Source organism: Balaenoptera musculus, chromosome 4, assembly GCF_009873245.2.
Source record: "Balaenoptera musculus isolate JJ_BM4_2016_0621 chromosome 4, mBalMus1.pri.v3, whole genome shotgun sequence".
In the NCBI taxonomy this organism is placed as follows: domain Eukaryota; kingdom Metazoa; phylum Chordata; class Mammalia; order Artiodactyla; family Balaenopteridae; genus Balaenoptera; species Balaenoptera musculus.
Window position 1 is genome coordinate 8,292,615 of NC_045788.1, and position 144,179 is coordinate 8,436,793.

At 38.9% G+C, this 144,179-nt stretch overlaps 1 protein-coding gene and 1 long non-coding RNA gene across 7 annotated transcripts; one reads left to right on the plus strand and one right to left on the minus strand.

Moving 5' to 3' along the window:
- Positions 1-1,211: 1,211 nt before the first annotated feature.
- On the minus strand, positions 1,212-18,143 carry LOC118894242. The gene is made up of 3 exons (XR_005019681.1): positions 17,949-18,143; positions 3,335-3,397; positions 1,212-1,305 (listed from the first exon to the last, which is right to left on the minus strand). It is a non-coding gene; the product is annotated as an uncharacterized LOC118894242 (long non-coding RNA).
- A 6,547-nt stretch (positions 18,144-24,690) lies between these two features.
- On the plus strand, positions 24,691-118,860 carry SATB1 (SATB homeobox 1). 6 transcript variants are annotated; one of them, XM_036850226.1, is made up of 12 exons: positions 38,106-39,062; positions 42,532-42,766; positions 46,667-46,843; positions 47,620-47,746; positions 48,513-48,636; positions 66,570-66,681; positions 69,267-69,721; positions 77,373-77,585; positions 85,452-85,607; positions 113,102-113,305; positions 113,895-113,990; positions 115,722-118,860. In XM_036850226.1, exons 2-12 carry the CDS (start codon positions 42,556-42,558, stop codon positions 116,217-116,219), a joined length of 2,373 nt encoding a protein of 790 aa, XP_036706121.1. In that variant the 5' UTR covers positions 38,106-39,062; positions 42,532-42,555; the 3' UTR covers positions 116,220-118,860. The 6 variants fall into 6 exon arrangements, with proteins under 6 accessions (XP_036706125.1, XP_036706121.1, XP_036706119.1 ...); XM_036850224.1 differs by having other exon boundaries at positions 38,107-39,806; XM_036850228.1 differs by lacking the exon at positions 38,106-39,062 and adding an exon at positions 39,823-40,474.
- Positions 118,861-144,179: the final 25,319 nt, after the last annotated feature.

Genomic DNA, 144,179 nt, shown 5'->3' on the forward strand with positions numbered 1-144,179 from the left:
AGACCAAGCAGCTTTGCCCAGTGCCTGGGAGCAATGCATATTCTGCTTTGCTTCTTAGGTGATGATGTGGATATTAACTGGAATTAGCAAAAACCAAAATCTTCAACTCTGAGGCTTGGCAAATACATGTTTTCCAGTATTTCCAATTGTCCTTTCTACGTTGAAGCCATGAATTCTTTTATGCACAACTTCATGCTTCATCATCATAGAAATACAGCTCTGATTATGTCCATCCACAGCTAAACACCTTCATTAACACTGAATTTCCAGCAGAATCATTTCCAGACTCCCCATGTTAGAACAAAGCAGTGGTTCTCAAAACTTTAGGATGCATCAGGATGACCTAGAGGGATTGCTAAAACACTGATTGCTGGTCTCGCCCCCGAGTTTCAGATTCAGTTGGCCTGGGTGGGGACCCAGAAACTTGCATTTCTAACAAGTTTCCAGGAGATTTGGATGCTGCTGGTTCACAGACCACACTCTGAGAACCACCAGCCTAGTGGACCCCTTCCATCCGGCCACAGATTTCTTTCCCATCACCCAGCTACAGTACATGTTTTCAAAGATAGCCCTGTGCATACTGTATGCTTTCCTACTCTGTGCCTTTGTTTTGTTTCATTCATGTATTCACTCATTCATTGTCTTAGTCAGGATGCTATAACAGAATACCAGAGACTGGGTGCCTTAAACAACAGACATTTATTTCTCACGGTTCTGGAGGCTGGAAGTCCAAGATCAAGGTGCCCGTAGGTTTGTTTCCTGGTGAGGGCACTCTTCTTGGCTTGCCAACAGCCACTTTTTCACTGTATCCTTGTGTCTCTTCCTCTTCTTCTAAGACGCTCCACCTTCATGACCTCATCTAAACCTAATTACCTCCCAAAGGCCCCACTTCCTAATACCACCGCACTGGGGGTTGGAATTCCAACATAGGAACTTGGCGAGGGACACACATTCAGTCCAGAACGCTCATGGATTCATTCATTCAATCAGTGGTTCATTATTTCATCAAACTTTTTTTTCCAGTTTTATTGAGGTATAATTGACCAAAGTTGTAAATACTTAAGGTTTACAGTATGATTTTTTGATAAACTTCTTCAAACATTTTTTTTAGCATTTGCAAATTTATTTCTTTATTTTTAAAACTTTTTCATCAAACATTTTTTAAAGACCAACACGACTGGCCCTGTCCAGTGCCCTCATGAAGTTTATGGTATAAGAGAAGAGAAATTTTACCGTTTTACGGAGTGCTTCATGGTTTCCAAAGAGTTTCCACACTCAATCTCCCATTAGATCTTCTCCAGAGCCCTGAAAGACCAACGGGCACAGATCCTTTTACACATTTCACAGATGAAGAAGTTGAAGGGGAAGCGGCTCACCCAAGGTAATGTCAACGCAGGTCTTCCCAGTCCCAGGCCTGCGTTTTTTCCACTCAGTTCCACAACTTCAGTCTTGGCTCACTGTATCCTCTCACTCCCTGATGTCCAAACTGTATCCCTTCTTTAAAGCCCAATCCGACACTACCTCCTCCATGAAGCCTTCCCTGATAACCCTAGTTAAAATAATTTCTCCTTCTAGAAAATTCTAATTCAAAAACATACATGCACCCCTGTGTTCATAGCAGCACTATTTACAATAGCCAAGAGATGGAAGCAACCTAAGTGTCCATCGACAGATGAATGGGTAAAGAAGATGTCGTGTGTATACACTATGGAATATTACTCAGCCATAAAAGGAATGAAATAATGCCATTTGCAGCAACATGGATGGACCTAGAGATGATCATACTAAGTGAAGTAAGTCAGACAGAGAAAGACAAATATCATATGATATCGCTTATACGAGGAATCTTAAAAAAAAAATGATACAAGTGAACTTATTTACAAAACAAAAACAGACTCACAGATATAGAAAACAAACTTATGGTTACCAAAGGGGATAGGGGAGGGGAGGAATAAATTAGGCGGTTGGGATTAACAGAAACACAGTACTATAAACTAGATAACCAACAAGGACCTACTGTATAGCACAGGGAACTATATTCAATACCCTGTAATAACCTACAATAGAAAAGAACATGAAAAAGAATATATATGTATATGTATAACTGAATCGCTTTGCTGTGCACCAGAAACTAACACAACACTGTGAATCAAGTATACTTCGATTAAAAAAAATAATAATTTCTCCTTCTCATAAAGTAAGATAGTACTTTATTTTGTCTCTCTACTGGCATTAAAAAAATATATATAACCTCCCTTTCTAGATAGACCCCAATCTCCTCGAGAATAGGATTAATACTTCACTCTCCTTTTGGTCTCCTAAAGCAGTCAGTTCTTATCTTACAGTAGATGCTCATTAAAGCACTGAGAAATGAATAAAGGAATGAAGTTTGGGGAGATGAATATTTCACCTATTTTCTGAGTCAGTAGTTATATTCATAAGATAATCAATGAAGAATATATTTGAAGATGAAAGCAGAGTTGTCTATTATCTCCATAAACAGGGATGGAGAGGACTAGCATTAATTAAGTGACTGCTGTATGCCAGGTGATTTATGTTATGACATTTTGCTCTCATAACCTAATAGATAAAAACCATCGTTCCTATTTTCAAGTGGACATACTGAAGCCCAGAATTGTTTAGAAATTTTCCCCAAGTTCAGGCATTGATGGCTTGTTAGAGAGGTGACCAAACTCAATTCCTTTCCACCTCATGTGGTAACATGAGCACATGAAATCACCTCCAATTTTACTATAACAATAAAAAATTGTCCAGCATTTATCTACACAAGAAATTAGTTCAAATTATAGTAATAATCTTGAGATCACCTTTTAGTAACATAGTCTCTCACAGTATTATTGACTCGTCCTTGATTCACCATTTGTTGGGTGAATCCTTTGATCCACTTTTCCAAAAGAGGAAAGGAATTTCACTACTACCCTTGCTATTACTATTTTCTTATTCTTCGTGTGGTCAGTCATCACTAATTGTGAAATGCTGCCTTCTGACTTAGTAAATCTGTCTTAACAAGTGGTATTGTGTTTTAACGGAACATGACTAGACAAGAGAGTGTAAGAATTTGGGGTAAATCCTGGAACAAAGTTGGGGTGGGGGTGGATAAACCTAGAGATGCTTTCATGAGTCACCCCCAGAGGAATAATAACTTTAGCAAAAATGAAAAACTCAGACATTAAAACAATTTGTTAGACATTTACCGTTTTATAGAGATGAGAATTATTAGGGAGTTTAACCAAAGGACATTATTAATGAATGTCATAGGGTCTGGAGAGAGGCAGGTAAGAGACAGATGGCATGAAGGAGACAGCTAACTCACCTAGGAGGGTTCATGAGTGGGTTCTGCAGCTGAAGTCTTAGAAGAGCAGAGGCCAGCAACACCCTGAAAACCAAATAGGCACATCAAAGGTGACTGTTCTTCCAAATGTATAAATACCAATTTGCATCCTTTCCTCTTACAGGTACTGCAATATTTTACCTGGTAAACACCTGTCAGTATAATTGGCAGGGGGTATTAGAAGGTCTTGTCATTTCATTAGCCATTAAGACAGCTAACAATAAATCCCAGCATCTTAACAGTTGTTTGGGTTTTTTGCTTTGTTTTTTGTTCTGTTTTTGTTTTTGTTTTCATTTCACTGAAACTGTTTCAGATCATGAAGAAATTCTACCAAAATCTTCCAAATCTTCATATCTTTTGGATCTGACAGGTGGAATAAAGTTTCAAAGCACATCTTCAGGCCTCCTGGGGTGTTCAGTTCAGAAAAATCAAGTCACAACAAATGTCTTCTTTCTTATACAGCTTTCTATTGTCAGATCAGGGAGCTGGAAAAGGTCATGCATGCATCGAGAGGAAGGTGAAAATTGGGGAAGTAGATAAATATTTTCTCTAATTCAGGGCTGGGAAAATTAATGTAATATTGGCTTCAATGGGCAGTTTCAATCGCTCATGTACATGTCCTCAGAGATATGACACAAGCGGAAACTGAGCTTCTTGAAAATAAAGAACATAGACGTTTGATTTTTGTCAGTGCTTCTTGGAAAAAATTCAGAAGTGCCTCTTCAACCAATAGTAGGTAGGTTTCTAGAAATCTCTGCATTGGGGAATTCATAGTAAGGACAAAGTACAATCTATATATAGAAGTGAAACTTGTTGCTAATGGGTGTGCTATCTAAGGACCAGTTACAGGGAAATGTCATTTTGTTTGGTCACTAAGGAGCTGTAAAGCAATGAGGTTTGTTTGTAAAATAACAGTAACAATACTAGATGATACTTACATATTTAAGTTCCACACAGTGTTCTAAATACATTTAATTTAATCCTCCTAATCACCCAATGAGGTAAGTACTATAATTATCATCATTTTACAGGATAAACTTAGAAACAAAAGTTCAACAACTTGCCCATGGTCACACACCTAATAAATGGTGACACAGGCAGCCTGGCTTCAGAGCCCAGGCTCTTACACAATAAACTCTATAAGATTTTTATATATAAATAATGGGATACATTTTTAAATGTAAGGAACCCATATTATTAATAATGGAATATAAGGAACACATATTATTAAAAATTTGAGAAGGTGAGAAATGGAAGAAAAGAAATGGAAGAATAGTGCTACTAACCTCACATAATTGGACTTTATACTTTCTTTTTTTCAATAATTCCTCGTTGTTTCCTTTCCAACTTGTCTTTTGCATGGACTATGTTTTGTTTACTTTTATCTTCCACGATTATTTATAAAACAGATATTCTGTTTCCCATTCAACTCGTACCTATATTAAATTGTTCACAATTAACCTTAAGTGCATTCTTACCTAATGATTTAAAAAGTAAAGCAAAACTTCTAATGTTTTTTTTGTTTTCTCCATGTTCTCTTTTTACATTGTGATCGTAAGTTACAGACTCTTTATTAAAAATTTTAAAACATCCTTTTCAGGATTATTTTATTGAAAACATTGCTTCTTTAGTAAAAAAAAAAAACCTAGCCATCAGCATCAATTCTTAATTCACTTCAATGTTCACTATACTTTATTCATTTATTACTTTGTCTTTACCTTCTATGCTAAATTAGCACTAATCTTTTTCACTGAAATTTCCTATTCTTGAATTTTTATACTGTCTCACCTCTTAGTGATCTGGAAGCTATCTCTTTGCAATTTTTACAGAAAATACTCTTAGTTGTATTTTTTGACACCTTGCAGATTTAAAAATGTTCTTCTGTTGTTTATACATATAAGCCAATAATTGGGTAGTCATATAACTTGCAGAATCAAACTTGTTTCTCTTAAAATTGTGTAGAAATTGAACTATGGTCTTAAAAAAGTTCTTGTTCTATATTAGAAATATGAAGGCAATCTACAAGAGCACATATATGTTTTCTTAGATACTTGCAGGAATTTTGTTTGTCCTAGAAATTTAAAAATTTACCAGCCTATGACCAGACATTTATCTCTATTCCTTAGTTTTGCCCCAAAGAAAACTTACAATGTCACTGTGGCTTTTATACGTAGAAAGTTTTCTTCTGTTATAGCTTTGATTTTTATGTCTGATCCACCTGCTCTATTTTCAGGTGGATCATTTGATTAATAAATTTTATTTTATTCATAAATAAATGAATTATTTTCATTATTTTATTCATAAATTCAAGAAATATTTATCTAACACTGATAGTATATACTGTGTGTTAAGCACTCTGTTGGGGTAGGATTACAATAAGATGTTTATTGTTCTCAAGGAGCTTACAATCTAAGCTAGAGCTCCACAACTTGCCCATTTTCCTCTTATCCTTTTAACTTTTATTCATTTTCTTTGGATAGTTAGACTAGTTATGAGGTTTATCTTCTATATCCCTCATTTGTACTTCTGCAAAACAAATTTCACCTACTGAATTTTTTATTTAGTCACAATCTATTCTTATTTTTACCTGTTCTTGTTAAATTAAAAACAATACAGCCTGTCCTGCTATATTGTTATAATTGCATTCCTAAGACACCTCGCATTATCAAAAGTTTATTATAAAAAAACAATTATTTCAAGGAGAAAAGGGGCTAGGGGCTAAACAGTTCGAAATGCACAATAATAAAATAAATTTTACTACAGTAATTTTAATAAGTGTGCTTTTAAATCTGTTTTTTTTTTTTTTTTTTTTATTTATGGCTGTGTTGGGTCTTCGTTTCTGTGCGAAGGGCTCTCTCCAGTTGCGGCAAGCGGGGGCCACTCTTCATCGCGGTGCACGGGCCTCTCACTGTTGCGGCCTCTCTTGTTGCGGAGCACAGGCTCCAGATGCGCAGGCTCAGCAATTGTGGCTCACGGGCCCAGTTGCTCCGCTGCACGTGGGATCCTCCCAGACCAGGGCTCGAACCCGTGTCCCCTGCACTGGCAGGCAGACTCTCAACCACTGCGCCACCAGGGAAGCCCCTAAATCTGTTTTTAACTCAAATTACAACTAATAAATTTTTCTTTCAAAATCAATAAATATAGTGCTCCACATTACTGACCAAGTAATATTAGACTTACAATGTAAAGTAAGACCACATTTTAGACAAGGAGTTCTTAGGACCATGAAATAAATTATATTACAGCTTGCAACTATCCAAGGTAAGGAAAGGACTACAACACCAACTGAGCAGCCAGCCATTCAAACAAATCTATTCCAATTATTTTTATGGAATAATTTTGCTTCCACATGTATAACTCTAGTTCTAGATAGGCCATCATGTTAAAACTAACAATAGCCAGTAAAATGCAAACGATATATCTTAATTTATCAGTGGTGTTATCTACAATTCCATCTACAGAGGAAAAGCTCCCATGCCTTCAATGTACTTCCATGAAATTCCCCTTTTCTTAGAAGCTTACAGAGCCAGCTTCTAGCACTTACCAAGAAAGCAAAGGAGAGAACACAAAAGGAACAAAGGAGAACATTTTGTGATGCTTGTGTATTTCAAGTGATTGGTGCACAAGGCCCAAGAAACCATCAAAGGGTAGTCTTATGTTTGACCATTAAAATGCAGAAATGCAATTCTGCCCAGGAGTAACTTTTACTCTGCTATAGCATAGGAAACTCACAAGGTATGTCAGGGCCAGCAACACTGAAGGCCACAGAAACATGTTACAGTATGAATGTGACAAAGTAGACTCTTCATTCCTTCCAATATCTAGAATATGCTTAGTTCTCATATTTTTACTGTTGATGCATAAAATTCTTCTACAGATGGTTTTAAAGCCTTTAAAAAAGTAATTTGGTAGAAGAGTGTATTCATATATTGCAGCTCATTCAGTGTCTTTGCAGAAGTCCCCCAAATTGGAATCTTAAAATATGCATATTGGGATGAAAAAAAAAACCCAGCTTAAAAACAGTTTTGTTAAATGTCTGTTTTTCTAATTCAATGAATGATTTAAAAAATTAACTTCATTGTTTTTTAATTTACCATCTGTTAACTCAATAAATATGAGTTCTTAAAGTTAACCTAATTGTCTTGAAATTTGCTGTTTTTGAAGCTGATTAAAGTTATTTAAATTAATTTTATTGTATATTCAGACTAGAACAAGGCATGTCTGCATTTGGATAGATCTTGGCTAATAATTCACAAATAAATTTGCCCATTTTAAAAATGGACTAATTTTGTTTATGGTCCTTAATATATATCAGTCAACTTGCAGAAATGCAGAGATGCTGAGGTTAGATAACCAAAGGCGTAGTACATCAATACATCAATACTTGTAGCCATTAAAAACTGACCAAGTACAAAATTTTCATCAACTCTGTCTCTTGTCTAATAAAGAGGAAACATGGAGTGAATATCAACTAGAATGCAATTTCTTTTCACCCTACATTCTCATAGATGAAAGGAGCTGCTATGTTCTTTAAACATTGTCCTTCCTCTGGTCAGTTTATTGGATTAAGTGTGGTCATGGACCCAAGTGGACCGATCAGACTCTTCCTTGAGAATTGTGAAAGACAGAAAGATGGTCCTGTCTCTGGATGGCTCCATTGGAACATCCATGGCTCAAGAACAACCTGCAACCATGTTCTGCTACATAACTGAGGAGAGGAGCAGTTGGACAGTCATAAGGAAGAGAGCCAAAGAAGCGATATGGAGAAAAAAGACTGGGTTCCCTCTAGCACTTCAGGACTTCTGTTCTGGGAGGCCGCATTGCACCACTGACTTTGGATTCCATGAAAAGCCCCAGTCTGCTTTTCCTTTTTTGCTTAAGCTCAGAGTCAGCTTCTATCACTTACAAGTCAAAATGACTTGAACTAATGCACAAGAGAGGAAATCCTCCTGATGGCAATGATTGTTTGATCATGGATTCCCAGGCTTTACTCCTCCCCCTCTTCCCTTTAGATGAGGAGAAATTTTTTATTTTAACATGTAATTTATCTATTTTTTTCTTTTATGATTATTGATTTTTTTGGCTTCTCTAAGAAACCTTTGTCTATCTCCAACTTACGTTTTAAAACATAAAGCTCTACAAACTTTAGGGCTTTAGCTTCTACATTTATAGCTATAATCCGTTGCCAATGAATTGTTGTGTATGATGTGAGGAAGGGATCAAGGGCTTTTTGTTTGTTTGTTTGTTTTCTCTATGGATGTCTAGTCATTCTAGCACCATGTGTTGAAAATACTTTCTTTGGCACATTGGGTTGCTTTGGAGGAGATGAAAATGGGGAGGGAGGGCATGGAGAGGCCATCTGAAACTAAACTAATGACTTAATAGTAAAATGAAGAGGTAGACATTTTATTTTGCTAATCTTATTAATGAGTTTAAGAAAACATAGTAGCCTCTTCACGTAACAAAAGAATGGGCTGACAGTCCATTTATTAGAATTCACTTTTTCCATGAACTTGCACATAATGCACCTAAAACATAACTGATGACCAATAGTTAACTCAGTTTTCTGTTCTATGTTGTTGCCAGCTTAACCCTTTACACTGTCTGTATAATGTGCATCCATTCGTGTTCTAAACATTAACTGAGATCTAGACTAGGACTGTATCCATTAGATGGAACAGACTACATTTGCCCAAGAATATTAAATAAAACCAAACTGAAAACCAATTCAAAGTAGGACATAACTGTTGGTCCTGCTTGTTTGTTTGTCTGTCCCACTTTTTTGCACCGTAACTGGAGCTTTTATTGTCCTTTCATTTGCGTAAGCCAACTTCCAAGTTATCTCATGAAGATCTTAGAATAATGATATTATTGTGTTTGAGATGACCCCAAAGTGTGAATGATTCTCAGAATCCATTGATTCTCAACGTGCAAGTCACAGGTGAGCTGCATATAAATCATCTTCATGGTGCACATAGAAAGTGCTTAATATTGGCCAAAAACGCTGGGGTAAATTGTTGAGGCAACTGGCTCAGGGACTTTGACCATCCTAAGCCCTTCTCAGGCCCTGTTGGGTCACCTGAAAAGTTGAAGGCCTCAATATCTTGGTACACTGGTCATCCGTTTGTAACAGAGCAGTTGGCTTATTCTCATCTAAGTACTTCTAGGAAATGTACAGTAGTGGATGGAAATCTACAGTTTTGGCCAATAGGCATCCATTTTCCCTATTTCTGGGAAATTATCCCCAATGTATCTTGGAGAACTCCCAGACTACCTGATTTGGGTAGTGTGGCTACACTCTCAAATCCAAGGTGGGCATGTTACCCAAGGCTGGTGAGTTAAAGAACTGCAGCCCCTGACCAGGGTGATCAGTGCAGGTCTGGGTACAGGATGCAATTTGATCCAGTCACAACCAGGTGTAATTTCTGGAAACTTTGAGAAAGAGGAACGCTCTTTGTGCTGGGGTTTCTATGTCAGAAGAATGGAAGCCTCGAGGGAGTAGCTTACTCTAGTAAAGGGACAACCAGACTGAGGATAAAGTGAAAACAGAAGAAAAGAGGACCAAGAGATAGTTGGTGACATTATCTGAGCAGCTAGATCTAATTATGCCTAAATCAGGCCTTACACTGTATTTTCCAATTTATGTGAGTATGTGTGAGAATGTGTATGTAGCAGGGAGAATAAATAATGAAACAAACCTTCCTTTTTGAGTTGGATTTCTGCCCCTTGCAGCCCAAGTTTCTCAAATCAATGTGGATTGCTGGATCCCAGCTTATTTTTTCTACCGAATGTGAATTTATAGACATGGAGCCAAGGAATCTGCATTTTAAATAAGCATTCTATTTAATTCCAAAACACACTAAAGTTTGAGATCTACTGTTCCAATTTGATAGGTTAGGAAACTGAGACTAATAAAGACTAGGTGTCTTTCCCAAGATCATTCAACAGCACATATTTATTCTAGGTAGGTGGGAACGATGGGTGGGAAGACATCAACAAACTAGCTGATTAGTTATAGAATCAAAACTAGAATTCAGTTACGCTCTTGTCTTCCTGGTGACTTTGACCTTCCCAAGCTTCTGCTCTAATACCTTGCTTCCCTATTCCAACATATTTTTCATCTAAAATGGGAACATTGGGCAGCATTCACAGTATATCAAAATAGGAGGTGCTTTAATAATCTTAGGTCAGTGTTACTAGTGTGGGTGGTCTGGAATTTGGAAACATTTCCATCAAAGCGAAGGAGGAGAAGAAGCTGTAGAACTAAGCAAATGCTGTCTCCAGGCAGTCCTCCCCACTCCCCTTCCAAGTCTCAAAGATTCTTGTTTTCGTTAAAAATGCTTGCAAGGGGACTTCCCTGGTGGCGCAGTGGTTAAGAATCCACCTGCCAATGCAGGGGACACGGGTTCGAGCCCTGGTCCGGGAAGATCCCACATGCCTCAGCGCAACTAAGCCTGTGCGCCACAACTACTGAGCCCGCGTGCCACAACTACTGAGCCCGCGAGCCACAACTACTGAGCCCATGCGCCTAGAGCCCGTGCTCCGCAACAAGAGAAGTCACCACAACGAGAAGCCTGCACACCTCAACGAAGAGCAGCCCTCCCACTCACTGCAACTAGAGAAAGCCCACGTGCAGCAACGAAGACCCAACGCAGCCAAAAATAAATTTATTAAAAAAAAAAAAAAACGCATGCAAAACATTGCGTTCAATTCCAGTGTATGTATAACTGTTTTAAAAGGAAAAGAATTTCTTCCAAAATCTTTAAGTAAAAAAATAAGTACTCCAGAAATAGAGGCCATCATTATTCTCCGGCTTTGTGTGCCCTTGGCACAGCAGCAAATCACCCAGGAGGGACTTGCTTCTACCCCACTTACATTCCAGTCAATTCATTTTCTATTCTTGCTTAGATCCCAGGATTTCTTTTCTACTAGAATCATAATGACAACAACAACATTATGTTGTTGAAGAAGCAATTGTTAGCCTTTATTGAGTACTAGCTGTTTTGAAACCCTGGGCATTTACTCTCTAGAGGAGGTGGGTACAATTATTATCCCCATCATAAGGATGAGGAAGTTGAGGCAGAAAATTAGGAAATTTGTTCAAGGTCATACAGGCAGCTGAACCAGGATTAGAATCCAGGCAGTCAGACACCCAAGGCTGCTTTGCCTGTATCTATTAATTTACTCTGAAATTCATGTAAAATATTATGATTTGCTCATGCTGCTCCTTTGTCTTCAAAACTCATGGAACATATTAAACGGGTGAACTTTATTGTATAGAAATTATACCTCAAGAAAGCTGAGTAAAAAAATGACAATCTGTAGAGCGAGCTGTTGAGAATTTAAAGATTTGATTGCCTGGTGAATTGAGTGGCTTTAAGAATCTGGATGTGCCCATGGGAACAGAACCTACAAGAAACCAATCACATACCTTATGAGAGAATACCTAGTGTTTCTAAAGTTTTACAGGCGTTTATGGGAGAGTGTGGGGTGTTCTTGCAGACTGCTGACTGTGGAATGGCAGGCAAGTATGGTTTCAAAGCAGGAAAGGAGCTGGGAAAAAGGAGGGTTTAGTGCACTCAATTTTTTTAATTGAAAAATTAACATCATTGAGACAGTCTTAGGCACATGGATATAGGACAGACTGAGTTATAATATACTCTGATGGACAGTCATAAAGAATTTGGCTTTCACTAGAAACATACATAAGCTATACAAATGGGTCTCTGTAGTTCCACAGAGCCTGAGAATACAGTTTTAGGGCCCAGTACAAAATCCATCTGTTTAGCTGGCATTCCTCAATAAGGTGGAAAGATCAGGAAGTTTAGTCCCAGACAATACATATTCTGATGTCTGCTGATCTTTGTGTCCCGTACTGAATGATTTACGCATTTTAGAAATCCAATAATATGTATCAGAGAATGATACAGAAAAATTACATCTGATCAAGAAAAGATCATTGTGCATCCATGTTGCTGCAAATGGCATTATTTCGTTCTTTTTTTATGGCTGAGTAATATTCTATTGTATATATGCGCCACATCTTTATCCATTCATCTGCCAATGGAAATTAAGTGAAGTAAGTCAGACAGAGAAAGACATATCTTATGATGTCACTCATATGTGGAATCTAATTTTAAAAAATTATATAAATGAACTTATTTACAAAACAGAAACAGACTCACAGATTTTGAAAACAAATTTATGGTTACCAAAGGGGGAACGTGGCAGTGAGGGATAAATTAGGAGCTTGGGATTAATGTAGACACACTACTATATATAAAATAGATAAACAACAAGGGCCTACTGTATAGCACAGGGAACTCTACTCAATATTCTGTAATAACCTATATGGGAAACGAATCTGAAAAAGAATGAGTATATGTATATGTATAACTGAATCACTATGCTGTACACCTGAAATTAACACAACATTGTAAATCAACTATACTCCAATAAACTTTTAAAAAAGTCATTAAAAAAAAGACTGTTTTGCTCTTGAAAAATAAACAGTCTAGCAAAGGAAGTGTATAACATAAGGAGTACTCAAAATATGTGCCCCCCTTCTAAAACTTCAGATTTCTTCTCTTTCATTCATTAGCTCTGCAAATATTTATTGGGTACCCCCTATATACATGGGAAGTTGTGTCCTATAAAATGGGCAGTGTTATAAAGGGCTTTGCATCATCGCTCAGATGGTTATGTGGTATCAACTAGACCCTCCCGGCTCCAGCCTTTTCCTATCCACTCTGCCACCAGAGTGACCTTTCTAAAGAGATCTGATGGTGTTACCCCATCCTTACAAGCTTTAATGACTCCTTATCTCATGAAGTAGGAAACATGCGACTGACTGGGGGTCCTTAAGCTGATTTTGACCTGTAGACGTTTTCCCCCCACATGTGTTCTTTAAAATGTGGATAAGTCCTCAACATTTAAGATTTCAATTTTTCATAGCAATCTGAATCAGTAGCTTCTCTTTAAAAGCTGGAAGATCTGACACTTGGTGCCATTGGCCTTCTCCATTCCATTTAGGCAGAAAATCTCTCTCCTGCTTGCCATCGTCCCTACCAATGCTTATGGTCTCAACTCCATCTGCTTTGCTCATTTACATTCGTGTTTGGACCAAGGTAAATGAAGAGTTTGCAATCCCCTGATGGATGGGATAATGCCTAAACTCTATAGAGTATGTCTTCAAGGTCCTTCACAATTTGAAGCTCTTTGGTTTCATCCTTTGCAAAGACCCCATGTCCCAGCCACACTGAATTCCCTGTAGTCCCCTAAATGACAAGCTTTGTCATCCTCAGTGCCCTGACTCCTGCTGGACTCTGCTTGAAATATCTTCCCTCCATCTTCCTTTTCTGCCTAAAGGAATCTCATATATCCTCAAGACTTAGTTCAATTCCTCTACGGAACTTTCCTCAATCCTGCCGGAGAGTTATTTGCTTTTACCCAAGTGTTCCCATAGCACTTTGTGCCTTTACTAGCATTGCAATTCTAATAGAATTCAAAATTCAAAATTCTTTCTGCATCTGTCCAATTGGAAAATGCATTTCTTGAAAAGGAGGACTCTACCCACCTCTGTATCCCCAACCCTTAATAGGGTGCCCGGCATCTAGTAGGTACACGATGAATGTTTACTGAATGAACAAAAATATGGATGAATGAATGAACGAATGAATACTTCCAAGAGAATTTTTTTGTGTGTGTCACAAGATTGTGACATTTAAAATAAGGGAAGTAATGACTCGAGATCAAATTTCAAAGTTTGATAATGATCATGACATCTTCTGATAACAGTTCGAGACCAAATTTCAAAGTTTGATAATGATCATGACATCTTCTGATAACAGTTCTTAAAAGTTCCTGTTCATTATACCCTTTCCAGGAAAACAAGTCTTGAGAAAATGCAGTGTATATAATATTAATAAATGTATAAAGAGTGACTTAAAATTGATAGGGCACCACATTTTGGTGGGGGATGGGTGGGTTATAGGGCTGCATTCAGAGAGTGGATGGTGAAAGAAATCAGAGCATGTCTCCGTTTAAGCTGGTGGTCTCTTTGGCAGCGTTTACCCTGAGGAGTGGAACATCTGGGCCACAAAGTGGCAGGAAGAAATCAGTTAGCTGGAGGCGATCATGTGGACACAAGTCACTATGAATATATCAGTTTTTCGAGCTGTGTACCATAGTTCTCCACTTTGGGGCACAAGGTAGGCTGCTCTCTTTGGCCTTGTTGTGATGATTCCATGGAACCATGTCATCAGTCTTGGACAATGAGTTGTGAGTCCAAATGATGTGTGTCACTTCTGGCCGCAGCATTTAAATACCAGTACGAGACTCTCCAGAGTGATCTTTATTTTTACCATAGCAACATGAAACATTCAAGGTGGCAACTGTTCCACCTGCCTGCGACCCTAAATGAGGAGACATGGAACAGACCAGTAGACCTGCAGTGGACTCATCGCATAACCAAGAGGACAACCTTTGCCATTATAGGTCATTAAAAATTGGAATTGTTTGTTACTCTGGCATAACATAGCCTATCCTGACGAATACAATAGATTTGCTCTGCTTTGCAGCAGGTGGCAGAACTAAGACTAAAGGCTGGAAGTATTAGGAAGACCGATTCTGCGCAATTTAAGAAAAAGATGTCATAAAGTGTACAAAGCTGGAATTAACTACTTAGGATGTTATTCATTCACACACTGAACTCTACTCTGTGATAAGTATTCTGTAGATAAAATCCTTGCCTCTATGGAGGTAAGTGGTGAGTTTCCCTTCACTCAAGATGTTTGTATTGATGGCCCCTAAAGTTTTCACTCAACAAATCAACTTTAAAAATGCCTTCCAACCTGGAACTTCAGGATGTCTATTTCCTCCAGTCTAAAAAGGAAAAAAAATCTATTTAAAAAAAAAATATTCCTTTGACTCAAACCATTTACTGATCTGCTGAGTTGTCTTTTCACATTATAATGTCATTTTCCCAGCAAGTAAGTTCCTTGCAGGCCAATACTGTTTTATTCTTCCTTTGCATCTTTCTCATATTATTTAGTAGGTAATATTTTACTGTCTGTTCTCCTAGGAAGATAATGAGCTTTTGACACTAGCTATTATTATTGACCAATTGATATGTTTCAGATTTAGTTGTCTTTCAACCATTTAAATTAGGTTTGGACTTGTTAAAAAAAAAACTAGGAGCACAAATGTATTACCCTAATAACTTTCAGGCAAGATGATTTTTCCTTCTGAAAAAAAAAGCCTTAGCCCTGTACTATTGAATTTGTGCCCAATTACAATATTTCATTAACTTCTTAATCCAGTAAGTATTTAATGTATTCCTACTATGTGCCAGGGGGCAGGGTTTACATAGAGTTTACCAAGATATGTTATTTCATGCACTGTACCCATCATTACATAATTCTATATTAAAACGGTGCCTATGAGTTCTCTGTATAAGACTATTTCCCTGGGGGAAAGCAAATTCAAAAGGTTGGGGTAAAATGTTCCCTTGGTTTAATGCAGAGGACCATATCACACCTTAAATTCTGGGGGCTTGGTTGATAATTTGGGGGAGTAGATGAGTACGTAAGAGTGTGTAAGGGAGGAGAAACAATCTTTTTTTAATATTTCGATTTCTGCTAAGCTTCATTTCAGGCTTTCAGAATTGGAGAATCAGCTGCCTGCTTCAAGAAATTGCTAATAAGCAGTAATTAAAGACTGAGAATTTATTCTCTCCATTCCAAACCTGATGTCATTCCCAGATGGAGATACTGGTACTAGTTAGGCAATTCAGCATTTTGGTAAATGAAGGCAGGAGGATTTGGTGTCTCTTGGACCCTGTGGAAACAGAAAGTGGTCCAGGAAGGAAAACTTGTGTTTTATTTTGTTTTGCCCATTGCAATCATTTATACCTTTTTGCTTTAGAACCAGAAGCTGAGGTGGGCACCTGTGTCTTAAAAAACAGCGAGGGGCTAGTTCTCTAAAAGAAAGCTAATTCATAAACTTTCCACATTCTTATGTCTTTGGAATTGTCAACTCTGCATAAAATGACAATCAACTGAAAAAGACGGATAAATTCCAGTGAATTCAATACTCATTGATAGAAAAGAACAGGCGTATCAGAAACCAGAGTGAATACAGGCAGTGTTATCCTTTATTTAGAAAAACCACACAAAAATACAGCACAGTTGATGTGCTGTCACCAGGACTTGAACGTAGAATCAATCACTGCGTAAAAGGTAAAATAAGAGGGCACAGATATCAGGATTTTCCCAGCGTGCTTTATTCATAGACATCTGACAGAAGAGGACCTAACAGAGCTTTGAGGAAAAACTGAATTCTCAGCCCACTGCCACTTTCCAGGAACTTCACTGCAAAACAGTGCTCTGCGCTGGCGGGATGGAGATCTTAGCAATCTCTCTCCGGCTCCCATAGTTTCCTGCTCTCTAAATACAATTATTTATGGGGTCTTAATAAGAGAGCGAGCCTTCTGTGAAAGGAACTCAAAGTGCAGCTTCTAAAAATACACCGAGGCGCCTCTACCGTCCTTATTGTTACAAACTGACGTTTTGCAGTTCGAGCTTAACGACCACACACACACACACACACACACACACACACACACACACACACACACGAAGAGAGAAAGTAAAGACTGTGTTTTTTCTTTCTGCGATTCTCTTAACTTTGAGTAAACAGTAGTAATTTCCTATTGTCATACTCAGTGCGCATTTCCCAAAGACAACACAACACAAAAGACCTGTTAGCTCCCTTAGAGCTGGGGGTAAGAACGGCAGGAAAAGAAAGCAAAGTTGACCGAGTTCCAGTTTCTCCTTAGCCTGGGGTCCTGAATCTCCAGTCACCCAGATCTTGCAGAGGTGTCTGGAGTTTCACTCCCCTTTTGGAAAGGTTTCCTCGCCCCTTCTCCTCTCCGAGTCCGCTGTCATTTAATCCTCCTCACTCGCCCTTTTTGCTTCCCGCTTTTTGGAGAAATTGGACCTCAGTTTAGGCGTCTTTTGCCAATGGGTTGAAAAGAAGTACAGCTGCCGACGGGAGGACATTAAATAAATGAGCAGGGGCGCGGCGTGGGGGGTCTGCAAGAGGGCCCCCTCCTCCTCCTTCCGCCACGTGCTCCGCAGTTGGGGTGCAGCGCTCCTGGATGGGGTGCTGAGCGGGGCGAGGGTGGGGTAAAGAGAGGTGCACCGAGCAGGCTGGAAGGGAAGGAGGCCCTCTAGGAAAGATCGTCTCGACCGAACACTGACGAGAGAAAAAAGCTGGCCCACATGCCCCTAGTGGGGAGCGATCCACCCCACGGAGGCTGGCTTGGGGCGGCGGGGGGGGTGGTGCGTCGGGGCCTCTCACCTGACTTCCTCCTCCGCTGGCACACAGCTACAATCATCCCCTTCCCGCTCCCCGCTCCCCCCACCCCCCAGGCAAAAAAAAGCCCAGCCAAACAACGAACAACAAGAGGAAGCCGCAGGCGGCTGGAGGAGGGGTGCGCGCGCTGGGGGCCCGGGAGAGGTGAGGGGGGGTGGTTGGCGGGCGTCAAGAACCGCGCCGCGCACCGCCACGCGCTCCCCCAGGCGCCCACACTTACCCTCGCGGCCGAGGGTCCGGTCTCCGGCGCCGATCGCAGCGCGCGCCCCTCGTCCGCCCGCGCCCCTCCGGCCCGCTGCCCCCCACACCCGGGCCGGCGCGCTGGGAGAAAGCCTGGGAGCGGCGGCGGCGGCGGCGACTCGGGCTCGGCTCAGCTCGGGCTCTAGCGCGCCCAGTGTCGCCGGCGGTCGCCGAGGCTCCACCGCCAGGGGGAGAAGCCGGGGCGGGTGCTGGGGAGGCGGTCCGGGCCCTCGCCGCCCCGCCGGCCAGCCCGCGCCGCACACGCTCCTCGGCGGCGGCGGCTACGCGGGGTCCGCCGAGCCCCAGGGCGCCGCGTGCCCGGCCCGGGAGCTGCGGCTGGATGCGCGCCCGGGTTGCTGCGGGCTCCCGCGGGGGGCGCCCCGGCCGCCCCGGTGCGCCTCCAGACTGCGGGCGCCGCGACCGCCGAGCAGAGAGCGACTCCCGCCGGCCCCTTCCCCCTCCCGCCCCCGCCGCCGCCCCCTCCCTCCCCCCGTTAACATCTCCTCCCTCCCCCCCCTTCCTTCCCTCGGCCCCGCGCGCTCGCTAGCTCGCTCCTCGCCTCTCTCTCCCCTTTAAACGCCCACTTCGGATGGGAAAAGAAGACAACTTAAAGTCAAGTTGCAATTAACTTCCGCGGCAGCCGCAGCTCCGGCGGCGGCGGCACCAGAGGCAGAAGCCGCCGCCTCGGAAGTCCGACGCCGCCGCGCCCGCCCGGGAAGCCGCCCCTGGTCTCGGGCCGCGCTCGACAGCCACCGCCGCCCCCAACGCCCATGCCTGAGTGAGTTCTGCTCCTTTGCCTCTCTCTCTCTCTTTTTTCTTTTTGGCCCCTACTCTTGCCCTTTTATCTCTGTCTTTCTTTTTTCGGAATCGATCTAAACTTCACCGTAGCGCCCACCTACCCGCGGTGCCCGTCGCTGGGGCGACTCGGCTCACCTCTCGTGGGCGCCCGGGGACAGGGGTCTTCCGAGCCCCTTCTCTCGCGCGCGGCCGGATCCGGAGGGGTGGCCGGGAGAGTGAAGGAGAGCACCCGGGACGGGGGACTTGAAGATGCCATTCGTTCTTTCTCGGGGTGTGGACACCTTCACACACACCTGCCCCACAGACCCTGGCTGAACAAACTCCTTCAGGTCATCGGTAGAACCCCTTTGGGAAGAGAAAAGGGGGATCGAAAAGACCGAAGGAAGCACACGGGGAAAGGGAGACCCTCTCTGTGCGCCCCGGGGCCGGGCTGGCAGAAAGGTGCCGGGCGGAGTAGGCTGGGGAGTGGAAACGTTCCCCCGCCGGATCGTAAGTTAAGCTCAGCATCCTTCCCCGGTCCATCTGCGCCTTCCTCCGCCCCCCGCCGGCGCGGCTGGTTGGGAGCAGTGGCGGAGAGGGGCCTGGGAAGTTTGTGGCAACTCCTCCATCCCGGGAGCCACTCGGGCCCCGGGGTGCTCAAGTTGGAGCCGGGAGTTTGAAAGGGGCGGCAGTCCGCGTTTCGAGCCCTCGCCGGTTGTAGTGAGGTCGGTCCTGAAGGCGCTGCTGGAGGGAATGTGGGTTTGGAGTTGGGCTGGAGGCCGGAAGAGGTGCTGCCCTCTTTGCAGAGACAGAGACATCACAGGTGCGGCCTCGGGGTCCGCGCCGTGTCTCCCTCCTGCGGCCCCGACCCGAGCGTGGCGGCCTTCTCTGAGCGCTCCACTACCGAGGCTCCCGAGGCGGCGGAGCGTGGGTTTGGACCACCACGATGAGAGGGACAAAGCAGGCGGGTGGCAGGTCCGGGGAGTGACAGGCGCGTACCGGGGAAATCCACTTAGCTGGACTCTTGGGGGCGACCCCAGAAGATGGAGAGGGGCTTAGGGCTCTTGCTGGAGATTTTGGCCCTGACCTTAATTAGAGCGTAGCAAATTTCTCTTACAAGCGTCAACCACCGGATCGCCTCTCAAAAGTGCTCCGGTTGGCAGCTTGGACCTCTGCGCCTTTCCTGGGCGAACTTTCTCAACAGCATTCCGGATTTCCAGGCAAATGCTGTTAAGACTTGGACTCCACATGGTTGTAAAGAGACAGAGAAAAGCGAAAGACGTCCTGTTCTCAGGAGAGAACCTTTCTGCCCCGACTGGCTGGGGTTCCACCCTGGGAGGCCAGGGGACCTGAGTTTCCCAAGAGGACAGAAGAGGGGGTAAGAATGAGTAAAATGCGACTTGCTGGGTGTCAGGATTTGTCCTAAGCAGTCCCTGAAATCTACTGTGTTTGTGCTGCTGACAGAATAACTCATCCCGCTGAAACTTTCTTGAAATTTACACCCAATCTAAAGTGGATTTTTCTGAGATGTCAGGAATTAAGATTTATTCTGTCGTCAAAAGTAGCTGGGGGAAAAAAAAAAGTAAGACTGGAGAAAGCCAAGGTTGAGTTGTTTGCTCTAAAAACCTTTAATCTGCTGTGTGGTACTCGTGCTATGATTTAGCAGCGGTCCTTTATTTCTATTGCATATTATTTTAGTAGAACAGTAGTTCATTCGTATACTGGCTGCTCCAGTCTGCTGGCAAACATTAGCATTCAGGCTTACATTTTTGACAAATGTGCAGACAGGAATAGCATGAATAGGCATCTTAAATATTAACAACCTAAGCATCTGTTGTGAAACAATTTTAATATATTTACTCTGTTTTTCTCACATTGTTAGAAAAGGTTATAATAAGCGCATAATTTCAACTTTAGTTAGCAGAAGTAACTGGCTGTATCTTTCACTACCTCTCCAAGTGTTTAACACAATCACCAGACATAAATACTTTAACTCGGTTAGGCACATTATTAAATACACTTTAGACAATATGTATTCTATGTAAAATGTAACAGTAGCAAAATATGTATCCTATTTGTGCACATTTTAAATGACTATGCATTTTATAAATATACCAGGCATGTTTATTCTTCATCTCCATTTGACACTTATTACTTCATATTTTTCCTAATGGAAACAATATTTTAAATGTAGAGTCGTTCAGTCATATGTAATACATAATATGTAAACAGTAGCTATAAAATACAAAAAAGCATTGTTAAATTTGAGTATGGCTACATGTAACAAGATTATACAAGAGAAATAAGAATCACTGCACAATTTTGTATTCTTTTCTAAATAATGAATACAAATGATGGATGAAAAAAGAACAAATAGGGATTTCCTTCCTAAAGTACTAGTGACTTAAAATGTGTGGGGGGTGGGTATGGGGGGACAAGGGGGGGATGAAGGGAAGAAGCAGGAAAAAAAAAAAAAAAAGATCAGCAGAGAAAGAAGACTTAAAGAACTTCCAAAAGTCTGAATAGTTATTTCCAGAATCAATGCGTTCTTCATTTTCCCACAAGCTGAAATATGTAATAAATAATAGTTCTTTGTATGTAAAAGTATTCCAAAGGAATGCCTTTTGTTCAGTCAGTTGTTGTAATAAATTAATATATTCTTTGGTTGATAATCTACAAAAGGAGTTCTTTTGTCTCTCAGCATCTTAAACAAGAACAACAACAAAATGAATAATGGTTTATTTCTGCAAAGAAGTCTGTTGCCAAGCTATATGAACCTGCGATTGAATAAGATGATGTGCTGAGTGATGGTTAGGCAAGTCTGCATTAAATTAGCAAAGACTGAAATATCTGGGAGAGATTTTTGATGATTTTTTTCATGTGACAGGTTGCGGGTTGTAAATTAGGCCTAAAAGGTCAGGTGACAGGCACCTGTTCCTCATTATTGTTAAAATCTTTTGGTTACAAACACTGTTAAGCTAAATACAACATGGATATACAGCAGGGACTCTATAAAGCACTCTGGTGGTTTTTCATCTGCTCTGTAAATTTCCAAAAGGGCCATACACAGATATGCCCTTTACACAAACACATCTTTTCTTCCAAGACGTGTTGTCTCGGATGACTCTTGTGTCATATTCGTACTTGGGACTGATGAAGTCTATAAAATAAATGCATATGACCGAATCGATCTTCAGACTGTCTGGACCTGTTGTAGTCAGATGCAGAAATATTGGGTTTTTTTGCATTTGACTTTTACAGTCCACTGATTAATGATCAGAATTTGTTCAGGTTTTAAATAGAAACCTCCCCAAATTACCTTTTATACTTTTTAGATAAGGTAAGTTCTCATCTTAAATGATGCCAGGAGATATTTTGCTTGGTGCTTATATATAAGGAGAACATGAGTTGCTCTATACTGTCAGAGCTTTGTGGTATATAGAAAATGGGAAGAAAACCACATTTTACATGAATGCTGTTAGGAAGGGTATCATCATTTGCTCTTTCTACTTGCCACTTCTCTCAGGGGAGTTCAGTAATATTTTGATTAGAATTAAAGAATGTGATTGGATTTTTATGAATGGTTTACCTTTAGATAATTCAGACAGCAGAATAAGCATACATATTGAACAGGCCTGAGTAGCACAAGGTTGCAAAATATGAAAGGTGCCAGTTGCTTTTAATTAGCAAAGGAGGAGGATTTTGAGTAAATTGGGTAACTGAGATGATTAAATTCTCTATTTAAATATGTTCTTTGTCTTTTTTGGTTTTGTATAGTTTCTTATTATCTTAAGTAGTCATTTTTAGCATTTGTGATCAGATTACAGAACAGTGATCCTTCTTGCGTTTCCAGTTGGTTTTCAAACTCCAAAACTCTGGGATGCTTTTAACAAATTGGTTTACATTTTGACAGAACAGAGTTAAGTTAATTAATAGATCAGGCACGAAAATCCTCCACGGTAGGGTGTATTTTCTGGTAAAATGAAAGTTATGTTTCAGCACGATGAGCATCAGGCTTCAGTAATCTGTTCCTCGTGTGGAATGAACACTTCCTACTTCAAGCTAGCAGGCACCTACTGTTTATTTACGCTGCATTAAACTGACAGCTCAGCAATCAGCTGAAAAATATTACTTACCTTCCTGAAGTAAATACCAGTTTATAGGTTAGTGCACGTATTTATATTCCTGTCACCACTAAATAACGGCTCTGTCTCCATTTTAATATCTACCTGTACTATAATCCACGGCTTTAGACTCTTCCTGGTTAGGGGTAGGGGTCGAGAGGGGTTTTCTTATCATTTCCCAGTGGCTAAAGTTTTAAAAAGAGTCATTTTATCTTCTCATTTTTGTCCTGCGAGAATCAGTTGAAAGGAATATTATACATTTTTCCTTTGCATACTTCAACTATAATATCCAAATCCCCAAAGAATCCACATGCCACTTAGAGCAACCTCAAGACAAATATGTTCAGACACATTCAAGTGTACATTTGCTAAATTAAACTCTCTACAAAGTTCCAAAGAGATAACTTCAACTGTTTGATTTCTTAGATAATAACTTTGATAAAGTGTCTTCTATTCCAAGCCATAGATGGAATGCTCCAGTTTTTAATGGAGGTCTGCAAATATGAGTATAAAGTGGGACACATTGATTGATTGATTAATACTGTTAACTTTCCTCTGAAAATACTCTTGCCTCCTTTGTCTTTTTGCTTAATCTGCCAACCTTGAATTTCAACTTTTTTACAATACTAAATGCATTTGTTGTTTTTCTTTTTAAGTTGAAAGCCCATTCTCTTTGGAGACCCCTAGAAACTTCAAAATACTGTTAAAGTTGAATTCCAAAACTTATTATTAACTTGAGAAAGTGCTCGTTTTCGAGTATGCTCTGTAAGTAGCTCTTACACTCATCCTGTACACACAGTTGTTAATCTCTAATCACATGTTCCATTGACATCAGAGCAGAATGTGGTCTTAATACAGCATGTAAATCAAATCTGTTACACAAGGTTCTTCTCTTTCTCTCCCAAAGAAAAAGTGTCTACTATGGTAATTTATATATCATTCCTAAGTGTTATTCTCAATGGTAAGTCTATTTCAACTTGATGTCTTCATAGAGTGTGATCAACACATTAACACACATTATTTAGTACTTTTGAACTTATGCCAACGGTACCTTTTGCTGTTTATTTTTTTTTAAGTCTTTTTTAAGATCAGATATTTCATTTCAGAGTAAATAGATACAGATTGTGTGTATATATATTCAGGGTGAGATTTAGTAGCATAGCATTTCTCCAGCATATTGGCCTATTTTTATTCTTTCAAGTTATTCTGTATCACTTCCACAGTTCTTGCTGTCTGAAGGCTCGTAAATAGAAATTCTCGTCACCTCTTTCAATGGACTCTCAAGGATGTAATTTAGCTTATGCGGTGATCCAGTTTAGTTATGAGAGATGAAAATTAGTTAACCGGTACCCCAGCATTTATGTCCCTAGATTCAGCTGAAATTTATTCAGTCCAGTTATTTGATATTTGGTAGTGAAGTGTCTTGTAATCAAACATTAAGAGTTGGTTCAGTTTCCAGCGGAGAAACGATCTTGCTGGATAAAACATTTAACTGTGCAATATTTTATTACACTCATCACTCATTTGAGAGCCTGCTTATTGTGGCACGAGTTTTTGCTGCACCTTAGGGGTGCAGGTCCCCCAAATGAAGCTGAGATGCTTGCAGAAGAAGCAGATGTCAGGCTGCACTTGGTCCTGCCTTTGCTAGGATGTCTGTGGACCTGCATTTCCCTCCACCCCTTCCTCGGCACCCCTTCCCCCCAGGTGTGCAGGAAATGGAGGGCGTTGTACCCGGTGAAGTGGGTGGACTCTACCCAGAGCTATGACCTGATTTGTGACGTACCCTCAGAACTGCAGTAATGGTCCAGCTGCTTCACAGGCAACTGGTAACCACCTCATTTGGGGATGCTTCTGCCTTGCCAGCAGTGCCAGAGAGAACTTCGTCATTGTCACCTCGTCAAAGACTACTTCTTGAGAGCTCTCTTGTAGGGCTAGATTCGGAGAGCAGCCTCTGATATTTGGAGGGTAAGTGGCAGAAAAGTTCCTATTAGTTCCATATGGGGAATCAGGGCTATAGCCACAGGGAGAGACCAGCATTTAGTGTCCAGGGGGGGTTTCTGTGTTGGGATGTTGCTTTTTCTCAGCGAGAGATGATTTGGGACTAGATACCAACAGAAATTCTGCAGTGTGAATTCTACTGTGGGTGGTGAAATGTGGTAGAAAGCTCCCAGGAGAAATTAGTAGATCTTCTTTCCCTGAGATATTTAAAGAAAAGGTAGTCAGTAATCTGTGAGAGGGGGAACTCTTTAGATGCAGTTTTCCAGGAAGCTGGGCATATAGTAGAGTTGATTGCTAGAGGTTCTTTTCTAGTCTTACTCAATGGTTTCTGATATGCCGTTAAGAGCATGCAAAAGACAATTTGGCCTTTTAATGTTTATAATGTTAAGGACTTTAAGGTAAAAGAGGTTTTCTGTTGTAAATATTTTATTGTAATAAATACTGTAAATAAAATAGAACCTAGTATATGCAGATATCTTTTAAACTTGAGATAGTCTTGAATATAGTGTGCCCATAATTAGCTGTTTGATGTTGAATGCAACTGAGTTTTCCTGTTCCAGTGAACCAGACAATGGAAATCACTGGGGATTAACAACAGGGCTATGTGATGATTCTTGATATAGCAGACCTTTTTTTCCTGTTCACTGATAAAAATATTTTATCAGTAAAGAAAGCACTCAGTTCAAATGCTTACAGTTTTAAATTTTAAAAGAATATCTAGAATTAATAAAATAATCCAAGTGTTTCTCACTATATTTTCACCAACTGAAATAAATGATACCTAGATGTTCTAATAGTAGACAGATTTCTCCAGGCTGTGAGAGGAAGGAACAATATTTTAATAACTATGCTTTAAAATTTTTTTCTTAGAGGTGGGCTCTCTTTGGGGTGGTTTAAGAGGACTCAAAAACAATTTAGAACGTTATCTTAAAAGTTTAAAAATGACAGTCTTACTTTGTAAGGAGTCATTGTATTTTAATAATACTGTACACTTATTAGTGTTATTGGAGCAGTAGACAGTTAATTACAGCCTTTTCTGAGACATGTTAACTGTATATTAACAGTCATGTTAAAAAAGAATGATGTATACTCTTACATACAAGCTGCTGCTTGCTAGACGCTTTTCAAAATAGTCTTTTAGAATGTATGGAGTCAGATTTTGGGTCCAGATTATCAGAATGTTTTCTGCTAAAGCAACTTTATTTTAAAACTTTTCACTGGGATGTAAGATTTTCAATTTTCTTTTTTTTTTTTTCTCTTTCTTTCTTTCTTTGTAATTAGCATTGGCTTGATCACTTTTGCCAGTGGCTTTAGAAATCAGTGTCCCTCAGTAGTTTTAGCCTTCCCACATTGTATTTTGAGATGCCTACATTTTTGTTTTGTGATGACTTTGGCCAACAGAAGCCATTAAAAGCTTATTGAGTTGATTTAGCATCTCTTAGTACTACTCATTGTGGAATCGTTTTCGTCACTGTTTCTTGAGCCAAGCTATGTTTTCCTACAATTCTCTGTAACCTGGTATTTAAGATACATTTGAGCAATTGATCGTAGCAGTAGTTCTAAGAATATTTTATTTTCCAAATCTAAAGCCTGGGTTTTTGCTTTGGCTTCTGGTATGGCAGAACAATGCGTGACTGAAACTAGTGAGGTTTAAAGCTGGACTGAGCCTGCCTTAGACACTTCTATCAAATTGGTTAACTATTTGAACTCCCTTGGTTAATCTGGATATGTTGACCTTGTAACCTTGTAATACAGCACTTAAAAATGCACTAGGATTCCCACTTTACAAATTTTTAGGTGCTGCCCTTATTTATTTCTACAAGGTATTCAACTACAAGAAAAAAATTCAATGTAAGGTACATGTCTGTGTTATAGAAAACAGTAGAAGCTTCGCAGTTAGCGTTCTGTCTTGCGTGGAGAGCACTCGTTAAAGATTTGCTAAATTAATAATAAAATAGTGAATTTAGCTTGTGCTGATATGGTTTAATGGGAAAAGACTTTTCTCTCTAATTTTCTGTTTTTACTGGGGTTATCTGCACACTTAATCTACACATGCCCGTGTTCTGGATAACTGAGTGTTTTTTTTCTCTCTGTGCTCTGTCATTTTGGACAGTAGCACTGGGGTTTGTTTTATCCTCACTGACCTTGAGGATGAGGCAAAGTCTGTCTGATTAGGTTCATGGTCCTTTGGTGTTCAGTTATGGGAACAACCTATTCTGGTATAAGCACAGAGCACTCCCTGCAGGTCCTTGCAGTTAGGCTACCATGTAATGGTTTTTCTGATAATCTGGGGCCAAAAATACTATGTGGCCCAAGTCTGATTGACCTCTATCTGTTCTTTTCTACAATAATGATTTTTTTCAGGACCCCACTGGATAAATATCAGCCATGATTAATTGCATAAATAGATTTTTTTAATTGTAGCTGTATCCATTATTTTAAAATGTTTTGAGAGTTAGGGTGTTTATATTAATGAAGATTTCACTCCATTCCTTAAAGGTTGTGTTAGGTGCATCTAAAACATTCTGAAAAGTTCTGGCCATTCTATGAAAGTTTATCTTTAAAAAAGACACCTCTTCTTTAAATTTATTTTCATGTGTGTGGCTCTTTACAAGATAGTGTTAGTTACACCAAGAAAAGTATTCCTGAAGCAGTACACTGCTGTGTGACCTATTCCATTATCATGCACATTCTGTCTCTTTAAAAACAGTCTCCTTTATTTGCCCTATTAATTGTTGATATGTTGCCATCCACGAGACAAAAATTAGAGCTGTAATTAAATAATCATGTGATGCTCCTTAGTGCCAGTGAGAGCAAACTCATTTTTCCAGGCCCTGATGGTCACTGATTATTGTATTACTACTGGCTTGTTTTATTTTTTTTAATGATTCTCTATCTGTAGATTACCCAACTACTGTCCTTCTCGGCAAAATGAAAGAACATAGAGAACATTCAGCCAGTTAATTGGCTGGAGGTCCTCAGGGATGTAAGGTAGACATACCTTTTTCTGCTTTTGGTCACCTGGTAGGTTCTTTGGGGAGGCTATATCAGCGTTGTGGTTGCCTGCCATTTCATTTACACTGGTGTTTTGGCTGGGATGGAGGCATATGGGGAATGCCAGGAGAATTACAAAAGGAGCCGGGTATTAAAATTCAGAAATGATTAAAATTGAAATAAAAGGATGCTGCTTCTTTGCCAGTACTCTGGCAGTCATAATGACACATAGAGATTAGTTTCCACCTTCATCTTTTCCTTCTTTTTCATTTCCTCTTGTTTATTGTTGACACATTTTCCTTATGTCTGTCTCCCGTCTCTGTATCTTTTTGCACTATTGTGCATTCCTAGTTCTCCCTCTTTCCTTAAGCATGGAGAAGCCTACTTAACCTTATTATAACAATAACAGAATAGGTTATTAATATTTAATATGCACATGATTAAAATTTCTCTCCCTTAAACATAGGTCAGCTGTATTATTATTAACTGGCATGTAATTTTTCATTTAAAATATTCTTATTCTGCCCTTGCTGTTTCTGAAATGTAGTCTACTTTACTAGTGATTTAATACATAATGTTTAGAAAACTGTGGTCGGCTAGTGAGAAAAGAACTTACCAGTCATGGATAATCAATTATGCATGAATTCAGATGTAACAGATGGAATCTGGTGAGTTAAAGTTTCCCTTTGCCTTAGTGGTTTTTGTTTTTTTTTTTTTTTTTAATTTGTTTGTTTGACACCTGTCTCATATATAGATAAACATCTAATGTAGCATGTGAGAAATTTCCTTATATATCTCTGTATTCTCTTTAAAGTGAACTTGATTTTTTAAATTGAATTTAAGGGCAGAGAATTTTTTTTTTTTTTTGTGGTCTTAAAGATGATCAGATTCTTTTCCAACACTTTGTAGATACAGAACTGGGTTCTGCTTGGCTTATGAAGGGTAACTCTTCTAGTTGGTAGAGAAAGAAGCAAGACCTGAATCTAGGATTCCTACCTTTTCTCCACTTCTTTTCCCACTACGTCATTTATCCTTTTTTGTAGGAGTTGCCTAATGATAGAACACTATTACACTAGCTCTGGGTTTTAAAGAATTTCTGATGAAAATTGTGGTTGTCTAGTTTTAAGTTGTGTGATATTCTCTTGTATGACATGCAAATAGTATCTGTGAATGTATATATCATGTTATGCTATATGTATATCATACGTACATTTATTCATACCAGGTTGTTGGCCAAACAGTTGGATTTTTCAAATCTATTGAGGATGCCCCAAGATTTGGTTTATATCTGAAACTACAGCATATGCCAGCCACAAAGATGCCTTTACCCTAGCTTGCGGTGTTGTAAATTCTTAGTGACAAAACCCCTTTGTGCAAAGTGAACCTAAAAGTTATTTTTGAGAGTCTTGTTACCTCCACAGAGAGATAAGTTTAATTTTCATTAAATATGATATGAATGTGTAGTATTTTTTTCAGTTGCAGAAGTAATAAAACAGTGGGTATTGTCCATCTTTAAAGCAATTACAGTCTCAAAACAGTTACAAGCTGGTCCCCATCAAAGATTTTCATAAATATGCTGTTTGTTTCTCTTCCAAGTGTATTTATATATAGATAAAAAAATACAAATGAAAAGTCTTTACAGAATAAACAAAAATAAATGATTAAAAAATAGCCTGAAGGCTCACTAGTTCTGTTTTTAAAATTATACTGCAGCATTATTTACCAACTTTTTGCTTCATATCAGCTGGAAAGTTGCATGTGTATTTATAGTCCACGTTAGTTATCTAATGAATTAAATTCCACAATAAACACTAATAAAGAAGGCCACACCTGCAAAATAGGTAACTGGATATGCTTTAGCTACAGTTATGCTGTGAAACTATTTTTTAGTATTTTATTTAGGCTTTTATACCCAATAAATATGTAATTTTACTTTGGCTTTACTATGTAATCATATTCCTTAGTCATGCATCAGAAGAATACATATATGTAGGAATGAACTTCAATGAGACACAATTTATATATGAATTTCCAGTACATTAAAAAAAAACTCCATCATTAATATAAAAGTCCCTAATATAAAATCAGTAAGAATAGATGATAGGAAACAGAATATCAGACAATATACTGTAAAGAAAAGATGATATTATGTAAAAATAAGATGATTATTATTGCATGCAGAAATAAATACTTCAATCATAATTACTATCACAAAAAAGTGACTGATAAAAATAAATTTGAAAGCCTTTTGGACTTTTTATAACAAAAAATATACTTTTATTAGTAAATAGGATCTAGAATCTTTATATAGAGACAGTTTATAAATTATTACATTGTCTACATTTATACAGTTGTTTTACCTCTGTGGCTGGACTGCATGAAAGCGTCCTGCAGACGTTCCCCTGGGATGGTCTACTGTTTCATGAGTATAGTTAATTTTTACTCATTTGAAAAATATCCAAAAAGAATGTTTGGATATTTGAATGTTGGATATTTGGAGTGTTTGGTTTTTGTCTATCCTTCCTCTTCTTTTGCTAAGATGCAAGAATATAGAAGAAAATCTGAAAAGAGAACCATTTTCTTGCATCAGAGGACCATCAGATTACCTACTTTGGGTGAGATCTTGGTCTCTCATTATCAGTCCATGTTACTTATCCTTGGGTCAGGTAATCATCAGATGAATTAATTATCCAGCATAGACTGGACCGTGCTGTCGGCGGGTAAGGACAAAGCAGTGGAGGGTTGGCATCAAGGAGGCAGTTGCCAGTGGGTTGTAGCTTATTGTTTTTCTGCGCGGCATGATAATATACGTCTGCCAATCTTAGGAATAGATGAAAGATTGTTTTGCTTTAGTTCTGTCGTTTTTACATTTTTAAAATTGGGGTAAAAGATATACACCATAACATATGCCACTTGGACAGTTTGTTAGTGGACAATTCAGTGGCCTTAATTACATTCACACTGTTGTGCACTCAGTGCCACAGTCTCTTCCAAATCTTTGCCATCATCCCAAAGAGAATGTGCTTTAGTTTTGAATTACACTTCTCCTTTGCTTCAACAAATTTCAAGCATTATAGGGGTATTTCATCATTGTCCAAGTGTGTTGCACTTGTTTCTGGTGGTGGCTTTTCTTCCCAATGAACAACCCCTGTCCACTGCTTTGTGGCAATGGGCACAGCGGTACAAAATCAGATGTTGCCCTTGCCTGGTACTCTCCCCCAAAACAATCTGAACCCGGATTCAGGTCTATTTTAACCTCAAACTCTTTTTCCCTTTAAGTAAGCCGAGAAAGATTAAAATAGCATTCACATCACTAAGAAGATGTGGTTGATATGTCTTGGCTAAAGGTTGATTGGGAACAGTTCCTGTTTGACTTCATTGGAATTCAAATCCCCTGAGCTTCCCGAGAGTACCACACAGCAGCTAGGTGCCCTGCCACTAGCTCTTGGGCACGGACAACGTGAACACTTCAGTTCTGCTTAAGTGCAATGACTAAGTCTAGAAATGAGTTGAACAGTTCTCAACTGTTGCAGAGGGAATCCCACTCCAGGTTGAAATTTTCTGGGAGAAAAAGCCTGCTGGACTATGTTGAAGAAGAAAAAAAAAGAATTAGAGAAAACTGGGATGGTTCTGGCTCCAGTAAATAATAGACTGGTTTTGGAACTTTACTTCCACGTGTAATTTTGTGTTTAGTCGCTTATGTCTGTGATGATAAATGATATACTTGCACAGAATTTCTGGCACCCCCGTTAAGTCTCACGGAGGTGCCCAAATGCTAATTTATCATGGTTCCTCAAACAGCAGACTTTTATTCACCAAATCAATGATCTAATAGCTTGCCCCCTACCTTTTTTTTGTTTGAAGCAAGTAGCTTGCCTGCACATATATTTCTTAAATTTGGGGGTGAGTGCTGGTTCCTAGAAAAGCCTTCACTTTTCCAAGTGACCCCAGGATCTTCACTTCACTTGAGCATGTCCTAGCAGGTATATTTGATTTCCTGTCTTCAAAACATTACCTAATCCAATAGATGCCAAACTTGGCTGTACACTGGAATCGCCTTGGTAACTGTCAACCACCGCGTGCCTGGTTCCTACCTGTGGCAGCGGGGTGCAGCCTAGACATCTGGGTTGTTGAAGTAGCTCGCAGGTGATAACATGCAGCAGATTTGAGGAGCCACCGAACTAACTTCTGATCTTGCACCTGGCTTTACTGCCCAAGATTGCAAGAATCTTTCTAAGATTCTCACCAGCATTCACTTGTTAAGAGCAGTTCTTGGATTCCTTTCCCTGAGATGGCAGGCACTGTGAGACACTCCTGGAATACAGACAGGAGTCCACCCTCAAGATGTTGACAGACTTACAGTTGGGAGGGGCAGACGTGTGAATACGAAATGCCACACTGAAGGACAGGGGGTGGGATGGAGCATCGAGAAGGAAGTAGCTAATAGCTGGAGGAGGCTTTGGACAGAAGAGGTGCAGTCAAGCTGCATGTTAAAGGATGTGGCAGAGGGAGAAGTGGGAGGGCGGGCACTCAGAAGCAATGGGGAAAAGACAAGGCAACCTGAAACTCTTAAGTAATTTGGTGGCGATAGCTACATAGCTATGTGAAGGTCTCAATAGCATTGCTTTTGGAACCTGGCCCCCTCCCTACTCAATTTTGGAGCTAGGTCTAGATGGAGATGCCAGTTTTCATGGAATTATTACCATTGTGCCTTGCCAAGGCTATGCTCCACACTGACATCTATGGAAGGAAAGGTAGCTTTTTAAAAAAATTTGTCCAATAAATTCTTGCTTTAAAAAAAGGTAGTATTTCTGGGTGAAAGGCCCCGATAGCCCATCAGGTTCTAGAATCCAACTATAATGGCTGCTCATTTCCCTTAGCCCACTCTCTCCAAACTAGCTTAAACATTGGCCTTTCTTTGCTTAGCTTTAACACTGACCTTTGTCTATTAAAACCATAATCCAAATTACCAGTGGGTGTTTACATCCACCTTAAAGTAATTAGGAAACAACTTTTGATCACTCTCAGTCTGGCTATAACTGAAACCCCATGTATTAGGGAAAAAACAAAAACAAAAAACCTTAGGCCCCATATTTAGAGTTCATTATTATTTCTCCTTTATCTCTCCGGAAACATATTCAAGCCTTTTGCTATGATTTTCTGCAGTACACCATTATTTGTTTGGTGTTTGGATGCCCTCCCGGTTTGAGTAGGTATCTACATTAAAGCTTCCAAAAAAGCCATTTCTAATGGCAACTGTGCTTATTTAACATGGGGGTGGGAGAAAGGATGGCGGGTGAGTCTGTGGTTTTTAGCTTCACCTGTGAGCTATTTAAATGTTCATGGAAAGCAGCATTTGGGGTAAATGCATATTATTCCAAATGTACTCTAGGACCCTTTCACATACAGACAGGTCTAGAAAGTTGTCTTAAATCTGTGTGCAGCGGTACCCAATTCTTATTCCATGCAATCTTACAGATCTATGGGCTCATTCTAAAATGGAAAATGACTTCAATTTGGACATGATTAGAATGTCTGAAAGCCATTCAGCACCTCTAAGACTCCTCCTGGCTAGGTCCTGGATTTACTTAGTCATCTTTGATAGAAGTTCACCAGATAAATGCTGTCCGATAGAACTTTCTGCGATGGTGGAAGTGTTCTATAATCTACACTGTCCCATAGGATAGCCACTAGTCACATGGGGCTATTGAACACTTGATATGTGACTGAGGAACTAAATGTTATATAATTTCAATTAATTCACATTTCAATGATATAGCCACTTTCCCCTCTGCTAACTCCATCTCACTTCCGCAATCTCTAAAAGGAATTGTCGTTGCGATTAGCAGTGGAATTTGGTTTCAAGTGACACTGTGAGCGTTTGGCTCTCATTTATTTATTCAAAATGTAAATATTGCAAGGACGCTGTACAAATCCCTGGTAATAGGGCAGTAAGCAAGACGCAGCTGTACAAATCCCTGGTAATAGGGCAGTAGGCAAGACGCAGCCGCTGCTCTCATAGGGATTACAGTCTAGTGTGGGAGATATTTATTAAGCCAGTAATTATCCAAATTGTTCATCCACAATAACTGTGACAAAGGAGAATTGCCAGAGGCTATGAGAGTGTAAAATGGGGACCAGACCTTCTTGTAAGATTAGTCAGAAAGTTTAATCAGGAGTTCTGTTTATTCACTAAATGAGGAAAGCGTGAGGCGGCTTCCCTTCCCCAAGTTCAAGGCTAGGTCAGGCTGACTGCAGGACACAGAGCCCTCAGAGTAGGGCAGCTACCATGTGCCATGCCATGACCTCCAGAGATGCGGGGGTCTATCTGATTCAGCTGCATACACACACACACACACACACACACACACACACACACACACACACACTGCAAACTTCTGAACTTGATCAAATAGATCCTCTCCCAAGCTATGCAGTCGTGATGATGTCAGTCACAGATAAGATGTGAGAAGAAGGGTGCAGATGTTTACAGGATATTGCATTTCCTCTCCTATATATGTTTTGACAAAGTTGTTTGGGCTCCAGCCCCAGTTCTTTTTTCCTCTCTGCTCTTACAAATTTGTATTTGGTCCATTCAAGAAACGATGTGGAAATCAGTCCTGACATCCCAGACAGACAAAATGAGACACATGACAGCAGAACATATGGCTCAAAGAGACATCCTTATATGGCCAACACAGACCGTATTCCCAGAAATTCATATATGGAAAACACCACCTGCAGCTAAAGCCAAAAAACAAAGAGTTGACACGACAAAAAGAGCAATATGCCACGTAAAATGTGCTGTTTTAAGAGTGTGGAGAGATAGCCAACAGTATTTGAATTTAAAAATTTGAAAAAAAAAAAAAAAACCCACCATGTCCTTAGAAAGTGCTATGGTGGTAAGCATTGCTTTGCTAACACAGTCACTGGCGGAGCTGCCATATCTTAAAAGCGTTCAAATTCTAAATACTTTCTCTGTTTATTACAAATGTATGTGCTATTCAGAACTCTGAATGTGTTTTAATGCTTTCGGATATCTGCCTGCATATTTATCTTAATATGTTGCCATCTGAAACATGCAGTAGTCCTTTTATTATTCAACTTAAAAAAAAATCTTGTCATCTGTTAAAATATTTTCTCTCTGCTACCTTTGTGTAGCCAGTCTGAATGCCTTCTTCTGTGATAAAAAATTGATGCCCTCTGTTTTAACTGTACACCCACATGTTAAAATAGTTCATGTATTTGACTTGCAATATTTCATGTTCCTGAGGTTTTCTATTTTCATAGCTAGATTTATACAGTTTAACTTTTTTCAATACTCTCTTGCATCTTTGTTGCCAAATTTAAGATGCCTGTGTAGAATAAAATTGATGCCCCCCTATTATGATAGTTTATTTTCACATATGCCTGGAAAGGTGGTATTTTCCTAATTACCTTTCTTTTCTTCTTCTTTATTTTAGAATGAGTATTCTAAAGGGGCAGATAATATATAGGAAGTTCATCAGTGTACTGTATCACTTGGAGGACATAAACCTCAGTGCCATTTTACTGATGTCACTTCTTATATAGTTCCTAAATAAAGAAATTATTGCTTGGGGGAAATTAGTTATGTATATGTGATTAACAGATTTATAATTGTACTATATTGTTTTTTTTAAATAGTAAAGTCATTATTAGATGTCTTTATCCTCATTTATTCTGTTTATCATTTTCCAAGGCCACGTCCATCCTTACTACACATTTTTATGTTTTGTGTTTGAGAATTAGCTTGTAATTCCTGGATAAAAGGTGCTATTCAAATTTAAAGATTAATATTTTAATCCCCACATCATTAGGAGGCTAAGGCAATCAGGAAACTTTTTGTCTTGTTTATTTGTGTAAATAATGGGATAACCATCATTTACAATATTTTATGCCAATGTGTCTTAATATTGATATTTTCAGTCACCCTTTTTTAGTCTCCTTTTCTCTTTGCTCAAATTTTGTTTTGCCCAACAGCTGTCTTCCTTTTCTTTCTTTTTTTAAACATTCAACTTGAGTTGCATTTGCATGGATAAATGATTTTTTGCAGTCCACTATACTTTTTCTCTATTTTTAAATTTTGCTATTGTTTGTAAATTTGTACACTTGTGATGCTAGAATGCACTGTCCCTACTGAAAATCAGGCAGGTTTCAGGGAAACATGTCAGGCATCACCAGTTTGAAGCAACTATTAAAATATACATCTTGGAAATTCCTAATTTGACCTACCATATTGCAGAAATCATTGTCATTCTAAGGATAATTGAGTGTTATCCATGTTTTTCTTTTTGAATATCAAACATTAAAAAAAAATAAGTTTACGTACATCCATCCACAATACCAACTCTGACACCAGTGCTGTGTTTTGCCATGTTTATATATTTCCTTATTGACTGTATTTCTTATACTTTAATTAAAATACCCGCCTCCATACTTCCCCACATTTCAACTTTTGAAAATATGTTATCATTTGAGCTTTTTAGTGAAGATTGCCTTATGTTTATTTTCTTGTTTTGGATGCTGGGTTTTGTGTTTTATTATCACATTCTTTTGCCCTAGGCTTGGGTTTCTATGCGCCAAGATTCACTGTTGCCTTCCTCAATTTTCACTAACCTTTCTGGTTTGTGGGTGAAACGTGGGTGCCATTAGAGTGATATATTTTCATTGTGTTTCTCCAAAACTTATCCTCCCTGGGAGGCCATTATTTCCTATACTTTATCTTCTGCTTTACCTTCTGCTTTTCTTAGATTTCTAATGTACACACTAAGAGTGTATTTGTAGTTTTAAAGAGCTTCATTTGCATATTTTCCTCTTATCTCGGTACTTGTGCTAACTTGTTGCTTTTTTTATGTGTAACAAAATGTTCCTCTCATTTTTCTCTTTTCCCTCCTAGTGTATTCTGAAAAATGATTCTTATAACATTTTTGGTTTTGTTTAATGATTAACTGCCTTCAGGGTTCTAAGGTGTTAGTACTAAAACCTAAGCATCTCTATTTTGGGCATGACTGTAATGTTCTTCATTTTTACAGGAACTAGATTTAATAGATTATCTAAATAAGAGGATCATACTTATGTGCTAATGACCATTTATCTACCTGGGTAATTCACCGTAAATTACAGAAGTATTTATTGCTACAACAGAGGTTCTTAACCACCCCAACTTTCTTGTCTTTCACCGAGGTAAATTAAGAATGGTGGCATCTTTTCTTTTGTAATAACTAACTAGTCAGGTCTCTTTCAAGTGACCCAAATTTTGTTTCACTCGGCCACCGTGGGCCACGTACTTCTTCCTCCGACGTGTTCCCTGGCTCAGAAGGGACGGAGTTTTGAATCTACCTCTGACTAGTACAGAAAGGCTCTTACTCATCTTTTTTGATCGCTGGCTCTTAATAGTTTAGGATTCCCCCGCCTTTGAAGATAAATAGTCGCCAGAGCGTTTCAGGGACCCTGGCCTTTATTTCTCTGCAAACGCCTCGGAGAGCTGCACCTCCCGATGGTCCCCTTCGGCCACTTCCTTGAAGTCCCCCTGCCTCGGTGCTCGGCGCCCGTCACCTGCCCGCCCGGGCCGCTCTCCTGCGGGCCGGTGCGCCCTCCCCGCCTCGCCAGTCCCCCGGGTGCCCGCCCGCTACGCTCCCGACGTATTCCTTTCGGTGGCTTTTGTGGCGCGCGGGTGCGGTGGTTAGTTTCCCCCGGCCCTCGCCCTCTCCTCCCCATCACTTTCCTCCCCCGACACCCCCCGCCGGCCCTGTCCCTTCTCCCGCCCCGCACCCGCGCACACCTGCCCCCGCTGCCCGCGCTCCCGGCGGCCGCGGCCCGGGCAGCACCCCCCCCCCCCCGGCTCCTCCTCCCCGCGCGCCCTCCCCGCGCGCCCGGCGGCCGGCGCCGGCCCGCGCGCGGCGCCCTGTTATTCTGGGTATTGTGTGTAATAAACGTCGGGCCGCCTCACTCTAATCAAGCTCATTACAAATTCTTGCGCGCCCGGGGCCGGAAATCGTGCGCTCCCCCCTCCCCGCACTCATTCACTAGTTACTTGTCTCGCTGCTTTTTTAACTCGCCGCCCCCGCCCCCTCCCCCAATCCCGGCCCTCCAGCCCGGGTTTTAATCCCCATCCCTTTTCCGCCTGCTCCGTGCACCCTGCCCCCCCCCGCGCCGCCTTCCTCCTCCTCTCCCGCCCCCTCCCCCTCCGCCGCCGCCGTCGCCGCCGCCGCCACTCGCTCGCTTGCTCGCTCCCGCTCCCCGGACGCGGCGGCGGCGGAGCCGGCCCCGCTGGGGAAGGGCTCGGGGCGGCGGCGGCGGCGGCGGGCGGCCCGGAGGAGGCTGCGTGCTCGGGGCTGGGGCTGCGAGCGGGGTGACTGTGTATTAAAATGAGGAGGAGGAAGAAGAGGCAGCCACAGCGGCGGCGGCGGCGGCAGCAGCAGCAGCAGCGGCGGCGGCAGCAGCGGCGCGGAGGGCTGCAGCCCGGCCGGACGCGCGGAGCCGAGCGGGGCGCGGCGGCGGCCACCGCGCCCGGGAGGAGTCCGCTCCGAATTTGATGGGGGCAGCGCCGGCGGCGAGGGGGAGAGCGGAGCGGCCCCGTCCGGGGACCCGCGCCCGCCCGCACGCACACACACCGCCGCGCGCGCGCCGCTCCCGGGGCCACCCGGCGACCGCCGGCCTCGTCGCCACCGCAGCAGCCGTGGCCGCCCTCTAGCCCGCCCGGGGGCCCAGGCGACTCCGGGGGGGCGCCTGCCCCCCCTCCACCCTCCCCCTCCGCTTTCGGGAAACTCCTGCTCAGTTGTGTCGGGGTTTCTGGCTTCCTTTCCCCCCAAGTCCTAGTGCCATTGTGGGGCTCGTTGTTTATTTACCTCGGACTCCGGCTGAGTGAGAGCTCGGCGACTTTTTGGGGGGAGGGGGTGGGGAGTCGGTGGCGGCGGAGGCGGCTGGGGTGCCTTCCGATCCCCCCTCCCCTCCCCCCAACCCTCTTCCTCGGCCTCACTCTCTCGGCTCCCCAGACGCTCGCAGCCCTGCGTCCATGGGCAGGGAGGGGGTCCTCGGGGCTGTCGTCAGCGAGGGCCGAATCAAAAGTGGCATTTTAATGCCTTGCCGGGGCTTTTTCCGCGACCTCCTGCCCCCCACCCTCGCGGCCCCCCGGTAGATGCCCTGGTCGGGGGCGCGAGGCTGTGGGAAGAAAGTTGAAGGTTTGTTACTATCAGGAGCAATTGTTGGGGAGGGGGAGGGGGCGGGGGCGATCGGAGGGGAGGCGAGCCGGCCTTCCCCTCCCTGCGTTCTCCGGGGTGCCTGGAGAATAAGATTACAAGTGACAGCCAGAAGTAGACTTTCTGTCCTCACACCGAAGAACCCCAGCGAGCAGGAGGGAGGGAGGGAAGCGAGGGGAACCTTTCTTGCCTTTCTGGAGACCTTGTCCGCAGTGATTTTTTTCTTTTTTTTCTTTTTAAGAGAATCCCCAGTCACCACCTCGCCTCCCCAGCACCGCCACAGTGTACTGCTCTTAACGGGTTTTGCTTTGTTTTTACGATTCTCCCCCCGCGAACGAATCACTTGTCAGATCAATTTTATCTTCTCTCTCCTCCCACTCTCCCCTCCTACCCCATCGAAAACCCCGTTCTCTGAGGTTAGACATTTTACAAACCATATATGTTGTTTTTCGAATTGTGATTTTTTTTTTTTAACCCCTCTCTCCCATGGCTACTTTTCCAGACGTTTATCGGCCCTTCCCCCGCTTAGGGGGGCGGGGGTAAGGGAAGAGAAAATAATACAATTTCAGGGGAAGTCGCCTTCAGGTCTGCTGCTTTTTTTTTTTTTAATTAAAAAAAAAAAAAAGGACGTAGAAAACATCATTCTTGAACTTCTCTTCAAGAACCCGGGCTGCAAAGGAAACCTCCTTTGTTTTTGTTATTTATATGCTGTCAAGTTTTGAAGTGGTGAGTTTCAGGTCGGTTTTGCTAATTTCACTCAGTAAAACTGCAGTGTTTCTGTTTCTAGATAGTACTTTGCTTCTTTGTCTCTTTAAAAGGTCACAGTGAAAGCTTGGCCTGGATCGTGCCGGCCATATGGAATGGATAAGGGCACAATCTCTTAAAATGTGATTATGAGGTTCTGTGGGCCGAGGGAGGCGATCCAGCACTGAACTCATTGAAAAGGCTCCCACGCTGCAAAAAATAGGTTCTTGAAACCGGAATTTCGGGCTTTGCTTTTTCTTTTCAAAGGAAGTAATCGCTGTGTCTGAGTTCACTGTTTATTTCGTTGATTATCATATATGGACTTGGTTTACGGACAGGGAAATGGGGTTTTGAGAAAGTAGCCTGCTTTCAATGCGCCAGCCAGACGTTGCAGTAAAATGGGTTGTTTAAATGTGTAACTTAAAAGAAACTCTTCAGCCTGGCATCTGTTGAGACTGTAGTTAGTTTCCGTGCTGTCAGTCCAGCGGGCCCCGTGGAGGTTGCTCTTTGCAATTCCAAACTCAGGTTTGGTGAACTTTAGCCTTGGGCGTAGAGTTTAAATGAGTAAATTGGGCGTTTTATGTGCATGTAATTTTGCTTTATAATGTAGAGCTTTTTACAAGATGACTGAGTTTGATAGCTGCTTATAGGTGGGTATTCATTCGAAGGACAATTTTGCATGACCTATATGACGTTTTGATTGTCAATACATTAACTAAATTATCATCTAACACTTTACTGTACAGTTTATAATGCTGTTAAGCCTCATGACTACTTAATATGTTTTGTAGCATTAACGCTTTTATCTACTCCCCCCTCTTTTTTTTTTTTTTTTTTTGCTCTTAAATTGCCCCACGGGTTAAGTATTTTCTTTTCAAGTCATATGTTTTAAAATTCATCTTCCGCTTTAGGGTAAGACAGCCAATTTCAGGAGAAGCAGCTCTGTACTGTAACCCATATGAAGCATTATAAAGTGTGTTTTGAATAAGTTAATAATCACCACTAATTTTGGCTTTAGACTACAGTTTAATATTAGTGGAAAAGAGTAATCTTGATAAAAAGTGGTTAAAAGAGGCACATTTATTGTTAATGAACCTCATAACCAAAACCAGATGGGACCTCGATCAACGGTAGACCTTTGGTCTCAGTGTGCCACCCTGGAGTACAAGGATAAATAGCCATTATTTCTCTAACTTTATAGTTCTTCAATTGACATTCTTAAGGTTGCTTTTAAACCTACAGATTATCATTGCTCTCCCCTCCCCATCACCTCTTTCCTTGATTATAATGGACAGAGTAATCTACTGTTAAACAGAGGGGGAAAAAGAAATGCTTACAGAAAGGCCATGCTAATAATACAAGCTGGCTTTCAAATCTGGATTTGAGTAGCTTCTTCGTTATAGTGTGTGTGTGTGTGTGTATGTATGTATATGTATATTTTTTTTAAGTGAAAGATATGTCGAATTACCAGACAGCTGGAGAAAAGTGATAATTCTCATATTGTCTCTGGTTTTTCTATATATGCTTCCCTCTCCCTTAGTGTCGGTGAACTCAGTACTTCAAGTACCATGAAAGTTCATAAAAGAATTCTACTCATCTGTTCATATTAATGCTAGTTAAAACTGTATTTTAGAAGTGAGTTTGATAATGTACTACTTTCTTATAAACAGTATGAAAATTGATGTCCAATGTATGATACAACTGAAAATAAGTATCTGTTAATTTTTTCTGAAGTTAATTGAGATGTTGACTTCATTGCATGCTGAGATTATTTTTGAACACTGGCAATTGTATTTTACCGAAATTATCAAGATTTTTTTCAAAGCGAGTTTAGCGCTTCAATCTAATGTGTATATTATGAAATATTTTCAAAATTTTTGCTATTTAAATTGTTAACATCATTTTATTACTAAAGGACCCGTAAATATTAACCCTAAGACATGTGAGTTGTAACACTTCAGTACCGGGGCTATTTGAAGAAATCCTCCACTTCTGTCCATTTGCTTAGGGGTGGAATGATTCAATCACATGTTTGAGACAAGACTTGACTAAATCTTTAAAACAGGTCATGTAACTCTTGATACTTTGACAGTAGAAAATTTTTCTACAAATTAACTGTAAAGCCAATAGAGAGTTTCAAAAGCAGAAGTTTGCTACCTTCTTTTGAGGTGGTGTATATGTATGTAGATATATTTTCTTCATGAGAAACTGCATATAAAAATATAAGCAAAGACATCAGATCTAACTAATATTTTGGACTGTGATAATCTTTCCATCTTTGATTAAAGTGTTGTTATTGTGTTCTGTATTAAGTTTCTAATTTTTAAAAATTGGGACTACATAAATACAATTTGTTATTTTCTCTTTAGCTATACTTGTAAATTCTTGTTCTAAAAGTAAGCCCATTCCCCCGCAGCCCCTCCCCAGTTAGTTTTGCTGGTAGGTGACAAATTACCTTTTTGTTCATGTGTGTTGGTACAGTTTCCGCAAATTACTCTGTTACCTTGAATGGAAATACAATGCTGTGATCTAGAAATAGAGTAACGTCTGCATTATATTATATGTCCAGTTAAGCAATCTTACAGATAAGAGAGAAGCATCCAGGGATAAAACATTTACATGGTGTTATATATACAGAGAGAGAGAGAAAGAGAGATGCGGAGACCCCTACCCAATTATAACATGTCTTCTTTTTAAATTCTGGCAGGTGATCTTTAGAGAGTAACTGAGTATGGATCATTTGAACGAAGCAACTCAGGGGAAAGAACATTCAGAAATGTCTAACAATGTGAACGATCCAAAGGGTCCACCAGCCAAGATTGCCCGCCTGGAGCAGAACGGGAGCCCGCTGGGAAGAGGAAGGCTTGGGAGCACAGGTGCAAAAATGCAGGGAGTGCCTTTAAAACACTCGGGTCATCTGATGAAAAGCAACCTTAGGAAAGGTAAATACTTTCGATCCAAATCCTGGAAAGCTGCAAGCCCTGTGTTCACCCAAGGCCACTTGGTATTGGGGTGGAGAGGCAGAAGGCTTCTTTGTTACGTTCTTTTCCTTGATTCTCTTTCTGATCTGAAGTTAGTTACTTTTCTGGCTGTAGGGTCAGCCACGTTTGAAAATGTAGGCTCCGTGCCTGAGCAGAGCATCTTACTCCCCTATAGACTGGAGTCTTTGGATGTCGTGGACAATAAGAACTGAGTTAAATGTCATTGTCTCAGTTACACAAGGCTTCCATTGAGAAGATGTTATTGTAGTAGAGCATACAGAGGTGGCTATTGCTGAAACTAACCCTGATTAAGAAGAAGACATTTGGGACTTCCCTAGTGGTCCAGTGGCTAAGACTCACGCTCCCAATGCAGGGGGCCCAGGTCCGCTCCTTGGTCAGGGAGCTGGATCCCACATGCTGCAACTAAGACCCGACACAGCTAAATAAATAAATAAATAAATACTTAAAAAAAAAAAAAAAGAATAAGACATTTCCATTGTTTGAGGACCGACCTAGCTTTTTCATAGGATTACTGGTTGTAAGGCAGTTTCACAGATAATGGAAGTCTTCTGCAATATGATGTAAAAGTTTTGTGATGTCATTTTTTTTTTGGTGGTTTGTTTTCTTCAGAGCAAATTCATTATTTAGTAACGAAAAACCTGATGATTCTAGTGTCTCCCTTTTGCTGTAATTGGGTATTTTTGATAAAAGAAGGGCAGATCTAGACAAGTTTATAAGGAGAGGGTATGTAACTGTGATTCCTTTCTACCAATTTTATATTCCATTGATGCAGCTGAATAACTGCGTTCAGCACTGTTGTTTCTATAAATCATTGCCTATCCTGGGCATAATGTGTGGGTCTTAGAAGGTCTTTATTTGTCTCTGAATAACTGTGTATAGGATTCAGATTTTCCTTACATTTGCTAAAGCAGAGGATAAAAATGCCATCTTGTAGCAACCAAGAATATTAAGTAGATAAAGTTAGCAGGCAGAGGAATTTCATTGTGTTTGATGCATAACATTTATCATACAATCATTTATTTTTTCCTTGGTTTGGCGAAAACAAAGAATATATTGATCCTGAAATGAACAGACACAGCAGTCCGTATTGTTAGATCTTTATCTATTAAAAATGGAAAAACAGCACTTCAGCAAATTCTTTGGCCTCGCCTCATGATTACCCTATTTATTGATTGTTTGCCAAGAATGTATGCATCTTAAGAAAGCCAGGGTAAGAGCATTAAAAATATAATTTATTATGGCTTTTCAAACAGAGTGCATTAATATTGTACTGCGAAGCACTGGGGCTCTATAAAAAAGACTTTCTGACGCCTGCAAACATGTAAGTTCCATAAATTCCTAAATAGGAGATTTCAGCTGTCTCTGGTATTATGTGATATTTGCACAGCAAACTTTAATGCCAGGACAGTTTTAGACAAGGATTCTACAGACTTCTCTGCTCCTTATGGCAGACGTGCTGTTTACACAGGCTCATAAACCTTCAGCAAAAGCTCCTAAGACTGCCTTCAGGTTTAAATCATGGGGTATTTTTAGCAGTCAGCAGTGACCAGCGCACTCCCCTTTCCATGCTGGAAGGTTATGAAGTTGGTGGAGTTGGAAGCCTCGTCCAGCACTTACACAAATAATCAGACAGTTCAGAGAAGTCCCCTGTTCAGCTTGACTCCCAGCATCAGGAGGACAGTGTGACAGTTTGCTGGAAGATTCAGCAGCTAGATTGGGAATTAAAGGCTGCTGTTGTCGCTTTATCAATAGCCACCTTAATGATCTTACAGGGTCCCTCTAAATAAAGTCCAAAACAACTCTCATATATTTCAACAGTTTGAAAAACCTACAGTTATTTCATAGGTCTCAGGAGAAGCAAAGAGCAGAACAGGTCTGTATCATTCTATAAGAGGAGAAATCAATGTGTATGTTTTTGTTGTATTAGTAACCCAATTCTTTGAAGACCTCAGGACAGGGGGGAGGAGAAACCAAAGTACAGTAATTTCACTTCCTGCTCAAGTGCTTTTTTTTTTTTTTTTTTTTTTAAGCATTGCATTCATAGTGACATTTTAAAATTGCAGTTTAATTGTAGAAGTTTCTCTGCTTACTTCAAGCAACAAAAATTCCTACAGCCTTTTGGTGGTGGTGGTAGTATTTTTTTTAATCTTCTTTTTCAAGTGCAGGGTTTCTGTTTGACAGGTGCTAGATAAAAAGTGGGGCCGGGATGAGAAAGCACACCTTAAGAAAAGGGGTTGGAGGTTTTTGTTTATTTGTTTAGAAGGTTTTGCCAAAGTACCTTCCAGCCAAGGAAGAAATCACCAGTTTGCATACTGCTGTTTTTGCTGTGGTCTCCCCCAGTCTCTTTCTGATCCCTGACGGGTTCTCTCTCTGGTATAAAACAGCCGAATGAGTGACATGAATATTGGCAAGCTCCGCAGCTTGTTTTTTCATCCCTAGCCTGTTGGGTCCCTCCAAATGAGTTTGCGAGCCTTTCTAAGTAAACCTAAAGGGGTTTATTTGTCAGAGCTAGAATCTCTTGTGAACAGTTCACTGAAGCTGTGGTGTAGATGCACACGTAGAAAAATGTAGCTGCTTTTACTGCCGGCTTTGTTCAGCAGCAACAAGCAAAGAGGGCGTTTTTAAAGGGCATCCCTAGTGTCAGGAGGAAATCCTGATTTTTATCTCTGCCTGGCAGGCACTCGACACCTTCAGAAGTTGGTTGGATTCTGTGAGTCCAGAGGGCAGAGCTTATAGAGGCATTAATGTGATAGGACTAATTGGGGATCCTGGGTGCCCTGTTAAAGTAACCCTAGTCATCATTTATGCTAAAGATGATACCCTCCTGGCAGCTTGCCACAGTACAGTTCAGATGCATCTGCTTTTAACCCTTTTCCGTTTATCACTGGACGTCTTGACAGTGTGCTGCGTAAACACCTCGAGTACTACCACGTCCCGTGATTTCTGTTTCTAGAAGCCTCTTTGCTAACAGTGGTGTGGCCTGTGTTTATTAATCATCTGGCTACTGAGTTATTACGTGGGATTACAGTAAATAGAGAACACCTCAAGTCTATGCAGATTCCTGTATCCTAAGATGCCCTGATGAGGCCAGTTTCCTTTCCTCTCATTTTTATCCCATTTGCTATAGCAAAGATGGTTCATTTTAAAGACATGTGGTTACTGTGATATCTTTTTAGTCAGGTAGATTAAATGAGTAGCCATAAGAGTAAAATCTTACTCATCTACATTATGCACATATTGAAATCGTGTGTTTTGAACATCAGTTTGGTTAAGTTTTGTGTTTCTTCTATGGACTCGTTAGAGTCAAGGTCTTAAAAAAGGAGGAAAATGCTAATAATTTTATCATCAAATATAATTTGTTTGGATACAGACAATGAACATTTAATGTTAACAAAAGTGTGTAGGAAGCACAAAGGTGGGTTCTTTCGAGGACAAGTGTAGCGAATTGCGTTTGCACACCGGGTACCACTCACAGCAGATCAGACGAGACCCTGGCTCCTCTCTCATCAGCCTTACGGTTTGATCAAAAAGGTAGTTCTGCATTAATTGATGTGGGGAAACGCGCTGTTAAAATTAAAGCAGAGCCCAAGTTACCTCAGGGCCAAGTTCACATTCTATTTCAATATTTCTCTTACAACTTAAAAAAATAAAAATAAAGGCAGGTGTATGTGTGTGTGTGTGCGCACCTGGATCTCTGTGCCCTGTCTGCCTTGGAAACACAGCCGCCCCATTCTCTCACTGTGTTGAAGATTTATTTTCACGGCTTCGTTTTTCCTCCCCCCAGACTGTATTTCTGAAGGTCGTTGGTTTGCGTCTCTTTTTCCTCTGTGTCCTTGATAGGAACCATGCTACCGGTTTTCTGCGTGGTGGAACATTATGAAAATGCCATTGAGTACGATTGCAAGGAGGAGCATGCAGAATTTGTGTTGGTGAGGAAGGATATGCTTTTCAACCAGCTGATTGAAATGGCCTTGCTGTCTCTGGGTTATTCGCATAGCTCTGCTGCCCAGGCCAAAGGTAAATAATGCAGATGTGGGGTTGGAAAAATTGCTTGGCATCCTTTGTTTACCTTGCAGAGAAAGCAACTGAATATTTTCATTCAAAGAACTGTGGCCTGTGTGTTACATGGGTTCCTTCTAGACTGTGGCTTTGAAAAATTGGCTTAATTCAGTTTGGTTTAGTTAACACACATTTTGCTCATGTGGAATGTCGAGGTAGATTTTTTTTTTTTTTTAAATTACTTCAGCTGAATCATTAGTATGCTTATTGACCTTAATAATCTGCTCCACTGAGGACCCACAAGGAAGTGAGGAGCGTATTTGAACAGATGGACTGTTGAGAGTCAATTTGCATTTATGACTGAATATCTAGTTCTGTTTCTTTTATTCTGTTTCTGATGGTTTTATGGGCTGTAAAGTATTTTTCAATGCTGATTCCCATTGCAGTAGAGAATCTTATCTAAATCGTAAAGCCGTTTACAACTGGTTCAGCTATGTCTTATTAGAACTTCCTGCAAGTTAGGAAAATGTGGCCTCTGCCTAGGTTTTATTGATGGGGTTTTATTTCCAAAATAATAAACAACCCCCACCGTCATTTACATAATTTCACAATTTGGAAAGCTAAGCTGTGAATATTTTCATTGACCTGCCTTTTAGAGGGAAGGGAATCATTCAAACAAATAACAATATTGCTTGTGGTGGGGGCAGTTAAAAAAGAAAAAGAACATGCCTTCTACTAGGTATGTTATCTGAAGGGTAAAATAGTTAGTGACATATTCTCTTTATCTGGAATAGGGCTAATCCAGGTTGGAAAGTGGAATCCAGTCCCACTGTCTTATGTGACTGATGCCCCTGATGCTACGGTAGCAGATATGCTTCAAGACGTGTATCATGTGGTCACGTTGAAAATTCAGTTACACAGGTGAGTCAGGACAGCAACTCTAGGGCAGAACATTCTACTCACCTGATCATCTGAAATAAAGCATCTCTGGTCACCCTTCAGTTGTGATTTACTCTGTGTTTCAGGAAGGTTAACCCAAATTGATTTTGTTACCTTACCCCTTCTGCTTTATTTTCCTAACTTCAATCTATCATTAAAAAGCAGCCTTCCCCCCAAATGCATCGATCTGTGCAGGTTATCAGATGACAAGACTTTGTATGTGCAGTGGATTAAATGATGCATTACAAGAAGGCATTTTACATAAAGTTTACTTAAGAGAAAAATATTTTTGCATATCATGAACAGTGCCATCTGTGTACATTTTGTGAAAGAATGCCTTATTCGCTATTGCCGAGCTCTTCTTCATTTATGTATTTTTTTTTTTTTTTTTACCATTTTAACTCGTATGAACAGAGTCCTGAAAGGAAAGTGTTCCCACGTTCCCGTTTTTCACCATAGCTCGTGAGAAAGCAGCACACCTTAAATTGTCTTCCCAAGCACATCAGAGGAGGAAGGTAGAAGTAACGTGAAAAAATAGCCACCACAGGCAGCTGATGTATAATTCATGCATTGATACAGCAGATGTGTTGTATAAAGTAATTAACTAATCGGAACAATCAGGAGACCGAGAGCAATCTCCAGATGCATCTGTTTGATGCGCAAAATGAAATCTGTCTGTCTTAAAGGAACGTTCTGCAGCAGGATGCGATCTGGTCATAATCCCCTTTCTAATCTGTGTCTCCAATAGTTGCCCCAAACTAGAAGACCTGCCTCCGGAACAGTGGTCCCACACCACCGTCAGGAACGCGCTGAAGGACTTACTGAAGGATATGAATCAGAGTTCCTTGGCCAAGGAGTGCCCCCTCTCACAGGTACTTGGCATTGCCTGTCCTAAATGATAGGACATTGTGGGAAGCCCTAGTTGGAGGTGTAATAGGGTTCCATAGTCTAAAGCAACTGGCATCGGAAGCAAGAATCTCCCCAAAAGGCCAAGTGACTTGACCACTGGTGACTTTCAAAAATATGCCCTCTTCGTCCTGAACAGAACCTTTACACTTTTTCTCCCTTGGGGAAAAGAGCGGAGGAAAAACAACTCAGCAGAACTCTACACTAGCTCGATTGTAGATTCCTCCTCTGAGTGCTCTGAGCTTGGAAGCTACATTGTCCTGAGAGCCCTTATTTAAGGCAATAAAGGTGGCATAACTTCCAGGCACCCCTAGGTGAGTGGGAAGGGCATTGGAAGTGTTAATGTTGAAAACTGCACCATGCTACCTCAATAAAACGAGAGTATAGTATAGTTTTTGGATACTTTGTTCATTACCAAAAAAAAAAAGAAATAGCATTTAGTAAAAAAATTTTTTTAAGTAAGAACAGAAAACAGAAATCTCTTCCCTGTAACTAAAGGTTAAATAGTTATTATTCATCAAGATTTTGTCACCAGTTTTATGGCATTGGTTTACCCGCCGCCTCAGCTTTTTCTTTTTTTTTAGTGGGATCATATGTTTTCCTCTGAGACGCCTGTCATACCATCAGGGATTTTTGAAATGAGACAAAGATTTATTATTATTGTACTCGAGTTTTTAGAATGAATTTTGGTAGAGGGGCAATTAAAACTCTACTGAGAGATTGCCTCTGTTTCTAAATGTAAAGCCAAACATCACTTTTGATGATGCAGAGCTGATTCAAATAAAAAAGAAAGGATGCCGTGAACCCGCTCTTCATGGGCTGCTCCTGTGGTCACGACGTAACTGTGTTGTAATGCCATCTCTCAGTGCCCACACCAGTGAAGGTCATGCCACCATAGCGTATAGTTGAAGTGCTGGTCTAACTAGATTTTTACTAAATTTTTAATGTTTTTCTTTCAATGCAAGTTTCAAATGTAAGTGTGAATGTTAGTCTGTCAGTCATTTGGACTTGAACTGTATGAGTGCTGTAAACATTTCTGCAACTGAGATATTCTCAAAATGTGTTTCTAATGTGATGGCCTTGAAGATACATGGGTACCTTAGGAAGGAAGGTTGTGGCCTTTTGTGCCGCCGTTTCATGGAAACTCCATGCATTGCAGGTGTGCTGCATTACAGTCCCTCAGCTTTACTTTGTTATTTGTTAGCAATTATAGGAATGAAGCAAATGAATTAAGTTTACAATTAATGATGGCTTTTTTTATTCTTTTAAGGTAAGCTATGGCCACAGGTAAAATATTCTCTGGTGTTAAGTGTCCGTTTCTTGAAAATCAGAGCAAAGTCTTTTTGTCATTTTAGCTGATCTTCTCTTCTCTCTCTCTCTCTCTCACCCTTGGAGTAGGGAGGATGTGAATTTATAACCATCGAATAAAAGTAATTTAAATTAATTAAACACAGTTAAATCAATAGGATGATATAATGAAGCAGGTGGACTCTTAACCTCTGGGGCTTTGGATTTTGCAGACAACTCCAGATAGTCTGTCACTTGGTTTCAGCATTTGAAAATTTGAAATGTCCTAGAATTAAAGGCTGGTTGGTTGGTTTGTTCGTTTAACTCAGCGTTAAAATATGTATAAATACCCAGTATAGGAATCTCATGTATCTTCATGTTACTAAGTGTCCCATTGATTTGGGAAGGCAGAGATTTAAGGCATTTACTGTGAGCCGGAGAAGAGGATGCTAGCATAAGTATTTATTGAAACAGGCAGTGAAAACTAATTGTTAAATGACATCAACATTCAGCCAATAAACTCTACCTCACTATAGCTTATAAATACAATTGTGAGTTTACTTAATGTTATCATGGGAAATGAATTGAATACAGACTATTATAATGTTAAACAGAATTGACAAAATGAAATTCAGGACTTGGTTTTGGAGTCAGACATGGGTGAATTTCTATAGAGAGGCCTCGAGAGGAACATGTGGGCCTGGGTAGCTGGGGACCCTGCTGTCATCCTTAAGTGGTGAAACTAGGCTGTAACTTCAACATCAGTTATAATTACAATCTTCCTTTCTTTAAAAAAAAAAAAAATTTGAAAAAAAGTATACATCGTTCAGCAGTGGCAGCAACTATTTGAAATTAATTTAATATTTAATATTATGAAAAAGTGCAACTTGTTCTCTAAATGAGGGGGTTATTTTGTATTGTGCTGCATCATCTTCTATTTCTCTAGAATGAATTCGTGAATCTGATACTCAATTCGGAATGTTTTAATTATGGACTGTTTTCCATTTGCTTCTTTATTTTCTCTTCTGTCAGAAGTTATTAGTTAGAGGAAATGCAGGCACTCTGAGGCCTCAGCCCCAAATATATGCTGAGCTTGGTAAAACTGCTCTTTTCTTCCTCCCTGGTGAGATTCGGTGATGAAGGTGCTGTGGTGAAAAATGCCTAGCAAATAAATACGGCCTCAGTCTTGTGCAAAATGGGACCTAACCCCAAGAAATGCTACAGCTTAAGACTTTTTCCCCTCCTGTGGAGTTTTGATTCATTCACGTGAGAACTTTTAGCATAGAATTCAGCATGCCCATTTTGCTGTACAGTAAGGGTTTGGTTTTGTTTAATATGGTGAAATAGCGCAGTCTTGAATATGGCCGTTGGGTCCCTTAATGATAAGCTGGGCAGAAAGAATGTCCACCCTGTGGGCAAGGAGATTCCCTTTACTGAGGAGCGGCCAGGAGGGGAGGGGCAGCCGCAGGAATTTGCCTGTGGTGTCTGGCAGGCCACGCCTCCAGTGCTCCCAGGAGGGTTGTCCCCTACTTGAAAAGAGCAAGTCCAGTTTGCACTTCCAATCTTAGAACCAGAAGATGTTATCTTTCCCAGAGATTAAAGTCAAAATGCTGGTTAGCGACTGACCCCAAAGTCCTTTCCCAAGGATGCGTTTTAACGTGTTGATTTTAAAATGAAGACTTAGGTTTTGCTGCAGTAATGTTTCCTTGGATAATCTTTGCAAGGTTTTCTCTAGCCGCAGAAATTCCATGAGTGTGCGTGGGGTTTGATTTATAACTCAGACCTTTATTTCTGTGACTGATTTCCTATCATAAATCTGCCCAAATAGACTGACATCCATTTATTGTTTTTTTCTACCACGTGTTTGTTTATTTTTGTAAACTGTTCTGAGGCATAAGAAACCCGTAGCTCATTATGGATCTGAGGTTGGGTGCTGTGTTGTTACTCTTGCTTTTTTCAGTGGATGTAGTTAGGTAAGGTGGGTGTTGTATTCTGACCTGCAAGTAAGGAAGGGAGGATAAAGTCTGACGTGGGGATAAGCAAGCTTATGGTCGTGGGAACTTGGAGGGTATGGATTTGGAAGGTAAATTGGGATTTGAAAAAGTAAATATTTTGATGTATAATAAAAATACATTTCATTTGGATTTAAGTTTCCCCTGAAGTTTTAGAAATTGAGCTTGAACATTAGATAAATATATATACATTCAGTACAAGGATGATTCATTTTGTTAAAAGTATCATAAGTAAAAGGTCAGTTATTACTTCTGCCAGACTAGCGTCTTCCTTCTAAAAATGTTTAGGTCACATATTCCTAAGGGATTTTAATCTGATATATGTGCATTTTTACCACCTTCCCCACCACACACACATTCACATTTGTGTACACAAACACACTAACGCTCACACATTACCACTTTCATATTTTTAGGGTGCTGGTTCTTTCTGTTTCATTTCTCACCTGGGAAAAGTAGCTCCAAGCCCGAGTCCTCCATAAAGTGGGAACTGTCATTTTTATTTTCAAGTAGCAAAAGATACATAAAATGAATTTAAATTCGAACATTCCATTTAGAAGTAACGTGGAGAAAAATGATATTTTGGTTTTCCTTTTTCTGACAGCATCTAGGGATGTAGAATGTGTCAGACTTTTCATTAGGTACTGGCAAAACAGGCGAAAAAAGAAGCCACCTTTCCCTGCTGAAGCTTGGCGTTTAACCGTGCCCATTCTCTGAAACTTGACAATCATTTCCATAGACATTAATAAACCCCTGTGTTCAGTCTGTATTATACAAAGCACCAATTTAAAAAATCCCTATCTGTTAGGCTGTAGATATATATATTTTTTAACTGCACTTTATGTTATTTTTCCCATAATTTTTGGACCAAAATGACGTTTCTAAAAAAATTCCAATAAACAATAATCACATTTTCTCCAGAGAATATCCAACATCAGTATTCAAATGTTGTATTTCACATGAGAGTCTAACCTATGAAACTTATTCACATATTCACATACTTATTCATTCAGAAATATGTACTGACAGTCTGCTGTGTGACAGGCATTCTGTTTCCTATGGAGTAATAAGGGTGACACATCTTAGTAGTTGAAATAATAGTAACTTTCATTTAGTACTTTTACAGTATCAAGAGTGTGTCTATCGCCCTTAAGTGGTAGATGGTTTTACATCCCCATTTTCAGTTAGGGAAGCCGAGCCATGGAATGTTTAAGCAAGTCCCATGGTTACGGGGCAGGTGAAGCAGAGGGGCGAGAATTCATACCCAGACCCTGTGAGCTTAATCAAGTATTTTCGGATGGATGGATGGATGGATGGATGGAAGGAAAGATAGATAGATAGATAGATAGATAGATAGATAGATAGATAGAGACAGAGACCTTTTTAAAAAACCTTTCTCCAACTAATTTGATGTTTTATCAAATAGATTTCTCTGAAGTACTGGTAACTACTTACAGTTTTCCAACTGTATTTATTCTTACGGCTGAAATTTTTCTTTAACGTATGTTTTGGTTTTGTATCTTTGATTTTGTCATTCTTACATTGACTCGCTTTAAAAATACCGTCATGCCCCTAATTTAGAGTATTCGAGGGTGATTTAGACCACGGAGACTGATTCCTGGGATAATCTGATATTTGGAAGGTTCCAAAAATGTTTGACTGTAAGAACTCTGTTGGCAGTCACTTCTCCCCGTCCTTACATCCTGTCTGGATCAGTAGGTATAATTGCGCTAATAGCCCTTTGTTTTGACCCCCAAGACAATGTTAGATATTTACATGGGAAACGGTGGGCAATTTCTCGAGTCTATGTGAAAATATAGACCTTAGTCATTCACTGGCTCAGTGTGATGACCAAGGATATAACTGGCGGCTCTATTTAAAGTTTCCTGTTTGAGATGTGCTTGTAGGATTTTGTACCTGCCCCTTCCTAGCATAATATTGTAAATCTATTGTAAATCTTGTCGTTAAATATCATGTATTTTGAGGAAAAGCTCCACGTAGGAGCTTTTCTTTCCTCTTTAAATGACAAAACTTTTCCCAGTTTTTACCCTACTGCCCAAGGGAGTCCAAGGTTATGAATATCTGCTTTGCCAGGCATGGAAGTACTTGATACTAATTGGATTTTATTACCACTTTCAGCAATTGTGTTAATGGCGAGATCCATAAAGGAAATGGTAAACCAGTCTTATATGGGCAGTTGTGTGAATTGCTAAACTTACATCAGATTACTTTTTCTGTCTCCTTTTTTGAACCAGTTATTACTTCACTCTAGTATCTCTCTCAGATTAGACAGTGAGATATCTGTACTGTGTTAATAATGTAATACGTAGCATCTACAATAGACGTGTCCTCCAAATTGCAAATTTTCTTTTTTGTGTCTCATCTATCAGGCTCATTTTTAGCCGGTTTATATACATAAGGGTTTTACTGTAGCTTGATATTAGTTCCCTGTAACCTTTCAAAAAAGCCAAACTTAATAAAGCATCTAACTTCAAATGGATTGATCTCAGATATTTTATGGCCACTATCTTTTCACAAGAGTAAAACATAAAAGAGTTTAAGCCATGCCAATTTAGAGGGTGCTTTGACAATGTGTAAGCACTTCATTTTCACTTAATAGATTTTTACCTATGCTTTGTTTTAGATCTGAACAAGTTTCCTCTGACCTCAAAATCACTAATGCAAGGAAAATTACCATATCATGAGTGCATTTCCCCTATTTTTTTCTGATTTGCAGAATAATAAATACTGCCAAGGCTTAGGAATAGACATGGCCTGAGAGAAAGCCTATTAAATGCTATTTTCTAATTTTTTTAAAAAGTTAACCAAATCATGCTAATCAATCAGATTTTCTTGCTCAAACAGAGCTAGTTTTAAAGTGCTTTTGGAGTGTCTTTTGTCGGAATGACTACGTAAATTTCAAGTTGGGCTTTATCTGGATTTGCTTTTTAAACCTGTTCTATTTCATGTCAGATTTTGGTCCCAAACAAACTCATAAACAAACAAACAGAAAACCGTAAATTCAGAATAATCAAAACAGATACTACACGCACCCGATTTTTTCCTCTTTCTTTGGAAACTGCTTGATTGTAAGGTGCTCTGAGTATTAAAAAACATAACAGAGCCTTTAACATAACAGGAGAGGGCATCAGCCAGGCTCCGCAGTTCATTGCCAATTGAAATAAGGAACGCTCTTGCTGTTGGGACTTTTAAATCTAGACTTAAAAGTTATTTGTTCTGCTTAGCATTTTTAAAATGGTTCTATTAGGAATTGTATGTGCTTTAGTTTTAATGTTAACTCACAATGATTGTAAAGCACCCTGGGATCCTTGCATGAAGGGCGCTACAGAAATGTAAGATTGTAGTGGGTTCTAATACGCAGTATTATTATGGGGTGCTGGAGTTCCATTCTGGACAGTTCAGGAGGCTGCAGAATTCCGCCTTGTAGAGAAGGTGGCTGACTTAAGAATCTTTTTCCTTTCTCTCATTCTTACTCTAAAACTTCATCCTCTTTAGTCATCATCTTTTTCTTTCTCCTTTTCAAAAGACTGTTCTCTTGTATGGCAATATTTCCCCATGAAAATGCTAATCTAATTTAGTGTACTCAAAGAGGTTAAAGAGGCAAATGATGTGTTGAAAGTTAAGAACGATTAAAGCTTTAATTGTTAGCACCGTTTGAGATCACATTCTTATCTAGATGACAGGACAGGGTATTTCCTCATTGGGTGCCACCCGACTGTCCTAGGCTTGTCCCATTTTACTGTCAATCCAGCGCTTATTCCTATGCAAGTGAAAAACGTGGAGCAAACCGAAACGAGTATTAACTTTATAAAACGTCACAATAAATATTTCCCCAAATGTATTGAATCTCCTCAGTTATGTTAACATAGGGCAGTGCTTGATCTCATTTTCTTTTTATTTCTTAATGGAACTATCTTTGGAAGTGATATATTTCATCAGCAACTGCTGTTTGCCATCACATAATTAGTAAGCTAATAGCATTCGTTCCATGGGAGTCAAGAATGTGAGCTCTGTCGTTACCGCTCCGTAAATTCAGGCAAGTGACTCTCCATGCCTCATTTTTTAAATCTATAAAGTAGCAAGATAATAGTACCAATTTTTCAGGATTGTTTGGAGAATTACATGAGTTAATACTCATAAAGCATTTAGAACAGCGCTCAGTTCTAAAGTACAGTATAACGTTACTTGTTTTTCTACAGCATGGGGATTGAGAGTTTGAAATGGCACTTGTGGGTCTAAGAAACTTTGTTGCTAACATAGAAGGTTTTGATACAAGTGTCACTTTTTTATGGAAACAACCAAGAACTTTTCATTTGTGAAAAAATTAAAGGGCTGTTTTATAACTCTTTCTCACCTTTAAGGAATGCTTTTAGCGCCGTCCTTAGAGTCAGTGTAAAGGTCTGATGCATCTTAAAATGCAAGTGGTGGAAGACTCAAGCATGATGCTTTAAATAAGCACATTTGCAAGTTAAGCAGATGTGGTATCTTAGACTGGATAGTGTCAAAGATGCCTGATGGGGACTGTCCTCTGGATGTGAGTTTTCCCAGTGTTCCTTCCTTTAACTACCCTTGACCCCCCCCTCCCTACATCCAAGGCTCTGTCCCTCCTTTATGCCCCCCCTAATAGCACTTTCCAATTTGTTTTGTAATTATCTGTGGACTAACTCTGTTCTCTGAGTACACTGTAATTGATGGTCACAAAGGGACTAAGTTTTATTCATCATCACATTCAGGGATCTGACACATAGTAGGATCTCAGGAATATTTGTCAGACCTAAACAGCCTCATAGAATTTTCATCATGTTTATTTTGTGAACCTATAAACTATGTCAGTAGTTTTATTAGTAGTATTTTATATGTAGTCTTATCTATAATATCCTACTTCACAAAATATTTTTCCTATTACTCTTAATTCTGAATTTTTAATTTACCTTACCAAGAGCAAATTACTTCTACATTTTCCTCTAAGAAAACCTACTGATATTCCAAGCTGTCCCATACTTTTGCTTATATTGTTAATGTTCTTGAGTATATGTACAAAACTTCTATGTTTGTAAGCAGACAGTAGGCTTGGGAGGTACAAGGGACCCAGAGATCTAAACACTGCTATAAAAGACCTAATTATACGTCACTGTTAAGCACACTCTTTAAAAACATATTTCTGTGCACATTTTAAAATTTTTCTTTTATAATCAACTATGTATTTCAGCTTGGCTAATAGGTTTCATTTTGTCTCAATTGCGTTATATTTGAGATCCATACTTTTTTACTATTAGTCTATTTATTTACGTTTGTCTATTTCTCATATTAAAAAAAAAAAAATAAAGCGGGGGGAATGCCAATAGCAGAATCAAATGATTTATAGACCAAGATGCTGATACCGCCAAGCTGGAAATGCCAGCAGTTAGTACCACCCCGTGTTAGCTCACAATGTCCCTCCCTCAGCTGAGGTTCCAGAGGCCACATTTGGCATTGGAGACTCCGTTTGGGGCTATAAATATATAATGTGTAAAAGTCAGCTGTGTGAAGGTCCAGAATCACCTGAATTTAGAGAGAGCTGCAAGTGGAGATAAGTGTTGAGCCATTCCAGAACAGGCCTCAGGGGCTTGGTTTGTCCACCCTTCTGCAGGAGCACCAGCTCAGCCTGGCTCTCACGCCCCCGGTGATGGACGGAGCTCCTTACTTCATGACGGACAGCCCATCCAGCACATTCTTTTTACCATTTCACCGTAACTCCCAAAGAGGTGATTACCAGTATATGGCATTTTCCTAAACTGTAAAGCATTTTCATAATACTGATAGAGGTGAGCTAGGTTAATTTGATTTTTCTCTGTGACCTCATCCAGAGGTGACATTGGTTTATATTTAGTAGACGTGGGAAATCTTGGCTAACAACTAACAACTAATAAAACACAGAAATCAAGGACATGGTTTAGCCCTCAGTCTCCTGTGAAATCTTGGATCAGATCTGGGTGTGACCCACTGCCCACGCAGTGGGCTCCCAAGGGTTTGTGCAGACCCAGAAGTTCCAAGCCTCTTTTGGGGAGTATATATGTGGGGAGAGCTTCCATCGGTTTCATGAGACTCCCAAAGAAAGTCTTTGGCCCCATAAAAAGCTAAAAAGCAGTCTTACTTTTCTCCCCAATTTTTAGGCAGTGTGGCTTAAAAATCTAATAGCGTTCATACAAGGAAGGAAGGAATATAAAATCTGTGAAGAGTTACAGAGTCTAATTCTAGTATTTACTTTTGGAAAAATGGATTGTTCAAAGTAGTTAGTTCTTTTTTTCACTCTGTGGCTTGAAGTTTCTCAAAATGCTTTATTTAGGACCTCTGGAATTGAATACAATTTTGGTATCTTTTTCTGCTATTTCTAAGTACAGATATGAGAAATTTTAATCTCCATAGAGAATGGGCGATTTAACCACACACAAGGGCCATCAGAGCAAGAAGAAGCAAGCATTCCCAGCACTCAAGATTTAGAATCTTAGGAAATGATTTTTGCTATAAAATCAAATAAAACTCATTAGATTTAGATTTATCTAATGAAAAACTTGTGAAAATTCTATTTGGAGTAGCATAATGTTTAATGATAGTGAGTATATTTTTAATAATCATATTATAAGCAAGATACCAAGGGACTCCAACCTTCCTAAAAAATAAAACTGTAGTTGGGGATGTCTGAACAGTGAATGGATGATGGGTATTACAATCGCATCTTCTTTAGTCACTAAAGAAGACCCTGTAGGACCTGTGTCTGGGAATACATACAGATCTCATAGAATCTTCAAGCTGTTAGAAGGGACCTTGCAGATTATCTAGTTCATTTCCCTTCATATTGCAGATGAGCAAACCTAAGCCTCTATGTGCAGTTAATTTGAAATATTACATGCCCTTAGTAACAGTACACTTCTTAGCAAATATTTTCTAATTTAAGCTCTTTACCAACGTATTCAATTCGTTTGAATAAGAAGGTTTCAGTAGCATTAAGAACGATCTAGACGGATACTTATACAAAAAGAATAGAGAATCTGGTCAAAAGATATTATCTGGGCCTTATGTAAAATTACTTTAATTTTGCGGAAAAGCCATATGAACTGTGAGCCAGCATTTCCTTTAAAAATGATGAATTGGCTATTTAAACCATTACATAAAATTCCTGTGCTTCGAAACGGTCACATTTTCATCTTTAGGAAATGTAGTAAGAGAATTAAAACAGAATTGCCCAGGTTCTCTTTGTGCTTCCTTTTGTATTCCTTTGGAGCTTTGTACCAAGTTTCTATTTTTAGCACGATACTAGGGTGACTTTGTGTGACGATGCCATTTTCAGGCACCGGGATTGATCAAGATGGCAAGAGCCATAACTATGACAACTGGAGTTTAAGTAAAATTTAGAAGTGATTAGTCTCTTCTCAACAAATTGAGATGCCGAATATGCCCCAGTTGTATCTCCCAAGAGAATAGCTTAGAAAGCAATAAAGGATCCAGAGGGAAAGATTTGGGGAACATAAGCTAACATCACAAACAGAATATGACACTTAGAAATCCTGCCATTTGCTTCCCATAAATCGAAACCTGATTCCCTTCCTCCCCTCCCCACCCCTCCCTCAATACCAGATGGGGACTACCTGTGAATTTTCAACAAATTCGTTCCATGTCACCATCTCCTATGATGCCTTGTTTGTAGTATTTGATATCCTTTGGGATGAAAAGAAAACCCCATTTTCTGAGAATCCCTATTAAAACAGTATTTGAATGTGGAGTTGATTCCATTTGACCTGAAGTTAAAATTTGACCTTTTAAGTTTCCCACGCGCATCTAAAACCCTGCTGTGAAAATTCAGGCCATAGGCAGGCCGGACCTAGAGAAAGGGGAGGGCCAGCTGAGTGTGTGAAGTTACACTTGTCAAAAGATAAAAATGTAAAGGAATAGAGAGCCAGCAGTTTGACAGATTGTTCAGTAAATGCTCATTTTATTGAAAATTATAAAAAGGTGCTTAATGTCTCTGTGCCATTAATACAATACATAAAAAGGTTACTGTCAAGATTAGTGTTCCAACCCTGAAAATTAACTGCGGGGCTTTATAAAGCATCACTGTGTGTCGCCCGAGAAGTTAAAGGTTTCTGTATATACATTCTGCACGCACAGACATTTATTTCAGAAAACAATTATTTTAGACTTCATGCCAAAGACATTAGCAGTGATGTGCTTTCATTTAAGACATGGATGTACCAGATATATATTACAGACAAGGTAGAACCATGAAAAATCGCCTTACAGAATTAAACCTGTGCAAGATGATTTCCCTTGTGTCTCTGGAGTATTCCGATTCAAAACATACATTCCTTCCTACAGAAGAAGATATTCAGATTCCTTAGTTGAAATTAATTAGCATTCAGAAACCAGATAGCATGTTTTTGGGTATTCATGAGATCTCTGTTTGAAAAAAAAAAAATGTTTTTAACTTGTAGAAATGTGTTGCAACACACAGATGGGAAGAAAAAGGAAAAAAAAAAATCTCTTTAGCAAGCACTGTGTGTAAAAGGAATATTACATTTTGCACGCTCCTGATTGCTCTGTGTAAACAGTTTTTGACATCTGTCTTTATAGTTTTCGAGGAGAGGAAGACTTTGTTAAAAGAATCATTTTTATACAGCAGTCCCCATTTCAGTCTTGCTTTACCTGTATTATGAAAGCAGATGGTCTGCATGTCTTTTGAATATTTATAACTATCAAAAACAATCTCTTGCTATTCACCCTTAGGCTTATGAGATGTCAGGACTGTTCTGGTTGAAAAAAAATCATCTTGGGTGTTTACAGAAAGAGGATTACATTAAGCTGAAATGACTATACATTTTCCAGTTTAATATTTGTCCATCAGCTGTTTAATCGTATTTAGATAATTGTGTAAATAAGATGTTGTAGCTTTTGCCCTCTCTGCTGATGGAGCCTGAAAGCTTTAAACTTGGGTGAACCACCATTTTGTAGAGGCTCTGGCGCCTCTTCCCACCTCAGTCAGACCATCCACAAGTCTTTAGTAAGTTTTGATCATGATATCACAGTCCTGTTAAAAAAAAAAAAAAAAAAAAAAATTTGTGCACGGAAAACCTGTATGGAGATCACATGAATACTAGGGAGCTGCCGGCTTCCGGTACAGGCTGTGTAGTTTATTAGAGTATACTGTAATATGCAAATAGGGTCCAGCGCTCCAATTACCCTTTAAAGATGGCACGGCTTTCTCTTTCTTCTCCATGAGCACGCAGCGCTTTGAGGGTATTTTGGAAAACTTTTGGTATAGTCGGGGTTAACTGGTTTTTTGACTGGAAGCTGAGCAATCAGAGATAACAGATTTTGCTGTGGTTGGTTGATTTGGCAGAAAAGCATGAACAGTTTTGGTTTAAATGATTGAATAACCTGATTAGCATTGTTTGGGGGTGGGTTTTTTTGTTGATGTTAAAGGCACAGCAAAGCAACTATAAGGGTAATCAGATCACTCTCTTTCCCCAGTTATGAAGCTTTTTTTCAGAAGGCCTCACCTCTCCCCCAACCTCTTCCTTGGCTCCTAAGATGACCAAGGAGAAAAATAAAAAACTCTCTTCCTTCGGTTTTCTAAATGTGTTATAAATACATACTTAACAGTGTACGTCCTATTCTAGCGGGGGGTTGACAGGATAGAATATTTTGAAAAAATTATGTAACCTCCACCAATTCCTTATGGGTTTGGGGGTTGTTTTTTGTTTTTCAAATGCAGAGACCTGCAGTATTTGAGAGCAAAGGTTCAGAATGTTCTAACCATATCGAAGTCAGGCTGTAGAAAAATTCCACCCTTACCTTTTCACAATTAGAAAGGTTATAAATAATGTATTTGGCTGAAAAGGAAGCTCAGCCTGTGGCAGATGGTATCATTCTAGAGAACCAGGGTTTCTGTGAAGATGGCATTCTTTCAGATCGGAACTCGAGCAGACTCTCAGAAAGAGCCGGAGCTCCTCATAGGGCGCAGACATGTGCTTTATGGATCTTAGAAAAGCTTACAACTTGGCTCCTGGGATGAGAATATTGTGTCACACTGGGGTTAGGAGACCCACAGCCAATTTCTGCCGACTTCCAAACTGTATTTCCTGACGCTGGAAGCTGGGGCCTCTTCCTTGGTTTGTGTTCCTGGGTAGCATTTGAACTTGGGATTTAAACCGAAGGAGTTTTATCAGCCTGGTTATTTTAGTCCCTGAACGTGGATGCTTTCCACAGACTGGCCACCAAATAAGAAGACTTGCCAGGCAAGTCGTGCCCTTTTCCCAGTGCTTTGGAGAAGCTCGTATAAATAGACACCCAGAGATCTGGGAGAACACGAGCACCCAGCTCGGTGACTTCCAAGACATCTGTGAGGAAGTAGCTTCAAAAACCTGGAAGGGAGCTCTTGCAAATTCAAGAACAAAGGTTCTTCAAACTCTTTGAGTTCGAGCTTGACAGCTAAAACTGATGGATCGAAAAGATTCCCTGTGACAATTAATCTAACATTACCTTTGACCTTTAAGAAAACAGAGAGGAGGACTTTCTGGTAGCCTGCAGTTAATGACTTATTTCATTGACCTTTTATCGATCACCAAATAGGTGCCCAGCCCTGTGATAGGTCCAGGCTATATGGAGATAAGCCCCAGGGCTCACCCACCTAGTAGGAAATAAACAGCGTGACGGGTGCCATAGAGGTTCTATGTACGGGATGTTTGGGCTGTCAGGAAGAGCCTTGCAGGAGTCCGCACTGAAATTGTATCCTGGGTGAGCAGCTGTTAGCTAGAGATGGAAGAGGACATGGATCAAATAAGTCAGAGGAGTGGTGTGTATCTTCCTGATGTCAGCTACCACCTGGTACCTACTGGCCAGCTTTGGAAGATACCACCAAATTGCAATATTGAAACAAATGGAAATGCTCTTTTTCATTGATGTTTTCCCTTGACCCGACTTGTTATTGAATCATTTAATTTGTATCCTCTTTGTTCTTTCATAAGAAAATTTCTTTGACTTAAAATACATCATTTGAAAATTGTATCTAAGACTCATATGTTATTTAAAGCATAGTCTTTCGACTGATCCGAAATGTGATCACATAATAAAAGCCAATGAAGAGGGAGGCGGAGGGTTGTCATAGTAATTAACTTCTCTTAAGTCCATACTCCGTATGTTCCAGGCTCTGTGCTAATTGTATCACATTCATTGTTTTATTTATTGTCAGTCCAAGTGGAGATAGTATGTCTCTTCAAGTCATTATTTTTCTAGTGACTTGTTGAGTTCCAGGCACATAGCAGGAGTTCCATAGATATTTGCTGGATGAATGAAAAAAAAAAATGCCCATATGAATAGGTTCTCAGAACAGCCCCAAGAGGTGACTGCTGCTGACATTCCCGTTTATTACTGGGAATTGTCATAGTGGTCAATTAATCTGACCGAGGTCACACTACCAGTATGTGATACATCTTGGACTTGAATGCAGGTTTAGCTGATTCTGCTTCATCAAATGAACATTTAGTGTGTATTTAATACATGCCAGGCATTTGGGCTGGAAAGTAATACAGAGCCCCAGACCTGCATGGACTCATAGCTTAGTGAGTAATCTTTTTAGTTAGTGATCTTTTTAAACTACATAGTGTCTCCTTTTGATTGACAGAAGAATCCCAAGCCTCTTTCTCAGAAACATAGATCTTTGTTTACCTACCCCCTATCCATCCTCAGCCTGTAGGAAAGTATTATCAATCTTGACTTTCTCTTCTTTGTATTATCAAAACAAGAGGTGTTTCTTTATGATTTTCCAAATTTAAGATACAGGACTGAATGTGATCTTTCAAATACCATGTGCCTCCCAAGATTCTGAAATCTCTCTTCCCTGCCTTTAAAACTGATAGACCTAGTTAGATGCCATGCCTAAGCCTTCAGTGGGGATTTTACCACAGGGAAAAAAAATGTCTCATGCAGTGGCTGTCTGAGCAGTTTAGTTGGACATATCACTGCATATTGTTCCAGTAAAAATAGAGGTGACCCCAAGTTACCTGAATTATGGACTATTTCCCGGCCCCCTAAAAGCACAGAAAGATAGAGAATCTAGAAAGTTGCTTTGGCATGCGTCATAACCTGTGGATTAGCTTTTGACTTATGTCTCACTTAGGCTAATATTTACGTTATTCAGAGTTTCCCTAAGCACACACCACTTGACAGAGAAGAAAGCATCCAGAAAGTCACTTAAGGACAGAGCCTACCAATTTAGGGTTAAACGAGGGCAGGGGGAAGCTTTGATGAACACGCACATATGGATATTATTTTCCACATATGGGTAATAATGAACTACATAGCACTGTTACATATGGGCTCTAGTTTTATAAAAATATTTCAGATGTTTTTTTTTTCTTTTTCCCACACATTGTATATTTTTCTTCCTCCCCCACCCCCATATATTTTCCACTCTTGCTCTACTGAATCCCATTAAATTGAAATGATCTGTTTACATATGTCTTCCTAATAGACGGTAAACTTCTTGTAGGCAGAGGCTGTATCTTATCTGCACTTGTATCCCTAGTACCAGCCAGGGACGTAGTAGGTGCGCAGCAAAGAGCAAATCTCATAGATGGAACCATTGGCAAAGTCAGGTAGCCTGGACATTTGTCAGAAACCTCAGCAAAATTTTGATATTTCAGACTTTTCTGGAAACTAAGACATAAGCTACATCTAAAATTTACATGTACTATTATGTTAACATTTAAGAATCTGCCAGCATGTCTAAGTTGAAGAGTAATAATTTTTAAAACATTGGACCAAAGTAGAAGAACATGGGCTCTCACCCATTTGCAGAATCACGGTGATCCATCAGCCATCTCAGTAGTTTTGTTAGTGTCTGACGTTATTGATCCATCGTTACAATAGAGTAAGTGTGATTGAAGCTGACGGATTGTTAACTGGATCAGGTAATCTTCTGGGTCTGGTTTTGGCAACCTTGCTAAGTATCTTTTTGTACCTTGGACTGAGGGACTCTCTTAGGTCTGGATTAATGGCAGAGTATCGTGAGCACATTAAGAATGTCTTTTTAGAGAAATGTAAAAATGACTATGTAGTAGAAAGTGTCAAAAAAAAAAAAAAAAGATAATCATAGTGCCTCTTAGGAAAGATAGCCATGTTTTACATCAGTAATGTAACTCCAGCTTATCCTTCATTGGAAGTTCTTCAAAGATCCCCAAGGTTTACATATTACGGGAATGTGTGCATGTTACAAAATTAACACTGATGCCGGATGTCAGGAGAATGAAAATCGAAAGAGCTCTACATTAGAAGTAGCTTAAAGAAGATAACGATGTAAAAATCCTTTTGTCCCCAAACTGGCTTTTCTGGTTGTTCCCCGCCTTCTGTAAACCGTTTCACCATAGACCACCTGAAGTCTGAAATGTAAGTTCTCATGTTTCTACACACAGGAGTGGAGGACAGATTGGCTCTGCAAAGTCTAATTATTCCTACGACTCAATTGGAAATTAATTTAGCCGCTACTAGAGAATGAGTGTTGTGGCTGGAAATAACCATGATCAAGTCACTGAAATGACCAGAACCAAAATTTCCTGGGAAGAAATACTTTTCTTTGTTGAAAATGAGTTTAAAAAAAAAGACAAAACTAGTAATACATCAAAATCATTGTCTTTCTTCATTTTTCTATGTTAAACTGTTGACTCCATTTTCCAAGCTTTTGTTATTAGAAGCAGTATTCAGACAAGTGACAAAATAGGGCGTTTTCTTTTTTGTGGTATCCTTGAGAGATGAGTCACCATGAAATGCGTATTTTTAAAAATGATACAGTTAGTTTGAAATTCAAAACCCAAGCTTTACTATATATGAAGCTAGCAATAAGATTGCAGCATATTTTTTTCTTCTGTTAGAGGATCTTTGTGAATAGTTTTTCTCTTCTTAAATGTGGTCAGTCAGGCTTGCAACAGTGTTAGTTTACCTCCAAGTGAAACCCAGATACTATGAGTGGAAAGTGCAAGGGGTGTTTCCCAAACTTTAGTGGGCACGCGAATCCCTGGGGATCTGATTAAAATGCAGGTGCTGCTTGACCAGGTCTGGGGTAGGGCCCAATATTCTGCATTTCTAATAAGCTTCCAGATGATGCTGATATTATGGTCCCTGGGCCATCCTGGGAGTTGCAAGGATGGAGAATTTAGTCACGAAACCACAAAGTGGCATTTATTTATGAATTACAATCAGAAAGTCGTCTCCAAGTATTTGGATTTATTGGGATCGGTGGAAGTTTGAAGTTTGTCCGCCCTGGAACAGATGACATTGGTGGAGGTCCCATACATACTAGAGCAAAGTCTGTGGGTGTGATCATTTTATACCAGTCTCAGTGGACTGTTGCTTTCTACTTAAATAAAGCATTTGATGCTCTACTTACTGACTTTGAAGAAGTCGTGGCTTTAGGCTACAGTGTGAAACAAAAATGTATTGGTACTCAGTGGATGAAAAATAAGTTACAGTTTCCACAATTGAAATCATGTCTGTGTTCTGTCTTGTGCCGCTGTGTATTACAACTGTTTCCATCCCCCCTCTTCATGCAGAGTATGATTTCTTCCATTGTGAACAGCACTTACTATGCAAATGTCTCAGCAGCAAAATGTCAAGAATTTGGAAGGTGGTACAAACATTTCAAGAAGACAAAAGATATGATGGGTAAGCAGAAAACCGTTGCAGCGGTGGGTACATACCATTACGTGTCATTTGGGGGTTTATCCAAGTTGCATGTAAAGCCAGGTCTTGTGATTGCCCAATTAGAGATCAATTTAGAATGTTTCTTGGAGGGTGGGGAGTGGGTCTGAGTATAATGAGATAATTAAATTCAATAAATGTTTGTGTTTAAATCAGCCCAACTGACTTGGTTGTCAGACATGCAGGAGATGGAGGCGAGGCGGGGTGGGGGGAGCTGTCATTTTTTAACATCTCAGTGAAGACCTAACCAGGCCTTGAATAACTAATATTGGCTGTGGGTTCTCTCGGAGATAAATCATGCTTTTATGTTTTTTTGAGTTTTGTTTGAGAGAAAGGGAAAGTGCCAATTTTTACACCCAATTTTTGAGGGTATCCAATTGTATTTATAGTCTCCACAGTTGAGATCAAGTGATGTTTACAGCTATAGTCTCCAGCCCCCGCAGACAGGCACTTTGGTGAGCTACTGCTTTACCATCCGTAACCAAAGAACCATTGCATCACTTCTAGACTCTCAATGCCATGGCATCCTATCTTAACATGTAACTTTAGGTCAATATTTGTTACGCAGGAAATACATTAAAATTATCTGCAGTGTGAAGTGACAGATAAAAGTTGTGCGTTGTACCCTAGCATTTAGATTATGCCATTTCTCCCTGTTGCGTTTGTTAGTGTTCGTTAAAGCAAACATTGTGATTAAGGTTAATGTTTTCATTTCTATTAAGGTTTTCTTTCACATACTTGTACCTTCCAAATAAAATGTTTTCAAATAATATAGGAATGGGATGTTTAATATGCATAGCATTACGTTGTGTTTTAAGTCTATTTCTGTTTACGTCCATTACGTTCATTTAGTAAAACAATAATAACTTCTCCTGAAGATTTTAAGAGGCAAGAGAACCTGAATTTTGAGCCTGTTTTAGCTTTTAATATTTGAAGCAAAACCATCCATCTACCAAAACAGATTCTTTGCCGTTTATAGCTTAGAGCTGTAATGAAGACAATGCATCATTTTTTGGAATAATTGCTTGAGTTACTATTCCCTATGAATGGCCCACTTGGGCTGATATCACTGGTAGAAATGGAAGGTTTCTTCCCCAATGCTTAGTTATATTTTGCATGTATCAGTGACTATAGCAATATGATAAGTTCCTCTAAATATAAAGCCTGAATATTTAATAAAAAGAGAAATGATGATTAAAATCAACCCAGAGTCCACACATGGGAAGCATGGTGTACTATTTATTTATTTATTGGCCGCACCGCATGGCTTGTGGGATCTTAGTTCCCCAGCGAGGGATCAAACCCGGACCCCACAGCAGTGAAAGTGCGGAGTCTTAACCACTGGACCGCCAGGGAATTCCCATGGTGTACTATTTAGAAGGACTCACCTACTGACCATCCTCAGCCTTTCAGGTCAAGAGCATCAAAGCAGTCTCTTCCTTGTAGCAGGAAAGCAGTTGACACACCTACTGTTCACTCTCAGCCAGTCCCTGTGAGGGATCTAGCCAAGGGAGAAACGTTCGTCCTTTGTGGGTGCTAATAAATTGCAAGATGGTGACAGTATCACCATTGCATCAGAGTGACTCCCCACCCCTTCCTTGAAAGATTGTCGTAGCATCTGGTGATGGTCACAGCTTCTTCAAGAAGCATTTGGGTCTTAGCAACACTGGGTATGCTGGCTTGCAGTACATTAAGTGCTTTGCTTCATTCTAAGAAATATTTGCAGCTATACCCGTCATCTAACATGATAGTTAGAATTCAGCAAAACAGGACGTATAAGAAACCCAGCCCAGTGTTCAGCGTGCACTGAGTTATCATTACTGATCATTATGACCACTTTTATTATTTATTATATTGATTACTTTTTTATATTAACGGCTAGGTTAAAATTGAACATAAGTAACATTTGTGTACTCTTTTTTCTTGCAAACTTTTTGCCTAGAGTAGTAACGGTTAATGTATATATTATGAGAAAATACTTGCATATTTCTTTTTTCTACAGTTGCATATGATCTTTTCCTAGCTCCGCTCACTCTTTCTAGTTGCCGTTAAGCAAATAGTGTTCTTCTAGAAGCGACTTTTTTTTTTTTTTGGGCCGCATGCACCACGTGGCTTGCAGGATCTTAGGTCCCCGACCAGGGATCGAACCCAGGTCCTCAGCAGTGAAAACGCCAAGTCCTAACCACTGGACTGCCAGGGAATTCCCTAGAAGCTGTTTTAAAATAAATGTTGCCTTATAAGAAGTAAGAGTGAATAATCGTTTGACCCCCAAACTAGTCACATTAGAATTTGAAAATAATTGATTTCCGGCCTTAAATGTAAACCACATTATCAAACTAGAAAGTGTTATCCCCCTTTCAAAGTTTGTGCCATGGTGCAGAAGACAAAAGTAAAAACATAGCCAGTTGCATTCCATCTTGAGATGTTCTTAGTTTCCTCGGACCTTGGGTGTGCCCTGTGCCTTCTGTCTGTATTAGGGAATGATGGGAGATCCTTATCAATGCAGATCACTGTTGGCTCAATGTGATTTTCCTTCTCGTCCACTTCAGTGGAAATGGATACTCTCTCTGAACTATCCCAGCAAGGTGCCAACCACGTCAACTTTGGCCAGCAGCCGGTCCCAGGGAACACCGCGGAGCAGCCCCCGTCCCCCGCGCAGCTCTCCCACGGCAGCCAGCCCTCTGTCCGGACCCCTCTTCCCAACCTGCACCCTGGGCTCGTGTCAACGCCCATCAGTCCTCAGTTGGTCAACCAGCAGCTGGTGATGGCTCAGCTGCTGAACCAGCAGTATGCAGTGAACAGACTTCTAGCCCAGCAGTCCTTAAACCAACAGTACTTGAACCACCCTCCCCCTGTCAGTAGATCTATGAATAAGCCTTTGGAGCAGCAGGTTTCCACCAACACAGAGGTGTCTTCCGAAATCTACCAGTGGGTACGTGACGAACTGAAACGGGCAGGAATCTCCCAGGCAGTATTTGCACGTGTGGCTTTTAACAGAACTCAGGTCAGTTTTGTTTTATGTGTAAATGGTTCCTCTCTCTCTTCTTCTCTTCCTTCTTTCATCCCATCTATACTGATGTTTATGCTCTTACTTTGTACTAACATTTTTTTCCTTCTCTCCCTGTGGTCATATTGTCTGTACCTGGGGGTGCCTACATTTTATCATTTCTCTCCTTATCGTAAACCTCTTCTACCAAGAGGAAGCTGTGTACAAATCGATCCTGATTCAGGGGCCTTGAAAGAATAAATATCGAAAATATTTCAGACTGACATTACCTATGCTTTTATATAATGGAATTATAGACTGTTAGTAGCAGATTGAGAAAGGTTTCAGGACTTGGTCAAGGCCGTTGGTAGGGCTCCAGGCTTCTAGCCCACTATCCACCTTTCCTAGACCAGAGATCAGCAGACCTTTTCGGTAATAGGCCAGATAGTAAGTATTTTAGTCTTTGAGGGCCATAGCAGCCATAGACAGAAATGCATGGTGTGGATATGGTGTTTCAATAAAACTATTTACAAAACAGGCCCTGGGGTAGGCTTGGCCTTGGAGGCCTTAGCTTGAGACTTCTCACTGAGATTTGCATATACCCTTTGTGTTCACACCTTTGTCCTCCTGGGCAAATTCCTGTGAAGATATTATCAGCAAGGAAGATGTTTAGCAGGATGTGGAGAAAGGGTGATATACAGGAGAAGACCTAATATAAAGACATCTGAAAAGCCCTAAAAAAATTGATTCCATTAAACACTGAATGAGAGGATTTTTTTTAAATGTCTTTTTTTGGAAACTAGTATGATATGTACATGGTGTTTATTACACACACACACACACACACACCAGAAAAACCCCAGAAGAACATGTAACTTTGATTAGAATGAGGACATTATGTCCTTTTAACTTTCTTGTTTTACCACTGTTCTTTCTTCTGTCAATTTTTTTTTTTTTTGGCCTGACTCATACTTTCCTTTCGTATTTAAGTCATTTTGTTTATTACATGATTATAAGAATAAAATCCGGGTACAAAAATATCTAGTATTAATTCCTTGCTGGCAGAGTTTCCATACCTAGGAGAATCCCAGCTGTGACTTATTTTTGGCTTGCCTTCACTGGATTGAAACTTAGGAGGCCTTACAAAGCCTTTAACTCAGTGTTTTCAGTTTCTCTAACTGTTTTTTGGACATCATCTGTCTGTGTTTAAAAGGGTGGTTGCAAAGTTATTTCTCAGGTTAAAATTGTACGGTTTTACCTAGTTTTATTAATATATCTTTACAACTTAAAAAGGTGTTCATTATTCGCTGGTAAATTTAATATGACACCCCTATTCAGTTGGAGGGTCGTTATTTTAAAAACATTTTAAAAATGAATGGATGAAAGAATCAAGTCAGCCTTCTAGCTCCTCCTGTTTCTGGCAACATCCTTTGTTTTTGTAACTAGCAGTAACTACCAGTAGTTCTCAGTACTGGGCAAAAACTAGGCAGGTCTCTGCCTAAAAGTTGCTTGTTGAACTGAATTGAAAGCCCACAAAGACAAGCATTGACATGGACACAAATGACTCACAGATTGAGTGGAAAGCATTTTGGAAATTGAGCAAATTGTTATTTCTTAAAGGACCAAGGAAAATGTGTTTTATGTAGCAAAGAGAGTCCAGCTGAAGGTGAAAAGGGTAAGGTCACCACCCATCAGTGTGTTTTTTCTTCTGTGGGGCTGTAATGTCCCAGGCATCACCCTGGAGAGTGACCATTTGCTGTCCTTGGGTTTTCACGTGGACAGATTCCACAGATATCAATAGGGTTTGTTACTGGAAAAAAAGACAAGAGTTCTCTATTTTATACACTATCAATCTCTTCGAAAAGATGGTTATCTCTGTGGTTAACATTGAAAACAGTGACTTAATGTTTTCAAGGGAGAGAGGAGAATGAAACCCGGGTGCAGCTTGATACCCATCTCTTTATTAATAATAGCCAGTTGAGAAAGAGTCATTACCGAAAAATTGGCTGGAGCCCCGGATGACAGAGGGGTTTGGTTTTAAACCTGTATAGAGGTAATTGGGACTCCTCCGTCGAAGTGGATGATGGGCCATGTTTGAAGATGTCTGATTTCAATGAGAGTCATTGTCTGTGTATGTATATTTAAGAGTTCACTTTGGGAGAATTCACTTTGGAACACGCAAGCATGCATGCCTTTTCGGTGGTCATACCAAAACGCTGTGCACACTCACATGTACACACACAGCTGCATTTATTTTAATGATTATACATTCATATGCGTGTATGTAGTATGTTTATTTCAAACTATGCATTTCAATAAAAGCAGGTGCATCGTGAGAGTGTATGGTGTGAGTGTGGAGGGTGAAAATACACATGCTAATGCATATGTATAGAGCAGGAGCTCTGCAGAGTTAAACCACACAGACACATTTGTGTGTACTTATTACAGTGTGCAATTCCGGCTCCAGGTTTTAAAAAAATTAATGTAAAATATGTACATACAAATGCAAAGTTCTCTGATGTGATGGGATAAAGACACTGGCATCCTATAAACAGTATGTTAAAACATTCATGTAATAGATAGTGCTGTTGTGAGTTGAGAATATCGACAGCTCTGTATAACTTTAAAATCCTGGGTCTCATCTTTCAACTCTTCATTGGAGAATTTTCTCATCAGCTTAATTGGGTCTCCTGAATTAAAACATACCCTCTCTTTTAAGACATTCCTGTATCACTATTTTTTTAAAAAAAGTTGAAAACAAAAGAAAACAAAAAGATGAAAAAAAAGTCTACCTTTTCTGAAAGTTTGTGATGAAATTTATATAATTCCTTGCTTTAAGGATGTTTCCCCCTTCTGAATTGATGGGCATATGTTCTTTAATTGCTACGGAAGGTACCAGCTTTTAGCATCTGTCATTCATTCAGTTATGCCTACTTGATGTCTTTTTAATGGAAACCCATGGCTAAAATTAATTGCTGAAGCTTCTAGGTTTATACTTTTCAATTCACTCCTCTATTATTGCTATTTAAAGGTCATGATAGAAGAAAATATATTCTTTAGTGCTGCCCCCCCCTTTTTAAAATAAATCCCATAGTTTAACTCTGATCCCATTCTGTGGCTTTTTCCCCTTTTTTCTCCCCCCTCCTCTTGTCTTTGGCACACTTTATTTTCCAGTAAAATAAAGAATGAAGATGGATTATTCAAAACTGATAACAGTAATGGACCATCATGTAATGTTTTATTGAATTTGAGTTCTGTAAATTATGTGGTGGAGAGAAATTTGCCTGCTTAAGTATAACAGAAATTGTTACTGTGTTCCTATAATTCTTCACAGTGTAATTTAAGAAAAGTCCACTCTCCATATCACTATTGAATAAAAGGTAAAAAGGTGCTATTACCCCAACGTGACAGCTCTTGTTTGGCCTCCCAACCGACAGAGATAAATGTGTCTGCTTATAACTTGCTTGGCCTGAGTCCAAGGTAGGAGGTGGAGTTTGAAAGTAGTCTTTCACCTGGACGTGTGATTAAAAATTCACCAAACAAGAGGCAGGTAGCCTTGAAGAATCTTCTACATGTTTTATTTTCAGAGGGAGGTTTCATCAAATCATATTCTCCTTCTGAGGGCTTTGAAGTTCCATGAAGCTGATAAAAATCTATTTGAATCAGTGATTATGTTCAAAGAGGAGACAAACGGGAGGCCAGACAGGCTTTTTGTTCATATTGGCAGTCTCTTTCGCTTATCTGCTGTTTTAAAGAATTCATAATTAGCTTTTGGAAGTACTGATAATATTTATTGAAGGTTTTTCTTTCTTTTCCAATACTAATGAATTTTACTTGTAAACTCTTTCTGGAATGTAAAAAAGGTTTAGGAATTCATCAGCAAGTTCACTCTTTAATTGAAAACATTAGAAATCTCACAACCACTATGGAACGGCGATGCAGAATAATTTTACGTTTTCATGTATAGAGCACATATTGAACAATTTGAAGATGTGAAGTGCCATGAAAAGCAGCTTCTCGTTTCCCATAAAATTGATATCCATGAGGTGCTGGTAACATACTACATAATATACAAAATCACAAGTTCTTTTTGGAAACAAAAATGACTAATGATTTTGTTTAATTTCATTCAGCAAATTTATTGAGCACCTATGGGGCATAATATTGGTAACTATTTTAGTCCTGGTATTTCAGCGATAGCAAGTATGGTACATGATGACCTTGACATGCTATTTTTTAGCATGAAGAAAAGTTTTTGGTAAGAGATCTCTCTTACTGTCCACCATGGGGGATTACTACAAATGACCTTGACCTAACTTGGCAAGTCTTAACTGGATTTTCAGTCATGGAAAATGGGAAACAAGGGCCACATACATCTTGAATCCATAAATGTAGCTACTCAAATAACAACAACCCAAACAGGACCAAAACGTGCATTCCCATATCCGGATTCTAATGCCAGTCATTTCGCATCCAGAATTTTCTCAAGTGACATCATTCTCTTTAAAAAAGTAATTAACACATTCTAATCAAAACATTTTCTAATAATATTTTCAAGCATTTCCACCAGGGGGCACTCCCCTCATTGAAAGCCTGGGCCAAAAAAAAAAAAAAACCCAAAAAAACCCGAAGGTTTGTAAAACACCTGGGACTGTCTACACTGTCTGCTTTCGAGCTCTGTGAGTGTCCCAGGATTTGAAATATCCGTCTAGACCTTCAGCACATCCCAGGCGGAAAACCTGCACTTGCTCTAGTTAGAATAATTAAGTGGAAATAAAATTCTTTGCCCAGAAAACATTTCATATGCTCAAATGGGACGTCATGCTAACGTCAAAATATGAGTAGAGAAATTGCTAAATTCTCTCCCAAGTGACCTTCTATCTGTTACTTTAAGCCATACAGGAATGACTCAGTCTCATGTTAGCAAGACTTGATATCATTATGTATTTTTTCATGTGTTGGCTTTCTCACTGTAGTTCTCTGCTGTCTCGGGAAACATTTCTAATGGAAAGAGATGATATTTTGTTATCTGAGATCTCTGAATGTCTAATTTCAAATTTCCCAAATATAATAACATCTGTTTATAGGATCTCTTTTGACCTAAAGTGTTTTGTTTTTTTTAATTGTAGTTGATTTACAATGTTATGTTAGCTTCAGGTGTACAGCACGGTAATTCAGTTTATATATATATATATACTTATATTTATTTTTTCAGATTCTTTTCCCTTATAGGTTATTACAAAATATTGAGTATAGTTCCCTGTGCTATACAGTAGGTCCTTGTTGATTATCTATTTTATGTATATTGATAGTAGTGTGTATGTGTTAATCCCACACTCCTGTTTTATCCCTCCCCCCCTTCCTCTTTGGTAACCATAAGTTTGTTTTCTGTGTCTGTGTGTCTATTTCTGTTTTGTAAATAAGTTCATTTGTATATTTTTTTAGATTCCACATATAAGTGATACATGATACTTGTCTTTCTCTGTCAGACTTACTTCACTTAGTATGATAATCCCTAGGTCCATCCATGTTGCTGCAAAAATTTTTTTTTTAATTACTGAACAATTAGTGTAGATAAACGTCTTACAAAGTGCCACATAACTTTTCACTGAAGGCTCACCTTGAGTACATTATTAATTACCATTAGAATTTTCCCATGGGGAGCATATCTTGTTAAGTTTCTGTCACCCATTTGGAATTTTTTCCTTCTGTGGTCTGAATACACATAATCCATTTAGTAAATATTTATCAAACACTTACGTGGCAAGCATTGTGCTGGGATGACAAAAAAGAATATTAGACTATTCTACTCAAGGAATTTATAATGTATTTATGTGTACTGTATGTTTCTATCTCTTTCTGTAGAGTTAAGATATATTGCTTTGCGAAATACATCTTTTAATATCTTTAAAAATTTGTTATCCCCATTTGATGGGGAAGAGTATAGAGCAAGGGCTATTTTTTTTATACCTATTTTCAAACATTGTTTCTGAGACCTCTATTTCTTGGTTTCAACGTGACACATCAAAAACACAGTCAATCTAATTAGTTGGCCTTGTGCAGATTAAATAGCTGGGTGATTGACTGCCTGTTTGACTGAATTTTAGTTAAATTGACTGGATGTTTTGCTCATGTATAAACACAGTTGCAACATTACTTGTCAGTATTATAAATGAAAGGACAAGTACCCTTCATTCTTCAGTCACATTTTTTAGGGTGAAACTGGCTTCCCTTGCATAGACCAAATGAGAAACTAAAATGTACTCTTAAGCCCCCGAGCCTATTGGAGGATCTTTTTTAATAGCAGCCTATATAGATCATTTTTGAAGTGGACACTGCTTTTATATTGTCTGTACCCAACTGTTATCTTGGGGCAATATGCTACATTTTCCTTGAGGAATTGGGAACAAAGCCAGGTTTGTGCTTCCAGGAAACCATGAAAAAACTCCAATGTTATAACATTGGGGCTTGGTTGTTTTGACATGACACTTTACCTCCCTTTCCTAAATGTACCCTGTTGCCATTTCTGCAGGGTTATTAGAAAGTGAAATTTGCAAATGATATAGAGATCTCCACAACATTTTATTCTGAGCCATATTGTGATAAACTGAAATGTAGAAAGCAAACATGTCTTGGCATTCCAGGCATTTTTTCATGCAGAAGGTTGAAGAGGTAAGGCCTGCTCAGTCCTTATCAAATGGGCAGAAAATGTTTCTAATCCTTGTATTTCATATAAGCTCTTAAACGAAATTGTGGAGAAACACCCATTTTTAAAATGCATTCTTCCAAAAATTAAAGAAGTAGTTAACAATTCTCTGTTATTTGGGGAGGAACACCATAAAGAAGTTTACTAATGGTTTGTGAATTTCTTCTAACACTATTAAAAATGTTGATTCCTCAAGAAATTTGATTATTACAGAATTTGATAATATTCTTTTTCTTGGCATGCTACGATGGATTTTTGCAGTGTGGAAAAGGGGTTATGTATTTCAAATTTAAAGGATGGTTTCTGAAGTTCAGATTTTCAACCTGTTACTCAGAGGTATTGTATAGCAAGCAATGCAGTATAGTTTCCTTAAGCGGTAAATAGAAAGAATCACTCGTCATTGACTCCAATAATTTGAAAACCAAGGAATAATGTAAAATATTGCCTGCAAAAACATAGCATAAATCTTAGATGATGCTTTAGTGATATTCTTTTTCCTAGTATGTTACTATTCATTTTCGAGTATTTTCTTTGTAAATCCTACTTCTCTCGAAATGGCTTTGTATCTTTACATATTGGGCTGTTGGCATTCCACTGCCTTTGTCTAGGCAGCTTGAGAACTATACAGTTCAGTGCTGTCGTATTATGAGCATTTCATTTATTCTTAACTTGCCTCAATCCTCTCTCTGTGAAAGATTTCATGGCAAGTTAAGCTACTCAAAGGAAGGAGACCAATTAGGCAGTTGCAGTTTATGTTATATGTAAAGCAGACGCTTAATAAAATTAAGAATACAATTGAGGCTCTCTTCTCTACCACTTCAATTGTAACTAATATATTCCTATGTGGAATTAATGCTTCTGACTGTTCATTTTCTGAACAGAGTGGGGAAGAAAAGGAAAGGATCACCGCGGGCTGGGCAGAGCATGGGGGCAAGCTTATCCTGTGCCTTTTATTCCCTGCAGGGCTTGCTTTCAGAAATCCTACGAAAGGAAGAGGACCCCAAGACTGCATCCCAGTCTTTGCTGGTAAACCTTCGGGCTATGCAGAATTTCTTGCAGTTACCGGAAGCTGAGAGAGATCGAATTTACCAGGATGAAAGGGAAAGGAGCTTGAATGCAGCCTCAGCGATGGGTCCTGCCCCCCTGATAAGCACACCGCCCAGCCGCCCTCCCCAGGTGAAGTCTCTTTTTCTTCCTCACCTTTCTGCTTTTTGTTTTTGTTTTTTTTTTTTAAAAAAAAAGTCTAAGGAAGAATCTCAACAAGCATGAGAAAGGTAGATGGATAGGGATTTTTTTTTTTTTTGATAGTAATTCATAGACTTGCTTGAGGAGAATTTGGTCCCAGCTCACTAATTCTGATATAAAAACAAGCAGCTACTAATTAGATAGAGGGAAAAAAATTGCTTTGTATTGCTTCATTTGGGGGGTTCTTTGGGGGTGAAAAGTCATCTTTAGATGGGATACTTGGCTCTACTACTATTAAGTAAAAAGGTATTTTAAACTCAATAGGAAAAAAAAAGTAATGAAGTCCATTTTATCCCTGCGCGTTTTAGAACCACCATTTGAATAGTAAATAAATAAAAATAAATAATTCCATTTGTATTTATGCTTTCCAATACCAACTGCAGCTGGTACCAATTACACATCATCTCGTTTGTAATCTTTCATAATTAAGTTTAATACAATCCTTGAAGGCAGCTTTAAATGGGGCTGATAAGGAATTCCATCCATATTCCCAGAAATGGGCACATTTTCTATTTTCCAAATTTTTGCACTTTTTAGGAAGGACAAAAGTCATCTGCCAGGTAGTTCTGTGTATGCGCATCTGTATTTTTTTTTAATCAAGTTTAAAAGGTAGCCTCATAACTATTATAAGAATTGAGAAGTTAATTTTCAGTACAACTATTAGATACAAATTTGAGAGTGGATTAGATGTAAGATCCACAAGCAAATATATTTTTTACACATTTAATTTGTGGCCTGTGCAACTCTTAAAAATGAGGTCAGCTAAAACGATGGAAAGTAAATATGGAATACTAATTAAAAGTGCTTATGTAACATAATGTCATAATGAAATTATCTCTTAATGTTAGTTTCATCAATAGTAAAAAATGGTCATCCATTTCCAAGTATAGAGATATAACTCAACACTAAAAATGAAACTGCCATAGATACTCCATAAATAAGAAATAGACATAATATACAGCCACTTGTGGAGGGTCTTAAACTGCATATTGTAATGTTCTGAAATGATTATTGTTTAGAAACATCCCAAAGGTTCATTTTCTCCATTTTATTCAATGAAAATCAATTAAGTCTTGATGTCTATAGGAGCAGGCAATAAGGAAGGCATTGCTGTAATTGTAAGAAGGACATGTTTCTCTAGCAGAAAAGAATGGCACCCAAATACATGCATACGTATCCATCTGCCAACACACACACTTAACTGAATTTGATCTGTTAAGCCTTCAATACAATATTTCTTACCAAAAAGAATGAGGAACTCTTTATATACATATATGACTTTTGTAAGAGTGATTAAACAAAAAATACTGTATTTGGACTTGATTGAACACTGAGTTTGTGTTGTTTAGAGTTATCATATGTACCATCATTAGTTAATTTTGCAGTTGCAGTCATCATTGGAAAGCCTCTGGGCAGAGTTATTTTACTTATCACTTAATCTTGCAATACTAACAAAAGAAGGGCTTACTTAAGACCAGTGTGAATTTAAGCTTTGAGCTGCTTCTTTTTTTTTGTTTTAATCTATCCAAATATTTGACTTAGTAGTTCCTTAATATAGCTTTTGTTTTCTAATTTTTCTAGGATTTTAATGCTTTTATTTGTTTTCCAGATATGATTCTGCTTTCCTTACTCATCAAGTTTTTTGTTTTTTGTTTTTTTTAGCCAAAATTACATTAATTCTTAATTGTGATATTTATTTTTGTATACTATTAAGATACTCTGGGTTGCTTTCCTATATGTATGTCTAAAGACTATACCTGCTGATAAGTTGGGATAGAAAATATAATTTATTTTGGCCTGAATTACTGATAAACTGGTTGAGCCACCCTCAGCTGTATGTGTTTGTTCTCAAGAGGGGGTTGAGACCAAGCCTTTAGCTGGGATATTTAGCCAATGTTGAATGTACTTAGATACTGTAGATTCTTAGTGAAGCTATTTCAAAGAAAAGAAGTTTCTATTAACACAATATTATTGGCCATCTAACCACATTCTGAAATGATTATCTGATATGTGTGAATAATTTTATTTCACTGCTTCATAGAGAATCCCTTTGCATTCCTTAATTTTATCATAACAGAGCTCACAACCAGTTTGTTCACCTTTTACCCTTTGACAGTGATTCAATGGATTAAATTTTAGGGACTTTTTAATGTATTAAATGTATTATCAATGTAAAATGAGTACTTAGGATTTGGAAAAACGGGTTACAGAGCAGTTGAGTTAGTACTGTTTTGCAGCAGTTGAAATCCAGCGCTTAACCTGGAACCAATATACCACATATAAGGTTTTCATGTGCTTATTTACAAATGACTAAAATGGAAGGGGAATAAAGGAGGAGACCACAGGTATAGAAAAGGACTGCAGGATTTTGTCTTTTTATATTTTATATTTTGCCAGAGGGGAATCTGTGTGAAATCACTCTGCGTTTCATTTCCACCCCCTCCCCGCCCCCCCTGCCAAATGAAGATATTCGAAATCTGTTTTGAGACTAGCCTTTGGCTTGGGTTGGACCCGAACAGGATTTCTTTCTAATGCTTGTTGAAGGCAGAGGTCCCTTGGGGCTCACTGAAGACCCAGGACACCTTTAGGCCTGAGAGACTGGATTATCTAACAGTTTCTCTGAAGAGTTTAGGTCATATGGAAGATGATTGGGATGTCCCTGGGTCCTGCCAGACCAAGGACCTAAACCATTGAGGAACTCAGATTATAAATCATCTTCAAGAAGGGGCTTCCTTCAGGCCCCGGGTGTTATTCTTCGGAGAACCTCACCAGGGAAAACCTAGACCAGCCTCAAGAAGCTCTTGGCTGGCTTTACCTAGGCGAGATGGGTCCTGTGCCTCACGCTTCGGTAGGGGTAACCACACCAGGGGCTTTGTCTTCTGGCTGGGGCAGTAGGCCCCAGGCCAGACCTGTTTGTTGAAAGCATATTTTCACAATATACATGCTCTAATTCAAGAAATATGAATACCTTGCGCTTGATAATGATTCACAGTTTTCTAAGCACCTTCACGCACATGAATTCATGGAATCATTAGACTAACCTTTTGGTAGGAGAAAAATGAGAGAAGTCAAATACTTAAGTTTTCAAATCCCCTATTCAGTCTGATGCTCTTTCCCCTACCTCAAGCCACTTCCCAGAAGACAGACATTTTAGAAAGGAGAGAATGAAACCTGGGGACTCTTTCTGTTTGTCAGAGAGGATGAGAAGTTTTCTTGTTAGGTTAGAAAGAGGAACACATGTGAAATATTCTTCTGATAGAATACATTGAATATTTGACAAATGGTCCACGTTGGAAGACTTTAGACAGTTGGGCATTTCTGAGATTGTAGAGGAAAGAGCCCTTTCCAAACTTTGGTAGTAGGAGTATCTGGGAGAAACCAGTCCCTCCAAAGCTCCATGGCCTTAAAGATTTCTTTTCTGACTATCACTTAGCAAATTTTCCAGATGAGTTTACAAGATGAATCTTATTAATAGTAATTAATTATTATTTTCTGGAAGTTGTCTGTTGCACTAAACATACCCATTTTAAGTTGATGGTTTCTATTTAGGTGTGCACTTATTACGGAGTTATTTGTGTGTTTTAAGATGTGTGAGTTGTGGAGTTAAATTAGCAATTTCTGTCTTCATAAGGACCATTTGAAAGCCTACAGTTATCAAGTTATAACTTTTACATGAATTATATAATATGTTTTCTTTTTTTAACATCTCTTTATGGCATTCTTTGGTTTCTTCTGAAGATGGGACATTTTATAACAATGTTTTAGAAAATGTACAAAGTTTATATCAATAGGAGCGATATATAATTAAGTTAATCTGGTAGCTGCACACTTATGTCTCTTTACAACACATTCTTCTATAGTATAATGAAACATAGGTTCAGTTATGGGCAGGAACTTCACACTTGATAAAAGTTTTATTTGTTATGAATCCCTTGACCAGCTTAATTTTAAGATCACGTATGTGCTTGGAAAACGCTTCTCATTCTTGGTCATCTTTTAAAAGCTAGAGGACTTTTGAAAGTCCAGATCTGGAAAATAACTAATATTGTTTCTATAAAAGGAAGAAAAGTGTAAAAAGATAGAACCATGATACTCAAAACAGTGTTAATATATAAAAACATGAAAATGGGGACTGTTTTCTATCACCAATAGGAATTCCTCAAAATAGCAAGGATTTTTTAAACTAATGATAAAACCATTCACTACTAAAAATCAGACATTCGTGAGCTAGATTTAACAAAGGGCCACCAAAAAGCAGGTACAGCACGTCTTAAAAAATAAGAATTTTTCCAAATAAAGAAGTCCTATATAACATCATACCGGTACTCAGTGTATTGCAGTGATTTCTAAGATAAGCATTGGTATTAGACTTAAGTTCAGTTCTCAGCCTTGCCCCGTGGACAAATTACTTAACCTCTTTGTTAGCTTTCTCAATTTAAAAATGGGGCAGTAATGTGACATTACCTACTCAGGGCTATTATGCAGGTTAATGTATGTTAACACAAGGCCCAGCTCATAATAAACAACTAATAAATGTGAGTCTCTCTTATTATCATAATTATTATTAAAACTACATCAAACTTTAATTGCATATAGGCATGCCCTCATGCATGTGTGCAGTATGAGCTTGCAGGCAATTCCACTTGCATCAAGGAAGAGCACAGACACCAATCAGGACCACAGTAGAGTCCATTTTGTGTAGCTTGTATGTAGTACATATGTAGTATGTATGTAGTTTATATAGTTCATTTTGTAGTATGGGTTGATGAATTCAGCAGCGGTAAAGGAGCAAAAAATTCTCATGAAAAATTTGTGTTCTACTGCACAATTGTAGTAAAATAAAAAGCACACCCTAGTGCTACACCCTCTCCCCATGTGGGAGGGTAAATAGCAGAAGCTCCAATTCTTAACTACTTCCCTGGTGTCACCGTAATGATGGAGTGGTACACGCTACCTTGATAAATGCTATTCAGAAAGCAACTGCATTTATTTTACCTCCTGTGCTATTTGCAGAGAAGCGCTGAAGAGTAGTTTGTTTTGCCTGGAATGAACTACTTTATGAATTTTAATGTGTGATATAATATTAAAAGCTAAACCAGGATTAAAGATTTTTTTTGTGCTAAGCAAAAATAGTACTTAGTAGAGTGAGGTATAAAAGATTTTTGTTTCCATTTTTACCTGGGGAAAAATTTCAGCTTTCATATTTTTGAAAAGCTGTCCAAGTCAGTTCCCCTTAAGCAATACCTTGTGTTTAGAGAAAAATGTGGTTCCAGAATTCTAATAGCTTATCTCTAATAAGATGCATATCTGAGCCAACAAGATGATAAGGAAGAGCTTTTCTAAATATTTTTTAAATGAGTAATACAGTTTCTTAATATTTTTAAAAGTTGTTGCTCTCACTTTTTAAAAAAAAAGAACTTCTAAAAAGAACTTTTTTAAAAAGTACTTTTTTTTTTTTTTAAAGTACTTCTTTTCAACTTTTGATTGTGTTGGCTACTAGGAAATGGTTATTTGATTTTTTTTTATGATTTAAAATGTTTGCTTTTTGGTTCAAGTTGTAATTGCTTTATTAAAAAAAGAAAAATTAAACCAAAGAAATTTTTAGAAACAAAATCACAGGGTTGAAACATGATTATAACCCACCTTGAAGATAAATTCTTAAACATCATTTTTACAAAAGAATGAAAATTATTTTCAAAACACACTGAAACACCAAGTTTCCAAAGCCTGCCCTCTTAACTGTTGCTAAGCAGATGATACCAAGGAACTGTTTCTTCCAATGCCCTGGACTTCATGCCTCCATTTCCATAACATTCAATGTTCAAAGCGATTGAAATGGCTTTTCTTTTCTCTTTCATTTAAGCAGTGAAAAAAATAGGTATTAAAAGGGACCCCATGTGGTGATCAAATCTATCCTTCTGCCTCAAAGCAAGACCACCCCAGAGCAAAGTTGCGAATCTCAGCAAAGCAACTTTGTAGGCAATTTATGGTAATGCATTAACTCTTCTGGCTCCTAAAGTGGTGTTTAGCAGATTACTGCTTCAAAGCCCTGTGTCTGTGCCTAGTGGCCCCCAGTCCTTAAGATGCCTTGGTGAGTTAGTGCCCTTGCTTACTGGAGTCCAGAGCTGGCAGGGGAAGGCTGGAAATCCAGCCTCTGCTCTTGCCGTTTCTGTCTGCAGATTATGCTTTAGGAGAGGCCATTGAGGCCCGCCGGTGGGTCCCTTGTCCTGCCTCACCTTCTGTGTCCTCACTGGGGGCCTGTGGTCCAACCGTTTCCCAGCATTATCCTTTCCGTGCTCCCAAGGGTAGTGTCCAGGTGGGAGAGTCTAGCTGCATCCTCCAGAGGTGAGTTATTTTGCTCACCAGCTAGAAGTTACGAGTCAGAAGGCACGTAAAGGAGACTCAGCTTTACTGTCTAAGTGCAGGGGATTAAATGGCTTAGGATAACCTCTGCCCCTCTTTTGATACCAAATATTTGGGGGCAGGGTGAAATAAACATTAGAAAACTTACTGTATGACTAGGAAGGTATGTCATTTAGTGCCCCAAAATCATTTGTTTATCTTAAAATGAGCTTCATTTTCTATTGTTCCTAGTGGATGAGAGAAATGGTCCAAGATGGTAAGTTTCTAGAGAAGAAAACCTGGATTCTGTAAAGGACCCTAAGAAACGTGGTCCTTGATGAATTACTTTGCTGGGAGAAATGTGGTCCTGCATCTGGACAACTTTTCATTTATGTTTTCATCAGTTTCCCAGTAAAAAGCAGCTACATGGTTCATATGTGAATTTCCCAGGCTGGTTGGTTCCTATAAATGCTCAATAAAGATCAAATTTTTATTTTAAACATTTAAAGTTTTAAAGATTGTTTTTAAGTTTTGAAGATTAATCATGATATCAGTAAATTTTGAGGTTGATTTTCCCCCTAAATTTTGTGGCATTTTTCTGCAGATATCTGCTTATCATTATTACCATTATTGATTTCTCACTCAAGATTATACATTTTGAATATATTTGTAAGTTACTGTTTATATATTTTGTGTAACTTGCAGTCATGTTCTATTAAATATTGTGAAACATTTTCTTATTATTTTCTTATTGTCTGGTTCCACCAGTCAAAAGGAAAGAGTTATATACAGCGGTGCCAGGAAATGATGAAATAATTATACAGAACAGCTTGGACATGCATGTGTAAAATGCAACCAGCCTTTATGATAATTAAGCAAGGCACTCTACCTGTTTCATGGATGGATAGAAGATTTAAATGTGCAGCTCTGCAAATGGGTTTGTTATGGAAGATTTTTTAAATGAAACATAAGAGGAAAAGGCATTAAAAAAAAAGAGTCTAAAATTAAAAAGGCCGTAGTATGTAATAGCTATTAGTGATGCAATTGTCTCTTAGACATCGGGTACCCAGCGAAGATACAGCACTGTACATTATGATTTTAATTGTGAATTTCCTTTGTTAGAATTGCAATGGAAGGTAATTGGGAAACAATTAGTTTAGGGTTTTCAAGTCTTTGAAACTATTCTGTTTTCCAGAAAACTTACTTTATGGCATTATAATTCCTGGTTGTCAGCTGGCAGTTGCTGTCTTATTACAGCTGCAGTCACCTGTGACAGTATGACTTCCTTAACTTAAGCAATCTGATCTCCAGCTAAGAACTCATGTTGAATGACCGCATTGTTGATCACCTTGATCATAAAAGGAGCAACAATGTCCAGTTTGGATGCCGAGCCTGAGAAGCTTCAAAACAGTTTGGCCAGTGGAAAATGACAGGCATGTTCAAAATGTTTTGTAGGTGAAAACAGCTACCATTGCCACTGAGAGGAATGGGAAACCAGAGAACAATACCATGAACATTAATGCTTCCATTTACGACGAGATTCAGCAGGAAATGAAGCGCGCTAAAGTTTCCCAAGCTCTGTTTGCAAAGGTGGCAGCAACCAAAAGCCAGGTAAGAGCCTCTGTTAGGCATGGAGAATGTTTATCTGTGATGCCTGTGAAAGTTCATTCGAAGGGGTGTCTATTTGCAAGTTGAACTTGCATCCCTGAGAGGTCGCGGTTTCCAGGATTATTGACAGAGCTCATGATGAAACAGAGGGTTCAGATTCAGGGAACAGAGACACTTGGTTGTGTTTCCTCCAACATCTACTGTCCAGACCACAGATTTCTCAGGAAGTCCCTGAGTCAGTTAATAGTTGTTTCCAGAAGAGTACTGTAATGTATAGGAGGTTTCTCCATCTGGTCTATTGTAATGGAACAAATAACTTGAATTATTATTATTTCATTAGTACGTAGGTGACCTTGATTTCCATCCTAAAATACTACGAGCATTGTAGTTTTTTTCTGTTCCAACTCAGGCATCTACAACTGTTAGGTGTGCTTATTAAAACAAACTGACACACACACACACACACACACACAGACAGCTTTGCCAAGTAATGATTTTAGTTTATATATATATATATATATATATGGATACCTATATATGACACACAAATTTAGTTACAATTAGAAAAATTGTCTAACTCTTTTGAATTATAAATGAATCGAATTGAATGGGGAAAGTGACAAATCCCTACAAGACATAATGAAGAATAGATAATGCAGTCTTTTTGTCATATATTGATAATTTATGTTCATCAGAAGTAGAGTCATCTACATGAACAAGCTCACAGTTATCTACAAACCCTTGTTCAAGGCCAGGAATACTTTTTAAAGGACCAGAAGAATACTGGTCTTGTCCAGTATAAGTCTTGTCCCCTTCGCAGAAAGATTTGATAACACTATCAAAGTGAGATTGAGAGGCAATCAAGGAAATTTTAGACAAATATATTTCATTATCATTAATGGACTCTCCTTTGTAAAACAGCCTGTCTGCTGTCAGCCTCTGATAAAATTATACAGTCCTGAGACTATTTACACTATGATGTATTTACAATACAGTACTTTCATTATTAGGTTTTTCTGAAATTTCACTCTAGCGACATTAATAGTGGTCCTTGCTGGGAGTTTTGCTTGAGAAAAGGTTGTTCTTGTTTAAGTTATAGGCTGGCTGGAAATACGTAAGGGATATCTTGGAAATGTTATATAAAAATGATTAAACTCAAGCTGTGGACTGTAAAAATTATAGCTTTATAGGCCACATGCCTGTGTACCCTTCAATCACTGTCAAAGTGATAATTTCTACAATAATATGTTTCTTTTATTGTGAGATTCTAAACATCAAGTGCTGTTTAAACATTAAACTGAATTGTTTATGTTAGTGCCATACTCGGCGTGTCATACATCAGGCCACCGTAATCTCTCATGGAATGTAAAATTCTGTCATGAATCATGGCTTGTATATCGGAAATTACTGTAATTTTGATTGGAAATTACAGGGCTCTTGAAATGTTTCTAATTATGATAGAATGTCAGAGCCGCTTCAAACCTGTGTGCTTCTTCAGATGTCTTCATTTACATGCCAAGACTAGGCATTAAGGAGAAATGTCCTGTTCGCACGTCGCCCCTCACCCACCCACCCTGCACCGTCTTCTTTTGGCTATTTAGTCTAATTAGGATGAGGATCTCATATTTCAACATAGTTTATCCTGCTTTTCTTTCTGATTCTGCATCTCTTCTGACCTTCCCAATTAAATTATCAAGAATAACAGACTGTCTTCTTACAAGGCCAAACACTTTCCCCCAATCTCCAGAATAGATAAACAGAGAAACTAAACATGCATTATTGTGATAAGGGGCAGCCTTAAAACCAACAAACAAAAATAGAATATTAAAACTTTTTGGTAAGTTGGCATCTGTCATATAATCACCACCACCCTCCCTCTCCTTTCTGACGAGAGCATAGCTCCTTCTGGCTAGCGGCGTTTTTGCTACCGTCATTCTTTCTTTCTTTTACATGATATCCCCAATTCTCCCCTCCTGGCCTGAGCTCTGATTTTGGAGCTATTCAGACAGTGGTAGCAATGGATTGATAATGTCATGTGAGTGATGTTCTAGGGGGTTTTTTAACATCTTTTCTCTTTGGATTCCTGTCCTACGAAGCTCCTCGTGAGTCACTTGCAAAGATGTCAGTTGCCAATTTCTGTGTATCTGCCATGATGGTGTGTTCCCCAGAACCCCCAAAGCTGCTAGCTCATTACTGGTTGAAAGAGAATCCAAGGGGCCAGTTGTAGACTACTGGGGTCCAGCAGACTGTTAACTTTCATTCCCTCACATAGTTATTCCTAACTACTAATTTACTGGAACTTCGTTAAAAAGCGTTTCTGTAGCTTTCTCTTAGCTGTTCAGTTTAGATGTTAGCACTGCCCTCTTGATGAAAATCTAAAAGTTGATGATTACTGAAAAATAAGACAGTCCAAAAACTGTATATATCCCTAAGAGAAGAGATCTGACTTAACAAGGGCAGGTAGTCCATTGACTTAAGTTCTGTTCACCTGCCATGATTTTTTGTGAAGGAAATAGAAAAACTAGAAAACAAACCAAAACCAAAAAAAAATCTTCAAATCCGACGGACCTTTCTCATGGTCAGAATTCTTAACTTGTGCAAGACTTGTTTATGCCTCGGAGATAGGTGCCAAGGCTTGTCAGCATGGGCAGAGGTCCTCCCAGATGAAGCACATGTACAGAGGGATGTGCTGGAGCCACTTTTAGCTCAGCCGGTCCAGCCCCATCTGCTTCTGTATCTCACCCTGATTCTCTATGTTGGCCTAACATTCATTACCTTTTTTGTGCTAGACCCCGTCATGCATTATATATTATCTGCATTTAGTTCTCAGTAACCCTGTGGGCCGTAACATTGATTTCCTCATTTTACACGAGGGTTACTTGACTAAAAAGTAGGAGAGCCAACCCCAAATTCTCTGCATCTCTGCATCACTATTTTAGTGTCTCTTCAGGGTTCCAGGCAGCATCAGGACCAAAGGAAAGAGGAATTAAGGATGCTGGACTAATTGATAGTGGAAATGGGAGGGGCTTTCCTTTCTTCATTGACATATTCATGGAATATGGGTTCTTGCCAACATAGGGCCCTTAGAAGCCAAGCTTTTTCATGTCTGTTTGGGGTTGGGGCGTAGGGAAGGGTACATGGTGGAAGACTCAAAGGAGGCTATGGTCCAGGCTGTTCTGGTATTGGGAAATGATTTAACCTTTTTGAGCCCAAGATTTCTTTTAACATGGGAGGAGGTCCCATGCTGTCATGTATGCAGAAGAGCTTTTAGATTTACAGCACTGTAACACAAATAGATAATGTCTCTTATAACGTGCTAAGCAAAAGACTCAGACCTCCACACAGAGTGACTTATTTATTATCTATTTATGTATCTCAAATACCTTTTATTTTACAAGGTAAAGCTTTAGGTAAATCCCCTGAATGGCAGGCAGCAGAATTATTTTGAAAAGATAGTACAGCCCCAGAATGTGGTGGAACCAGACATGTGTAGCTGTGGTCTGCAATGACTAACGCGCAAAGTATTTTCAGGAAAAGAAACCAACTTTTCAGATCCCACCATTTCGCATGTATTATACTTTCTCTTCGATGAGTAATAGAAATGAGATTGTTTTTAACGTTAATAGAAATGTCTGGGTAAAGTATGCAAGTGCAAACTGAAGGTAGGCCACTTTTTGTGCTTGGGTAGGAAAGCAGGCTAATGCAAACTTTAAAAAGATGATATGCTTTAAACATAATGTGAATAGCTACAAATGAATACACTGTATATTCTGGGTATTCAAATAAGCAGCCATTTTTCCAAGTGAATCATATTAGAATTTTATCAAACATTTAGTCTGATAACATTCAAATAATTATGAGAGCAGAATTCGCTAATTTTACTGTTTAAAAAAAAAATAGTTGATTTGGGTAATAACCATTACAGTATCAAGGTTCAGTTACTGTTCAGTGGTTATAGTGTTTTCATATGGGAGACGGAAATGGAATTTTTTCCTTAATGGTGGCAGATGTTGGAATCTAATTTTATTCCACAGCAAACCTCCTGAGAGCTCCGAGACTTAAGGTGTATGTCCAGCGAGGGGACATTAGCTGTGCCGGAGGCCTTGCCTTGTACGTCGAATTGTTACATTGATTTTCATGTTTGCAGAGGTGGAGCTTGCAGATACAGTAATGCAGTCAGAATAAAGAGCTTTTCCAGAGCGGCTGCATCCCCACTTGCGTTTAGAAAATGATTTCTCTCTAGTGCTTTATTGAACAGGGTATTTCTTTTAGGTAAAGCAACTAGATGATGGAAATTCTATTTGACTGAACATGCTTTTCAGTAGAATCTTTTGCAGTCTCTACCTACCAGTCCTGTAGTTACTGGAGTCTTTGGCTGCAACAACTTCGACTGCTTGATAGGTGTGGTTTTTTGCACTAAAAAAAGAATTTCTGCCTCTGTGAAGATAGCACGACCAGTAGAAGAGACCAAATAATTCGAAGCCTTTTGCTTTCTTCCATCTACTTTTCAGACACTTTTGTCATTGAGATTCAAGACCTCTAGGATGGGAGAGAGAGGGGAGAGTGAAGGAGAAAGAAGAAAGCTTTAGTGCTCTTTGGGCTTGTAGGTAAAAAAAGAAAAAAGCATCTTCAGATTTGGTAATTCTTAGATGGTGATTGGAATGCCTTAAATACGAGTAAGACATGATATGTCACAAATCATTAGAGATAGAAATAGGGCTAAGAATGTCATTTTCATTGCTGGTTATAGGAATCTACAGTGATAAAATCCAGGAAAAAAAAAATCACGGCACCGTGACTGCCTTGTGTATTCTAGCATGTCAGCGAAGGCATCTTTTATTTTGTTAGCATCAAATTACACTTCACGGAAACTACACTTTGAAGCCCTGTGCTGATTCATGCTTTTGGAATGTTCACATAACAGACTTCGCTGCAACACGATTTCACCTGTGTAACCTCCTGTTTCAGATCCACAGGAGGCCCCTGCAGATTTGCGAGTCACGGTTCCGGTTATTTCTGGTGCCACATGCTTTTCTAGCAGCCTGTGGGAAGAGCTTTACATCGTGTCCTCAGAGCCCCTACTCTTGGGCTAATAGAGTTGCCTTCAGCCAGCATCTAAGGAGAGAACTGCCTCTTCATACATTTTCCATCTAGTGCCTTATTTTACTTTATTCATTTATTTATTTATTTTTTACTGGGCGGGAGGAGATCCTGGGGAGATACAGGTTAGGTTTCCCTGGATCAGCTTCCGGGAAGAAGGAAGAGGCCAGAGGAATGCTTGAAGGGAGAAGAGAAGTAAGACAGCCCAGCGTGTAGCATCTCAGGACCTGCCTGTATTCAGGTTAACCCACATTTGGGGAGGGCCCGGTGCTGCCTTCTTGATAAGGACCTGGAGTCCCGTCCATCTCCTATTTCAGGTGTTCTGTGGGAGCCATCTCTAAAAATCCCTTCTGTCTGAATATTGGGAATCCATATTGGATTTAGTTTTCTACAGTGTAGACCTATCTTTATGTCTCTAGTGGTTGCTCAACAGGACTTTTGAAATTAATGGCTTTAAATACATAAACATTGACATAATCTGGCAGTTTAAAGGTACATGATAGTATGTTATACGATGTTTTAAGACCTAAATTTGTGAATCTGAATATGAGCCCTTTCCACGTTTCTGTGTTATAAAAACAAGCATATGTTTTAATTAATCTAGGGTTTGATCAAGGAGGTTCAGAATTATTAAATAGAACACTTACTTGCCGATCATATTTTGGGCTAAAAAAAATCACGTAAAGGGGTGTTTTTCCCCCAGGCACTTGATATTGTCTATTGCAGCAAGTCGGAAACTTCTTGGCTATCTTGTTGCCACCTTCAAATCATTTAAAAATTTCTTTTCCTCTAAAATTTAAAATGCGGTAACTAGAGTGATATAAATGCATCTTCCTCATTATCCCATTTAGTAAGTTCACTGTAACAAGTATAGTCATAACTCATTAAGCCCAGTTTCTCCATCTTTCAAAAAATGTCATAGGAAAATATTAGTCAAGATTTGAAAAGAAGCAATTTGTGAATATTGAGCCAACTCTCTAAAGAGGATCATCACATGAGGAAGTTCCAGGAAGGTGACCACAGGAGTGGTCCACTTTGAAGCAGGCCAGTGTAATGCATTCTAAAGCATCAGTATAGCAAGTACATATTCGTAGAATCTGCTTTAATCTAAGGCCACCTTTTGTCGTAAAATGTAGTATAAGTTGAAAAGTGTGGACTCAAAATATCCTACAAGTTCCTCTTTTTGGAAGCCCTTCTATAATCATCTTTGACAATTGAAGAGTTAAAGTTCTTCAGGACAGGATCCAGTATCTACAAAATGGGAGTAGGGAAGAGACCAAACCCATGGGGTTTTAACTCTTAAGTAGGAATGAATTTCAAAACGGAATATCATTCAGTTAAACTTCACACATAATTATATCACTGATTTCGTTCTTTCACAAACTACCAAGTGAAAAGACAAAGTGTTTTCTCAGAAGTCTCAACAGTTGTCTTTTATGGTTTGGGTAGTAAAGGTAGGTTTTATTTTAGCTTTATCTTCTTTTTGCCTCATATGAGAAATGAAAATAAAAGCCCCGTGAAACGAATGAGCTCTAAAAATGCGTTTATGCAAAATGACAATAGAAAAATAGCTCTGGAAGAAACTGCACTGTTAAACTTTCACATCAGTGAAAGGTACTAAAAGAAGGATGGAAGAACTTATGTTGGTAATAGGAATCTGATGTAGAATTTTTTGGCCTTGCAAGACCTGCACCTTAAAAAGTAACCTTTGAGATTATTCATTTTTATAACTATAGTTGTTAGGCTTTTGCACATGTAGTTCTTTTGCGTGACAAAATGACACAACTAAATCATAGACCATCCATTTATATATATAAAAAAATATATATAAAATATACATATTAAAAATGTTATATATATAAATATATTTATATTTATAAACATTTATAAATATATAAATATAAATACATAAAACAAATATATTTATATATCATATATAAATATAAAATATATATGTATATTTTATATATATAAAATATATATGTATTTTAGAGATTACTAGAAATATAGCCACTTTATAATTTATCATTAAATACCTTGTAAAAATATAAGCTCCAGTCTGCTGGTGGCGTCGCCATACAATCGCTAAATTGATGAAGTTGTCCTTTTTCTAAGACTTAATCTACTTCTGTTGTCTGGTCATAGAGAATCTGTTCTCCTTCGATTTCTTGCTTCAACCATTCCAGTGGCCTTTTGTGTAATTTTTTTTTTTTTTTTAAACAATCCCCTTTTCAACCCGTGTGCCTCAGGAATTGGGTTGAAACACACTGTTTCATAAACCGCCAGCCTCCTCGGCTGCCTCGGTGCCTCTGATTCCGTAAATCAGATCATAGGCAGCATGCTGTCGTATAATAAGGTGTCTGATCCTTATTACCAGTTTGTTGATGCACAGGCTCCTTCAAATTGACCATTGCAACACATGGTTTCCCCTGAAACTAGCTGTGATAATTAGCGTGGTTCTAATGAGACAGAATGTCACTGATCTTGTGCTGAACTGTCGAGTCTTGATGCTACGGGTGGGAACTGTCAGAGCCTGCCATCTGTGACAGCGCTTGGCGTATTCCGGTGGCAAGGTAGAGCGTGCTCAATAGACTAGTTTCAAACAAATGGCCCTTTTCTTGACGAGGGCTCTGTGTTCTGTTCAACTCCAGAATGTTTGCCCCGACTTCAGCCTACGCCAAAACCCATTTTGAGATCCAAAGGGCAAGAAATATTTAAACCTCTGTTATATGTTACAAAAGAGAGGAGTCTTTTGTTTAGCAGGTGAATTTTAAGTGGCATTCCTTCCCTTGGGCTTTTTTTTTTTTTTTTGTCTCTCCCAATGGCCCCATGTCGTCAGTAAGGCGATTACTGATTCCCCCAATTTTCAAATTGCCTTGTTTAAAAGAGATTTGTTGGGGAGTTGGGCTGGCTCGTCATGATGGAGCAGTCAGATTTAGCAGAGAGAGAGGGGGAACGAAAGGAATAGTTGAGAGTGTGTCTAGGAATACGCAAGTTGAATAGCAGAATGAAGACGGACAGGATGTTAGATCTGTAGGCTCCAGAGAGAAGTGGAGATTTTTTTTTTTCTTTTTTTTTTTTGCTAGAGTACAAGTCCAGCGCTGCTTATCATTCCAAAATATGCTTTGTTGCTTTTTATTTCCTCTTCTCTGGCAGACCACACAGGGCTTGTTCTGAAGAACATTTTCACTAATCTGATGAGGCAGCCAAATACGCCGGGAAAACTGCTTTAATGATCCCACTAATTACCTCAAGTCAATATGAACTGTATTATTAGACTGAGGGAAAATATTCCATTAGGTCTCCCCCTTGGGAGTTCCTCCGCTTTGTGATGTCACCGAAGCCTTCACCCTCTCGCTTGTAATTAATTTTATTTACACACGCAGGCACGCACAAGGTCACACCTGCACAACCGGCGCTGGCCAGGGAGCTTGTGGCACTCGGGCTTAATCAGATCTGTCATAATTACCATTCTGCATGTTTCTGACACACGCTGTGAAATATTTCAATTTAACTGCCGCTACCAGCACAACCAGATGTAGTGCGAGTGTGGCTGCATTGGAAATATTATTCCTCAGGATAAACTCTCTCCTCCTCCTCTTTTCCTTCCTCCCCCCCCCCCCCCGCCCCCAATTTACAGCTAATGTAGCACAGAAGCTGATGGGTCCTGTAAATCTTGAATGCAGCGCTAGATTGATAACAGGCGATTAGACAGTTTAACCACAAACAGCTTGTTCATTTTTCACAAATGAAAACCACATGTGGTGTAAGTAAAATTTCAGGCCCTTTTTTTTTTTTAAGAGTTGGGGTCTGTATGTGTGTGTGTTGGAGATGTGCTTAAATAAAAATAAAATGCAGTGGAATGAAGTGTCTAGAAAAATGGAGAAGTTGCCTAGTTTTTTTCCAGGTGATTTTATGAAAACCATCATCAAATTCCATGTTTTCACTTTTGCCAAAACTCGAATGGGAAAAAGATGGTACTCTCCGTTTCCTTTTTTTGGTACAATTTTTCTTTTATTTTCTTTCTCTCTCTCTCTCTCTCTTTTTTTTTTTTTGTATGGGAGGGATAATATCCTTGGAGTCTCTGCCTTTTTTATTTTGTCAGTGTTAAGCCTTTTATTTGAACATAAATTTTGAAAGAATTTCTACAGTGGGCATATGCAGTTTTTTAATGGACGGTTTCCCTTATTTTTGTTAATGAAAAGTTGTTAGTTTAGGCGTGCTGGTCATATCCCAGACAATCCCAAAACAAAAATGGACCCAATCAAAAAATTTATTTCCTATCTAGGTGTGTTAATTTGAAGAATCAGTTTGAAAGGTAGAGTTGAAAACCAGTGAATTCTGTTGCTGCAGAAATAGTGGAGATACCCTGGCAGAAAGTGCAGGTGCAGGGTAAATAACCATATAAGGCCAAAGTTATCACCTGTCTCAGAAGAATTCAGCCATAAGAAAATTAAAGTATTAGAGCCATAAGAAGGCAAATAAGCTGGTGGAAAACTAAAATTAAGAGAGGAGAAAGGAATAGGATCAGTGGTGATTTAGAATCGTACCTCTAGAGAAGGCTCACAACCATTCACTTTAGAGAACATTTAAAACAGAGATCAAGATAGTGAAGTGTCTTTTAATGCCAAATAAAATACACTCTCTCTTTTTATCTTTATTTTTGTTTTACTACTAAAGTTATGAGCCTCGTTTGGAAGCTTCCTAAAGTTCCATGGTGATTCCTATTACTGATAAGAGGTACCGTTTCCCATAGAATAGTGGATTTTTCCCCTTTATTTCCTTTCCTTAACCATTTTTCCCTCTTCCTTATTTCCTCACATTAAAAAAAAAACTTCCCAAGTTTTCACTGTTTGCTTAGAGTTTGCTCCATAATATCTTCCAACTTTGAAATCTAGCATTTTTCTGCCTATTCATACTTTCTTCTGGCCTCATATCACTTTAGAGGAAAAGAAGGTATTTTCGTTTTAGTTACAATCCCTCTTCCATCTCAGCTGCTAAGCAGTTTACATGGTTAATACCAAATTATTAGGTCAGTTTCTTCGAACAGTCTTAATCTACCTTTATAATCATTTTGCAAGGTACAGTTATTGTGGAAGATTTGATTCAAGCCTCACATTACGTGTCACATCGCTGTTGTGTACAGATATAACCTCAGAATCCTTCTTAGCACAGAAGTGAAAGCACCTGTTACTAATCAGTGAGATCCACCCACAATGGCTTGCTGTCACTTTTTATGTAGGATTCCCAAAAAGAGGTTTGATATATATAGTTGTATGGGGATGAGTCCAAGAAATAAGAAAAGTAGAGGTTAAAAAAAAGTACAGCTTATGACTTCATTGCTCCTCACCTTGCTTTAATGACCCTGAAGATTTTGCATAGCTACTTCAAGATAGGTTAGCCAGCATGCAAATTGAATCACATTTTGCAGTCATTGGTAAAACTCGCCACTTAAAGGACACTTGCCTTGTTTTTTTTGCAAGTGAAAGATTTCATTTATAATCTGAAAAATCATCCCTGGCTTTCCACATTTGCAAACTTTAGTTTTCATGTGTTACGATTTCTTTGTGTCTAAGCACACCTGTAGATACAAAAGGGAAGAGGAAAGAGAACCAAAAAAAAAAAAAAGAATTGCTGTTTAGGGATGCTGGGGTATGTGTGAAGTTTGAGAATATTCAATATTTTGAGTATGAGGGAAGAGCATGTCTTTCCATTAAATTTAATGAGACTACAAGAATCTCATTATTCAAAGAAAATATTGTAATTTTCTTTACGGACCCTGCTGGGTCCCCGTCTAACGAAAGGACAGTTTTCATGTATCTGTTAGCAAGTGCCGGTTGAAGATTGGGTTGAAAAGGAATTTATAGACTTGATCCTGCCTTTCAGCTCAGTCCCCCTTCTTCAGCCACTCTGCAGTTGCTCTTCTCCACTGCCCTCAGATCCTTAGGAAAATGTACAGGAAGGAGAATTAGTTTCTTTGAATACTTTCTGCTGTTTTCTTTTGGACCCACTGTCTGCATTTTCCATCAGCATTGTCGAAGTCATCAATATCGTCTATTAGTGTAGCTCACGTTTCTATTCCAAGCTGAAAGGAAGTGGGGAGGGCATGGTTCCTGATTATCTACATCAGAAATAGGATTGTCCATAAAGTCACACATGGTTTATATAACAACTTGTACATAAACTGCATCTTTCAGAGAAAGCATTGAGGATTACAGAGAGTTGAGGGGGGGGGGTCCCAATTTCCTGTCTACCATGTTGTGGATTCCCCTGGGCAAGTTGCTTGACCTTTCAGGCTTCTAACTTTCCCTTCAGGAAGGTGACATAGATTGGGTCGGACTCTGTAATGTCCCAGGCAGTTCCAGGTTCTGTGAGTTTGTTGCTGAAACAGGTGCCCAAGTGTGAAAAAGGACGCTCTTTTGACTGAAGGTCCTGCTGACAGGTGTGTTAGTCTGGGAATGAGTCACAAAGGAGGCAAGGTTTTGAATAATGGAAGGGCTTAGTTTGTGGGGACAAAGTGCTATTTTGAGGTCTATAGCCCAAAAGGATTATTTATGAGTGGCATATAGTGAGGAGAACTGATTGTTTGGAATCCAGGGTATGAACTCCATGTTATACAGTGTGAGATGAGCTCAAGATTGATACGATCTCATCTGAGACTTGTTGCTAGAAAACTGGAAGATCCCCCTCTCTCATCAGGGACCTAGCAAAGTCAGGACACTATAGAGAGGAGGTGAGCTTCATTCAGTTGGGCGTGGGCTTGGCTTACTATGTGGTGAAGCAGTGGTTGCCAACACCATATGGCTTAGAGATTGCTAAAGAGTTTCCCCCTTTAACATGTCTTTTTTTGGGTTTTTAACTGATGCCTGGAAGTCCACCTTTAACTTCTCATTTTGGGGGATTAATGAAAGTTCTTCAGGGCAGGATAGCACATCAAAGAGGAAAAAATAGACTCAGTCCGTGAGAAATCACAGGTTTGGAAGAGGTTCGTGAAATGGAGAGTAAACCCGGAGGAGGAGGCAGGGAATGGCTGCTTATGTGAAGGAACAGCTTGAAGCCCATATTTGCAGCTTGTAACTTGGTACCTGTAGCAAGCGTTTAATAGCTGCTGAGGAGTGCCCGTCCCCAGGTGTCTCCTTTAAATATTTACCCATTTTACTTCTGGTACCAACACTAGGCTACTTGTCAGGGTGTTACTTGGCTGGGTTCATTGATGGAGTATTTGGTGGTTTAAATGCAATGCAGGTTAGGTAAAAATAAATTACTTTCAGTACGGTCAAGAAAGTGAAGGCTATCAATAAAATATACATTCACAAACAGACAAATGCTATTAGAAAATCCAGCTCAGTCTATGCCAAGCTGTTACTGTCTAAATTGCCTTCTTTCTTCCGGGCCTGCAATTAATTTTTGCTTGTGTGTTTGGAGATTGGGGGAAGGGTAATAGCCTAATGGGTAATGATTTTATTTTAGTATTTTGATTAAAGAGACTAAATAACTTGGACCCTGGGTAACCGTAAGGACTAAAGCCTTATCCATCAAGCTTAATTTCTAGGCAGAAAGTTGTGTTTATATTTTTGGATAAACTTAGCATTGCGTTATATATAATATAAAGTGATGCGATGGTAATGTGCTCATTTTCTACCTATCCCCACTTCCTTTACCCTCTTTCCTACTCACTTTCTTTTCTTTCTTTAATCCTTTGACTAGCTTCCTTCTGCCCTGTTCTCAGATCTTAAAGGCGTGTCCTCTGTGACCATTTGCTCTTTGAAGAGGTGATGAGAGGAAAGATCAACCATTGTTTGATTTGTAAGCCTTCCCCCCTCTACCTCCACCCGCCAACAGCAAGCACCTGCCTTAATTCCATTCCTTTCCCCGCCTGCATCCTGTATGTGCCCTGCTACTTTATCCTCTTCTATTTGGGAAACCCAGGTGTCTTTGGAAAATTGATAGTGTTCCTCTCCTGGCACATACAGACATTTCTCAAAGGATACTCTACTAATCTTGCTTACCTTTATAGTTATTGGGGTGGTATGACGTTAGTTAACTACGTCAGAGTATGCATGCTTTCTTTATTCAGAGGGTGGTAAACCCATTTACTGAGTTTGTAACAGGACCAGGGGAAAACAGTGAGGAATATATATGTGCTAGTGCAATTGTCAATCAAGAAATTTCAAGCTGTAAAACTGTTGTTTTTATGAACAAAAGCTCATCCAGAACTGAAATACATAAATGGGATAAAAGTCTTCCCCCGTTCTGATTGACTTGAGGATTGGTTGGGGGCGGGGCGTTCTCGTCAACACCCCACCCTACGTACACACACAACCAGGGCACTGCTGAAACACCCCTGGTGGAAAGCTGGGGCTCCTCAGGACGCAGTCTGGGAACCATGAACTAGTGATTAACTGTTTCCCTCCAACCCATCTCTAAGAGGCATGGTCCTTTAGTGGAAAAAAACAAACAAACAAACAAACATGATAAGCAAATCTGTTCCAAGAACTTATAAATACCAAAGTTTTGTAATCTACTAGGAGCTTATATAAGATAGTTCTGGAATAATATTTGAAATATATGTGTGTATGTATTTACGTATGTATACAGACACATATATATTGCAGGGGGCACCCTCTTCAGGAGTTCTTAACCTGTGTCCTATCTTCCCCCAGGGGGTCCATGCATGAACTTGAGAATAGAATAAAAAAACTTTATTTTCACTAATGTCTTACTGAAATTTGACATTTTATTTAATTATCAATATAGGCAACAAGTCACAGTAGAATTAGCAATACCTATGAATTTGTCACCAATAAAGATCACAAATATTTTCATATCACATTTTTATTGCAGATATCTCAAAATACTACTTTTGCTCATCACTCTGAAATTACGGTAGTTATTAGATCTGTTCCTAGATCTTGCTATTTGGTACGTTAATAAAGAAGCACATATATTACTGTACGATACAATTTGGATGACTGTATTTCAGTACAGTTGGTTTTCTTCGTAATTTTATGCATTTTATTTCAGGCACATAAGAACATTTTTCTGAAAACAATGGGCTTTACCAGACTGCCAGAAGGGTCCATGGCACAAAAGAGATGAGACCAATGATTAGATAAGTTGTGTGTTGGAAGAAAAAATTACATATTTTTTTAACACATTAGCTGAGGAATTCTTGAATTTGCCTGGGAAAGAATTGTTATTTGTTTATTACTTTTTCGATGCTTATTTTTCAAGTGCCCTTCACTCCAGAGCATGTAAGCAGGGATTATGATCAGATCATTGCAATGACATTTCAAACAACAAAAACCTTACAGGCCACCTTTCTCCAGCATTCTGATGCCCACATATAGTGCTGGAATTCGAGGAGAGAGTACCTTTGCCCTTAGGCTAGAAACTTTTTGCCAGGTAAACTACACCTTTGCTATCAGCTTACACATGAAGTTCAGGCTGTTCTGACCTCACTGGACAGTAAGTGCTGGGAGAAATAATTCCCTATTATGTCTGCCCCCGCATCTCTTAGCCTCACAGTAGATGGCATGTAGATGGCGCTTTGTAGTTTTTTGTAGAAGGATGGAATGATTCAGAAGCAAATTCATCAGATCACAATTTTGCCCTCACAAAAGTGGGCATATTTCTAAGGTAGTCCCAGCAGGGGGGGACCCTGTGCTCAGAAAGACAGGATAGGGCCAGACTCCACCCCTGTCCTACCCCCGGCCCCTCTCTGGACTTGCTCTCCCCAGTGTAGCACGGGACCAGTGGTTGTGAGGCGTAACTGCCGACCTGAGTGGCCCCAGCCTCCCTTGTCTCCTGTCATTGGTAAATTTCTAACCTGCCCTTTATCACTGGGACCCCCACGATGCTTCTAGAAATATTTACGCTTTCTTTTTTTAAAGCCTACTTGTGAATCTCAAAATTTGAGTCCCTCAATTAAGCCGACTTCTGATGAGTCTGTGTGCATAATGGGTAAAATGATGCGGTTTTTGGCCACAAAATGGGTGTTACTCTATCAGCAAAATCATAAGCAACTTGGGAGCTTGTAATGACCCTGCCCGCTTGATTGTTCCTCTAAGATATGAGTCCCATAACTTTTACAATCCCGAATTGCCTTCCCCTGGTTTTAAAAATTCTTTTGTTATCTCTCCTAGAATATCATAGAGGGAAGATTTAAATTTTTAATTCCTAGCCCCTCAATATGCATAATGGGAAGTATAGCTCATCTGAGGAGATATCTGCAATATTGAAAAGTTTTATATAAATCAATTAAAAATGCAGTGGCAGAAATATTTGTTTAAATTAACCTGATAATAGATTATTTTTGTCAGCAAACAAACCAGTGTATCGAGTCAATCATAACCTAAAAATTGTTCATCTTATAGGTTCATATTTTTATAGTTTTTTTTTTTTTTGCACATGGCATATACACATATTCAGCGACAGTTTTTCTTAGTGATCATAATTTTGAAGAGAAAAATAAATATTGTAAATTTTTAATAGTGACTTAAGAATGCAACATGATAAGAAATTTGCTTCGTAATATTACAGTATAAGAGCCCATATTTATTGGGGTAAAGGGATTTGGGAAAAGGTAAGTTTCCCAGGAAGCTTCTGCTTTAAACAGTCTAATGTATTTGCCTTTGATAGAAGCCTTTAATAGTGCTTCTCTGCCTCTTAAACCTACTAGTTTCAGCTCGCTTTGAATCTTATTCCTTTGAAATGCAACATTATTATGAATGTAAGTTGTTGGACTTTGCTACAATACACAATGCCCTCAGGAATTGTAGAGGTGTATACAGTTTTTTGCCACTAACTAAATATCCCAGACTGTGCCATTTTTCTATTTTCCTCTGATCCCCCAGCTTACTGCCACTTCAGTGTTGCAGGAAATCTTTTGCTATATTTTTACACTCACTCATTCAAGTGTGAGCCTTAAAGCGTCTCCAAGCCCCTTGGGTGAAGGAAAGTGTAGAGTATGCTGTTCAGGGGGCTCTTTGCATTGACATTTGTTTATGATAAATGTAACTCAGGTAACAGAGATGGGGGTGGATTGGAATAAAGAAACCCATCAGCCTTAGTTCGTGGAAGAAATGGCTGAGGGCCTGAACCAGAGCAGTAGGAATGGAAAAGAAGGAACAAATTCAAGACGCCTTCTGAAGGAGTAGAATTGACAGGAATTCATGATTGTTGCTTATGGAGGAAGCAAAGAAGAAAAATCGTATTTTTAAATTGAAGCCGTTTGCTATGTTTTTTTTTTTTTTATTAAAAAACAGTACTGGGGCTTCCCTGGTGGCGCAGTGGTTGAGAATCTGCCTGCCAATGCAGGGGACACGGGTTCGAGCCCTGGTCTGGGAAGATCCCACATGCCACGGAGCAACTAGGCCCGTGAGCCACAATTACTGAGCCTGCGCGCCTGGAGCCTGTGCTCCGCAACAAGAGAGGCCGCGATAATGAGAGGCCCACGCACCGCGATGAAGAGTGGACCCCACTTGCCACAACTAGAGAAAGCCCTCGCACAGAAACAAAGACCCAACACAGCCATAAATAAAATAAATATATAAAAAAAAACAGTACTAGCCAATTTAGAAAAAAAATTTTAATGCAAGCATAAAGGAGGAAAGAACATAAGAAATAACCATAATCCTAATTAACTAGTGATAACCTGATTTATGTTCTTTGCATATACACATACGTGTATGTGTGTATGCATGTATGTACACATATCATGTATGTATACACATATACGTGCGTGCACATGTGTGTGCGCATATATATGCCTTTCATTCATTCATATGCTATACCCACCTTTTAATTCCCTATTGAGGTATATTTAAGTTGTATTCAACTTTTGCTGTCACAAATAATGCTAATGTGAACATTATTATAGTTAAATATTTGTATACATCTTTATTATTTCCTTATGATTAATTCTCAGAAGTAGAATTATTGGATCAAAAAAGGCATTTGTGTTTTAAAGGTAATTGCTAGTCATTTCTACGTTCAACATTTCTACCTTGCGCTTCAGAAAGTATATACCAATTTATACTTCAAATCACAGCCTTTCAGCCCAGGTGACTGGGTGAGTGGTGATGTGGTTAATTGAGTTAAGCTATATAGGAGGAGCCTCGTTTGTGGGAGGAAGATAGTGGGTTCAGGTTGGGATGTGGTAGCTGAATTATTTTCATTAACTCCCTAGATATTTCACATTCCTTTGCATTATCTTTGTGATAATGACAACAATAATAAAAATAATAACAGCTGACATTCATCATACTGTTACTGTGTGCCAAGCCCCTTACGTGAATTATCTCACTAATTCTTACAACACTGTGAGTGGTGGTAACATTACCCCCATTTTACAGAGGAGAAAATTGAGGTCTAGAGAACTCAAGGAACTTGACCAAGGTCACAGGGCTAGTCAGTAGTAGAATAGGTGTTAAAATGAAAATCCAGGCTTTCTTAACAAATAGATCTTAGAAGTACATTATAAAGAGGAGATGAAGTCACAGTAATTAAGTTGCATCCTCAAGAAAGTATGGTAAAAAGCAATGGCGAAAGAATGGATTCCAAAGCAACTAGTCTACCTATTTTTCCTAGCGTATTGCTAATTCATCTCTTTTTTTTTTTTCTTCATTATTCTTCCCACTCTAAATACTGCCCATTCTTAAAAGCCAAACCAACATGACTCTACATCAGCAAAGACTTCCTTGACCACCCCAGTGCATCTCTTCTTCCTCTCCTCTTGGTTCTCACTGGATGTCTGCCCCTCACTGACCTTCACTGCATACTGCCTTGCTCTAGTAGTTATTTTTGAATGTCGCCTCTTCCCAAATGTACTGTGAGCCATTTAAGGGAAATGCTTTTGGTTAAGTCCATCAGACCTTTTTGTAGTTATCACGGACCGGGCACTGGGCTAAACGTGTCCTATTTCATTTATACCAGCCGCAGTCTTGTGAGATGAATACCATTATTATCTGCACTTTGTAGAGGAGGACCTGGGGCTCAGAGAGGTAGTTTGCTCAAGGTTGCATACGTAAATGCCTATAACAGGATGTAACCCTTAACTGGTACACTGAGGTGATTGAGAGTAGCTGGAAGGAGTGTTAGTATTTGGATGGGCAGAAAAAAAGGGGAGAGCGCTTTCCTGTTCGAGAGAACAGTATAGGGAATGGGAGTAGAATGTGGGGAAATGGGCAACAGTTAATAAATGGTCCAATGAATTAGGACCTAAGTGTGATTGAAGGACCCTTCAGTGACCTCTAGGGAGGGTGACCTTTTTCTCTGTCTTGGGAAGCTTTGAAGGTCATTTTGAGCCAGTAGGATAACTTTGGGTCGTTTGAAAGCAAAGACCAGAGCAGTGATTTTCATCCCAGCCTCCCTTTTCCAAGGGCATCTCAAAGAGGACTAAGGGGATTCAAGAAAGCTTAATTAAACCTGTGTATTTACCTATCAGGAAGTTGCACAGGCCAAGTCAAACATCGTATTTATTTGCTTCTTGTAGAGATCACAACTCTCTATGATAACCCTTGTTTTCTCATTCTTCCCCAAAGCTCTAGTCTTCATTGGTATACACTTTCCCCTAAGTTAAGAGAGGAAAAGGAGTGATTACTTAAAGGCTATTTTGTTCAGAAATTAAGATAATTGTCCATTGGACATAATTAAAAAGAGTGTTTGGTACCTAAGAGTATCATTCAAGGAAAATGTACCCCAGCGCTGACAAGTTAGTGGTGGGCAGAATGGAAAGGAGCAGACGATTCTTTATGGTAGAAACAGAGGTGAAAATTGTTGCAAGTATTACAGCATGACCCTTGGGGGTATGGTGTTTTCTGTCTTTTAATGACACTTGCTGTGAAGAGTGAGGAGAGAATAAGAACTTAAGATTTTTTTTAAACAAACAGATGCGGTATTTTATTTTTTATTTTTTTGGATTCTTTAAACTGAAGTATAGTTAATTTACAATGTTGTGTTTCAAGTGTACAGCAGAGTGATTCAGTTTAATATCTATATATCTATTCTTTTTTCTGATTTTTTTCCATTATAGGTTATTACAAGACATTAACTATAGTTCCCTGTGCTATACAGTAGGTCCTTGTTGGTTATCTGTTTAATATATAGTAGTGTGTGCATGTTAATGTCAAACTCCTAATTTATCCCTCCCCTCCCTTAAGATTTTTAAGACAGAGAGTATAAATGTTAAACAAGAGCCAAACCATATCACTGAAACTTATGTAATGTCAAAAATACATCCTGGATTGAGAGGGAAAAACAAATTCTTTTTCAAAGTCTGTATTCAAGTATCGGACATGTAAGCTAGATTTTTATTTGTTTCATTTAAACTTTGAAGAAACCATCCTGAAAGCAGCTTTGAAGCCTATGAAAAAAATAATCTTTAAATTAGATATCTTCCATATATACTTTTTTAAAAGTAAAATGAAGGCTTTCTTTGGAAATTCTGTTTCAGTCGAAGTAAGAGATTATCTTCTTGCCAGCTAGTTTAATATGTTGCCTAGAATTTCATAGTTTTATCTTCAGTCCTCCTTTTTCTCCTTCTCAGATTCTTCTTGAAAATATTCTTTAAAACTTTCCTGACAGTCTTAAGTGAGAACCATTTTTATGGTTTTATCTACCCTGGCCATCTGATAATCTTGCTACGAACCGAACAATCTATAGGAAAAGAAATAAAACACCATATTTACGTGTTCCCTCAAGTCAGTGGCTTTGAGAAGGTAAAAAAGAGGTGAACAATCAAACCACAGAAAACAAATGATGTCTTTTTTTTTTTTTTGGCTTGGTTAAATTTTAAGCAAAATTGAAAAATAAAAATCATTTAGCAGTGATTCTGAATATTCCTTCTAAATTCACTAAATTTTAATGTGAGCTTCCCCTAGATTGTAGAAACATTTTGCAAATGCCAAACCTCCAGGAACTCTGCTAGATGTGCTTATTAACCTCTTAAAGACAAAGTGGCAAAGATTTAGTCAAGTGAGAAATTTATGGGTAGCCATTTTATGTCCTATTACTACCGCAGTATGGAAACCCACAGATTTTTGGCTAAGATATTGAGTCCCTTAAATAAACTGTAGAGTCTGGAGAGAGTTTAAAACAGTAACAGTTTAGACGTTTAAAATAGTAATAATTTAAAAAACTAGTATGATTGGGTTTTTTTTTCCCCAGCAAAAATACAAGCATCAGAAACCATACCTTGAAAATAAAATATATTTGGGGATACACACACATATACATATATTCCATTTAAGTATGTTTCTTTTTAAAACCCATCTTTGAATAAAGCGAGTATAATATGCTACTTTTCGAATGGCAAATGCATTTATTGCTGTGCCTCTCTTCAAATTTATTTCCCATGTTTTCTTGAATCTGACCAATGTTAACTTAGCAGGAAAAAGTTACTTGTAGTGCCTGCTGAAATTCTCTTTACACAAAGTAGATATTAGTAAACTGGGAAGGAAGATTCATGTATTTCCTGCTAATTCCATAGAGAACATGTATCTTTATTAATGTTAATGGTGGGGACCTCTCATTATGTTATAGAATAATCTGCTTTAGCAAAGGTTTTTCTCCTCAAGAACTTCATAACATTTAAAGGTTAATATGTTAGGTAAAGAACAATATCTTAAGATAAGCGTTTTTATTACAGGACATGATGGGATGGTTTTTATTAAATTATATGATGATTTGAATGGGGAGAAAAAAGTGCATCGCTTCTTTGCCCTCAACTTTAATGCCTTTAATCAAATAATGACCTTCTGGAAAATAGTTAATTTTCAGCATTTGGAAAGATCAATACCACTTTGCCACCAAAAAATGCCCAGACGATGAAATCTGATGTATTTAAAGTATCATTTCACCCTTTTAACCTAGTAAATAATTGAAAATGCTTTCAGTAGTGCTTTGCTGCTGTTTTGTTTCTCACTGTTCAAAGTGTTATGATTGTTCTTGAAAAAAGGTTTAAAGTTGGTGTGTGAAGGAAGGATACAGGCCTCACACCCAGAAGTGGGATGGTACCCCCATCAGGCCTTGTGTGTCTCTGCATTAGGGGCCTGGAAGAAGTAATATGTTTTAATACTATTTGAGGCAGAGTGTGTATAAAGCACAAAAAGTGTGAAAATGGAACCCTTCTGGAACGTTCAAGGGGTGGTTTAAAACATCATTAGTCACTTTGCATCTTTTGTGATATCTTTCAACCTTTATGTTGGGGTAAAAGATTCAGTAGCTCTGACAATTAGAACCCATTTCCCCCCCACCCCAGCTTATAGAACATTGATATGAAATTACCCGCGAGCGCAGATAGCTTTGTAAATTAAAAAAAAAAAAAAATTGCCCTCTATTAGCATGTTTGTGGGCAAATTAAAAACTGTCTTCATTAGCATAAGTAACAGATTCTTTTAAAAGTAGAAAATTATTTGCTGAATGATAAATTGCTAGCTCTCTAGTTAGTTGTTGTTGAAAATGTACTCATTCAAAATGCCTGGTGTAGTTTAGTCTACAATACTGAAATTTTTTTGTGTGAGAAGTACTATTTAATGGATTATGTACTTAATCCTGTTCCTACTACTTGCTAAAATGTAATTCATGCTTTCCACTAGAATGTTTGTATCAAATACATCCCTATTTAGATTGATGTCTTTTAATATCATATATTATTATACTATATGCCCCAGAGATTGGAACAAAATACTCCTGCAAATAACACATGAAAGGTGAGGGTAAGGGGTGGGAGAATAAATACAGACTGAAATGTTTTGCTTTTTAGAACCCAAATTACCCATTCTGTTTTTTTTTTAATGTTTTTTCCTTCTTAGTTGCAGGGAGAATTATTTGTCATTTTCTTTCTCTTTTTATAGCTCTTGGGTTTAAAATGTATATGTACATAACGATAATATATACATATCTGTATATTGTATTAAGTGACTTTTTTTTTTCTCTCAGAGAACACTGAAGTCTCTTTTCCCCTGGAAAACTAGTTGTGTTACGTGCTCCCAGCTCTGTCACAGACCAGGCCTTGTAAGGGTTCTCTTTTTATGTGTGTGAGGCTTCCTAGGTACAATAAATTCATTCGTGAAACGAGGTTGCTTTCCTGACTCAGTTAAAAATCACTGTGCACCCCTTATCTGTTAAAATGATAGAAGCAGTGAATTGACTTGAATTAACTGTTCTAAAAAGAGTGGAGTGGAAATCAGAGATTGAGTTTGGGTGGAAATTAAGCAGCTGAGAGATGAAGGTGCCAGGATTTTTATTTCAATGTGGTACAACAAGATTCTGTCGGTAAAGCACATCATTAGAATATTGAGTTTAGAACTGCTAATTTTTCCTTTAAAATGAGCATACAGTCATGTGTTTCATGGACCATGATAAATTGCCATTGTGTTGTCATTGAGTTTGTTTTGCTTTTTTTCACTACTGGTTTGGCAGTCGTTCTGCATTTTCTCTTTTCCTTTTTCTCCCCCTCTGATCTTCCATGTCTTTCGTAGATTCCCTAACCAAAACCAGTCCAAAGAATGTTATTTATTTCATATAGTCTGAGGTTTAGCATCTTGACCATTTTCTTGCTTACAATGGCAAGACATTTACAGATGGTTCTTGGTTCCTATAAAGTACATAACAGGATTTCCTCTGTGGCAGATGGATTCAAGACTTTTAGTTCTCAATAAATGTAGGTTTTACAATACATAACTTTACAGGATTTGTGTTGTATATAACAGGTTTGAACATATTATCTCAGAATTCATCTGCATGGCATTTTCAGCTTGTTCAGGGTCCATGCCAGTTTTTTTAAGTAATAGGGGAAGTGCTGTGATTGATAGCAAGAGCTCAAGGCGTGATTTTGAATAGAAACAAAGGGTTTAGAACAGAAGGTGTCAAATTAAACTTTGTCAGTTTCAAAAGTAGGAACATCCTGAAAGTTTTACTTATTTATTTACATGTGGCTACTGTTTATATTTTGCCCTCTTTATATGCAGCGTAATGTTGCTTGGCAAATTTGCTACATCTAAAGTTTAGGTTGTTCCTTGTGCCATTTTAGTTTTCTGAGAATAGATCACTCTCATTATTTTAAGGCTGTTAGTCTCCTGTCTTTTCTACTGTTCAGAACAGTTGTGATCTAATTTAATTGTCAGAGCAGTTCCCTACCCCCGCCTATGGTCTTATGATATTTTAAGTCCCAGAGACCTGGCTCAAAAGGTAATTATGTTCACATTTTGCAACAAAGTGCTGCACCTTATTCACCTCCTCCACCCAGTAAATCTATGCATGTATCATTTAAAAAGCCAATCTAGTACATAGGGAAATCATTATTTTTATTTGTTACATATTACCAGTATTCTGACATATCATTGTCTTTATTTGCCCTAATAATATGGCTTATGGAGAAGTGACCTAGGAAAAGGTATTAGGGAATTAGAAAGCATTTGGCTTTTTTCGTCACTTTCTGCAAAGCATAGATCAGATTACTGTCATCATTAATAGAGTCTCGATCGATAGGATTTGAGGGCGTCAGAATATTCCGACATGTTTAAATGGTATTATAATAAATTGATCTTCTTTTTGCCAGTGTAAATTGGGAATGAGCCAGTTGATTTCTCTGCTGACAAAGAACTAGCCTGTCAGAATATCTGTTTTCCGTTATTTGTTGAGGGCGACGCACAGCACACCACTCCTCCCCCCATTTTTGTTTTTTGGAATACCCTTGTAGAACTAACAGTTCCCAGCTGCACGCACCGTTAAATATTTTTCTAAGAAGCATCTGATTTCAGTCTCTTAAAATCATCACGTCTCTTGAAAGGCTAGCGGAGACATGCTTCAGATTTATAATTCATCACATTATTTTTAGATAAGGAATTAGAAGTATTATTTAAGGGCAGAGGTTAATAGCAAACTACTGGAAATGTTATGTTAGTCATGCGCAATTAATAAAAATAAGAATCCGTCTCATAAGTATAGAGACAAAGAAGTGACAATATGAGCAAAATATTTGTTGAATGAGTCAGGGCTCTTTCTCTGAAATATTTGTGAAACCAGCATGAGTGTGATTGTTTAGGAATTAACTATCATTATTAGCCATTTTAAAAGAACTAATGATTTTCTTTTCCAAAGAACATCTGTGACCCACATGTTTGTTTTTTTTTCCACATATATGCAAGCGCTAACTGATCTCTGTGTTACTTTTAAAAGTTTCTAAAAGGATTCGAAAAATTATTGGAGTTCTTCAGCTTTCTCTGAGAAGATTTTCTTACATGAATCGTTCTTAATTTAACTTTTAGCAATTTTAGTTACAAGCATTTATTGCTAAAAAAAAAAAAAGACATGCTCAATGTTAAGCACTTATTGCAATAGTATAATTCTAGCTAAGTAAAGTAAAAAAAAAACTGTTCTGTTCTTGATGAACCTTCTAACATCTCTTGAACGGTAAATAAAATTGTAGCAATTTGCTGTGTTTAGGCATGGGGGCCTGTCAATTGCCATAGCTGAAGAATGGAGACGAGGGTGGGGGGGTGGTAATCTTAACCATAGTTAATATTCAAGCCTTCAGGAAGACAGATCTAAAACCTGCCCTGCCTCGAAACATAGAGGTAAAGTGTAAAGAAATAGCTTAGATGTAGGAAAATATAAAATATTTTCATGGCTTAATCGAGAGAGCAAATATTTGTCAGTAAGAGCTAAATAAACATCTCTGGGGCACCATATGCAAGTGGGTCTCAACTATTTCAAATACTCAAATACAGTTTTGTAGTTCATGTTCCAGTCACATAAATAGAGCTGAAATGTGACATGTCACCATATGATTCCAGAAAGAAGCATAGAACTGCCATGGTTAGAAGAGAAGCACGTTCAGTGACACCGTCAATCACAATTACTTTTATTTTTTATTGAGCTAATATTCTTTCAGGTAAATCTTCAGTTTACTGTCTGTTCTCTTAGCCTGGAATTATGCATTCAGTAGCATCAAATGAGTGCATGATTACATGACCGTCCGTAGGTTAATTATTTGTTTAATTAAACAACGTGTTGAATGGAGAATCAAAGGCCTCTTAGTTAGGGTTAAGGTTAGTAGATGTCATGAGGTTTAGCAGCTGTCACCCTTGACTGGACGGTAGGTGTGCCTTGGGAAGCTAGTGTTATCAGTCTCCATCTTTCCTTTTAAAATGTTTCAAATAGGCCATTTCCGGGAGAATAGGCCTTGCTTCTTCCCACTGTAGATTACAGTTAGAAGAGAATTTCTCCAGTGGTTCAGTTTGAGAAGAAGGAAAGGAAAGTCACACCATTTTCTGATGTCACCCAGAAGTAACAACAACAAAAAAGCAACTCCCTTTGGCCAGTTCTAAAAATCAGATACTAAACTGTACTCTTTCCATTCCCATCCAACTCATTTACTTAGAATTTCCAAGAAACCCCTTTGTCTTAGGTCGAGTTCCCTAAAACAGAGGCTAAGATAAGGAATCAGGGGCTCATGATTTGGTGAGGGACCCGGCAGGCGTTCAGGAGGACAAGAAAGAGGAAGAGGTCAGGAAAGAATGTGGTCTCAGGTAAAGTCCGTATTGATGGGGAAAGGCAGTAAGAAGATGGGGGAGGGCCATCTCTGACCATCTCTAAAGGGTAGAGTGAGTTGTCACTGTGGGGCAAGAGGGTGGGTGAGCGAGCCACTGGTCACCCCAGGGTGAAGGGGCTGGTGAGGGGGTGGAGTAAGCATCCGGGCATCTCCAGGTACGATGGCACCAAGACGTTTCTCCAGAAAAGAGTGTGATTGTGAGCCGACGACAGGCAGCACGGCAGCTGGGGCTGGTTGCCTTGGCTGGTCAAGGGGGGGGTGTGGGTGGGACCTCTTCCCTCTTCCTGCCCACCCCGTTGCAATCCACCCCATTGCTTAGTGTCCATCATGGCGGCCAAGGTAAAGAAGGTTTGAGATGATGATTAGAGAATGTGAGACATGAGAATGTGAAACAGCGTACTCTGTTGGACCACTCGGTTCTTGAGAATCTGAGGATCAGAAACTGGGTAAGATGTGACAAAGTGAGAGAGTGGCATGGACATATATACACTACCAAACGTAAAATAGATAGCTTGTGGGAAGCAGCCGCATAGCACAGGGAGATCAGCTCGGTGCTTTTGTGACCACCTAGAGGGGTGGGATAGGGAGGGTGGGAGGGAGGGAGATGCAAGAGGGAAGAGATATGGGAACATATGTGTATGTATAACTGATTCACTTTGTTATAAAGCAGAAACTAACACACCATTGTAAAGCAATTATACTCCAATAAAGATCTTAAAAAAAGAAGCTGGGCCTTAGGAGGCATCAGAGAGGTTCAGGTTTTGGCATTCGTTGGACATTTCCTTGTTTCTTAGCCCAGGAATTCTATTAAAATGCTCACTTGATGAACCACATGTGTGTGTACATAGCAGCAGGCAGGACTCCGAGGTGTTTTTCTGGAAAGTTCCGTCTTGGAGAATTCTTCTAATGCTCATTCTAAATACAGTGCCTTACCTTGGACAACATTCTTGCTCACATAACTGCACACGTCCTTTCTCTCCCTTTCTTACACACTCACACACACACATGTTCACACAGAGTTGCCTTTCTAATACAAAAATTATAAACTTAGGGAATCCTTTTAGAAAAAAAAATTATTCTAAAAGCCTGTCCTAGCCCTTCTTAAATACCTTCAGAACCTCAGATGGCCACTCATCAGACAAGAAGCACACTCAGCCTTGCTTTTCTCCTCTGACACATTCTGCAGACTCCATGGTAAATGGGTCTTGCCCTTGGAGTCTGAAAAATAGAACCCTCCTTTAAGATGCAAATCTAAACGTGTATTAGAAACAGAGCCCGCTTCCGCGATAGCCACAGCTATTAACAGGTTAAAAAAAATTTTTTTTAACAAATTGGAGTGTTTTTATTTTATTTTTTTTTATTAATTAATTTACTTGTTTATTTTTAGCTGCGTTGGGTCTTCGTTGCTGCACGTGGGCTTTCTCTAGTTGCGGCGAGCGGGGGCTACTCTTCGTTGCGGTGTGCGGGCTTCTCATTGCGGTGGCTTCTCTTGTTGCGGAGCACGGGCTCTAGGTGTGCGGGCTTCAGTAGTTGTGGCACGTGGGCTCAGTAGTTGTGGCTCGGAGACTCTAGAGCGCAGGCTCAGTAGTCGTGGCGCACGGGCTTAGTTGCTCCGTGGCATGTGAGATCTTCCAGGGCTCTAACCCGTGTCCCCTGCATTGGCAGGCGGATTCTTAACCACTGCGCCACCAGGTAAAGTCCTGGAGTGTTTTTAGCTTGTGAAAAAAGTTAACTTCACAGGGTCCTTCCTTTTTAGCTCCTAATAGAAAATGTCAGCCGCCCCCCCCCCACCTCCCCCTGCCATCAGCCTGAACTGACCTGTTATGCCCTTGTCTCTAAGGGGTGGCTGTGTGAGCTATTACGCTGGAAAGAAGATCCTTCTCCAGAAAACAGGACCCTGTGGGAGAACCTCTCCATGATCCGAAGGTTCCTCAGTCTCCCTCAGCCTGAACGCGATGCCATTTATGAACAGGAGAGCAACGCGGTGCATCACCATGGCGACCGGCCGCCCCACATTATCCACGTGCCCGCAGAGCAGATTCAGGTTCGTTTACCTTGGCCAATTCAATATAACACTCGGTAAATAGAGGTTTAAACTTAGCAGGGAAACGAGCGTTTCTCTTCTTCCCGCCAGTCTAAACATAGGCTTCTGAGCAAGAGATAACAATACACTGCCATCTCACTCAGGGGGAGAAAAGGGAAGTGAACACACGTTTTCCAACACGTGTATTGTGTTCCTCTCCTCTCATCTCCCCTCCCCCAGAGCGGTGGAACCCCCTTCTACACTTATTTGGCAAGTCTGTCTTTGTTAGAATTGGGTTGTTTTGTTGTGTGAGAGCTTAAGAGTTTTGTTGTCGCTTTTGAAAAATCAGAATTTTCAGAACGCCACCTCTTTCTTAATGAGTACCAATACTGTCCCCGAGGAAAGGCATGACTGCTGTTTCTGTACAGGAAGTTTATAGGACCACAACTGTATACCTTGGATTCTGTCCAAAAGAGAGGAGGGGAGGGAAACTAAATTGGCTTCTGGCTACTGACTCCCCTAGCCCTGCCTTCACTTTGTAGCTCTATCCTCACAGCCTTAGGGAGCACACAGGTTAGGGGTGAGTCACGTCTGTCTGTCTTTCCTTTAGAGCCCCTCTCCCAAGACCCCTGGGAAAGGAGAGTCTAGAGGCGTTTTCTTGCCAGGCCTGCCGACCCCTGCACCGTGGCGTGGTGCTGCTCCGCAGGTGAGCGGGCACAAGCTACCTATGCCAGCAAGAGAGAGACACGCAGAGAGGGTGGCGCCAAGACCTGCTCTCTTGGTCAGGATGCTCAGCCTTGCGAAGGCCATGCTAACCGTGGCACTGGCCGAAGATCATTGTGCCGGCAGAGTCAGCCTTGGGCTCAGCTTGTCACGTCCTGCGACCTGTGTCCACTCATCCACTGAGTGGATCCACTAACTTCATCCCCAGTGAATTCAGATTGGGAAGCTCTGGGTCCAGGTCGTTGTTGGCCTCCATTGCTTAGGAAGTGTGTTGAAATTGAACTTGAGCTGTACAAATTATTTGTGTTAAATCTAAGGGAACGCTTTTAGCTTTCCGCTTTCAGGGAAAATGCCACTGCCTTCCAGAGCCCTAAAATTCTATGCTCTCTTTGTTGAATCACCTGCATATTATTTCTTGGTATTGCTATTGGGGGGAGGGGCCGCGGGAAGGGGAGGCATACACACACACACATATGTACACAATAATAGCGTTATCCATCCACTAAGGAAAAAAAAAACCTTTGACTGTATATTAAAGATAAATTGAAAAAGAGAATCCCTTAGGATATCAAGCACTAAAATAATCGCGAAAGCCTGAAAAATTTGCTGTTTAGCAAAAACAAAAAAAAATATGTTAAGTTAAAAGAAATAGTACTTGTTTGAAAATGTAAATTGTTTTTAATAAAATTGCTTCTTAGGGGGATTAAGGAAATGCTTAGGGCACAGTACAAACGTTCTAGTATTTTGGGCTTCCTCGGGTTGATTTGCTTTGCTGATAAGAATTTTGGATATGGAGTGTATATATTATGTGCATGTGTCACACGTTTGTTATGTATGATTGTGTATGGAAATTACAGCACATATACAGATAGTAATTATGAAAAAGTGTCTGTATACACTAAATTTAAATCCTAATCACATCTGAGTTTAGTATAGACAAAACAATTTGCTAGCCGTTGTGGGATGGATGGAACCTTTATTTTTCGGTAAGAAACTTGCAGTGTCAGCCCAGTGCAATTTTGTAAGAAATCTGTGTGTCTGTTAGATTGAAACTGTCTAGTAGGACATTCACACGTGGGAATCTCAAAAACCCTTTGGATTCACAAGGGCTATGCTGCAGAGAAGCAGAGGCTTACCCATTTTATTTGCAACGAAAATAAGACTTTGCATGCATATGCTTGCTCAACGTTTTACCCATCCAATGAAATGGGACAAAACACACATTTCCTTCCCCACGGCTCCACAGCTCACCTTTCGAAAATGCCTTTGAAATCCTTACTTCCCAATCTTCATTTAAAATCTTTTTCCATTATTGACATCATAATTTGCTTTGCTGTCTTCGACTCTGATGCGTATCCTTCTGGTGCAGTTTATGGCTCACATTTTCAGAGCGCTGAGTTCCAGCCACCGTGAGCTAGCCTGACCTCTGACGAGGAAGCCCAGGAGCCCCCCCCCCCAAGCCCTCTTAATTCCTCCCGTCCTGGTGATCATTTTGACTTTCTTCCTAGTACTGTGGGCCATTTAGCTGGCTTGCCTTTCCGCCCAGGATCCCTGTCCCCGTCCCGGTCCAGGCAGGTGCATGTGGGATGCCTGACCACGTGCTCGCTCGTTGGGAGGCCGCATGCGCAGTGGGAGAGGCTGCAGCGCAGTGGCCGAGCCTGCATGCGCGGTGGCCAAGCGCGCCGCTGACCCTGTGCTTGTTTCTTTCCTGCAGCAGCCGCAGGCGCAGCCGCAGCCGGCGCCGCCCCCCGCGCAGGCGCAGGTGCAGCAGCCTCCGGCCGGGCCCCGGCTACCCCCGCGGCAGCCCACCGTGGCCGCGCCCGCCGAGGCGGAGGACGAGAGCCGGCAGAAGGCGCGGCCGCGGACCAAGATCTCGGTGGAGGCGCTGGGCATCCTGCAGAGCTTCATCCAGGACGTGGGCCTGTACCCGGACGAGGAGGCCATCCAGACTCTGTCCGCTCAGCTGGACCTGCCCAAGTACACCATCATCAAGTTCTTTCAGAACCAGCGGTACTATCTCAAACATCACGGCAAGCTGAAGGACAACTCGGGCCTGGAGGTGGACGTGGCCGAGTACAAGGAAGAGGAGTTGCTTAAGGATTTGGAGGAGAGTGTCCAAGACAAAAATGCTAACACCCTTTTCTCGGTGAAACTAGAAGACGAGCTGGCGGTGGAAGGGAACACAGACATTAACGCCGACGTCAAAGACTGAGATGAAAGTCTTCTTTTCCTCCATCAGCACCAGTGAAATTGACTTAACGACACGGAAGGTCCACCCCTGTACTCGCTCAGCAAACCGTGTTGTCCATTGTTTGGCCAATGAATCTTCAGAAACTTGCACAAACAGGAAAATCGAGAAAGGATGATACAGACTGCACTAAGCGTTTTGCTCTCTTTTACAAACTGCTTGGCAGCCCCAGGTGAAGCATCGGATTGTTTGGTATTAAAAATGAAAATTTGTGTTCACGAAACACACCCAGGTGTGTACCCCGTAAGCATGATACCAGTGATTTTTTTTTTTAATTATTATTCTGGAGCCTCAAACAAGCATTATAACTTCTGTGATTATTATTTCCTTCCTTTAATTATTTCTGTAACACTTCACACTGATCTTTGGAAACTCGCCCCTTGTTTTAAAAAGAAAAAAGAAAAAAAGAGTTTGTTACTCTATTGTATGTTACAAAAGAACTATAGACTGTGGAATGCAGTTAAAAGATGACATATGCCAACAAATGCCTTGTATTATATGGCACTGCCGTAATTCAAATTTGTTTTTATTTTGGAAATAAAAGTTCACTGTAATTTTTTTTCATTCTCATTGTTACATGATTTTTTAAAAAATGAAAAGAAAATGTGAAACACAGTTTAGTCCTCATTATTTATTTGTAGATCCTGCAGCATCATGTTGTAATTAATTTTTTGGAAGTTTCCGTTAAATGTAAAATTGCTTCTCTTGTTACCATACTGATTCTTTTCTATTTATAAATGTATTTTGATGGGCAGTAAAACAAAGTGTCTTAAAAGTTTTAAATAGATAAAATGTGCTTTACACAGTTGCCTATAAAAAGTGCTCTATGTTATCCAAGCAATTCATACTATAAGCTTCACTCTTATTGTTGTATGCAATTTTTACTATCATGCAAATAAGCTTAGGTAAATAAAACTAATAGATCACCTTAGAAAATTATGCAATTAATGTGAAAATAATTGATGTTTGCAATGTGTCTTCCTTTGGTTTACAATCAATTTTAAAGCTACATCTGTATAAAATTTCTGTATAAAGGTGTTATTTCTTTTTTATGAGTTTATGGCTATGAAAACACCAGCTATTTTGTTACAGCTGGCTGTTTTTATAAGTGTATCACAATTTTCTTTATGCAGAAATGTTCTGATTAGGAGTGATTATTGACTGTAACTACACAATTAAAATTGTTTGTATGGTATGACATGGTAGGGTTTGTCTCCTTATGTGAAGTAACTTACAGAGTCCAAGACAGCCCTCTCAGTTAGATGCATGTTAATACTTTCTTGATATTTTACAGATCTGAAAAAGAGCAATTGAAAAGTCACTTGAAACACTGTATATTTAAATCACAAACACATGCTCATTTTTTAAGTTTAACAATGAAGATGATAACCTGTTTTTGGTTAACATATTACTTAATAAACAGAGATAGGAGGATGGTCAAAAGACTCGCCAACAAATACATCAATTCAGTCTCTAGCAGATAGGTGCTTAGAATGGATTCATCTGCATTTACTTCACAATACTTCCATCATGGCGACACTTTTTTTAAGCTGATGTATGAATATTTTTAAAGGCCATTAATAGTAACATAAGTAGGGGAAAAAATGGACCTTCTGTTTAAAAACTCCTTTGTAAGCAATGTATTTTTTTTTTTAGTTGTAAATGGAATATAACTTAATAACTCTGAGCTCATTTGGTTGTGTATGTCATAACTATAAGACCTCCATGAAGAAAATAAGAATAACATGCCTGGGATTGAAACACGCACTTCAAAATTCTTGCGACATAAAACTTAGTAAACTCCAAGATATAAAGTGAGGTGTGCTAATGGTCATGAAAAGGATTGGGGCCAGTGTTCCAGTTTTTGGTTATTTTTTTTTTCACATTCACTTTATCTTTTGCTGCTGCTTTTTAAGATTTCCTACTTGTTAGCAGGTGTCTGTTTTCCTTTGCTTCTGAAATCGCCCACTCTCTTCCTGCCCATCTTTTCCCTGGGCCCTGATGAGCCCATCGGCGGGTAACTGGACTGCTTTAATGCTGAACTTAAGAAAATAAAATGGGATCGCTGAAAACTCCCAATTCAGCTTTCAAATTTACTATTTACTTTTGAAGCACAGCTGAACTACTTCAAAGGCACCTGGTTTGCTGTAAACTTAAAATTATATTGGAAAAGTTTTCAATTCATTAAATGAGAGAACAACTTTGAAATATTCTTGCTTATTACTAGGGTTCAGGAAATCATTTAAGCAAAAGAAATTTGAGGTAAAATAGAAACTAGATAGTGTGTATTAAAAATAATAATTAAATAAAATAATATGCCAGGAAGCTTAAAGTAAAGCAACCTATCTTCTTTCTTTGAGTTTAAAGGGAAAACCTAGAGCAGAGGGTAGTTTGTTTGTATTTTTTTCCTACACCAGCACAACACCTAATAATAAGGTGTCAGAGATTTAATCACATTTAGAAGGAGAATTTGGGTTGCGAATAAGATTTTCTCATTCCCAGTAACCTCCTAACTTCTTTGGAAATAACGTTTTCAATGAGTTGCTGAGTGTGTGTAAGAAATCAACATGACAATACTAATAAAATTCTCACTTAGACCCTTTAACTCAAGCAGCATCATCTTGCTAATATGACTTTTTAAACCAAAAAAAAGAAAAAGCACATGTGTATAGACAATGACGGTCATGATGAAGTGAGCAAGATTGTTTTCAGGGAAGATGGCGCATTTTGCAAGAGGTTTGTCTGAGTTACCTTCCACATGGCTCCCCCAACGTCATGTATGGCTCATACCAGTTCCAGTGTTGCCAGAGACTGTGGTAAAATTCCTTGAACAGACTTCACTGTGTCCATGTATTTCAGAGACTTTTTAAAAGATGGGCATGACATAGCGCTTCGTGCTGTTAAGACCTTAGCAGAGTCAGGTAGTTTACGAGTAATATTCAACCTTGTGCATCTGAATCTGTCATGGATTCCTTCCCTCAGCACTTTGCCACTAATTTGTCTCACACTCTGTGGCCATATAATACTTGCACATTATGCAAAAAAATAATGTTGATAGTATCTCCTTGGCACATAATATGCAGAGTTGACACATAACCTTTGAAAACCAAGGTAACTAATATGTGTGCCCTAGTTGCGTGGCACTTGGTTACAAAGCCTGTACATATTATATATAAAACGTGTATTGATTAACATTTAGTCCTAAGGAATTCTGAGCTTAAAAGAAGTGGGTTTTTTCTGCATTAGTGATATCTATATCTAACTGTGCTTATCTAAAATATATAGCTTGAATAGAAAACATTTTCCAATTGTTCAAGATTGAATGAAAATGACAATCTCATACATTCCATTATTCAATTATGCCCTATTCCATATTGTTATCATTGGCTGATATTAAGGTCCTTGACTGTCACGATATTATCAATAAAAGGTATTCTGAACTGCCTGGTGATATTTTCAAAAAGAGCAATTAAAATGTGTATACCCTATTATATGGCCAATGGAAATTGGACTATTGTGCTAAAGCAAGCCAGAATTTGCATGATAGAGTGGAAACCAATAGAGGTCCAAAAATACTAATCCTATCTAAAATATCAGAAGATACCGATACTGTAGTTAACCTTACAAATAAATATTTTTTACTTTTTAAGGGAGCATATCATGGATTCAGCATTTCTGAGGCAAACCATTTAATGTAAATACTAAATACTTGCATGTCTTTCGACAAAGGCTAAAACTACATCTGTTAACATGCACATTTTTGATGAAATATGAAGTACCCTCATTTAAGAAATGTGATAGAAAGTATATGTCCTGAATACTATTACCTGTTTAACAATACCACGTTACATAAAAATAGTTTGGAATTCATGTTTAAATGATGAACAACATTTTTAAGCCTTCCTTACATTACCCTCCTTATGTGGATCATACGTATTTCCAAATTTAATTTTATCAAAATAATTCTACAAAAATTCCATTTTGGTTTCTTGCCCGGTATCAAGGTTGTATATTAAGTCACCTTCTTCTGTCAACTATTTCAACTGCTAATATCCCTCTTGTGATCAAAAGCACATGACTAAGGCCCTGTTCTCTCTGATGCTAGTGGTTGGTGAGGAAAAACAGTAGAGTAGTACATTATTTTTGCTGCCTTGCAAAGAAAACACAGAGAAACTCTAAAGTGACATTTTGCACTGAGTTAAATGTTGCACATTATTTTTTTACTCTTAGTTGCATTTTTTTTTACTGTTATTGAGTATTTGCATTTTATGGTATTCAAATAAGTTTTCATGACAGTGACAGTCTCTTTTCATGCCCTTATGCCCCCCCCAAAGAAAGGATGTCCCATGGGCTGCTTTGATTTTCCACTCACAGAAGAACCATCAGTACCTGTTAAATGAGAACACTGAGAAAGTTCAAATATTCAAGTGTGTGCATTAATTCACTGAGCCTGTGGCAATGTGATACAAAATAAGCCTTTGTTCAGCACACAAACCTGTCCAACAGCATCTTTCACCTACTCCACCTTTGTTTCCAATTTTAATTTCCAAATATTTGTTCTACCAGATCTCATACAAAGGCTTCCTACCTTCTGAGGCCCCTCCCTAGCATTTCCCTCAAATATGCTTAAAATGATAATAGCAACAACATTGGTAGAATGCTTCGTTTTACAAGGCACTGCCACACCATCTCCGTTCCACTATGAGTATTTAAGGCAGTCACAAGGGAGGGGAAAGTCAAATAGGGTAACTGATTTGTTCAGCTGTTAGGTGGCCATATTTGTTTCAAACCCAAGTCTTCTATCTACAAATATCTGTCTCTGTTTACTCCTTAATAAGAGCTTTTTCAAATGCAGAAAATATAGAAAAAATTAAATGCAATTCGATATTGTCAGAAATAGAGTGTAATGTATTTTACTAATATGAAAAAGTCCATCACTAAGTAACTGAAATCAAGTGTATGAAATATTAACCCCAAAACTCTGCCGTAAAATCCATATACACCGATTTTTTTAAACATACATTTTATTATAGGAATTTCCGAATACACCCAAAAAAGTAGAGAGAATAGTATTTATAATGCACCCGCAAGGATTCATCACCCAGTTCAACCATTGTAACATTTTTCCATTAATAAATACTTTGTGAAACTTGTTAAAATTTTGATGAAACGTATGAAAATATCGAAACTATTTGATGGGTTTTGCCCATAATGACGTGACATCATCTTGCTGTTGCAAAGTAATGAATTTTCTGGTTTCTAAAGAAAATATTAAAATGAAGTTTTCCTCGGAGCTCTCTGAGAATTTTCAAAAAGCCAGTTTTAGAAAGAGAACTTTTGAGAATTCCACAAATATTTGTAACAAAAAAAGAGGCAAACCAGCCGCTCTTTATTTATAAACAATACGTGCTTTCATATCACTGTTGAAACTAAAGTACATAATTTTCAGTTATGCATAATAAAATATGTAATTAAGCAACATTCCATGGTGGATTAAAGAATTAAAAGCTTCAGATGCAGAAAAGAATTTGTTGGCATTTTCTTTTTCAAGGTGGTATTTTGAGATGTTACTTTTCATTTTCCTTTGACATCGTATACACAAATAAATAGACAGAAACAGGTGAGAAGCAGAGAAACAAAGAATTGGCTTTACTACAGTGGACCTGAAAAACAGAGTGAGGTAGAGTATTTGCAATGTGCTCATGAAGGCAAAATTAAAAAGGACAGAAATCTTCTTAGCCTGGGGAGAAAAAAAAAAATCTCTTAATAGGGGCATGTGCTCCAAGAAATAGAAATAACATACAAAGTTAACTGCATTTGGTAATTCCTATATTTCAAACTACATTAAATTAACACACACTCCAATTGATACAGTCCAGTAAGCTTATTTTTCAAATGAAGAACTGAATCTAATTAATAATTCTATGCTAGAAACACTGAAGTTCATAGAGGCGTTTAGCATGTATCCTATTTTTAAAAAAGGGTAATACATCAAATAAAATCAAACCACTCAAATGTCAGAAGGTGTCAAGATGATTCTGAAAATAAATTATTCTGCTGAACATCTAAGAAAAAAATAACATAGAGGTGAAACTCTGCATCTAGCATCAGTAGAACTTTCTACCTAGTATTGGCAGTTTTTCGTGCAATGCTTTAACTACAGTTACAGTCAGCCATATATGAACAAGTAAATTCAACATTTTTTGTTTATATTACTCAAAGAAATATGCACTTATGAGCAAATAAATGAATGAATGCGATCAGACCATTTAGAAGAAGTGTTGGGGTATGGTATGGAATGAGACCCATATCCCATGGACAATCCTCTTGGTGGTGGGTTTTTTAAATTAATTAATATATATTTTAATTTAAGTATAGTTGATTTACAATGTTGTGTTAATTTCTGCTTTACAGCAAAGTGATTTAGTTATACATATATAAATATATATACACATTCTTTTATATATATATATTCTTTTCCCTTATGGTTTATCATAGGATGTTGAATATAGTTCCCTGTGCTATACAGTAAGACCTTGTTGTTTATCCTTTCTATATATAAAAGCTTACATCTGCTAACCCCAACCTCCCACTCCATCCCTTCCCCAACCTGCTCCCGCTCTGCAGCCACCTATGTCCGTGAGTCTGTTTCTTGGTGGTGCATTTTATTTTATTTTATTTTATTTTTTTAAACATCTTTATTGAAGTATAATTGCTTTACAATGGTGTGTTAATTTCTGCTTTACAACAAAGTGAATCAGTTATACATATACATATATTCCCATACCTCTTCCCTCTTGTATCTCCCTCCCTCCCACCCTCCCTATCCCACCCCTCTAGGTGGTCACAAAGCACTGAGCTGATCTCCCTGTGCTATGCGGCTGCTTCCCACTAGCTATCTATTTTACATTTGGTAGTGTATATATGTCCATGACACTCTCTCACCCTGTCACATCTCACCCTTCCCCCTCCCCATATCCTCAAGTCCATTCTCTAGTAGGTCTGTGTCTTTATTCCCGTCTTGCCACTAGGTTCTTCATGGCCTTTATTTTCCCTTAGATTCCATATATATGTGTTAGCATACTGTATTTGCTTTTCTCTTTCTGACTTACTTCACTCTGTATGACAGACTCTAACTCCATCCACCTCATTACAAATACCTCCATTTCATTTCTTTTTATGGCTGAGTAATATTCCATTGTATATATGTGCCACATCTTCTTTATCCATTCATCCGATGATGGACACTTAGGTCGCTTCCACGTCCTGGCTATTGTAAATAGAGCTGCGATGAACATTTTGGTACATGATTCTTTTTGAACTATGGTTTTCTCAGGGTATATGCCCAGTAATGGGATTGCTGGGTCGTATGGTAGTTCTATTTGTAGTTTTTTAAGGAACCTCCATACTGTTCTCCATAGTGGCTGTATCAATTTACATTCCCACCAACAGTGCAAGAGTGTTCCCTTTCCTCCACACCCTCTCCAGCATTTATTGTTTCTAGATTTTTTGATGATGGCCATTCTGACTGGTGTGAGATGATATCTCATTGTAGTTTTGATTTGCATTTCTCTAATGATTAATGATGTTGAGCATTCTTTCATGTGTCTGTTGGCAATCTGTATATCTTCTTTGGAGAAATGTCTATTTAGGTCTTCTGCCCATTTTTGGATTGGGTTTTTCGTTTTTTTGTTATTGAGCTGCATGAGCTGCTTGTAAATCTTGGAGATTAATCCTTTGTCAGTTGCTTCATTTGCAAATATTTTCTCCCATTCTGATGGTTGTCTTTTGGTCTTGTTTATGGTTTCCTTTGCTGTGCAAAAGCTTTTAAGTTTCATTAGGTCCCATTTGTTTATTTGTGTTTTAATTTCCATTTCTCTAGGAGCTGGGTCAAAAAGAATCTTGCTGTGATTTATGTCATAGAGTGTTCTGCCTATGTTTTCCTCTAAGTGTTTGATAGTGTCTGGCCTTACACTTAGGTCTTTAATCCATTTTGAGTTTATTTTTGTGCATGGTGTCAGGGAGTGTTCTAATTTCATACTTTTACATGTACCTGTCCAGTTTTCCCAGCACCACTTATTGAAGAGGCTGTCTTTTCTCCACTGTATATGCTTGCCTCCTTTATCAAAGATAAGGTGACCATATTTTAAATTGATGTTTGTACAGAGGATTTGTTAGCCTTTAACATCTCATGGTCCTGCTGAAATATGGCATTGTTGTATTTGTTTGTGTGTGTTTTTATACCCCATCTTATTACAAAAAGAATTTGCTAAGACTCTCATATATACTACACTGACATAGGATAAAAAAGAAAAAAGAGAACAAAATTAATCCAAAATTTGGATAGAAAATAACACAAAATGAAAGGTATGTTTGACACACTGAAATACGTATCCTGAGAGCCTATACAATTTATTAGAGTGGGCTACTAAAATTGTAACAGCTTTATTGAGGTATAATTGATATACAATAAACTATACATATGTAAAGTGTATAATTTGATAAGTTTTGACATGTATATCAAATACAAATATGAAACACACAAACACACACAACTGAGAACATAACACACCCAACATTCCAGTAGTTTCCTTGTGCCCTTTTGTAATATTCCTCACCCCTCCCATCCTCACCCCTCCCATCCTCATCTGTCACTGTCCCCATGAAACCACTGATTTGCTTTCTGTCACTATAGATCAGCTTGCATATTCTAGAATTTTGTACAAATAAAATAATTCAGAATGGACTCACTTTTTTCTGGCTTCTTTCACTAAGCATGATTATTTTAAGATTCATCTATGTTCATTCCATTTATTATTGTGAAATATAACCTTTTTCAGCTGTAGCACAGTTTGTTCATCTGTTAAGCATTTGATGGATATTTGGGTTGTTGCCAGTTTTTGACTGTTACGGATAAAGATGCTATGAGCATTTATATGCATACCTTTGTATAGACATATTTCATTTCTCTTGGGGAAATTCCTAGGAGTAAAGTAACTTCTCATATCATAGGTATTAGTTTAACTTTATAAGAAACTGAGAAACAATTTTCCAAAGGACTTTACTGTTTTACATTCCCAACAGCAGTGCATGAGAGTTCCTGTTGCTTCACATTCTTGTCATCACATGATATGGTCAGTATTTTTAATTTTAAACATTCTCATAGGTGTGTCGTGATAGCTCATCATGATTGTAAATTGCATTTCTGTAATGAATTGCATTTCTCTAATTGAATATCTTTTCATATGATTTGGTATTCATATATCTTCCTTTAAGAAGTGTCTGTTCTTTTACCCATTCTTATTGGGTTGTTTGTTTTCTTATTATTGAGTTTTGAGAATCCTTTATATATTATGGTTACAAGTCATTTGTCAAATATATGATTTGCAAGTATTTCCTGTCAGTCTACAGCTTATATTTTCATTCTCTTAACAGTGTCCTTTAAACAACATAAAGAAGTTCTTGAATTTGGTGAAGTCCAATTTAACAAATTTTTTCATTTGTAGGTCTTCCTTTCAGTGTTGTATGTAAGTAATATTTGCCTAATACAAGGTCACAAAACTTTTCTCCTATCTTTTCTTTTAGAAGGTTTGTAGTTTTAGGATTTACATTTAAATCCATGATCCATTTTGAGTTACTTTTTGTATATGATACAAAGTATTAAGGTATGCAGCAAAACTAGTTTTTCTTTTCCTTTTTTTTAAAGATGTATTTCTTTCTTTTTTTTTTTTTTAAATGCAAGAGGGGAGAATTTATTTATTTATTTATTTATTTATTTATTTATTTATAGCTATGTTGGGTCTTCGTTTCTGTGCGAGGGCTTATCTCTAGCTGCGGCAAGGGGGGGCCACTCTTCATCGCTGTGCGCGGGCCTCTCACTATCGTGGCCTCTCGTTGCGGAGCACAGGCTCCAGACGCGCAGGCTCAGTAGTTGTGGCTCACGGGCCTAGTTGCTCCGCGGCATGTGGGATCTTCCCAGACCAGGGCTCGAACCCGCATCGCCTGCATTGGCAGGCAGATTCTCAACCACTGCGCCACCAGGGAAGCCCTAAAGATGTATTTCTAATTGCAACAGTACCATTTGTTGAAAAGACTATTCTTTCTCCATTGAATTGCCTTTGCATCTTTGTCAAAAATCAGTTGACCATATATGTGTGGGTCACTTCTGGACTTTCTATTTTGTTTTGTTGCTCTATCAGACTTTCCACCAAGACAACACTGTCTCGATTACTATAGCTCTACAATAGTCTAAAGGTAATCTACATCTTCTAACTTTATTCTTCTTCAAAAAGTCAATTTGTTGATTCTGGGTCTTTTCATTTACCTGTGAATTTTAGGTTCAGTTTGTCAATTTCTACAAAAAATCATATGCTGGATTTTGATTGGAATTGCTTTAGCTCTATAGATCATTTGGGGAAGAATTAGCATTTTAACAACATTGACTCTTTAGACCCACGAACAGGATACAGCTCTTCATTTATGCAGGTCTTCTTTTATTTCTCTCAGCAATGTTTATAGTTTTCATTGTATAGTTCTAGCACATTTGTCAGATTTATCCCTAAATAATTTTATATTTTTTATTTCATTGCATATGATGTTCTATAAAATTTTGACTTCCAATTATTTATTCCTGGTATAGAGAAACACAATTGATTTTTTGTATATTGATCTTTTATCCTGCAACCTAGCCTAAACTCAATAGCTTTTTAATAGATTCTGTCAGATTTTCTACACAGACCATACTAGTGTCTACAAATAAAGACAGTAGTAGCTGTAGTTTTTGCCTTGGCATTCACTGTTTTATCCTTACTTACCACAAGGGTGACAGCTTTAACACTCAACTCCTGAGTAGGTTGTCAGGCTATGCCACAAAATTCTATTTGACCAAAGTAAAGTTGAGATGTGGAAAAAGAGTAGTAGGAGGACTGTGCCAAAAAATAGCCCAAAGGGAAGAAAAGGAGATCTAGGAGAAGGAAGAGGGTCACAGAAAGAGGAGGGTAATGATGTTGGGGAGGAAATAGGAAGACTTTGGCTGGCAAGTGAGATTACTCAAAGGGGAAGTATATCTTCTACATATTTCCATGTAATGAGTAGAAAGAAAATCAGGAACCACATGGCAAACTGACCTCTTTTAGTCATTCTAGAAACACTGCCTATTTTTAAGTTTGGGGCTTCTAATAAGTGCTCTAGTTTTGGATAAAGCAAATATTTTTATATATAATATTAGAGGGGATCAAACAACAGAATCAATGCCGTAGATCAGTGATTGGCAAATTATGATACGTGGGTCAAGTTTGTCCTGCTACCTGTATTGTAAATAAAGTTTTATTGGAACATAACAAGGCCCATTCTTTTATGTATTATCTCTGGCTGCTTTTGTGCTCAACAGTAGAATTAGAGTGGTTGGGAAAGAGACCACATGGCTCCCAAGCCTAAAATATTTACTCTCTGGCCCTTTGTAGACAATGTTTCTCACCTTCTGCCCTAGGACATTAAGCTGTACCTAGGTTTACAAAGGTCAGGAATTAAAGCAACTTTCTGGACAACTTGTGTCAAAACAAAATAATCGTTTTAGTGTTTTTCAGAAGAGTTGGAGCCTATATTAACTAGAAAACTCTTTTGTTCTCAATTCCACGTTTCACTTGATGTGTATGAAGAACCTAATTCTTTCCTTCTACTAATTATCTCATTGGGCTACACAAGAGCACAAGACCAGAGATGCTACACCCTGTTACTCACCAGTAACTGTTCTATAAATTTAGAAAATTATTGACTAGAAATTTCACCCCTTCTTGATAAACTCAGGAAGTGTTAATATTCTTGGCAAAATTGTTTTTGTGCTAATTGCCGTATCCATCTGCTCTGTGAGATTTATTAGACTGTGAGAACATTTGCTCTCTCCTGCAGTCCGTGCTTCCTGGCCCCGCAGAAAGCTAGACCTGTCTTATTTCCACCCTGAGAAGGACACACCACTGACAACCGTAAACTTTTCCTTTGGGAATCTGAGATTCAGTTGGCACTGCCCTTGGCTTGATGGCCTTTCAGGAAATCATTCTGTCTAGAGAGAGTTCTGTTGAAGGAAACCAATACAACAGGGGTTTAAATGATTTCTGCTTACATAGAGAACCTCCCTTACTTCAGAAAAGCTCCCATATTTCTATAGATCTGGTGGTTGGGTACCAGGTCTTGGAGAAATGTTCTACTCACCGCTGGAGAACACAGGAGGAACAAAGGACCCTGACCTCATCCCTCTTAACTCTTGGGCTCATGAAACCTGCAGAGACTGAGTAATGCTGTCAGTGTGTCTAGAGGAAAGAAGCCTCAGGCCCAAATCTGTCTGGATTGGACCCAATATTTTATTTATTTATTTATTTATTTATTTATTTATTGCTAAAAAAAAAAAACCTGTCACAACAGCCTATGGGTTAAAAATAATGGAGAGAAACTTAAGAAAGAAAAACTTAAACATTTATCCAAAAACAGCAACAAGCTCCTGCCATTACAGTGTTCCTCATAAACCTTATTACAACACCATATTAGACATTTATCCCAGAACTTACGTATATGCAGTTCAATGTCCTACAATGAAACAAACAACTTGATTTCACAGATCAAGTGTGAAAAGACACCTTTCTCTGCAAACCAACAGAAAAAATATGAATAGACTTTCATTTAACAAAATTTTATACTCTCCTTACTGTGGGACAGGTAGTGTGAGTTTAAAATCACCATTGCCAGAGAGGAAAACTAGAGCAGGAGTTTCCACATGCTTGTCTCTCCATGGGTACTTATGTAAAATTGAGTTTCCTTTGGACCAGAGGGAGTTAAGAAAAATGAAAAAAAAAAAAAAAAGAAAATGAAGGTAAAATTTTTTATAATGCTATATTATACATTTTAAAGAACTGCAGCTTCTTCTGAGATGTTTTGTTTCTTGGTGGCAAAACATCTCTTTGGTGAAAAAAATGGTGATAAATTATGAGAGGACCCATCTTTTTTTTACTGTCTTTGATTTTTACCGTCTTGGTGTCATGCAATGAATAGAAAGCAATCTTATTGAGACTACGTTTTAAAATCCTTCATTTTCTTTTGTTTTACATATCCATGAAATCCAAAACCTAAGAACCTTTGAATTTAATCAGAAGTTCTCAAATCTTTTGGTCTCAGGACTTCTTTATACTTGTAAAAATTATTGAGACTTCCACTTCCACGAAAATAGAGTAGACACACTTTTTCTTATTCTTCCTGCTATGTACAACTAAAACCCCTGGACATTATATGTAAAACAAACACTGAAGGACTCCAAAAGATGGCAAGAAGGCAGACCAGCTAGGGACCTCACGACCCAAGGAACAACATAGTGATAAGTTCCCCAAGTTTCCTTTTTGCCTCATACATCCCAGACTTGGAGTTGAAGAAGCCAGCAACCCAGAAATGCCAATGGACACAAACAAAAGAAATCCCCAAAAGCCTGCTTTCTCTAGACAAAGGAAAAGAAAAGGGGCAGTCTAGCAAGACAGAAAACTTTTAGGCAATATCTGACTTACTCCAGACATACAACACAGAAAACACTGTGCCCTACCCCTACCCAGGCCAGCAAAGCTGAATGGAGAGTCTAGATTTCCACTCTCAAGAGACTGTAACAATTGCCCCAGCCTCCCCAGGGGCATGGTGTCAGAGGTGGTCAAGAGGACAGTCAAGAATTTCATCACTGCCCAATGGTGACAAAACCATTCCATACCCCAAAATGGCATCATGGAGGCCACTTAAGGAACAATAACAAGGTACTCCTACTTCTCCCAGCCAGGGAGATATTCCTGGAGTCCTACTAGGGAGCTGGAACTCTCCCTCCTCGATGAGGAGAACACATCCAAATGTCAATAAAAGCCAAGTGGGGAAGCAGTCTTAGTGCATTCTCTCTATTTAATGTTCTATTTGTCATGTTTTCTTTTTATGAAACTACATTTTAAAATCTATCCAACAAATATGTATTGAATAACTACTGTTTTATTTTGGATTCACATGAAAGCAAATGCTAGGACTTAGACTTGGTTTCCAGCAGTGTATTTTGGGAGAAGGAGCTGTCAAAGTGAGACACGGAAGGGGGAAAACTCAGTGAAGTGTGTGTTAACCAGTGGATTACAAGGAGAACAACTAGGGATAAGTCCCATTAGAGACTCAGAGGAACCATGTAGAATGAAGCTCAGGATTGTCCCCTGAGTGATGGGAAGGCTGAGGTAGTTATCCACTGATTTTCACCTCTCACTGGTGTCAAGTTGCATTTGGGTCTGTTTAATCTCCATCACTATGGTAGCTATTCTTAACATAATTTTTTTTTTTTTAATAAATTTATTTATTTATTTTTGGCTGTGTTGGGTCTTCGTTTCTGTGCGAGGGCTTTCTCTAGTTGCGGTGAGCGGGGGCCACTCTTCATCGCGGTGCGCGGGCCTCTCACTATCGTGGCCTCTCTTGTTGGGGAGCACAGGCTCCAGACGCACAGGCTCAGTAGTTGTGGCTCACGGGCCCAGTTGCTCCGTGGCATGTGAGATCTTCCCAGACCAGGGCTCGAACCCGTGTCCCCTGCATTGGCAGGCAGATTCTCAACCACTGCGCCACCAGGGAAGCCCTTCTTAACATAATTTTATTGGCAAAGTGTTTGTTTTCAAATACAGCAGGAAATTCCAGGACTACTAGTAACGTGAATGGGGTGGAACAGGCTAACCGAAAATATTCCAGATAACTACTTACCTGGGAACATAAATAAACCACATATTGATTACAGCCATGGCTTTCATAACGTGGTCCAGAGAGAAATGCCCTGGGTGCTTTCAGGAGAGTCATTCACAGTGAAATTTAAGAGCAATGGATTGGGATACCCCAGCTCCTGACATGAGATTCTGTTAACAGGGAAAGTATGGCACATTCGAGAAAGATTTTTTTTTTTCATTCTTGAAAAATCCGTATTAGAGGCTACTAATTTGCATATCAAAGCCCCAACCCTGCATATCATTATATCTTCCAGGACATCTTATGACATGTGAAAAAGAAATCGTGAATAGAAAAGCCTGCAATGAGGAAAATACTACCATAACATAGAGCAATATTTCTCTCTAGGAAACCCATCTCAAACCTTTATTTCTGAGAATGTTTCATGGCTGCTTAACTGTTTGTAAAATCTTACCCAAATATGAAGTTCCCTTTCCTACTGGCTAGAATAGATACGGTATGGGTAGGGTGGAATGGAAATTCTATTCACAAACCAAAGTACCTTATCCACATGACTCCCCAAACAATAAGCTTCTAATGTATGAAATATTTCTTTCAAATTTTTCAACTGATGATAAATATACAAAACAAGTTCACTTTCATTACAAACATAGGCTGGAAAAGTATCTTTACCAATGGTACTGAGGCATCATATTGACCTGATTTTAATCTATTCCAGTGAACATTTCCATATTTAGAACATTTGTTTCACTCAAATAGAAATTGCTGATTACATGACAATGCAAGAAACTAAGGAGAGCTAAATTTGAGAAAATCAAAATTATACAAAGTATATCTTCAGATGTAATGGAGTTAAACTAGAAATAGGTAACAGAAAGATAATAGGAAAATCTCCAAACACTAACAAATTAAACAATATACTTCTAAATAATCCATGGGTCAATGAGGAAGTAGCAAAGAATATTAGAAAATATTATGAAGTGAACAAAAATTCAAATATAACATGTCAAAACTTGTAGAAGCAGCTAAAGTAATGCTTAGAAGGAAATTTATAGCATGAAATGCTTATATTTTAAAAGAAAGAAAGTCTGAAAGAAATAGCTTGAGTTACCACCTTTAGAAACTAAAAAAAGAAGAGAAATATAAACCCAACTGAGTACAAGGAAGAAAATAATAAGAAGCAGAAAGCAAAACAGAAAAGCAATAGATGAAATAAATAAAACCAAAACCTGAATCTTTGAAAATATCAATAAAATATTTTTAAGTCTAGCAAGAATGACAAAGAAAAAAAGACACAAATTACCCATATCAGGAATAAAGGAAATGATATCACTACAGACACAGCAGGTAAAAGGATAATAAAGAAATACTATGAACAACTCTGTGCACATAAATTCTACAACCAAGGTGAAATGGACCAATTCCTCAAAATTGACAAACTGCTAAAGCTCACCCATGATGAAATAGATAACATAAATAGTCCTATAATTATTAAAGAAAATGAATTCAGAGTTTAAAAAAATTATAAAAAGAAATCTGCAGGCCCAGGTGATTTCACTGATAAATTTGACCAAGCATTAAATAATACTAAATTTACACAATCACTTCCACAAAATAGTAGAGGGAGAGATATTTCTCAACTCAATTTATGAAGCTAGCATTATCTCATACAAAACCAAGACATTAAAAGAAAACTACACACAAATATCTCCCAAGAACATAGACAAAAAAATCCACAAAAAATAGCAAATTGAGCCCATCTTTATGTAAAAAGAATAATGTATCATGAACAAGCAGAGCTTATCCAGAGATCGCAAAACTGCTTCAAAATGTGGGAATCAATCAATGCAATCCACCACATTAACAATGTAAAGAGGAAACCCACATGGTCTTATCAATATGCAGAAAAAATTTGAAAAAATCCTACTCTTAGCAAACTACTAATAGAAAGTAACTTCCACAATTTGATAAGGGGACTCTACCAAAAAATCTAAAGCTAACACCATTCTTAATATTGAAAGGATGAATGCTTTCCCCCTACTATCAGGAAAAGGCAAGGATATCCTTTCTCATCACCCTTATTTTTTGCAATAAGGCAAGAAAAAGAAATAAAAGCCATAGAATTTAGAAAGAGAGAGATTAAACTGTCCCTGCTTGCAAATAACATAATATTTTAATACAGAATATTCCAAGGAATCTACCAAAAACCTTCTAGAAATAATAAGTGAGTTTAGCAAGGCCACAGGAACTAAGGTGAACAAATAAAAATCCAATTTCTATAAACAAGCAATCCAATATTGGAAAAAGAAATTTTAGAAAGCAAGATCATTTACAACAGTGTTAAATAGATGAGATGATCTGGGACTTTCTTTTGGCCAGTACAGTCAGACACAATCTGAACAGAAGACACTGATGGGATAAACTTCTGCTTTGCTTCCTTTTTCCTTTTTTTCAGACAGTTCTATTCCTGTTCTTTGAAGGCAGACACTTTTGGGGGAGCTGAGAAAGCTCAGTGAATAATGTAAAACAGAAGAAACAAAGATTTAGAGAGCCTTCGTTGGCTTTTTAAAAGCTGCTACCAAATGGTCCAGCCATCTCACTCCTAGATATTCACCCAAGAGAAATGAAAGCATTATTCACATAAAGACTTGTGAACAAATGTTCATAGCTGTTTTATTCATAATTGTCCTAAGCTTAAACAACCTAAATGGCTGTCAATTGGTGAATGGACAAAAAAAATCGTGGCACATCTGTACTATGGAATACTACTCAGAAATAAGAAGGAATGAATTACTGATATATACTACAGGGTGGATGAATTGCAAAAACATACTGAATGAAAAAAGCCCGACACAAAAGAGTATATACCATTTGGTTCCATTTATATGTAATTCTACAACAGGAAAAATCAATATACAGTGACAGAAAACAGATTAGTGGTTACCTGAGGCAGTGAGTTGGGGGGGATTGAGTATAATGGGGTATGAGGGGTGAGGGAGATGTTCTATCAACTGTGCTTGTTAGGTAAATAAATTTGTCAAAACTTATTGAAATTGATCTACTTCAAATGGGTGATTTTTAACATAGGTAAATTATATCTTATTACAGTTGACTAAAAAGAAAATGGACAACCACTTTTATTTACTGTCTTCTACCTACCTTAGGGTTTTCTTCCTTTCTTTCCTTCCTCCTTTTTCTTTCTTTCTTTCCTTCTTTCTTTCTTTCTTTCTTTCTTTCTTTCTTTCTTTCTTTCTTTCTTTCTTTCTTTCTTTCTTTCTTTCTTTCTTTCTTTCTCTCTTTCTTCCTTCTCTCCTTCCTTCCTTTCTTCCTCTTCTCTATCTCTCTTTTCTTTTCTATTTTTTTCAACTCAAACCCCCCTCAAACTGCAGGTGGTTCCACTCATCTTGCAATAATAAAGAAAGCAATACCCTCTGGTCAACAACCTGGAATATGAAAAGGATCTGACAGCTGGCTGCAACTATTTGGAGTCAGGTATGATGAAAACTTATGCAGTCAACTGGTTGAAAGCATGAATCAGATCTGTTCATGTATTTCTAAAACAAGCTCAAGTTCAGTTAAAAAATGGTGGAGAGATTCCCAGCAGTGATACTGCTGGCAGAAGGAAAAGCTCTTAATGTCCAAAGACTGCAGGGGAAGAGGAATGTTTTGGAGGCAAAGGTAGTTATTGCCTACAGCAACGATGCTGATTGAACCATCCTAATAGAAAAACTAAGAAAGATAGCACTTCCTCTTAATATCAGATTTGGCCTCACCACCAGGATGAAAGGAAACGAGAGCGAGAATTTCTCTTCTGGGACACTAAGGCCATAAGTATGACTTTTTAGCTCTTGCTTTATATGGTTCCAATGTTTGAAATCTAATTTCTATCTTAACATGAATTTTATTTAGATCAATGAGGAATTATTCCTTGAGAGAAGAAAACCTCTGCTTGGTTCATTAGGATAATAGTCCTCCTTTATTTTTTTTTTAACCATAGATATCAGGACTCTTCCAAAGGACAACACATGGAACAGCTAAAACTGCAATCAAAGAAATTTTTTGACATCACTGAAAACAGAAATTTAACTAATGTAAACTTTTTCCATTTCTCAACAAATTTTATTTGAAGGAACAATCTAAACCCCATTTCTCCATCTAAAGTTCAGTAGCAGAGAGGAACGAGTAAGATTGTATCAGCACATCCAGGTGAGTGCACAAATCAATTTGACCTTGACAGACAGGACCGGTTATGAATGTGGGTCATGATGATAAGGTCAGGAGTGTTCTTTTCTAGTTCAGTGGACAAAGCCACATAGTGGTTGAATGGTTTGGCTAAACCTCCCAAGGGAGTAGGTACAAGGGATACATACAAGTGTGTGTGTGATTGTTTCCTGCTCCCACAGGCTAATGACTACTTCTTGAAGCAACAGTCACTGAAATGTGACTGGAAATGTCCATTTATTTATGGTAGCTACAACCCACTAAGAAGAGCCAAAAGTTCGATAATCAAAGAATGACCTAAAAAGGACAGAATGACACTAGCAGATGACATTAGCAGAATGATACTATTTCCTAGACAGAGAAAGATTTCGTTTCTGTGCAAAAATTATTTTTTAATTATAAAAACATATTGACAAAAAAAGTGATTTTGAAAGATAAAAGCCTAATGTTATCACCTTAATAGGATTGTTTTCAATTTTGTGCATTTTCTTACTATTGGTCCATAAGAATGAAGATGTCTTTCCTTTATTAAAGTCTTAGCTTACTTATAATTTTGTTTTATGATTTTGTCATTTAGCAATAATTTTCATGAAGTCTAGAAATATTATTTTTAAAGGATTTTCTTAGCTGGAAACAGGCATATGGATCATTTAATCTAGGCTTTCCTAATGTGCTTTATCTGGATTTTAATAGGTGGTAACCAGAAAAAGGATCCCATGATTAAATAAGTTGGCTGACTTCTGATATTGGCCACATAGACTTGAGAAATGGCTGTTGATATGACATATTTTTAAACCTGTTTGGATTATAGGCCCCTTTTGAAAAGCAGCAACTCTTAGGATTTGTGTTTCCCATAATTTGTTCTTTACAAAACATTATTTAAATCAATTTCTCTAGCAGGAAACTGAGGCCCAGAGACGTTAATTAAGACTCAACATTATGCAGTTAATTTGTGACAGAATCCAGACCAGAATTTATAGATAAGTTTCCAGAAATAAAACTTCAACCAAAATCTCCTTGACTATTTTGACTGAAATATTCCCACACTGCCACCAAAGATTCTCAGTTATTGACAATTCCACAAGTATATTCTCTATCACAATGTCCTCCTTTTCACCTTAGAACAAAACGAGGTGTTGAAGCCTGGGGGTTAGATATTGAAGTAGTGTCCCAGGGCCCTAGAACCTAGTGATGGATTAAGCAAATCTATGCCTAAATACATACAGAACCGAGCAAATTGTTCATAAGTCCCGCAAGTTGGGAAACAAAAGAATGTCGTTGAGAAATTACACCAGGAAATTTTTGAGCAAAAAGTTTCTTTTTTTTTGCTGTTATTTCTAAATGTCCTAAAATAAAACTATTAAAAATTTCTGCACTAGACCATAGTTCACAAGGAAAGGAACTGTCTTAGTGAAAGAACAGGTTTTTCTTAGCCCTGTAATGCTTTAATTTTGATTCTGAAATTCTACACAATAGTCGGTCTGCTTGCCAGAATTGATTGATGAAATCCCACTATATTATGAAAGAATGTATTCTTGGCATCACATAGAGTTCTTTATTAAACATTCTATTCGCTCACATACTAAAGTTATTTGAAGGCTACTCTATTAGTAATAGCTTAGTTCAAAGCACTGCTCCCTAAATCATATGGTTAAGGTTATTTCTGCTTGTTAAAAAAAAAAAAAAGCATCCCCGCCCCCATTCTCAGGGTGGCAGCTGACATTCCGAAGGTAAATCTGTATTTCTTTTCACTAAAACTGGATCCCTTTGTAATGCTAATATAACCAAGACCTCCTCGGTTTGTAGAGGCCAATGAAATTTCAAGAACCCAAAGTTCTTGTTCTTGCCCTGTCTGCCCAGACTGGAACGTTCTTCCACTTTCAAAATCTCCTCTGAGTATCTCTGAGAGTCCCCAAAGGGCTGATCTTTACCTGGCAGGTACTGGTACAGCAGTGATTTACAGCAGGCTTCTGGTCCAATTGGCTGCTGTCAAGTAAAGTATTTTGCATTGATACCCATGTATGTGCTGACAAACTAGGCAGTGTGCTCTGGAAAACTGTGTCTCAAATACCCACTCCCAAATGTCACTCCTGCCAAGGTGTGACTTTTTCACACCTTGAAAAAGTCTGTCTTCTACGCTCCCAGAGCTACTGGTCTTTGATGTGTCATAGCAGACTGCAAAGGAAGGGAGAACGGCTCTTGCCATTGCCATGGAGAACTCCATGCCACGCTGTCACCTACACCCGAAGCAGACTTGCTTCTTCCCAGAGCTTCACCAAGTCCCTCATGAAAGTACATGAAGATCTGATTGTAGCTCTCAGACACTTCACCTGACCAACCCACTCCCAGCCCCGAGAGCAGGGTAAGTCTTAAATGCGTCATCACCTCTTCCAGAGCACCATCTCCTCTCTGCATTTTCTGGACTCCATCATCATCTAAATTCTTCCCTTCTCAACTAGTCACAAAGTGAAGATGCCCGTGAATTTCAGTGGCTGCCACCTGAGACTCATGGTGCCTTGGGAGTGAGTGTTGTTCTCACCAGTTGCCACCTGGATCCCAAGTCAAATCAGAAAAATACCCCTTTACAGTTATTAAAAAGCATCAGCCCTTGGGGGGATAAACGGGCACATTGGTGTATATATAAAAAGACTTGCATAAGTAACAAGGGAGAGTGTGGAGGGGTGGGAAGGCTGTGATGAAGCCATCTGGAGCATTTACATTGAAATAGCTGTTTCTTGGATATTTAATGAAAGCATTGCCTGTTGACAACATAGACTGTTCTATCTGTACTGAGAAATGACTTCCTTCTTAACTCCACATAGAAAAAAAAATGCAGCGGTATCTTTTAATTTTATTTTAAATGGCAGTAATTTAAGTCACAGAATAATTCCTTCAGACTTAGGGCTGCCACGAAAAATCTGACCTTTGATATTTCCAGTTTTAAAACAATGGATTCTATAAAAGAATGAAAACACTTGAGTGCTGACAGCCATGGTCAGGTGAAAACTTGAATGATGTTGGTCAAATTCTATTCCAAAAAGCTCCTTTAAACAATCAGATATGATTCAGCCTTTCAAATAAGTTATGAAGTTTCAATCAGTGGAGCTGGAATATTTCCAAGATTAAAAAATGGTAATCATCTAAAACTGATTTCACATATTAAATCAATGTATCCACATAACTATGACATCTAATGTGACTTTTGCTCTGATTTTTTGAAGTTACCATGCTAAAAGAAATACACAAAAAGTTAAAACACAGCCATGTAATACAGTAAATAATTTTAATTTTTACTGGAAATTTTCTTCAGTATAAGCATATATTGTGATTGCAGCTCTAAAACATACTGTTTTATAAGTAACAATAATGGTCAGTTTCTCTGGTTTGATTTGGACACCAACTCCAGTAGCCTTTATGAAGAGGACAAGGGCTTGACAGTGTGGGTTAAGAGCAAGTGAGGGTGCAGGAAATATCTCAGAGGTTCAATCCACAAGACATGGTGGTTGGTTGGACGTGGGTAACCATGAAGAGAGCTAGGTTACCATAATTTCCATGCCTTGGAAGCAAGGTGGGTTGTACTGCCATTTACCAAGGTAGGCAACCTGGGGTGTAGTGGGTGTGAAATGACTTCACATCCCTTTGTTTATAGAAAAATGAACTTGTAAAGTTTTTTTTTCACCACCAAAAAACAAAAGTACATATATTATAAGCCCAGATGTAGTAGAGAGACTGATGCTAAATCTTCTGCATTACGGGTATTCCCTTCAATGGCTCCATTTCGCCTAGATCCCAGATCAATCCAGTGTTCTATTGTGGTCCCTGCTCTCATTCAGTGTGGAATAGTTGTTATCTAATGATTTTATGTTTGATCCCATACTGCTCATCTGAATTTCTTTCAGACCAGGTTTCTTATCTGATTTCTGGTTCCGGTCAATGTGAGGGAGAGTGCTATCATCGTATCAATGACTGCTCTGGCTTCCAGAAGCATTGTTTAGATTCACCTGAAAGTCTGATTTCTTCCATCCTTCTTTTTCCAGTGGCTTCCGCAGTTCCTTTTATCCCCAGATTGTCTGTAATACAAGCTCTGCGGCTCAAACTTCCTTTTCTGAGCGGTTCCCTGATTGTAAAGTTGTTTTGATATAAAGCAACTTTCATGGCACCTGTGATTGCCCAGCAGCACTCAGGAGCTTAGCTGCTGGGGGCCACTGCTGGGGGCTTGGGGATAAGAACATATGAAGAAGCAAGTGTGGGAGGGGACCGTTAACCTGTAAACACCCAGAGATTGTGAGAACTCTCCAGGGTGTTCGGTCTGCGCAAGGTGACTCTTGGCTGATCTAAATAGCTCTCCAGAGACCTTGGGGCGTTAGCTCCTGCGTGGACAAGTGGTGCGAACCATGAAGTGGCTGGAAGAAAAGCTCATCTTGCCCGCCACCACTGGAGCCTTCTTTCCTAGCAACGTGCTTTAGCAACAGGGACTTAAAGTTTCACCCGCAGCTGGACGTCAGCTCCTGATTGGCTAAACTGACTCTCCGGAGAACCAACTCAAGGAAAGTTTCACCTCAGTTAAATTTGGGCTTTATTCCTGTCCTCTCCCCTTTGCCTGGAGCAATCGTGTAATTAATCTATCATTGGTCTGGAGTGTGTTATTTCTTTATTGGTTTATTAAGTAAGAGGCATTATCCTGTATGCTACTGGCTTGTGGAATTCTTACAATTCTCACAGTCAACCTGTGTTAACTAAAATATTGGCAAAGACAGTCTCAGTCTCTGAGCATAATTTTCCCCAAAACAAAACACAACCCAAAAGAGGGAGATCATGAGGGAGGAAGCTGAGGAATGTGGTTCTGGGCATCATGGAGTTAAGATGTCATAGGTCCAGTTGGCAGTGATATACGTGCATCTGGACTACAGGAGAAGTCAGACAGTTGATAGAGATTTGTGGGGTCCATCGGCAGAATTAGGAGTTGAAATATTGAGCAAGGATATGAGGGTATATTGATAAAGAAAAGAAGAGGTCTAACAGAAGAGCCTAGAAGAAGTCAGAGCTTTCAGAATCAGGGAGAGAAAGCAAAGCTTGAGAGAAGGAAGAATGTTTCAGAAGCAGGGGAAAAACTAGGAGAACCTGGTGTGGTAGAAGATGACAGAGAGAATTTCAAGAACAAAGAAAGAGTGGGTATTGGTGTTTTGACCCTTAAGCGTCTGGTTCCCCTGTGCCTTTCCCTTCGTGGTGAGTGGTGTGGGTCAGAGGAATTGTCTGTTTTCTATGAGGAGCCCAAAGGGGCCAGGTGCACCCTCCTCTTCTCCTGGGCAGACAGATCTAGCTGGGCCAGTGGGGACAATCTCTTCCATGACTTACAATTTTTTTTAAATTTATGTTATTGAAGTATAGTTGATTTACAACGTTGTGTTGGTTGGTTTCTGGTGTACAGCAAGGTGATTCCGTATTTCATATTCTTTTCCACTATGGTTTATCACAGGATATTGAATATAGTTCCCTGTGCTCTACAGTAGGACCTTGTTATTCATTCATTCTATATATACTAGTTTGCATCTACTAACCCCAAACTCACAGTTCATCTCTCCCCCATCCACCCTCCCCCTTGGCAACCACAAGTCTGTTCTCTATGTCTGTGAGTTTGTTTCTGTTTCATAGATATGTTCATTTGTACCATATTTTACTTTCCACATATAAATGATATCATATATTTGTCTTTCTCTTTCTGACTTACTTCACTTAGTATGACAATCTCTAGGTCCATCCATGTCACTGCAAATGGCATCATTTTGTTCTTTTTTATGGCTGAGTAGTATTCCATTGTATATATGTACCACATTTTGTTTATGTGTTCATCTGTCAATGGACATTTAGGCTGCTTCCATATCTTGTCTATTGTAAGCAGTTCTTCTGTGAACATAGGGGTGCATGTATCTTTTCAAATTAAAGTTTTTTCTGGATATATGCCCAGGAGTGGGAATGCTGGATCATATGGCAACTTTATTTTTTGAGGAAACTCTATACTGTTTTCTACAGTCCTATACCAATTTACATTCCCACCAACAGTGTAGGAGGGTTCCCTTTTCTCCACACCCTCTCCAGGATTTATTATTTGAAGACTCTGATGATAGCCATTCTGACTGCCTCTGACTGAGGTGTTACCTCATTGTAGTTTTGATTTGCATTTCTCTAATAATTAGCAATGTTGGGAATCTTTTCACATGTCTTCTTTGGAGAAATACATGACTTACGACTTTTAATGTGAACAACAAGAATGCAGGGAGCAGTCAGAGTTAACACATCATGATGGTGGTGTGGACAAGACTGGACCTGGTGTGTGAACATAGTGGTCGTTCTTTTACCCAGTTCTCTTGTCCCTCCTGACTGTCCAATTTCCTATTCATTTTTCCAGTAAATTCACTTTTACTTAAGATAAATAGCTAATGTAGAGTTAAAATGGGTTATGCCTAAGAAGATAATCTAAAATAGTTTCATTGTATAGATTCAGGTTCAGTAACATTAAAATCACCCAAGTTCACAGAGTTAATTATGGCATAAATGGAATTCATGTCTCTTAACTTCCAGGCTAAGACACTGTTTTTTGTTTTGTTTTATTGTGGTAAAATACACATCACATAAAATTCACGACCTTAACCAATTTTAAGTGTACAGTTCAGTAGTGCTAAGTACATTCACATTGTTGTGAACCAATCACCAGGACCCTTTTCATCTTAGGCTAAGTTGCTTTCCAACGTACCCCTGGTGGTACATGACCACCCCAAATCAATCTACCTTCCCAGCCTCCCTTGCAGCTAGATCTGGCCAATGGGATGTGAGAAGGTGTGGCTTGTGCAGCCTCCAGGTTGTGGTCTTGAGAGGAAAGAACATGTCCTTTTTTTCCCTCTTTTCCACTTGAAATTAATGTGGACCGTAAGCCATTCTCATGAAGCCAATAACTAGGGATGAAGGTTGAACAAACACGAAGAACACCACGGACAACTTCATGAAGCAGAGCTGCTACGAGAGCTCCAACTATTATACATAAAAAAAAAATTCCAAGAGTATTTAAGCTACTTTTTTTGGGGGGGAGGTGTTTCTCTTAGAGAAGCTGAACCAATTGTACTTTATACAACCAGACTGACTTCTATTTCCCTTCCTCTTCTCAAACACCACATGAAAAAATACAAGGGATTTGCCTTCTTTCCTACTGAAATGTTGAGTAGGCGGAGATTCACATTTATTATCCTTGGACCCAAAATCCAAGAAGAATGACCTTTAGTTTATCCTGTTAGCAAGGTCAAGTTGATGGAGGCACACATGCATATAATGCTGCAGTTCAGTGGTTAGGGGGAAGCTTGGAGGACATTGATTTGTGGCAATGTGTTTGAAGTGGGACCTTTGTACAAAAACAGCTTACCAAATAAATTAAGGGAAAAAAATAACCATCTTTTTTATTCAGATGTACTTCTGGAAAATAAGTGTGTGCAGGTGGGGCGGGGGATGAGCAACAAGAATACTGCACAAACATTTTAACGTATTCTTACACGTGTGAAAACTAGGAATATTCACTCAGGAGCTGACGGTTCCACCAGGTGGTAAAATGCTGGATAAAGAATTCAGGAAAGAATGTTTAAGGTTTATATTTAGCAAACGATGGAGAGCACTATAAACGTATTCGTTCTAATTCACAAAAGTCTATAATTCTTATGAAACACGCATTTTATATAAAGATGAATTATAATGCTGTACATTTTCTTCTAGAGGCATCTTGGATAGATAAATCAATCATGTACTACTTGGAAAACAAAGCTGCTTAATTTTTCCCCCAGTGACAGTGTATTCAATATAGATGCTCAGTACATTAAAATCACATGTCTATGAATCAGACTTAGGTCCAAATCCTGACTTAACCATTTGCTAGTGCATGATTTGAAAAAAATTACCTAAATTTTCTGAGTCTCAGTTTCCTCACCTGAAATTGCAGGTAATCATATTGGTACTAGAGGGTTGATACGATGGTTAGGGAATATAATTATGTCAAATGCTGAGCATGTTAACAAGTGCTCCGTGAATTGTGCTTTTTGTTATTATTATCGCTATTTCTAAATGATAATTTCATTACAATAAAGCTTAATTGCTGTGAGTCCCCTCTCCCATGTTTTCTCTTCTTGGATTTTCTTGACCCTGGTGATTTCATATGTTTTTCAATATGAATATTGCATTTTAAATTAGAAAAATCTCAATTAAAAATGTGAAGGGAATTTCTACTTGAATTCAAATCAGGTTGAATATTTTCTTAAAAGAGGAGAGACAGAGAGAGAGAGAATCTGATTCATATAGAAAAATGCAGAAAACAAAGGAATAAAAAGAAATTATAAATAACAGAAAGCAAAAAAGTAAGATCCTTAGTACTTTGTCAGTGCCCAATAAATATTAGGTATCACTAGTGTGAAGTATTATTATTGAAAAACTGTGCATCAACATAAATAGAGATAAGTTTTTGGAAATGCAAGGAATAATATACAAAACATTATTTTACCAAACAACTTAACCCATTCAGACTTAAACGGACAATGCAAGTAAAAAGTAAATAATGATGTATGGGATCTATGCAATATAATTTCTATAACTGAATAGAGTTAATGTTATATATGCATTAATCTTTAGACATTTCAGAAAATACAATTGCTTTAGGCAACTATAGAACATGTATAAAATACATGAATCAGAGGATCTTTACTACTTCTAAAAAGCCAAACTTATACAGGCTCTGAATTTCAATGCAGAGAAAATAGAAATTAGTTGAAGTTAAAAATTTAAAGCCCCGGGCTTCCCTGGTGGCGCAGTGGTTGAGAATCTGCCTGCCAATGCAGGGGACGCGGGTTCGAGCCCTGGTCTGGGAAGATCCCACATGCTGCGGAGCAACTCGGCCCGTGAGCCACAATTACTGAGCCTGCGCGTCTGGAGCCTGTGCTTGGCAACGAT

Excerpts from the sequence above, each read along its gene's own strand:
- SATB1 (XM_036850226.1), top strand. The coding sequence starts at position 42,556 with ATGGATCATTTGAACGAAGCAACTCAGGGGAAAGAACATTCAGAAATG. Across the intron at positions 69,722-77,372 it reads TGGCTTTTAACAGAACTCAG|GGCTTGCTTTCAGAAATCCT; the intron begins GTCAGTTTTGTT and ends TATTCCCTGCAG. Across the intron at positions 113,306-113,894 it reads TGCCCGCAGAGCAGATTCAG|AGCCCCTCTCCCAAGACCCC; the intron begins GTTCGTTTACCT and ends TCTTTCCTTTAG.